This window comes from Macaca nemestrina, chromosome 8 (assembly GCF_043159975.1).
Source record: "Macaca nemestrina isolate mMacNem1 chromosome 8, mMacNem.hap1, whole genome shotgun sequence".
NCBI lineage: Eukaryota > Metazoa > Chordata > Mammalia > Primates > Cercopithecidae > Macaca > Macaca nemestrina.
In genome coordinates, this window is record NC_092132.1 from 55,537,401 (window position 1) to 55,681,579 (window position 144,179).

General features: G+C 37.4%; 1 protein-coding gene and 1 long non-coding RNA gene across 7 annotated transcripts; one reads left to right on the plus strand and one right to left on the minus strand.

Moving 5' to 3' along the window:
- Positions 1 to 9,805: 9,805 nt before the first annotated feature.
- On the minus strand, positions 9,806 to 46,979 carry LOC105497286 (receptor interacting serine/threonine kinase 2). The gene is made up of 11 exons (XM_011768294.3): positions 46,563 to 46,979; positions 41,341 to 41,494; positions 39,006 to 39,161; positions 31,009 to 31,166; positions 29,137 to 29,186; positions 28,099 to 28,260; positions 20,736 to 20,821; positions 16,763 to 16,852; positions 14,229 to 14,322; positions 11,382 to 11,543; positions 9,806 to 10,804 (listed from the first exon to the last, which is right to left on the minus strand). The coding sequence occupies exons 1-11, from the start codon at positions 46,733 to 46,735 to the stop codon at positions 10,467 to 10,469; spliced, it is 1,623 nt and encodes a 540-aa protein (XP_011766596.1). The 5' UTR covers positions 46,736 to 46,979; the 3' UTR covers positions 9,806 to 10,466.
- Positions 10,464 to 40,441, plus strand: LOC105497285 (uncharacterized). Of its 6 annotated transcripts, XR_011606388.1 has the most exons (6): positions 10,464 to 10,529; positions 10,793 to 10,836; positions 11,189 to 11,259; positions 11,397 to 11,629; positions 39,033 to 39,086; positions 40,291 to 40,441. It is a non-coding gene; the product is annotated as an uncharacterized lncRNA (long non-coding RNA). The 6 variants fall into 6 exon arrangements; XR_011606386.1 differs by lacking the exon at positions 10,464 to 10,529 and having other exon boundaries at positions 10,703 to 10,836; XR_011606389.1 differs by lacking the exons at positions 10,464 to 10,529; positions 39,033 to 39,086; positions 40,291 to 40,441 and adding exons at positions 14,452 to 14,527; positions 17,684 to 19,319 and having other exon boundaries at positions 10,703 to 10,836.
- Positions 46,980 to 144,179: the final 97,200 nt, after the last annotated feature.

Sequence of the window (144,179 nt, forward strand, 5' to 3'; positions counted from 1 at the left end):
GCATCTTTCTATGTTAGGCTTAATGTAGAGTCACAATGATCTGATTTGTTGAGGTGGTATTTTTTTTCAGGAAAGGCATGTCAAGCTGAAACAATCGAATGGATCAGAATCCAGTAATAAAGAGTTTATTAAAGTGAAAAGCTGGGAGCGGCTATTTAAAAGACACAGACTCCAGAGAAATGGTGTCAATGCTCTGAAGTTAAAAGTTCTTGCATATATAGGCAGAAAATAGAGTAGGATTATATATAACATTTTCTATACAAGGCTGCTTTATGAGTTATAAACATTTAATTAGTTATAGTTCATTTTGTTTTCCATACAGCATGTTTTCATTTCCTTTCCAATTTAAAAGAGTATATTTAATATTCCATCTGAAGACAATGTGATAACCATAAAGCCTTTTTGTGAGAAAGATAAAAGGAAGTTAATCTATAATAAAGATCAACAGGGAAGCGGGAAGGGGTCTTCCCTAGTGCCCTTTAGTAATATATAACATTTTAGAAAACAATGGAGGTGAGGAAGGCTAATCTATAATCAGAGCAAGAAAGGTTAGAGCTGCCTGTCACGTGACTCAGGCCCCATAACCTCACATTTCTTTAAGGTTCAAAGTAATTTAGAGTTCCAACAGCTTAGATTTCCAATTACCTATTTTCAGAGGTATATTTAGCATTTCACACTGAGATTCTAATAGTTATCGGGTCTTTTGCACCATCTGGTCTGAGTTAGGTATTGAACAATAAAGGAGGCAGTTACTCTATAACAAAGATGAGTAATTGTAAGTGGATAAAGGTCTGGTCTCTGGTCTCTTCTAGTCATTTACAGAACAAGAACAATGAGGAAGAGAGTTAATCTATAATCTAATTGCAAGCATGCTTCATGACTCAGTCTCCAGAGCTTAATTTCCCCCTTGGCATGATAAATTTAGAGGGTCCTGAGATTTTATTTTTCTTTTATATTATCAATATTAGTTCATTAATTTTAACAACTACACTATACTCATGGAAGATGTTAATAGTAGGGGAAACTGGGTGCAGGGTATATAGGAACTTTCTACACCAGCTTTTCAATCTTTCAAGAAATCATGAACTACTATAAAAAATAAAGTATATTTTTAAAAATGAAGTATCTTAGTGTCCTAAGACTACCATTAACATATTACCATAAACTTGATGCCTAAAACAATAGAAATTTATTCTCTCACAGTTCTGGAGGTCAGGAGTCCAAAATCAAGGTGTTGGCAGGGCCACACGCCCTCTGAAGGCTAGGGGTGTAAAAGTCCTTTGCCCTTGACTTTTCCAGCTTTGGATGATTCCAGGCATTCTTTGGCATGTGGCTGTGCCACTCCTATCCCTTCCTCTGCCTTCCATGGCCTTTTCTTTTGTCTGTGTCTTCTCTCCTTTCTTTCTTTTTTTTCTTTTCTTTCTTTTTTTCGAGACAGTGTCTCACTCTGTTGCCCAGACTGGAGTGCAGTGGCATGATCTCAACTCACTGCAGCCTCTGCCTTCTGGGTTCAAGCAATTCTCCTGCCTCAGCCTCCAAGTAGCTGAGACTACAGATGCCCACCACCATACCCAGCTAATTTTTGTATTTTTAGTAGAGATGGGGTTTCTCCATGTTGGCCAGTCTGGTCTCAAACTCCTGGCCTCAAGTGACCTGCCTGCATCGGTCTCCCAAAGTGCTGGGATTACAGGCGTGAGCCACCATGCCCAGCCCTCTTCTTATAAGGACACATGTCACTGGATTTATGGCACACCCAATTAATCCAGGATGGCCTCATCTTGAGATCTTTAATTTAATGACATTTGTGAAAACCCACTTTCCAAATAAGTCACACTCACAGATTCTGGGGATTAGGACTTCAACAGATCATTTTGGGGGCAATCAGTCAATACACAACCTAAAGCAACAATAGTAATAAAAAAGACCATACCAGTCAATATATCAGGCATGATTTTGCCTATAACACTCAGGAACAAGACAGATTTATTTATGTTTCTAAGTTAAATTGAATGTGGCCCAGGCTCTAACCTGAAATGGTTGGTGGGAAGTCTGAATCTCAGCCTTTTTTCGGGGTCTTGGCAAGTGGAAAGGGGAAAATGCTCAAGCTCTGAGGGCCACACCTTTAACCTGCAGTATTCATTGTGTTTCCACTTGCTTTTTCCTCTACACGCTAGTGTTGTGGGCCACTGGTCCTTCCTGACAATGACAAGCCTAATCTGCCACTATTCAGTTTCCCTGCCCTTTGCCCCCTATCCTAGCACCTCTGGAGTACCGTGTCTGATTAGTCCTGTCTTTGGTATATCTAAAGAACAAAGAGAAGGTTAGAGCATTTATAAAAAGGAGAAATATTACATACCACTACTCAAGAAAGTTCATTGACTCAGGTAAGGTTTTGGGGAGCTGGCAAGCGTTTTAGTGAGTGATGGTAGTGGGTAAAACTAGTCTTAGAGGTGCAGCAGATTGTTTCAGTAGCCTTTAGATAAAACTGGTTTCAGGTTACAGCAGGCAGTCTCAGCAGCCAAGCTTGCAGAGAATTACATTCTTGGAGCAATGGTATGTGCCCTGACTGCTACTCTTGACTCTGTTTTAGTTGGGTGTGACAAGAATGACCCAGTTTGTAAGGTCAACTTTCACAGTGGCTACAGTCTCAAGCAAACTTTTCAGACTACCATCAGGTAAGCCACTTCACAGTCAGAGCTGCATGAGGGCATTCATGGGCCCTAGGTGTTACTGGAAAGGTGTCCTTATCCAGACCCCAAGAGAGGTTCTTGAACTTTGTGCAAAAAAAAAAAAAAAAAAAAAAAAAAAAATTCAGGGTGAGTCCATAAAGTGAAAGCAAGTTTATTAAGAAGATAAAGGAGTAAAAAATGGCTACTGTATAGACAGAGCAGTGGCATGGGCTGCTCAACTGAGTATACTTATAGTTATTTCTTTATTATATGCTAAATAAGAAGTGGATTATTCATGAGTTTTCCAGGAAAGGGGTGGGCAATTCCCAGAACTGAGGATTCCTCTCCCTTTTAGACCATATGAGGTAACTTCCCTAGGTTGCTGTGGCATTTGTAAATTGTCATGGCCCTGGTGGGAGTATCTCTCAGCATGCTAATGCATTATAATTATATTATAATTAGCATATAATGAGCAGTGAAGATGACCAGAGGTCGCTTTTGTCACCATCTTGGTTGTGGCTGGCTTCTTTACCGCATCCTGTTTTATCAGTAGGGTTTTTATGAGCTGTATCTTGTGCCAACCTCCTGTCTCACCCTGACTAAGAATGCCTAACCTCCTGGGAATGTAGCCCAGTAGTGTTCAGCCTTATTTCACTCAGCCCCTATTCAAAATGGAGTTGCTCTGGTTCACACACCTCTGACATAGGCACTTATGCTTTTGTGAGCTCTGTCCTCTATAAAAGATATTAAAAATTTTTTTTACAATTGCATTATTATAAAGATATATGTAATCTAAACTGTTCATTGTTACATATCCATTTTTTTCTTCTAATTTAAAAATAATTAAAGTTAAAACATTTTCTTGGGCCCAGGTTCCCAGTACTAGTTTCCATATTCCTTAGAATGAATTCAGTTAGATTAATGAGCTTAAAATTCTAAAACTATTAACTCTCCCCTGGGATCAAAATTAATTCAGAATTTTGAGTCCTTTTAACTTTGTCGGGAGGCCTATGCGAAATATATCTCATGTGTTTGTGATCAGGCTGTGCCCAAAACACTAAAGAGTTAATTTTTCAAAACATTTTTTTCTTGCCCCTTTAGACTTTGTACCATTCCACTAACGGGCACTGGTGGAAACAAAGGTGATGGGCACCCTGCCAGCCCTAAGCATCTCTTAGTATGATGAGGAGTTCATCAGTCACAGTGGGAAGGAAGAAGTGACAAGGCAAAAGCTCAGCAACATGTGTTTAGTGAGGGGAGGAGACTTCAAACTAGCAATGAAAAGTACTTTCAGTTATTTTGTTGGTAGCTTCCTTGTTTGCTCAGGGTTGCTAAATACATCCAAAAAGGAATCAACCAAAGATTTGGAAGGTAGAGACTTGGACTGGTTATCTACCCTAACAAACTCCCAGGTTAGGAGTCCTGGTGAGAAAAAGGACAGTTTTCAAGAATAGACGGGTTCTGTGTTATTGTTATGAGAATAATAGTTTAAATGTTTCTAGATCATTAGTTCCTATTTTTTAATAATTTCTTCTAGTTTTGAAGACAACTTTCTCAAGTCTCTCTAACGTTATTATATAAATATTTTAAAATTATCTTCTGTCTAGTCTTTCATTTTCTTAGTATTTTTTTTTTCAGATGTTGAATTTGGAGGTTCTTTATGTGGTTGGCATCCTAAATCATGGGATTTTGGTAGGCAGAGAGTGTCTTGCACCAGATTTTATAAGCAGAGCCTGAACAATGCCCATTTAATATTTTAAGAGAAGAGGCATTCCCCATTTTAATAATTGAATGTACTTGTAGCAAAAAAGTGGATTTACATTGAAACACACATTGTCAATGAAAACACAAGCCAATTCTTTGTGTTCAAAACTGCCCAGAAATAGAGACCATGTAGGCTAAATTTGTAGATTCCATATTTTTTATGTTAAAAAAGGAACCACTTTAAAATATTCCAATTATATTCATTAGTGATTAATGATTGTACTTAAATAGTTATGAGCTTTGTCAAGTTGAAGGGAAGAAGGCTTGTGGTATTTTGCAAACTTCATGCTTGGATGGCTCAGCACAATCGACATTTTTAATTAGTAACCTGGATGAAACTATAAAAAGCAAGTTTGTCAAATTTGTGGATGACAAGCTGGAAGATTCCAGATTTAGGGATAAAAAAATGTATTGAATGACTGGAACTAGGGATGAATTAGAAAAAAAGAGGCCAGGCACTGTGGCTCACGTCTGTAATCCCAGCACTTTGCACTTTGGGAGGCCGAGGAGGGAGGATCATGAGGTCAAGAGATCGAGACCATCCTGGCCAACATGGTGAAACCCCATCTCTACTAAAAATACAAAAATTAGCTGGACGTGGTGGCACCTGTCTGTAATCCCAGCTACTTGGGAGGCTGAGGCAGGAGAATCACTTGAACCCAGGAGGCTGAGGTTGCAGTGAGCTGAGTTCGTGCCACTGCACTCCAGCCTGGTGACAGAGCGAGACTCCATCTCAAAAAAAAAAAAAAAAAAAAAAAAAAAAAAAAAGAGATAAAGGCAAATTGTTATATATGAGCCTAAAAATTCAATTTACCTCTTTGAAAAGTGGAGAAATAAGGCAAAACAACACAGGTGTACAGATGAAGAATTTGTTAGCTGGTAGTTAAATATTAATTTGACAATAACATGTGACTACTATAAAATGGTCCGTTAGCATTTTATTTAAGTATAACGGAGCAGATATCCTAACTGTGCTGGCAAGACCTGAGTAGGAGCACCGTGTTTAGTTGTGGCTACCATACTTTGAGAGGAATATAGACCATGCCTCTTAAATAACCACTGAAGAAAGTAGGAATTCTTCTGAAGCAGAAAAAAAAAAAATCACCAGAAATAAAAGAACTCCTTGGAAATATATAAGATACTGTCATAGAAGAGGGATTAGATTTACCCTATAAAATATTCTAAGGTTTGGAATCAGGACGAGTTGATACATACTACAGGGAAATCCATTTTTATTTTTATTATTTATTTATTTATTTATTTTGAGATGGAATCGCGCTCTGTTGCCCAGGCTGGAGTGCAGTGGCGCGATCTCGGCTCACTGCAACCTCTGCCTCCTGGGTTCAAGAGATTCTTCTGCCTCAGCCTCCTGAGTAGCTGGGACTACAGGCGCATGCCACCAGGCCCGGCTAATTTTTGTATTTTTGGTAGAGACGGGGTTTCGCCATGTTGGCCAGGATAGTCTCGACCTCCTGACCTCGTGATCCAGCTGCCTCGGCCTCCCAAAGTGCTAGGATTACAGGCGTGAGCCACTGTGCCTGGCTGGAAATCAATTTTTAAATCAGTGTATGAAAGTATGGATAGTACTGGCCAGGCGCGGTGGCTCACACCTGTAATCCCAGCACTTTGGGAAGCTGAGGCAGGTGGATCACGAGGTCAGGAGTTCAAGACCGGCCTGGCCGAGATGGTGAAACCCCGTCTCTACCAAAAATACAAAAATTAGCTGGGAGTGGTGGCAGGCACCTGTAATCCCAGCTACTCGGGAGACTGAGGCAGAAGAATCGCTTGAATCCTGGAGGGGCAGAGGTTGCAGTGAGCTGAGATAGTAACACTGCACTTCAGCCTGGGTGACAGAGTGAGACTCTATCTCAAAAAAAAAAAAAGAAGTATGGATAGTACTAATAAGCTTCCCCCTTTATGTATGGAAGTGTTTACTCATGAGATAAACGTCTATTAACATCTTTCGGGTAGAGGATTTTGAAGCATCAGATGCACACTTGTTCCTTTCAACCCATTCGTTAATTACATGACATCAAATTTTAAACAAAGAAATAGGTAACAAAATAGAGGTAATGTAGAATAAACTCCTTGAAAAGAATGAAAAAGGATAGATAGGGTAAGTAAAGAAATTTTGTTTTTAAAGGAAATCTGGGTGTTTGAAAAGAAATGATCCAGTGGAGAGAGAAAAAGCAACAGGTAATTTGAGAACTAGGCTGTGTGGGAGATGGGAGGCACAATTTTGAAGAAACACATTACTTTTGTTGTTGTTGTTGATGAGATGGAATTTCGCTCGTCTCCTAGGCTAGAGTGCAATGGTGCAATCACAGCTCACTACAACCTCTGCCTCTGAGGTTCAAGTGATTGTCCTTCCTCAGCCTCCCAAGTAGCTGGGATTACAGGCCTCTGCCAGCTAATTTTTGTATTTTTAGTAGAGACGGGGTTTCGCCATGTTGGCCAGGCTGGTCTCGAATTCCTGCCCTCAGGTGATCCACCCGCCTCGGCCTCCCAAAGTGCTTAGATTACAGGCGTGAGCCACCGCGCCTGGCCGAAACATGTTTGTGAGAATGGCTAAATATGAACGTTTACTGATTTTCCTTCTCTCCCAGTTGGCCATATTTTTTTCTTCATAAATTAAGTATTTGAAGGGGCTGAGGGTAGGCAGATTAATGGTAGAGAGAAATAAAAAACAGCCCCCACGGCTTGACACAACTGCTGCAACATCCAAATCTTTCATAGTTATGCAAATTTCTTTAGTATGACTTTCAGCATAATTTAGTCTCGCTTCTTGTATTGATCCTCTTATATCAGCTCAGCTCTACTGCTGTCATAATTCAAGCATTTGCCCCTTCTGAAGTTCTTCCCTAAAGAACCGAGTTGTAGATTCTAATATAGTGATCTGATTTTCATGGTTTGTTTTTGTTTTTGTTTTTGTTTTTTTGAGACGGAGTCTCGCTCTGTCGCCCAGGCTGGAGTGCAGTGGCGTGATCTCCGCTCACTGCAAGCTCCGCCTCCCGGGTTCACGCCATTCTCCTGCCTCAGCCTCCCGAGTAGCTGGGACTACAGGCACCCGCCACCATGCCCGGCTAATTTTTTGTATTTTTTAGTAGAGACGGGGTTTCACCGTGTTTGTCAGCGTGGTCTCGATCTCCCGACCTTGTGATCCATCCGCCTCCGCCTCCCAAAGTGCTGGGATTGCAGGCGTGAGCCACTGCGCTTGGCCATGATTTTCATGTTTAAGTGAAGCTATCTTTCCAGAATTCAAAGCATGTTAAAATTGTTTTGGGAATTCAAATTGGATGCAAAACAAAAGTAAAATTTTGTAATCAAACATCATCTCAGCGTGTACATTCTGAAGGCATGTGGCTATCAGACTTCATGAAAACACATCTGTGAACCTAGAGAGAAATTATTTTATGTACAAATCTATAGTATTTCTTAAAATAAAGGGTCTTCAACTTTACCATGAGTAAAAATCGCTTGGAGAGTTTGTTAAAACAGATTCCTAGACCTCACCCCCAGAGATTGATTCAGTCGGTCTGAGATAGGAGTCATGAAGTTTCATTTCTAACATGCTACGGGTGATGCTAAATGTAGCCAGTCTGTGGACTGTACTTCTGGGTAGCACTGTCTTAAAATCCACTGCAAGGAATGACACCTCTAGCATTATCTAATACTAGCTAGTTAAAAAATAAATTACTAGGTCCCTTCCTGGAGCGACTGAATTTTAATCTGTCATTTTCTTACTACTTCTATGATTGTTGGCACATTCACGTCCTATCTGCATTATAATTTACTTAATAGTACTTAAATTGTCTTTATTTAAATATTATGAAATAAAACTTTAGTAAAAACAGAAAACTATTACTTGTCATATGTAGAAGTATAAATTTCAAATAGAATGTAATAAAAAACCCATAAAATTCTTGCTAATATTGTTTCTGAAGTTCTGAGCCTAAAGCCTATTCTCATTTTGTTAACAAGAGGGATAAAAAGATGTTAGCACAAAAATTGAGATATTCTCCTTTATTTAATTATAAGGCTCAAAAAAGAATGGAAAAGAATGTCCTTTACTAAGTGACTCAGATGCCATTTTGTGGTAAGCCTACATATGACCTAAAATAATCCCACTTACTACTAGCTGTGCTTGCACTACATTTTGGGAAATAAGATTTAAAGGAAACATCTCCCCTTCTCTGTTTTTTCATTCCATTACACTATTCATTAAAGAGTTATTCAGAAAGTGCCTACTCTATGCCAGACCCTGTTGTACACTAACTAGTCATACTCAGCATAATCTGTCTCATCTTCCCCTAAGTAGCAGTTACTAAATAGGGGTTATAATAAAAACCAACTGCTGAGATTGTAACAATCCCGTGAAGAGATGATGAGAGCTCATTGCAGATTCATCTTAATCCCTGACATCTTCTTATTAACATGTTATTATTTATGCAGAAAAAGTTTGCATAGCTGTGATGATGGATGACTACACGTGTGTCTTCCATACAGTAAAGTGTGGGAGAAAGTGGCTATAAGCACATAGCCATAAAGCACACAGACTATGAGTTTTTAGATCTTTGCAGAGAATAAAAAACAGGGCAAAGTTCATTTTATCAATCCAGATATACCTCATGAAATCAGTATAAAAGTCAATTTGAGGCCATCGATATTCAAAATAATTTCTTTTTAGAGTATGTATAGAGAAAAGGGAAAGCTTGTAAAAGAATTTTTATCTCTATTTTTTACTTCACAAATAAAATTTGTATCTTAATGCTTTTTAAAATTTAATAGATAACTCATGTGTTCAGTTTTCATTTAATTTCCAAATATGGAAATTAATAGATTTCCATATTTCTGAAAGGCACAGTAAGAGCTACAAGTTAATGTCAAGCGCTAAAATGTAGATTAAAATACTTATATTTCTAATAAAATATTTAATTGCCTCAATGCCATCTAATTTCTTTTATTCAAACTTTTTTCAGGTTTGGGTCTGTTGCTTCTTGAAAGTTCATCTTTTCAAATTTACTCTGTATCTCACTTTCTGCTGACTTTGCTATGCGGTTTCAGATAACGGCTATTATTCCTTGTAAGTTCTCATATAGTAATATAACCCATTAACCAAAAAAGTGCTCACACTGTACTTTTATTGTTTGGGCTAAATTTGATACGGACAAGTTAAGAAAATAAAAACAGTGTGGGTATTAGGCAGCAAGTAAAAAGAGTAAGTTAGAGCCATATCTGATCTGGAAGGCTGTACTATTAAATGCAAAAAGCAGGTTGCAGTATGATGTATTATTATAATAATAATATGCAGAAAAGATCCTTTCCCAAATGAGCATATGTTCTAAATATAAGCAGGAAGAAAGGGACAGAAGGATAAACATCAGGCTGTTAACTTTATTTAGCTTGGTTGTTGGTGACAGTAGGGAAGGCTGAGGTTAAAAATGGAGACAGACAGCCGGTATTAATATATTTATTTTTTCTTTATATTGTATTGTTTTACCTTTGAAATATCTTTTTTAAAGGGAATTTATAAATAAAACTTTAAAATGTAATCCTATTAATGGAGTTTTAAATTAATAAGCCTTTGTAGAGCAATTAAGCCTGGGATTTTAGGGCAGAGATTCTGTACTGTTTCTGGTGGGTAAAACGGTATATACTTCATAAAATCAAATTGCATCTTAGACGAGTAACAAATAATCCACGAAGAACATGAATGTGAAAATGGCTTCTATCAGAAATACATCATACCTTAAGGCACTGTTATGAAAAAGAATAATAATTATTACCCTTTAAAAGTGGTTTCTGTTAACAAGAGACATAAAAAATTGAACTATGTAGCAAAATTCAAACTTTTTACTTGTATTAATTAATAAAAAATACTGCAGTGTCATGGAGGGAGACTAATATTTACCCAAAGAAGAACTTTCAATAAAGCTTTTAATACTCACGGATTTTATATTAAAAAAAAAGTCAAAGCAACAGAGATATAAATATCCTTTTATAAAACGACTTTTCTTCTTGAAAAACAGTCACTTACACGCTTTTATTTTGAAGTAAATTTAAAGATGGTGATCTAGAAACCACAAGTATTTCCGGGTAAGGCTGAAGACCCATTTGTTTATTATCTTTCAACTTTTGAACTATAACTTTGGCAAATTCTTCTCCTTGGATGTCAGTAGTGTCTAGTAATTGTCTGACTTTTGAGGTCCTTGTAGGCTTGGTACTAATAAGTTCATAGTCCTCTTTCATGATCAAGTCCCTGGACAGAAGGGCATCTAGCGACTGGTTAAGGCAGGCTTCTGTCATTTGGTTCACAATGTCTTCCCTTTTGCTCTGGATCCACTGCTGGGCGATACCAGGCTGCAGACGTTCTGAAAAAGAGCAAGGAATGAATATTTAAAAGGTGAGGACAGATACATAGCAATAAGTAAAATTCCATGAAAAATCAATAAAGCATAAAACCTAATTTTCCTATGATTGTGCCAATATGGAACACCAGTATTTGGGGTAATGCTATCATTTTTCAGGAAACACTCAGAGATTTGGGCTATCTCCCCCTCACTCCCCAGAAAAGGCACTGCCTTTTTATATGGTATAAATCTTGGGGCAAAAACCACTTTATGTCGTCATTCCCATCTTCTAGGATTTGTTCAGTTTTGTTTAATGTCCATTTTGTTTCAAATATAAAAGATACCTGCAAATTTGTTAATTAGTAATATGTTAATACCTCCTCTTAGTACTGCCTCCCTATTTAGATGTTCACAGAACACCATGTGGGCCATGTCATCATTCCCATCTCCTGGGATTTGTTTTCCTACTTAAGAAGGTATGTATTTATCATATTGAGGAAATAAAGACAAATAAATCTCACTGTATGGTAAACCCACTGAACATAAATATGTAAGCTAAATGGCATCACTTACAAGGTGTTTCACAGTAAATATTTACCTGAGTTTCCTGCAGTTGAGAGTGGATTTATTGTTGCTGAAGAGCATGGAGTGGTCTTGTGATCACAGAATGCAGCCCTTTGAGACGCAGAAATGGTGCTGTCCCAACTGTGATTTCCAGGACAGCGATGCAGCATCATAAAAGAACAGTGTTGAGTTTTTCCTACAAAATACAACATCTTCATTAGAGGTGGAATACGCCTTACAAGTTCCTATTGGCTAACATGTCAACATCTGAGCAGACAGAAGGTAGGCTCCAATGTCTTTAGTTTCCACTAATATTAAGGCTAGTTCAGAAACCTAATTCTGCAAGTAGATATTTCTTAAAACAAAAAAGGGTTTATATGGAATGCTTTCACTACAATTTCTGTCAGCAATTGTCTGTCCTATGTAAATTATAAATCATAGAATTTTACTTCTTCACAAAGTCCCATATTTTTCCTGTGTCGTCTTACTCCTTCTGAAGTTTAAGTATGTTCTCTAAATCTATATATGATGTCTGTCTTTCTACTTTCTCTTCTGGGAATCCCACTCAGCCTCAGGGACTTAATCATCCCCTCTATTCCCCAATCCACACAATTACATTTTCTGTCTTCATTGAACTTTTGCCTTATATATTCTTTCTTTTCCTTCCTCCCTTCCTTCCCTCCCTCCCTCCCTCCCTCCTTCCTTCCTTCCCTCCCTCCCTCCCTCCCTCCTTCCTTCCTTCCTTCCTTCCCTCCTTCCTTCCATCCCTCCCTCCCTCCCTCCCTCCCCCCCCCCATTTTTTATTTTTTGGAGTTTGTCACCCAGGCTGGAGTGCAATGGTTGCGATCTCAGCTCACTGCAACCTCCACCTCCCAGGTTCAAGAGATTCTCCTGCCTCAGCCTCTCAAGTAGCTGGGATTACAGTTCCATGCTACCACAACTGGCTAATTTCTGTATTTTTAGTAGAGATGGGATTTCACCATGTTGGCCAGGCTGGTCTCGAACTCCTGACCTCAGGTGATCCGCCTGTCTCAGCCTACCAAAGTTCTAGGATTACAGTTGTGAGCCAACACACCCAGCTGTGAACCTTAATCTTATATTTTCAAAAGCCCTCTGGACATCAACCCTTTGTGTGCTCCTAGTACCTCAAATTAAAAACAAAAAACAAAAAACATTGAAAGTGTAATGTTTCTTAACTCTAAAACTTGTTTTAACTTCTTCTTCTTCTTTTTTTTTAATTGAGACAGAGTCTTGCTCTGTCACTCAGGCTGGAGTGCAGTGGCGCAATCTCAGCTCAGTGCAACCCCTGCCTCCTGGGTTCAAGCATTTCTTGTGCCTCAGCCTCCCGAGGAGCTGGGATTACAGGTGTGCACCATCATACCCACTAATTTTTTTGTATTTTTAGTAGAGATGGGGTTTTGCCATGTTGGCCAGGCTGGTCTTGAACTCCTGGCCTCAAGTGATTTGCCCACCTTGGCCTTGCAAAATTCTGGGATTACATGTGTGAGCCACCGCACGCAACCTGTTTTAACTTCTATTTCTTTTAATGGCACCAACATTCTCCCAGTCCCTAGGCTTAACAATTTATTTGGCTTTACCGCTTTTTTCTCTCATCGCTCCTATAAGTGAAAAGTTACAAAGTCCTATCATCTAGTTGTCTATAACATCTCATATACCACTCCTCCTTTCTTTCACTCTATCGGTTCTTAATAATCTCTCATGGGTACTACAGTAATAGTCTCCTAACTGATCTCGCCATCTCAAGTTTCCTTTTCCTTTCAAAATATCCTACACATTCCAGCCAGAATGAATCTTCCCAAAGTAAAAAATTTTATGTCACTGCCTTGCTCAAAAAATTGCAATAGTTGCTTCCTACTCAAGTAAAAAAGTCCAAATAGTTTAGCTGAAGGTTAGAATTCCTGATGATATGACTCCAATCTACTTAGCTTTTATCTTCTTTCATTCATCTTCTTTACTAGCTAAACCAAATTACTCACTGTTCTCTGTATGTTCTTGCTTCTGTACCTGTATGTTGTTCCTTTTCCCTGGAATTCCTATCCTTTGTTATTACAGATCCAGCCTTCAGCCAGAAATAATTTCATGATGACAACATGGTACAGTAGAGTGACACGATAATATTTATCAAAAGTCTGAGATGTGCCAGCTACTAGCTATGTGATCCAGAGTCCTTAAATCTGTAAAATGAGGACATTTCTCTCACAAAGTTGTTGTGCAAGTCCTTTGTACAGTGTTACTCTTCCCATACTACCATAGCTCTAGATCTATGTCTCTCTTATATCACTTTCCATCTCATATAATAGTTATTTAGAAACACTTCTTTTTCTTATAAGAGATTTTTTTTGTGGACATTTTCTGGCAGTGTCTAACATAATGCCTTTTTTTAAAAGTTTATTTTTTGACATAGAGTCTTACTCTGTCACCCAGGATGGAGTGCGGTGGTGCAATCTCGGCTCACTGCAACCTCCCTCCCGGGTTCAAGCAATCTTTCCGTGTCAGCCTCCGAAGTAGCTGAGACTATGGGTACCCACCACTATGATTGGCTAATTTTTGTATTTTTAGTAGAGATGGGATTTTGGTCTCGAACTCCTGACCTCAGGTGATCTGCCCACCTTGGCCACCCAACATGCTGGGATTATAGGTGTGAACCACTGCGCCTGGCCAAACATAATGCCTTAAAACTTAAATGTATTTGTTGAATATCACACTACTATTTTTTCATATCTTTAGACTCTGTCACTTTAAAACATGAGTTATAAATGCAAATTAAAGTTCCATAGAAATCATGACTGCTTGCCAGAAATATGATCTTGAAAGAAAATGGAAGACTTGCAAGTAAATAATGATTGGAAAATTTACATACTAGATAAAAAATCATTGTCTTGAGGAACTGGCAGGGACCTTGAAGTTTCATGAGAACCACTATTTTCATGGAGCTGAGAGGATCCACATGATTCCTAAAGTAAATAGAAAATAAAGGGTTTAGGTTAATAAAAATTATAGAGCTTTAATTTCTAAATAGTTCTTGTTTGTGGCTTATCACAAATGAAGATAAAAACTACTAATTTTTTTTTTTTTTGAGGCAGGGTCTCACTCTGTTGCCCAGTCTGGAGTGCAGTGGCACAACCTAGGCTTACTGCAGCCCTGCCCTCCTGAACTCAGGTGAACCTCCCATCTTAGCCTCCTGAATAGCTGGGATTATAGGTACACACCACCACACCACGCTAAATTTTGTATTCTTTGTAGAAATGGGGTTTTGCTACGTTGCCCAGGTTGGTCTCAAACTCCTGCAATCAAGTGATCCACCAGCCTTGGCCACATAAAGTGCTGGGATTACAGGTGTGAGCCATTGTGCCCAGCCTACAAAAGTACTAAAAATTATACTTTACAAAATTAAAGAAACACATACATCTATAAAATAACCAACAAAGATAAACTTATTTTCTTAATTAACACAAATGGGGGAAATAGGGGAATAATGTGACATCAGAATAATTATTTTTTTCAGTATTTTCTACATGATCTCAGAGGCTGTGGCCAGTAACTAGAATAGTGAATGAGAAATTTGGTATCTGCAAGTCTGGTCTCCTACAGATTTAGAAATGCCTGTTCTCAGCACCTCAGGTTCCTTCCACATGGAGGCACAGGAAGCCATGGAAAAAGTAATGGAGAACTCTACTCCTAGCTCTGTCATGGAATTACTAGCTAACTTTCAGTAAGGCATTTAAACTCTCTGGCTCTCAGGTTTTTGGCTGTATTATCCGCACTGTCTATTTAAAAATATGCACGAATGGGCTCAAGGATGAAATGAAATACTGTACATCAAGTGATTAAAAAAGTGATGTACTATTTTTAAGGTTAGTTTTGAAGATACTACAGGTTGAGTATCCCTTATCTGAAATGCTTGGAACCAGATGTGTTTGGAATTTTGGACTTTTTTTCAGATTTTGGAATATTTGTATATATATAATGAGATATCTTGGGGATGGGACTCAAGTCTAAATATAAAATTCATTTATGTTTCATATATACATTATACACACAGCCTGAAGGTAACTTAATTCAATATTTTAAAATAATTTTGTGCCTGAAACAAAGTTTTTTTTTTTGAGATGGAGTCACCCAGGGTGGACTGCAGTGGTGCAATCTTGGCTCGCTCAAATAATTCTCCTGCCTCAACCCCCCGAGTAGCTGGGATTACAGGCATGGGCCACCATGCCCAGTATGTTTAGTAGAGATGGGGTTTTGCCATGTTGGCCAGCTGGTCTCGAACTCCTGACCTCAAGTGATCCACCCACCTTGGCCTCCCAAAGTTTTGGGATTACAGACTTGAGCCACTGTGCCCACCTGTGAAACAGTGTTTTGACTGCAACCCATCATATGAGGTCAGATGTTACTATGGTTTGATATGGTTTATTTGTCCCCACTAAATCTCATGTTGAAATTTGATCCCCAATGTGGTGGTGTTCGGAGGTGAGGCTCAATGGGAGGTGTTTGGGTCATGGGGGAAGATCCTTCATGAATAGCTTGGTGCCATTCTATAAGTGGTGAATGGATTCCTGAGAGAGCAAGCTGTTAAAGACCCTGACTTCCTCATTTTCACTCTCCTGCATCCTGTCTCACCATGTGATTTCTCTGCATAGCTTGCTTCCCTTCTACTTTCCAACATGAGTGCAAATAGCCTAAGGCCCTCATCAGATTCAGCTGCCCAATCCCGAACTTTCTGGCTACCAGAATTGTGAGCCAAATAAACCTCTTTTCTTTATAAATTACCTAGTCTCAGGTATTTCGTTATAGCAACACTAAACAGACTAACACAAGTGTGGAATTTTCCACTTGCGGCATCATGTTGGTCTTCAAAGTTTTGGATTGTAGAGCACTTTGGATTTTTGGATTAGGGATGCTCAATCTATGTTACTTTTCTGATTCTGTAAAATGAACATACATATACATTCTTAAAAGAAATTACTAATTCAGACTAATAAAAGTCTGACTGAATGCTACTAAATAAATCTTTCTTCTTGGGCAGCAATGTTAGCCTCTCATTAATTATGATAAGAGGTAAGAACAAAGTAGCATAAATATAGTGTTAAAACTGTAATCAATGATTTACCTACATACTACCCTGGGACGTCATTTATTGTATAAACCAATGACAGCGACAGAACTCAATGCCAAACAAAAAAGCAATAATTGTGATTTGATGGGATGAAAAATGAACTGAGAATCAGTAGAGCTGGGTTTCAAGTTGGAGATTGCCATGAGCTACCAAACAAATCCTAAAAGCTACCTGGGCTTTAGTTTTCCTTCTATAAAAGCACGGCTTAGACCAAATGATTTTTTCAAATTCTTCTCACATTTTGAGTTTAATGTAACTTTTTTTTTTTTTTTTTTTACCTCTTGTGGACCATGATTTACAGGTATGTTTAGAGATAATTCCATTTTCTTCTTGTCACATAGGTGAGTGGTACTTGAAACACTCTGTAACTGGAATGAATACATAAATGCATATACACTTTAACTGGAGGTGATTAGGAAATTATAGAAGTAAAATACAATGTAATTAACACATTTTATACGTTTGTGCAAAATACATGGCAAGAAAATATAAAGAGTTGGGAATATAACATATAACTGAAGGAAGAGACAGTGTAGAACAAGGGAAATAACTTTAGAAACACAGACTTTGAATCTTACCTAATATTAATTGGTTACCTTCTCTCAGTGTCTCAGAGCTTCATCCTTAAAATCTAATAATACCTACATGCAGGATGGTTCTAGAGATTGAGCTTATAAATACGAAATAACTGGTATAAACTAGGTACTTAATAAATTTTTGGGAGTGTGATTATATGTCTATCTATAATAAAGTATTTACCACATTTTAGGCACTGTGCCTGTAAGTATTATTATTTTCATTTTATAGTTAAGAGATTGAGGCTTAGACTAAGTAAAGGAGGTAGAGTGTCAATAATGGAATGGCAGGGCCATGGAGCCAATCAGATGTGATTTAGATTCCCACATCTGTTTGATGTGGGACATTAGATTTAATCTCAGTTTACTTATCTGTACACTGGAGATAAAAATACCTATTTTGAAGGATTACTGTAAGGAAAATGAAAAGTAATATATGCAAAAAGGCCCTAACATTACTTGTAAGCATTCAATAAATGGTAGCTGCTGAGTAGATGATTTACTTAAATACTATTCTTTTGTGTTAAAATTAAGTGATTTATTCCTGTCTATATAAGCTAGACTTGGATTAGTTTCCATCACTATTCAGTGATTTAAAAACCTATCAATCATTTTCTTCCCCAGACCATCATAATGCCAACTATTCTTCAGAATTTGGAAACTGGTGAATTCACACCCAGCCATCCATTATGCACATTTATGACTGCATGCTCCATTTACATGGCTAAGGAACTTCAGGAGGAAATTACTCCTATTCATCTGTGTATATAATGTACCTAGCACAGGGCTTTATACACAGCAGTTCAAAAAACATCTATAAATATACTGTTATATGACCCTTTAAAATGAGTTTTTGGTTTTGTCTCTGTTATGTAAGGTTTTTCTGTGCTTATAAAATTTGCCAAAACATTTCTGATAATGCAATATCCTTGAATTAGTAACACTTTTTCATAAATGATCAGTTATGATAATTCAAATTACTTGTGAACTAGTGAATCAGTCCCTAAGAAGAAATGAGTTGAAAAAAACCTATTTTTGTTCAGTGTTTATTATTCAAGATATAGAAGCCAATTACCTAGGAAAACATAAATTATGGGAGCTGCTTCCAAGAGCTGAAAAAATGTAGGAAACTCAAAACAAATTTCCCTACTAATCTTGGCTTTCAGAAATTTGTTTTCTTAAGAGACAGGGTCTTGGTATGTTGCCCAGGTTGGACTGGAACTCCTGGGCTCAAGCGATCCTCCTGCTTCAGCTTTCAGAGTAACTGGGACTATAGGCATGTACCATCACACCTAGCTCAGAAATTTCTTTATGAAGAATCTTATTTAATTTGTGTTCCACTGTTGGCCCTGACATTAGCTTACTGTGTGAGGTGTACATAAGTGACTAACTTCCCTATACGGTAGTCCCCATCTTATCTTGGTTTCACTTTTCACAGTTTCTATTACCCTGCTCAACTGTGGTTTCGAAATATTAAATGTAAAATTCTAGAAATAAACAACTCATAAGTTTTAAATCACATTCAGTTCTAAGTAGTATGATGAAACATCATACCCTACAGCTCCATTCCACCCAGGATGTGAATCATCCCTTTGTCCAGCATATCCATGCTGTATAAGCTACCACCCTGTCAGTATCAGAACAACTGTCAGGATCACAGTGCTTGTACTCAAGGAACTCTTTTTTTTTTGAGACAGGGTCTCACTCTGTCACCCTGGCTGGAGTGCCAGCTCACTATAGCCTCTGCCTCCTGGGTTCAAGTGATCCTCCTTTCTCAGCCCTGAGTAGCTAGGACTACAGGCATGTGCCACCACACCCAGCTTTTTTTTTTTTTTTTGTATTTTTTGTAGAGATGGGGTTTTGCCACACTGCCTAGGCTGGTCAAGTAACTCATTACTAATTAATCAACTCTTAGTACTAATGGCCCAAAGTGCAAGAATAGTGATGCTGGAATATTGTTAGAATTGTTCTATTTTATTGTCAGTTATTGTTAATGTATTACTGTGCCTATCTTATAAATTAAACCTTATCATAGGTATATATGTATAGGAAAAGTATATATGTCTATGTCATAGGTATGTATGTACAGTATACATAGGGTTCAGTGTTACCCATGGTTTCAGGCATTTACTGGGGTCTTGGAATGTATCTCCTATGGATAAGGGAAGACTATTATACCTTAGTTATCTCATCTATAAAAATCAGATGATATTCTTGCCCTATAAGTATCACAGAATCGATACAAGATTTTTTTTTTTTTTTAAAGAACAATCCTAAGTGGAAAAAATATGGCAACTTAAAAAGTAGCTGAGTGTGGTAGCCCATGCCTGTAGTTTCAAGCTACTGGAGACGCTGAGGTAGGAGGATTGCTTGAGCCCAGCACTTCGAGGTTGCAGTGAGCTATGATCCTGTCACAGCACTCCAGCCTGGGTTACAGAGGGACACCCCATCTTTACAAACTAAAAAAAATTTTTGACTCTATTAAGGAATAGAGAAATTGGTATCCTCTGGAAAACACTACCTACTCAGAAGTGGTGGAGCCAGTGACAAGTTATTAAAAGAACGAAAACACAGTTCCTCTTTAGTTCCTTCCTTTATGCATTTCCCTTTGAAACCAAGGGTTATGTCACTAGATCCAGCAAGCCACAAGGGGCAAGCAATATCACTTGGTTATAAAAATTGTAGATTTTGCTTGTTCATACCCCACGAGTTTGGCTAACGGCTGGTTTTTATATTGTATATTAACTACAATTTAATGAAACCCACATCTCCTAACAAACCACAGTTCGTTAGGGCAAAGTAAGCATAGTTTAGCACTTGCCTTAATGAACCGTGGTTGCTTTGCTTTTTAAACAATTTTGAGTAATATTGAAAAAAAAAAAAAACAACCCTGCAGTAATAGTCCCTTCAATTGTTCCGACCCACAAGAATCAGAGTGAGTAAATAACACAGCTCTCCCAGGTAATTCATATCAACTGTTACTGCTACGTTGGTCTATAAAACATGAAGTGTTTGAGAGGAAAAATGAAAAAACAAACACACTTTGGTCTCAAATATAATAAAAATTCTACAGTTAAACTTGGCAAGGAATGTCAGAAAAAAATGTGCATTAAATTAAAAGAGAAGTGCGAGAACCCAGACATCTATAATTCTCTAGGCATTACAACTTTAGGAAAATAAATGTACATTAAAAAACAAACAAATGCCTCTAATGGCTCAGTGCATTCATTGTAAACAACTGGCTGTGATTATTCATTTTTAAATTTACGTCTGATATATAAGGGTTCTGGAAATGTCTTTTTTTTTTTTTTTCTTTTTTTACATTTTAAATAAAGGTAGGGTCCTGCTATGTGGCCCAGCTGGTCTCAAACTCCTGGGCTCAAGTGATTCACTCGCCTTGGCCTTCCAAAGTGCTGGGATTACAGGTGTGAGTCACCACGCCTGGTCCTGGAAATGTCTTTAAAATCTGAAGGTGGCCATTTGAATGAAATAGAAAAGCTTTTGGTGACAAAGGAAAAGTAGTATTGATAGTCTCTGGTAAATTTTCTCACTCCAAAACTGTAGCTTATATCTGTGAAAAGTATATATATTAAAAACTACACTTAACTAAAAAACTCCATGAATAATATATAGTTGTTTAAATTTCTAATTTCCAGCATTCCATTTGGCAATTTACCTTTGTTTTCTTTAGCTGAATAACAGCTTCAAGAAAAGTTATCTCTTCAAATGTTCTCAAAACTGGTTCAAGTTCTATTAAACATTCTACATAAGAGAAAAAAAATATAGGTTGAATTCAGATTGCTTCTAATTATTAAAGTGAAATGCTAACATTTAACGTACAAGGCCTCAAGTCAGTTCTTCCCAAAGTGATGACATTCAGCTGTTTTATGAGCTTTTATTACTGACATAAAGATAGACATAAGCAACAATGGAATAGGGTTGAGAACCTAAAAAAACTGTTTTTGGACAAATGTGCTAAGCCAATTCAATGGGGAAAGGATAGGATAGCCTTTTCAACAAATGATGCGAAAACAGTTGGATATACACCTGGAAACAGATAAATTTAGATACTTATATCACACTACGCATAAAAACTAACTTGAAATGGACCCCACACCTAAATGTAAACATAGGAGAAAATCCTCATGATCTTGGGTTAGGCAGAGTTCTTAGATATGACATCAAAAATGAAATCCGTTAAAAAAACCTAAAAATTGGGCCGGGTGTGGTGGCTCATGCCTGTAAACCCAGTACTTTGGGAGACCGAGGCGGGCAGATCACGAGGTCAGGAGATTGAGACCATCCTGGCTAACACAGTGAAACCCCATCTCTACTAAAAATACAAAAAAATAAAAAAATAAAAAAATAAATTAGCAGGGCATGGTGGCGGGCACCTATAGTCCCAGCTACTCAGAAGGCTGGGGCAGAAGAATGGCGTGAACCCGGGAGGCGGAGCTTGCAGTGAGCCAAGATTGCACCACTGCATTCCAGCCTGGGCAACAGAGCAAGACTCCATCTCAAAAACAAAACAAACAAACAAACAAAAAACCTGAAAACTGGACTTCAAAAAATTTGAACACTTTTGCACTTCAAGACAGTATTAAGAAAAAATAAAAAGATAAGCTGCAATCTTGTACACTATATTTCCATATCATGTATCTGCTAAAGGGTTTGTATCTACAATAAATACAGACCCATGACAATAATAGGAAAAATAGCAAAATTAAAAAACAAGTAAAAGATTTGAATTTCACTAAAGGAGATATACAAATGTCTTCAAGAAGCACATGAAAAGATGCTTAACATCATAAGAAAAGGCACTTTAAAACTGCAATGAGACATCACTCCATACTCACTAAAATATAATTAAAAAGAAAGTAAGAAGTGTTGACAGTGATGTGGAGAAAATGTGGAGAAATTCCCACATTGCTGGTGGGAATAAAGTAGCTACTCTGGAAAACGGTTTGGCAGTTTCTTAAAAATTAAAGATAAATTTATCATGTAGCCCAGCAATTCTACTCACAGATAATTAACCAAGAGAAATGAAAACATATGTTCACAGACTTTTATGTGAACAGTCATAGCAACATTATTCACATAGGCAACAAGTAGAAACAATCAAAATGTTCATCAACTGGCTAATGGATCAACAAAATGTGATACATCCATACGATGAAGTATTATTCAACAATAAATTACCGAACTATGATTCATGCTGAAACCTGGATGAACTTGAAAAACATTATGCTAAGTGTGAAAAGAGCCAGATGCAAAAGGACCACACATTGTTATCATTCCATTTATATGAAATATCCAGAAAAAGCAAATCTACAAAGACAGAGAATAGATTACTGGTTACGTAGGGTTAGTGATGAGAACAGGCAGTGACTGTAAATAGTTATGAGGGATTTTGTGGGGGTTGATGGAAATACTTTAAAATTGGATTATAGTAATGGCTGCAAACTAAAATTATTAATACTAAAAAGTCAATGAATGTATACTTAGAATAGATAAATTTTAAGGTAAGTAAACTATACTTTGATAGGCTTTTGAAAAACAGAATATTTATGATTCCTCTCTGCTACTGTGTTACTTCGCCATTTAATATGTACATTAATTGAACAGTTAAATCCATTTTCAGAATGTATATTCTCTAGTCACTTTTTCAACAACGGTTTACTGATCTTCCTCCTTTCCTTAATTCAGTTAACCTATATTTTTTTTAAAAAAGGAAAAATATAGCTTGCTTTTAGTTTTTCAAGCTTCCTTTATTTTTTTACCAAAATTTCTTTCATTGTGAACTTTTCATTTCTTTTCAGTAGGTTTATCCAAAAGTAGGCATCTTGTGCTTACTCTGGTATCTAGAAATCCCTTTGTAATTTCTTGTTCTTCCATTTGGTCGTATTGACAGAATTTCTTTATTGAATACACTTAAACTTTCCCTATTATTGATTTTTTATTCTTCCTTTCCCTTTCAGGTTCCCAGAACTTGCTTTTCACCATTCCAATATACACCAGAGCCTTAAAATAAAACTGACGGGCTGTATAGGGCAGTAGTGTGTTTATAAATCAATGACGGTACCTTCCCACTGAAAATAGGAAGCTGTCATCCTAGGAAAAAAAAGTTGTGCTTCCATTTAAAAACAAAGTCCAAAACCTAACAATAACAACAAAACCAGTAGCATCCCAAAGGCTATAAATGAAAAATGTCTAAGGCAGACAACAGTACTTTGTAAGAAATGTGATAAATTAAATACACACACACACACACACACACACACACACTCACACCGTACTGTCAGATATAAGGCTGGATATGTTTATAGGCAATATTAGTTAGACAGTCTAAAAATAAACTGAGTTCTCATTACTAAAAAAAGCAATGCATTGTATTTTTCATTCAATACTTATATCCATTGTTCATCAGTATTGTATTTACAAATCAAAATTTGCTAAGGTAATGGGTTCATATTTTATCTTTCTTTCTTTCCAGAGCTATGAGGAAGGGTACATATCTCTGTTGTCCTCTCTTTGCCATTTCCAAATAGTAATTTCTTCTTTCTGTGAAAATTCTAGATCCTCTAAAGTTCATGCCATTGGGCAACACTTCTCTGCAAACTTCTGCTTTTCTCCTATGCTCATTGAAGATTTTGGCTTTTGGCTTACTGACTTATCCACGCTGTACTGATCAGTGCTCCACTGAATACTTGAGAGGAACCCTCTGCAAATCTCTGGGGCTCTTCCTCTGTGTACCTTTTCCCTTCCGGTGCGATGTCCTATGAAGTCTATCTGCCTTGGTCTACCCACACTGTCATCCCTGTCTCCTAGACCCTGAGTGTCAGCTGGGTTCCACCTCAGTTTCCTCTCCCCATGCTGCATCTAGAAACTCTCAAGGCAGGAAGCTGGGCAATCGGAAGGCTGACTTCATTTGTTTCCCGTCCATCAGAGATTGCTGTTCTTTGTTTCCTGGTATTTAGTGTCTTAAAAACCACTCTTTCACATATTTTGTCTAGGTTTTTTGGTTGTTTCAGGCAGGAGGGCAAATTGGCCCCTGTTACTCCATCTTGACCAGAAGTGGGGTCACTAGTTTCTCTAGATTAACGGCCCAAACTAAACACTAAATACTACTTCTCAGCAATCCTATTTTGCTTCCCAAATACATCTACTGTTCTCATAGATAAGTGGTTCTTAAAGTGTGGCCTAGGGACCCCTGGGGGTGGGGGGGTGGTTCTGAGGGTTCATGAAGTCAAAACTATATTCAAAGTAACTAGTACTAAGACATTATTTTCCCTGTTTACTGTCATCCCCAAACGAGTATATAGTACATTTATCCAGAGGCCCATAAGTAAGGTGTGATAAGAACACTGCTTCAACAGACAATGGAATGTGTTGTATATTCCTACATTTTAAAATTCCTTGGTTTTAATTTCTAATACAGTAAATGCTAATAGATATGACCCACATATACAAAAGCTCTTTGAGGTCCTCAATGATTTTGAAGAGTATTGAGATCTAAAAGTTTGAGAATTGCTGTCTTACATGATTATCTTGTACTGCTGGAGGAGACGCTTAAGTCCTTTTCTTCATGTTTCCAACAGGAAGATGACATTTCCAGTTCAATCCTCAGGAAGGAGAAGTATAGGAGGAATTCTTCCATCTTCTTTCTGCCCCTCAGACTTACCTCATTTGTTAATCTTGGAGAAAAACTCAGCATGCTTATCTGGTTCCTTTGCAGTTTTCTCCTTCTTTTAAAAGTCAGCTTGCCTAAAGAATGCATACATTTTCTGCTTCCCTATGTAGAAGCAGGGTGAGGCCTGTGGTGGGCTGGTAAAGCTATCAACTGTAGGGGTAAAATGCTACTAAGCCCATTTGGCTGCAGATCTAAAGGTACATTCTCCAATTAGCTTTATCAGTAATGAAACTGATATTTTGACCACCATCTGTCTTTCTTCCTCATCTTTTTCTTAATATATTCTGAACTTAGAAAGGGAAAGCAGGGGTAAGACCATTGTATTTTATCTTCCCCTTTTCAACCTCTTACATCCCATCCTCCATCTTTCCTTTGAGCTAGCTGATCATCTGCTCTCACACTACACTGAGAAAATAGAAGCCATGAGAGGGAATTCCTTCAGGGTCCTACAACCAGATCTACAAACTTATTGTACTTGTATCCATCTCTCCAACCTCATTTCTCTTACAGTAGAAAAAAGTGTCCATATACTCATACAAATGATAAACAGTATCATTTGCATTCTGAATACCATTTCCTCTACCTCTCCAGCATTCTGTTTCTGATACTCTCTCTCAGCTCTTGCACTGACAATCTCTGACTCTCTACTGGATCATTTAACCATCAAACACATATTCTATTACTGTTTCTTACCTTTCTCCAGGATTTTTTGTTTTTTTTTTTTTTAAAGAAACAGCATTTTGCTTTGTCACCTAGGCTGGAGTGCAAGTGTAGTGGCACGATCATAGCTCACTGCAGCCTCAACATTTTGGGCTCAAGCAATCCTCCTGCCTCAGTCTCCCAAGTAGCTGGGATTACAGGCAATGCACCATGTCTGGCTAATTTTTTAATTTTTTTTAGTTGAGACAAGGTCTTGCTGTGCTGCCTAGGCTGGTCTCGAACTCCAGAACTCAAGTAATCCCTCTGCCTTGGTCTCCCAAAGTGCTGGGATTACAGGCATGGGCCACTGTGCCTGGCCATAGGAAAAAATTTTGACCCCATATCATCCTTTAGCTATCACCTCATTTTTTTCTGCTTCTGTTCAGAGCCAAGCATCTTGCTGGAATTGTCCATATTTGGCTTCACTTCTTTCTTTTTTTTTAAAATGTACATCAGTCTTCTGTTTTCATATCTCTATTAAAACTCCATTTGTTTGGATTACTGGTGATGACAATGTTGGAAAATCCTGCTTGTCTCATTTGGCCTCCTGGCAGATTAGACATGTCTGACTATACCCCTCCTTGACTTCCAAGACACAAAGACTATACTCTCTACTGTCCTCTCTTCCTCAGTCTCTTTTTCTTCTTCCTCTTCTCCATTTCTAAGTGCTGGAATGCCTCAGAGCTCTACTATGGGTCCCTCTTTGCTATCTACATTACCTTCTTAGATGAACCAGTCCAGACTACCAATATGTTAGTGATGTTCAATTTTATATTAGGATCCTGGACTCTTCCTGGAACAACAGATTCATGTATTGTTGTAGTAGTAGCAACAGTAATTATGACTGTTTCTACTTGCTGGCTGTTATAAACAATGCTCCTATCACTAATCACATACAAGTCTCTGTGTGAACACATGTTTTCATTTATCTTGGGTTACCTGTTAGTGGATTGCTTGGTTGTATGGTAAATTTATCTTTCATTTTTAAGAAACTGCCAAACTGTTTTCCAAAGAGGCAGTATCACTTTATATTCCCACTAACAATGTATAAGGATTTTGGTTTTGCCACATCACTGTCAACACTTGTTATTTTCTGTCTTTAATTATAGCTATTTTTGTGGGTATAAAGTGGTAACTCATTGCAGTTTTAATTTGCATTTCCAAATGACTAATAATATTAAGCATCATTTTATGTGCTTTTTAGCTATTTGTATATCTCCCTTGGTGAAATTCAGATCTTTTACTCATTTTAAAATAGGGCTATCTGTCCTATTATTGACTTGTCAGGGTTTTTTATATATTCCAGAATCAAGCCCTTTAGCAGATACATGTTATGCAAATATGTTCTCCCAATCTGTGGTTCTGCTTTTTTTTTCCTTTTTGGAAATGAGGTCTTGCTATGTTGCCCAGGTTGGAGTGCAGTAGCTTTTCACAGGCACGATCACAGTGCACTATTATGATACATCCTCAAACTCCTGGGCTCAAGTGATCCTCCTGCCTCAGCCTCCTAAGTAACTGGGACTAAAGTCGTGGACACTAAACGCCTGGCTGTCTCTTTTCTCAATAGGACCTTTTGAAGTGTAAAAGTTTCCAATGTTTTCAAAGTCTGATTATAAATTTTTTAATGAATCCTATTTATTTTTGATGTCATATTTAAAGATTCTGCCTAACCCTAGGTCATGAAGATTTTCTCCTACATTTACATTTGGATGTCTGATCCATTCTACTCTGAAATACTATCTTAATTCTGTAACTCTTCTATCTTCAGAATTTCCACCTCAATTAGAAAATTCCTGAAAGTTTCTTTCCTAGCCTCTTTGCTTCTACTTTTGCCTTTCTCCAATCAACTTTCCACAGAGCAGTAAGAATTTCACCTATACTTCTTATCAGATCATGTCACTTCCCTGCAAAACATACTTTAATGGCTTTCCATTCCACTTGGAATAAAAATCTAACCTTTTAATGATGGCCAATAGCCTCTCTCTTACCTCTCCAATATCATCTAATTCCTTTCCTTGCCTACTATATTCTAGCTACACAGGCCTTCTCACTGTTTCTTGAGAATATAAAACTTTTTCTCTTCTAGGCTCAGAGCCTTTATGCTTGCTGTTTTGTTTGGCTGAATACTTTTTCTTCAGCATTTGAATGACTGGCTCTTTTTCAAGCTTCAAATCTCAGCTCAAATGCTCGCTCCTAGAAAAAGGCCTTTGTTTCCCTCCCTTAATTAGTCTATTACCTTGCTTATTTCCTAATAAGACTGTCACAATCTGTGTCTTGCTTATTTATTTGTTTTCACTCTGCCTTCTCAACTAGAATGTGAACTAGCTACAGAAAGTTTGTCTTCTTTACTACTCTGTTCCCAGGGCTTACTCCAGTATATACACAGCGCATGGTAGGGGTTCAAGACATATTTGTTAAATATATGAAGGAAATTGTTACTCCTATCACACAATTTCTCTTTTTTGTTAGGAATTCTCAGTTCTGCTCTAGAAGGAGTTACTCATATATAAATGCTATGATAAGTCGGAAAATAATTTAAACAACTTCTAGCTAGTCATCTAATTTGCACAATTTTTCAAGGAATATTTTATTCACAGTATATTAACTAATTCTGTAATTCAAAGAGTCCATGTTAAAACTATATACTCACTTAAGAAAGATGGTCTTTCATCTGGATTTTGTGCCCATCCACTTTCTATTAGAGAGATCATATGTGCTCGGTGAGGTATATCATATGGCAAACTTTCTTCATTAATAACAGGTCGATGTCCTTGTGACACACTATACATTATCTGCAAAGGATTGGTGACATCTGTCAAAACAAATAGATTGCATTCATTAGAAATATATTACGATTCAGCATATTACTTACATCTAAAACTAACTAAAAGAAAATAAGTGAATATTAAAATTTTAGGAATAATGTCTTATCCCCCTTTCTGTAAAAGGAATATATATATCCCAAACCATTGCCAGACTTGTCTGTTCCTATGGAAGGAGTTTATATCCTCACCTCATTAATTCTGGGCTTGGCCATATGATTGGATTTGGTAAACAGAATATTTGTAAAGCAGAGCTGAGCAAAACCTAGCCGAACTAAGAAGGGCTACAGCAACTAATATTTAATGTGAATGAGAAATAAATGTTTATTTCATAAGCTATGGAGATTCCAAGGTTGTTTTTTGTTACACAACAAGCTGACCTACACAAACCTCAGAATAAAGAAATAAACAATATTTTCAGGGAATAAAAAGGACAGATTAATCTTCAATATTTGCTAGTCTTTATAGAGGGAATAGTAATTAAATTATCATATAAATAATTTTACAGCTAGACTAGAACTTGGAAATAGTAATTTAAAATTCTTACTATGCAAGTGACAAAAATGAGGACTGAAGAGATTTTGTGACTTGATCACAGAGTTAATTACTGTCAGAACAAGAATTAAAATCTGGGTTTTTCTGATCCTTAATCCAGTACATTTTCCAGTATATAGCAGACTCACAACTGGATCCTTAACCCAGTATATTTTGCAGTATGTGATGCATTCACAATTGATAAATTGTCGTTTTAGTGTGTTTTCCACAAAATGAATAAGCAGATTTAAAATAACATGATTTTTAGATAGTTCTGAGAGTGACCTACTAACATGATGTTATTGAGCATAAAAAAGTCAAAACATACTTACCTTCAAAAGGCTGTTTTCTGGATAACACTTCCCATGTGATAACTGCATAGCTGTTTAACATAAGAACATACATGTTATATATTTTAAATGAACTCTATCTAATAAACTAAAATAGCACTACTTTTAAAAGCTGACTGTGAAGATACCATTTTTGAAAGTGATAAGGCAGCAAAGAATTACTGTATACAATGAAGATGACAAATGCTCATCTAGTTTTGAAAGAAAATCAATTTTAAGTTAAAAAATTAGGAAATTACTGTAATAAAAGCTTAACGTTACATGCAAGATTAACTTTTTGTGGATGATTTAATACTAGGATTAATTCTTGAACACTCAGATAAGCTATGCCCTTTAATTAAATGATATTACTTTTCACAAAGAACAAAGAGCAAGAAAAAAATTGTCTCATGGAGCTCTATTCTACTGCCTTTTTTCTGCTCTCAGCACTATCTTCTTTGGTAGTAGAAATATCCTGCCTACAGTTTAACTTCAGATGTCAATTACAGGGTTAAGCTGCATAGAGTTTATAATTAGAATAAATGGTTAAATAGGATATAAGAATTTTGCCACACCCCAACATTAACCATGCATTCAAAATGGACACATAGAATTTATTACTACCAACACCTTTTGTTACAGGGAGAGCGAGGAGTACAGAGGGAATTCCTACCCAAATAAAGGAATAATATTTCCTCATATTTCCCCGACAGAGAATATTGAAATTGAACATAAAGAGAAAATTCACAAAATGAATGACTGATAGATTTAAATTGGCCCATTTTTATAGAATCAAACCAGTTTTCAAGAATTGTTGAGTAGAACATGATCTTTACCTTAGGAAGCTATAAATACATTTCCCCTCCCCTCAGTACATCATTCAAAATAAATTAAAAATATCAGAAAACAAAATATAAAAGGGCAATTTTTTATATTCATACAATGTGAATGTAAAAGACACTATATGAATTGTTTTAGTGCAGCCACTAAAATGGATTGGCTGGCTTTGGATTTAATGAGAAATAACAAAAATTAAAATGCTTTTGAAGAAAAGGAATATGCAATTTAATTTAATATATAGTTTTCTGGTAGAGATATGGCATTTGTTCCTAAAATGATTCATTAACAGGTTATTTATTAAAGATGGTAAAAAGCCATTTAAAGGACTATAAAATGTGTTCACAGCAAATTTAGAGAGTGTGCTTTTGCATTCATTAGTATATTAAAAGAGATAAGAGTAACTTACACATGAGGTGAATGTCCCCATCTCTTAAACCTATGTAAATAATCATCTTCCTTTTATTCTGGTTAAATAACCAGTGTCAAGAACAATGTGTTATGCTTACTACTGCATTATGAGACTATAAGTAATATGCATCGGAAATATGAAAATACGATCAAATCAATTGATTTGTTGTATAAAAAATTCACACATATACAAATATTAGGGATTCTTTAAATAGAAACATCCCCAGTATGATTAAGAGTTGGTCTATTTGTCTAAAAAGACGTATAGATATCAAAAGCTGAAAGGTTGAACAGGTTGAGAAACTTAAAGCTAAAATGCTAGGAACTACTGTTTCCCTCTGCATTTCCAAGTCACATATGATAAAAATCCTTAACTATTATATTATAAATTGATAGGATAAGAAAAGATGCTTTAAAATTTCTTAAAGGATGTAAAAGTTTCTTAAAGCAAATCATTAAATTTCTTTACTTTGAAAAATATTAATCACCATGGCCTCAAGTTTATTTTCACCACAATTATGAGAGAAGAATAAAAATCACAGTTTAAAATGTAGCTTCAAAATTCTGGTTGACTAATTTTGTGTCTGAGACAAAGTTAACTCTGAGAAAAAGCAATCCTTATTATACCTATATATATCATGCTTGATACTGGCCCTTGATTTTTGTCCAGGTTCATAGTTTTCAGGTGGCATATAGATAATTGTCCCTCCTTCTGGTGCAGATTTGCTACTTCGTGATTGTGAGAGGGACATCATGCGCCATTTTGATAAACCAAAATCTGCAATCTGTAAGGGAAAAGAGCAAATAATTGAATTAAGAAATTTCCTCTTTAAAAAGTCCAAAAGTCAACTATCTTTGTGTATATTCACTGTATTTAGATATCAAACCAGAGAAAATGTAATATATTTTAATATTTTATTTCTATCTATTCCACCAACTTTTTACAAAATTAAATTCCATAGTGCTGAGCCAAATAACTCTAGAAGCAATACATACTGACTTAAAGTTTAATATAACATTACAAATTTCAAAAGAGAAACTAATTTTTGAAAATTAAAGACATTTTTTGTCTGTTATTCTCAATGAGTGTGTACCTTGCACACCTTGTCATGACATATAGCTTGGTACCATGTGCTTTCTACATCTCACAGAGCTGCCAATTCTACTCACATCTCATGCAATTGTCACTGGTCATTGTTTACAATTCTGGTTTATACAGTTGTATTCATAATGCCCTAAAGGTAGCATTCTTAAATTACGAAATAAGCAAAATCTCAAAATTGTAAAGGTAATTATTATACAATTTTATGCTGATCACTAAATGAAGTATTTCATAGAAACAGTATAATTGCATATAAAGCATATTTATGTCCAATACAATAGGTGTCTAAAGAATTATCAGTGACAATATTCTGTGCCTTTGATATGTCCTGTACAGTTTTGCTTCAATTGTAAATCTTGTGCACATATTATACAGTATCTTATAACTATTTAAAAGCTTCCTTATTTTTTACTTTATTTTTTAAAAATGTAAGACAAAATGTAAGAACAGAAATAATATTTAATTGACAAGGGAGTATGGGAAATCCTTAAAGACATTTAAATTCCTTAGAACATTTTACTGCATACTTTAGAATTCAGCAGAGTGAAATGGGCTCCATGCAGCACATCATTTGTTTCCATTGTTTACTTCCTATATTTTTTACTGATTTTAACAAAATACATAATTTTATTAGCATTTAGATGAATTTGAGACAAAAAAAAATTATGGCCTCCATCCCTAAAAAGGAGGGGTAGAATAAATGAATCTTCCATTCATTTGCTACAATAAAAGAGTAAATTTAAGAAAAAAAATAAAAATAATCAAGATTTAAAAAATTGAATTCACAGAAAAGGACCAAGTATACGCTATTGATGGATGAAAAAGAAAGTAGAGGTCATTATTACTTTGCTTTTGTTTTCTCTATCAAGAATAGTTTCTGGTCTGAGATGAAGAAAATGAAGTCTAAGGAAGTTGAAAAGTTATACAACTATATATTTCAAATTATTCAGATAATTTGCAAATACCTCCTCAGTGCTATTAGTGTTCTTTGTGGGACAAAATGGAGAGGTATTATAGGATATCAGAAAAGTGAATGCCAGTCTGATTTTTTAAAAAGGGGAAAAAATGTTGACTTTGCAAATCAACATTTGCAACCTATAGAAATATATGGAGTATTCTAAAGTATGCAACCTAGGAACCTAAGAATAAGTCTGACATATTTGTAGGAGCCTATCCTTAAACTCTGGTGTTTCAATCCTCCAACACTGCATGAAGTCTCTCTTTTTTAAGGGCCTTAATCTCATTTATAAAGGAGAAGCCCTAATAGCTTAATCACCTCTTAAAGGTCCCATCTGTTAATAGTATCACATTGCCAACATCTGAAGTTTAGAGGGGACACATTCAAATCACAGCATTCTGCCTGTGGCCCCCCTAAAATTCATGTCCTTCTTATATACAAAATACATTCGTTCCAGCCCAATAGCCCCCAAAAGTCTCAATTGTTCTAGTATCAACTTCAAAGCCTAAGTCCAAAGTCTCTTCTAAACATCATATGGGTGAGATTCAAGGTGAAATTCATCCTGAGGCAAATTCCTTTCTAGCTGTAAGCCTGTGAAATCAAGTAAGTTATGTGCTTACAAAATAAAATGGTAGGGCAAGCATAGAATAGCTGTTCCCATTCCAGAAGGAAGAAACAGGAAAGAAAAAGGGAGTAACAGGTCCCAAGTCAGTCTAAAACACAACAGACCAAACAACACTGAATCTTAAGGCTTGAGGATAATCTTCTTTGACTCCATGAACTACTGTCTGGACACACTGGGGTGAGGTTGAACCCCAAGGCCTTGGGCAGCCCTGCCCCTATGGCTTTGCTAGATATAGTCCACGCTTCATTTCTTACATATTCAAGTCACATGCTTTGGTTTTCCCAGGCTGGTGCTGCACACCAGTGGCTCTACAGGTCTGAGGTTCTAGGGGTAGCCCTGTTACCATAGCTCCACTAAGCACTGCCTTATAGTGGGGACTCTGTGAAGGATCCACCCTGAAGCAGATCTCTGCCTGGGCCCTGAGCTTTTCTGAGGCACTCTTTAAAATCTAGGTGGAGAAAGCCATGCCTCCACAGCTTTTGCACTTTGCATGCCTACAGAATTAGCACCACATGGTTGTCACCAAGGCATACTGCCCTCTGGAGCAGTGACATGAGCCACATCTGGATCTATGTGAACCACAACTGGAATAACCAAGGAACACACACTCTGGCCAGCCTTGAATATCTCTGAAATGCGTCTGGGGTCATTCTCCCATTGTCTTGATGAATAGCACCTATCTTCCCTCTATCCATGCTAATTTCTTTATCAACCAGTTACTTTGCCACACTCTTGTTTTTCTCTCCTAAAAAGAATTTTTTATTCTTTACATGGTCAGTCTGAGAATTTTCCAAATCTTTACATTCTAATTCCCATTTGATTATAAATTTCACCTTTAAGTCATTTCTACTTCTTGCATTTTACTATAAGCAGTTAACAGATGCCACCCAGCATTCTGAACACTTTGTTGCTTAGAAATTTCTTCTGCCAAATATCTTAGTTCAATGTTAAGTTCTGTCTTCCACAAAGTCCCAGGACACAGACATCGTTCAGGTAAGTTCTTAGCCACTTTACCACAAGGATGACCTGTCTTCCAGTTTCTAATACCATGTTCTTCCTTTCCATCTGAGACTGTTTGTCAGAATAGTCTTTACTGTCCATATGTCCAGCAAGATTCTCTTCATGACCACTCAAGTAATCTCTAAAAGAATGAAGGTTTCTCTACAGCCCTTCTCTTCACTTCAAAGCCCTCAATAGAACTGCCCTTAATGCTCCCTTCATGGCAATCTAGGCTTTCTCTGGCATCCATTTCAAAAATGATTTCAGCCTATATGTCATTATGCAGTTCCAAAGCTACCTCCACATTTTTAGATGGTTGTTATAGAAACTCCTTACTTTTATTGTACCAATTTCTGTCTTAGTCCTTTTGTGCTGCTATAACAGAATACCACAGACTGGGTGATTTATAAAGAAGATAAATTTGTTCTCACAGTTCTGGAGGCTGGGAGATTCAAGATCCAGCCACTGACATTTGGTCTGGTGGGCACCTGCTTGTGGCCTCCTCAAATGGCAGAAGGCAGAAAGGCAAGCTACCTGAAAGCTGCATGAAGCTTTTTTTTTTTTTAATCTCATTCAGGAGGGATGGAAAAGCCCTCCCTCATGGCCTAATTACCCCTTAAAGGCCTTACCTCTTCACTATCACATTGGCAACGTATGAATTTTGGAGGGGGGCACATTCAAACCATAGCACCTGGCTTAAAAATTTCAAAAAGTTTACAAAAAGGGGTATTTTATAAGTATATAGAAAATGAAAGGGCCAGCAAAAATTCTCAAAAAACAAATTATATCAGAACAGTAGTCAATTTCTGATCTTGGGTAATACAGCCCAAGGCTTGGCACAATGCCCAGCACATAGTAGTTGCTTCATAAACATTCATTAAGTAAAGGAATAACCAATTTGGTTTCTTTTTTTTTTTTGAGATGGAGTCTCGCTCTGTCGCCTAGGCTGGAGTGCAGTGGCGTGATATCTGCTTACTGCAAGCTCCGCCTCCCGGGTTCATGCTATTCTCCTGCCTCAGCCTCCTGAGTAGCTGGGACTACAGGCACCCGCCACCACACCCGACTAATTCTTTTTGTATGTTTTAGTAGAGATGGGGTTTCACCGTGTTAGCCAGGATAGTCTTGATCTCCTGACCTCGTGATCCGCCCACCTCGGCCTCCCAAAGTACTGGGACTACAGGCATGAGCCACCGCTCCTGGCCTGGTTTCCTTTCTTGACAGTAGTAATACTGTCAAAGAGTAAATGTATAAATGGTTTGTATATTATAAAATATTTTAATGCACTTAAACATATTAGACTTCCAAGTTGGTAGGCCTATCTGGTAAATACAGAAGATCAGGAATTCGCACATTTGTTCATTCAGCAAATAATTATTGAATATTTCTTTATGGCATGTGCTGGCTATGTGGCAGGTAATGAAGTAGACTAAATTTCTGTCTTCATGGAGCATACATTCTAACTGGGGGAGATGGTCAATAAATATATTTATAAAAAATATTATGTCAGATGGTGCAAAATATAATGGAGAAAGCATAAATCAAAGGAAAAGAATAGAGAGGAACTAGGCGGGTGGTGAGAGAAAGCCACTCTGAAAATGAGGATGGAGAAGATGACTGAGTAAGTCATGATAAGAGCTAAGAAAAGCAGTTAAGCAAAGACTTTCATAAAATTTTTAAGGACAGAACCAAGAAATATGGGCTGTATAATAGCACTTTCAGGAGTATTCCAGGCAAACTGAATGAGTCTTCTCCAAAAGCATGGATTAACAAAAGGACAGATATTGACCCAGATGAAAGTTCTTATGGCCATGTGATACAGCTCTGATTCGAGCTCTGTACTGGTTCATATTTAATCATGATTTAAAGATACAAAAAAATAGCTAATTAAATTTGAGCATCACACAAAACTTGGAGAGAAACGTAAAATCTTTGGATTACAGAAATAACATTTGTAAAGGTCTTAAGAGACTGAAGCAATTGCTCCAATTTAACAAGATAAAATTAGATCATATCTAGGAAGTATTCTGTAAAGTACATGATAAGAAGAGGTGGCTTAAGCAACAGTATGTGGGAAAAAGAACCTCTATGGGTTTTTTGTTGACACTAAGCCCAATTTGAACCATGTGTATGACTACCCCTGGAAAGCTGATGAATTATTAAGGAACTATTAAGTATTTAGGGCCAAGGAAATGACACTTTCACTAAATTCTACATTCATCAAACCATATCAAAAATAGTATTGTGTTCAGTGCTGACGATCAACATTTGAGAGAGATTTAAACAAACAGATGCATCTACACAGCACCAAGGATTAAAATCCATGTAATAAGAAAACAAACTGAAGGAACTAAGGTTATTTATCAGGGAGATGGAAAAAATGCACTTGTATGTGAGGGGTTGGGAGACAGTTCATAGCTATCTTCAAATATTGAAAGGGCTGTCCTGTTGAAGTAACTAAATTGGATTTATTCTGTTTATCACAAAAAGTTGAAGTAGGATCAATGGGTGGAAGCACTTTAGGAAGGAATTTTGGTTGATCATTTAAGAAAATGTCACAATTATTCAATTAGGATGTTAAGACTTCCTGTTACAGGATAACTGTTTTGGGAGACAGGGATTGTTGCAGTGAGGGCTCAGAGAACTAGGTGTCCATTAAGGTACTTCTACTTGATGGTTCTATAATTGATGCAATAGATGAGTCTCTTTTTTTCTTAGCAATACTGAGGCAGCAGCTTGCTTCTCTCTCTCTTCCCCTACCACTTTCTTCTAGGGAGAGGAGTGTCTTCAATAAAACTTTTTCCCACTCATTTTTTCTCACATTTCTTGTTTTAATTTCCCTGTTGTTTCAACTTCTCTATTACTGATGTCTTTACAATAATTTTATATTTACAATAATTTTTATATTTACAATAATTTTCTGATTACATGTTATTAAAAGAAGTATAGCAAAATGATATATAAAAATATGGTGAGTTACATTTAGTATTAATACTCAAAAACTACTTTTTATTTATATTCAGACAGATATAGAATAGCTGTGAAATCACAATAGCCAGTGTATTCAGCACTTAAGTCCTGCATCTTACACAAAAATGAATTCAAGGTGGATCACAGATTACATATGTAACATAAAACTATAAAACGTATAGAAGATAACAAAAAAGAAAATCTTCAGTAAGTAGAACTTGGTGAAAAGTGCTTGGAGATGACAGCAAAAGCATGATCCATAAAAGAAAAAAAAATGAACTTCATCAAAATTAAAATTTTTGCTTTGTGAAAGTCCCTGTTAAAACGATGAAAAGATAAACTATAACTGGGAGAAAATATTTGCAAACTACATATCTGATGAACTACCACTGTAACATTATACAGAACTCTCAAAACTCAACAGTAAGAAAACCAAGGACTCCCTTTAGAAAATGAGTTTAAGACATCAAGAGACATTTCACTGAAAGCCACGTATGGGTGGCAAATTAGCATATAAAAAGGTGTTCAATATCATTAGCAGTTAGGAAAATGCAAATTAATACAAGATGAGATATCACTATGCATCTATTAGAACAGCTAAATAGAAAACAATGATAATAACAAATGCTGGTAGGGATGCGGAATAGCTGGATCTCTCACACATTGCTGGTGGAATGTAAAATGGTACAGCCACTCTGGAAAATAGTTGGATACTTTCTTTAAAAACTAAACACACCGACTGGGCTCAGTGGCTCAAGGCTGCAATCCCAGCACTTTGGGAGGCCAAGACGGGTGGATCACGAGGTCAGGAGATTGAGACGATCTGGGCTAACACTGTGAAACCCTGTCTCTACTAAAAAAATACAAAAAACTAGCCAGGCGTGGTGGTGGGCGCCTGTAGTCCCAGCTACTCGAGAGGCTGAGGCAGGAGAATGGCATAAACCTGGGAGGCGGAGCTGGCAGTGAACTGAGATCCGGCCACTGCACTCCAGCCTGGGCGACAGAGCGAGACTCTGTATCAAAAAAAACAAAAAAACAAAAAAAACTAAACACACCCTTACCATATGACCCAGCATTTGTATTCTTGGGGCATTTATCACAGAGTAATGAAGACTTATGTTCACTCATAAACCTGTATAGCTTTGTTCACAGCAGCTCTGTAAATAATTACCCCAAACTGGAAAGAACCAAAATATTCCTGAATGGTTAACTGTGGTACATTTATACTGTGGAATACTATTTATCAATAAAAAACAACTATTGTTACAAGCACAACTTAGATGGATCTCAAGAGCATTATGTGATGTGAACAGATCCAATCTCAAAATATCACATACTATATGATTCCACTTATATAGCATTTTCAAAATGACAAAATTAAAGAGATAGAAAGCAGATTAGTGGTTGTTAGAGGTACAGATTGTGGTAGAGAGGAAGTGGGTGAGGTAGCATGAGTGGTATCTTTGTGGTGATGTTATGAGAAGTGCTGTACCTTGATTGTTGTGGTTACACAAATCTATACACGTGATAAAGTAATGGTACTATGTACATGCATTGTACTAATGTCAAATTCCTGGTCTTAAAATTATACTATAATTATGTGTGACATAACAATGTGGGAAACCAGGTGACGGATACATGAAACCTCTTTATTACCTTTGCATCTTCCTATAAACATATAATAATTTTAAAATAAAAAATAAAACAAAAAAGGTGATCTTGACAATTCAATGAAGAAACATAATGGCTTTGTATTTTATATCGTAATTCTATCTCTGTCTAGGAATAGCTTCCTAACTGCAGTAGTAAGAAGGAGAATAGAAGATAGAAATTAAGGGCTACGGAAATTACTATTCATTGGTCCCTAACTCTAAGGAGAGATATGAAACAGTCTAGGTCGAAGAAATAACTAAAAAGTATTTTTAAAACTATAAGGACAAGGAAACAGATAAACTTTTTAAAAAAGTAATTACCTTAACATGAAATTCATTGTCCAATAGGATATTCTGAGTCTTCAAGTCATGATGAAGTAAAGGAGGAGTCATATTGTGCAGGTAATTTACACCAAGGGCAATTTCATGCAGAATGCGAAATCTCAATGGCCAAGCAACATCAGGATATTCAGTTTTCTTCATATATATGTGAAAAGAAACAAAATAAAATTAGTCCAAATTTCACTACGTTTCACACTTAGAAGTTAAATATTCCATGAGGAAATACAGTATAAACTAAGGTTAAAACATATGCACATTTTTATAAAATAGCGTCAATTTGATAGGGTTTAACATTTACGTGTCTTACTTTCCTCACTTTCTAGAGAAAGTTATGATAACTTTATAGCACGAATACTTCCTTTTAGTTTATATTGGTCATGCAACTACATGGTTTTGGGTCTTTCTTCAACTGACACAGATCTCAGTTATTTTGTGTCTATACATAGCCAAAGTCATATACTTACACCCACATCCACCTCTCCATTCTATGTCTTAATCAAGTAATTTGAACGCACACAAATACACACAAAATTACACACAATTTATTAATTTATAAAATTAGCCTTTTGATTTGTTTTTGTGGAAGGGGACAATCATTTTTGTTTCTAAAACTATACAGTATAGACACATTTAAAACATAACGTTTTATTTTTCATAGTACTCAACATCCATCTGAGCTTTCTTAAAATAAATGTTTTCTGAACACAAAAGTTAATGTAGCTTCCCAGGAGAATGAACATACTTCGGAAGACCAGGCAATTTGGGAAGATCAGCAATGAATCACCAGGCACCATGCCACATTTTTCTAAATGCTATGAAAAAGACTGCTTCTACTGAAAGTACAAAACTGATCTTGAGAAGTTTTTCTGCAAATGCGTCAGCTTATAGTTCAGTGATCAATCTGGCAGGGGGAGTGGTTCAAAATATTTTAGATTGTTTATGATACATCTTGAGTTTTTTCAATGAATTTTGTAAGGTTGGGGGAGGGCACGTCAAGATAAATCCCACTCTAAATAATGCAATACAGGAAACCAAATGAAACACAAAAGACTAATGTGGAACATTACTTTCTCTGGTACACACAGAGCCCTGTCCCCTAGAGAAACTGAATCTTTTAATCTATAAAAAAGGTAACTTTTTCTGAAAATTACGCAGTTTAAAGCAGTTACCAGGCCTCTCTGCAGCATAATGTAATATGGAGGCTTGTGATCATGGAGACAAGGGAGAGAAGTGCTCACTCTATATTTTATGATTTTTTTTCCAGGAGTTAGCAGTCCCCTGGAGGAGGCTGTAGAATGTCCAGTGAGCTGCAAATTTGAGTGCCAGAGTATCTGCTGGGGTGTGGGAAGAAAATGTTAGATTTCTACTTATATTCATTTCTCAACAAAAATAAATGAGAAATTATGATTTATTAATATTTGTATCTTGGTTGGTGTGGTAGTTATACAAATCTTACAGACTGACGCCAGTTACTTATTCCATCCTTGTTTCAAATGATCACAAGTCACGAATAGAATGTGATGTATTCTGAAACAGAGAGGAAGTTACTCTATGACTGACTGACAGTGGCACCCACTTTCCCTTGGCCACTTACAGGGCATTGTGTTACACTATCATTTAGGAGTATCCATTGATTGGATTTTATAGATTATTACAGTTTTAATTAGGCCAACCCTCACAAAATGGACCAAGTGGTTTAAAAAGATTTATTGAAACTACAGACTCATGATAATATTAATAATGAATACATATATTTTGAGAATGAGGACCCCTGAATTTGTTTACTCATGGGATTCACAAAGAGAAAGTGATTGGTACCTTGAGAAAAAAGGTGAATGGCTCATACCACTGTCTATTATTAGAAAAGCTAATGTATCTGTATTCAGAGATAATTTATTAATATCTGGCCTGCTAATTCAGAACTTCATGAACTGGTATTAGTAACATTAAATTTGAATTTGAAATTGCTATTAATATAAAATAAAATATCACTTAACAGTGGATTTTACAGTGTGCAGAGTTTATCTTTTCCATTTCTACCCATGTAATATGCATATAAATACTAGAATTTGGTATAAATGTTAGGAATGGTAACTCAGGCAAAATAATCTAGAGTACAGGGCCTGAATCCACAGTGTTTTAATCAACACAAAAATGTCACAAAAGGTAAAATTTTATCCCTGTGATAGTTTTTCATTATTCGTTGATTCATCTATATACCCCGAAATAATCTGATCAAACATAAAATCAAAGTAAAATATAGTTTGAATAGTAAAAATGGCAATTATGGCCACTAAAAATGTGTAATACTTACCCTATGTAGGAGTTCATTTAATGATCCATTTGGCATGTATTCAGTAACTATTCCCAAAAATTCAGGCTCATTGCAAATTCCCAAAATTGGAAGAATGTAACTAAATCTAGCTTTGTGTAAAATTTCAGCTTCTCTTAAGACATCCTTTCTTTCACTAAGAGAAGAAAATGCATAATTACTTCAAGTAATACAAAATATACAATTATCATGCCTGTAAGATTAAGCCTGGATTTTTTTCATTAATTAACTATGTGACCTCATGTAAATTATGCAACTTCTCTGCACCTTAGTTTCATCATATTTAAAACACAAATAATACCTACCCTATATATTCCACAAGTCTGTTTAGAGACCAAAATAACTTCTATAAGCCACTGACAGGTAAAAGTGCTAAACACAGGTTATTATTATTGTACTTTTCCTAGGAAAGGGAAAGAACATAGTATTAAATTAATAAAGTCTATCTAGGTTAGAATAATCGGTGCTTGAACTAATTACATAATTAAGTTTACACATACATTGTATTCAAATGAACATGTTTTATCAGAATATTATATTAAATTTTATGGTTGCATAACATAAACATTTTCCAAATATCCCGAATATTAAAACATTTAAATGTTATAGATTTAATAGCTGCATAAAAGTCAATAATATTTATAAATTATATACCAGAACTCAGGAAAAGAACACTGAGAACAGGTAAATGCTTAATAATATTAATAGATTGCTGGGGTAACTGGCTCCCAGGTTCCTTTGCTTATGCATATGTAAAACAAATATATATTTAACTATTTTTTTTCTATTTTTCTTTGTCACCCAGGCTACAGTGCAGTGGTGTGATCACTGCTCACTACAGCCTCAAACTCCTGGATTCAAGCCATCCTCCCACCTTAGCCTCCCCAGCAGCCAGCAAGCCCCACAGGCATGCAACCATGCCTATTTTTTTATTTTTTTATTTTTGTAGAGACAAGGTCTCACTATTTTGCTCAGGCTGGCCTCAAACTCCTGGGCTCAAGTGACTCTCCAGTTTCAGCCTCCCAAAGTGCTGGGATTACAGGTGTGAGCCACCTTGCCTGGCCACATTTAACTTTTATTATGGATAAAGAATGATGCTCAGCATTATGGAAAATATATAAATTAAAAAGATATAGTCTTTGCCTTTGAGTTGCCCAGAAATCTTTTAAGTAAAATAAAAATACAAGGCAGAAGGTAATAAATGCCACCAAAAGAGAAAAGAAAAGGAAGCTATTGGGAAATCAGAGAAAAGAGAGTACATTTGAGGTTAGGAGAGTCATTTACAGTCTTCAGAAAAGTAGGATTTTGATCCCAGATGTACCATAAGAATGAACAGAATTTAAACACTGGAGGGTATCTAAGACAAATGAGGCCTCCACTTGAGGAGGGGATGTGCTTTCTTTTTAACCTGTATAATGCCTAGCACTTGGAACAGTGCCCTGGACATAGTAATGTATCAGATGTTCAAATAGGTAGGTATCAAATGAATTCAAGGAAGTTAAAGGGAAGGCTAAATTTGGGAAATTGTGAATTGTTTAATGCAGATCAGGATATGTAATATAAAAGGAGTGAAGGTGAATAAGACAGGTTAGGGCCATTTCTCAGTCTTAAAGCCTGGTTAGGGTGGTGAAACTTAATTTAGCAGCCACTAAATTGTGACTGATGGTTGGTTTGATGCTTTTTTTTTTTACATACAGAATACATGCTGGAAACTTTTTTTTTTTTTTTTTAACAGACCAGATCTTGCTGTGTTGCCCAGACTGGCCCTCCCTACTCTGCCTCTTGAGTAGCTGGGACTACAGGGGTGTGCCAACGTACCTGGTGTGACTGAAAGTTTTTGAGTCAGGGAATGACAGTAGAATAAAATTTTAAGATGATTAATTTGGCAACAAGATGTAGGATTAGTAGAAAGTGGTAGAGTTTGAAAGTCAGGTGTTAGGAGATTTTAATACCAGTTAAGACGTGAACTTAAAACTACAAAGGTAGCAGTGGAAATGCAAAGAAAAACACTAAGTGAATAGAATGCTCGGGTTGTGGTGACTGACTGTAGGGGGTTAAACAAAAAATGAAAAGGAATGGGAGATGTCATTATTTTTTTTACCCTGGGTGACTGGATGTTGGTTGCAGCAATGACAGAAATAGAAATGTTTCCAGGAGAAGCCTATTAGGTAAGTAATGATGGTAAGTTAGTTCTTACACCTCTCAAACTCTTAATGAATGGCTGTTGAAATATGAATAGCAACAGACATTCTAGACCAGACTAAGATGGATTGCTTTTAAAAACAAACAAAAAAACAAAGCAAAAGAATCTTGGTCATTTATGTTTTGAATAGGTCATATATTTATATGTCTTAAAATTCAAGAGTAACAAGAAGGCATAAAGTGAAAAGCTTCTCTCATTCTCTGTCCTTCAATCACTTAATACTCCAACTGCTAGGAAACCAATTACATCAGTTTGTGAGACCCATTTCAATTAAACGTTTATTCCCTAGATGGAAATAGTTCTGTATTTGCCCCAAGAGATTTGGGCCAACAACAGAGGATGACCCTGAAGATTCCTGGATACTAAGAACAATAGAGAGTGCATGCTGCAGAAGTCTCAGTGATACTTCATACACTCTTTCCTCCTCCCATTAAAAGACATTCTTCTTTCCACTGTGACCCTATTGCACGTCAGTCACTTTACATGCACTAGCATCCTAAGATCACCCTCTAAACATAGTTTCATTATCTCCACTTCATAAATGAGGGTACTGAGGCTCAGGAAAATTAATACTTTTCTAATGGTCACACTAATAAGTGGCAGGGTTGGCGTCAGATTTGAATTGCAATTATGGCTGCATTCTTTCTACCCTATTGCTTGATCAAAGAATATAGTTGGACAGTTCTTGAAGACAGATTTTTGGCAAGATTGAGTGAGTAGGAAATTTTTTTTAAAAGCCAAGAGATTGTAAAAATTGATTTTTATATTTTGAAAATAAAGGCGTAAAATACAGCTTCTATAGTCACATCACCAAAATTAACTCAAAAATTTAATCAAAAAAGTTACGTCATCTACAGGGTATTTGAACAACCAATTGGACTCATTACTCATAAGGGGTGGGAAGGTTGTTGGGGAAGGTCCACTCATCGGACAGAAGTCAGATTATGGAGACTGATTCACCAATCATTAAAATAAGGGCATGTAACATTGCATAAATTTTTCTTTCAGGTCATCCCAAAGAACAATGCAAACATTCTTCTCCATAGCCCGAGACACACATGTATTTATTATTCCTATTTTATAAGTGAGGAAAGAGACACCAGTGAGTCAACTGCATAGCCTTGTCTAATGCTCAGACTACATAAATACTGCACTGATAAGATCTTAAGTAACAAATTGGAAAAAAGAATGTGATGCAGTAATGCCAGAGTGTTTCACTGGTCTTATGGCTTCCTCGAAGACAGAATTAATTTCCTACCCAATTCAGTGAAGAATTTTAGACTATGAAAATTGTTCATGAGCATGGGAAAGAAACTCCCTCTTCACTTCTTGGTCCCCAAACTGTACAAAGCTTAGATAAACTAAAATCCTGAGAAGCAGCACCCAAAGTGGGAGGATCAATTGGCTTTTCAATACCTATTGGGTCCATCACTGCTATATTTCCATACAGTGTTTGCATAACTGGTTCTAACATATATCCATCCTCTCTAACCAACCACCACCCTTAAAAGTTGACTACAGACACATATACACACTTGCCCAGCACTTGCGCCACAGAACATAAGGCCCAGAGTAAACAGACACCACACCTTGTATATCACTGAATCTGGATTATGATAGAAAAGAAGTGGAAACAAGCTCTAGAGGTGTCCCAGATCTCCTGTGCCATTTAGGCCATCCAAGCCTGACAGTGAGACAATGAAGAAAAGTCACAGGTAGGTGAAAATCCAGTAACTTTGGCAGGGCAGAAGCTGAGGAATTTATCTGATACTGGATACAGCTTCTGGCCAATCAGGCATCTGTGATGACGTATTTTCACATTAGATATAGGAGGAGGAGAAGAGAATGTTGTAATCATGGATGTTAACTCACTAAGAACTGAATGCTGGGCCTAGTTAAATCCCTGTAGGAAGTAAAATACACAAGACTAGTGACCAGACCCATTGACTAATACACAGTTACAGGTCTATGGCACGTGGTTGTAATGTTCTTCTGAAAACAGAAACTAATGTTAACCTTCCCTTAAAACCTGTACAAACCAGTAAGTGAAAGCCATTTACAATTTCTGGCCATTTAACAGTCTTTTGGTTCAATTTACTGTGGCAAAAATAGCACACATTTCCTCTACTTAACGATCTTCCCGTGAGAGAAACTGAAAGTGGGAGAAACTGAATTGTATTGAGTTTGATATAAAACGTTCCTGATAACACAAAATAAACCACAACCAAAACAAAAGCAATAAAAAGCAAAACGTCCTAGATTCTAAAGCAGCTCTGTCCAATAAACATAGAATGTGAAATCTACCACATACAATTTAAAATTTTCTCATGGCCACATAAAGTAAAAAGAAACACATTAAAATGAATTTTAATCTTATATTTAACCCAAGATATCAAAAATATTATCATTTCAGCATATAATCAATAAACAAATATTAATAAAATATTACAAGTTTTTAAAAATAAATACTAAGCATTCGAACTCTGGTATTTTACACTTAGGTCACATTTCAATTCGGACGGGCACATTTCAAGTGCTCAGTACTCACCTGTGGCTAAGGGCTGCCTACTGGACACTGCAGCCCTACAGCCCGATTTCAAAAATAAGGAAAAAACAAAGCAAGCAAAACCCACACCCACTACATATAAACACACACCAATTTCAATAAACCCGGCGTTTAGAGTTTGGCAGTGATTGCTGATTTTTGGAGTACGGAGAGAGAACGCTTAGGAGTAAGAGGGAAGGAGAGAAAGGGAAATGGAGAGATGCGTGGAGGAATGCAACTGCTGCATCTCCAGAGAAGTGCGTGCTCCCTACCGTGCCAGAGCTTGAAGGGTCGGTGCTCCCTACCTCCCAAGCTTGAAGGACTGCCTAGAGGTGACGAGGTGGGGCCGGCCCCAAGCGGTCACTGCCATTTGGGCTCTAGAGCCCGCTTGTCAGGGGGCTTGAGGGGATGCAGGATAGTTGGGGGCTCTTCCCGGGAACCCCATTGGCTGCCTACCTGTCGAGCAGAGGGGTGTGGATGTGCAGGTGCTTCACGGCCACCTGGACGCGCCAGTCTGCGTGGCGGGCGGACGACACAGTGCCCGAGGCGCCGCGGCTCAGGTAGCGCAGGTCGGCGAGCTTGTGGTAGGGAATGGTGGGCAGGGCGCTGCAGATGGCCTCCCCGTTCATGGTCCCGGGCGCTCAGGCCGGTTCCAGTTGTGCCCCCTGCTGCGGCGGCTCCCAAGGCTCCCCCGCCGCGCTCGGGAGCCCAGATCCGCCCCTGCACTAGCGAGGCCGGCAAGACCCTTTTTGCCCCGCGACACTAGGTCACGAGGGCGCCCATTCCCCGGGCGGCCCACGCCAGCCGCTGCTTCTCCGAACCAGAGCTGACTTCTTTTCTAGAGACTAGTGCCAACGCCGTAGCGCCGCGAAGGAGCTTCCTCTCTCGCCGCCCCGGCCGGCCCTCCCCGGCGCGCGCCGCCACCAGCTCAGGCCGCCTGAGCTCCTCCCTCCCCAAACTTCGCAGGCTACGTCAGCTGCGGACAGCAAGGCGGGGAGAGGGGCAGCCCGCTCGCGGCCCTTCCGCCTGGCTCTCGCCTCGGCCTGCGACCGGGATCCTCCGCCCGGGTCGCGCAGCCGAGGCCGAGGGCTGGGGCGGGCGGCCGGGAAGTGGGAAAGGGAGCCAGAGGCGCTCCTTTTGTCTTCTCTTCCCATCCCCCAGGTTTGGGAAAGTTTTGCGTTTGGGAAGCCCCTCTCTTCAGCCTGCTGGCGGGTGTCGGATTGGTTAGCCGCCAACCCCCTCCCCCCACCCCCCCCACCCCACCCCACCCCCACCCCACCCCTCCCCTCACTCCTCCTCCACCCCCCACCCTCACCCTCACCCTCACCCCGACCGCCAAAATTCTCTGGGCCACAGGTCTTCCGGAAGTTGCCAATCCCGGTAGCTGCAGCGTCCGGCTGGGGTCTTTCTTAGGGGGCTCGGGGTTCTGCTTTCTGACTCCCTCCCGACTCTCCGCCTGCGCAGGAAGCGATTTGGGGGTATTGTGAATTCCGAGGGCCCCACACTTAAGAGGTTGTACTCTCACCTGTCTACCTGGACTCCAATTTCCATATTTTCAGTCACTTCAGGACTGAGAGATGGATGATAAACCCTGTCATAGTGGAGCAAGTTGAGGTGTTTAACCGCTGTTATGTGGGATCTGCCTTTCTCCCTCTTCTTTCTTACTTCCGTAAGTATATATATGCAGAGAGTGAAAAATAACCTTGAGAGTGTCCATCCCTCTGACTCCAGGTAAGACTGCAAATAATTCTTTCTTATAAATCTGGGAGGAATGCAGTCAGTGTTTCATGCCAACCAAAAAAGACTGCAAACGATTTCCATCTTGCTGCTTTGAACACCTTTCTACTTAGGTGACTATTTTGTAAGATATGAGTGCAAATGTTATATACAATACCAAGTCCATACTAGATGTTTAATTAATTCTAGGGCTTCAGTAATAAGGAATGACTCGAGCAGATTTCTGCCTACAGACAGCTAATGCGTCTCGTATTTTTGCATTACCTGAAATGAAAGTAGCAATGTTAGGTTTTACAATAGTGGAAGGTTGTAAACGATAGTGTGTTAAAAATTTTTGATCATTTATAATAAAATGTTCAGCACTAAATATATGGTCTGATGCTCTGTGCTTTCTTGCTTAATACACTTTTTTTTGTTTTTTTTCTTTTCGAGAGGGAGTCTTGCTCTGCCACCTAGGCTAGAGTGTAGTGGCGCGATCTCAGCTCATTGCAACCTCCGCCTCCCTGGTTCAAGCAATTCCCCTGCCTCAGCCTGCCAAGTAGCTCGGATTACAGGCGCCCGGCCCCCAGCTAATTTTTGTATTTTTAGTAGAGACGGGGTTTCACCATGTTGGCCAAGGTGGTCTCAAACTCCTGACCTCGTGATCCGCCCACCTTGTCCTCCCAAAGTGCTGGGAGTAGAGGCCTGAGCCACCGGCCAATAAGCTTTTTTCTTAAAAAGTACTCAGAAAACTTTCCTATCCATTCATTCTGTTATGCGCGTCAGTGTGAAGAGACCACCAAACAGGCTTTGTGTGAGCAATAAAGCTTTTTAATCACCTGGGTGCAGGCCGACTTAGTCCGAAAAAGGAGTCAGCAAAGGGAGATAGGAGTGGGGCAGTCTTTATAGGATTTGGGTAGGTAGTGGAAAGTTACAGTTAAAGGGGGCTTTTCTCTTGCAGGCAAGGGCGGGGGTCACAAGGTGCTCAGTGGGGAGCTCCTGAGATTCCTTGTCTAGGAGAAGGAGTGTCACAAGGTCAATTGATCAGTTAGGGTGGGGAAGGAACAAATCACAATGGTGGAATGTCATCAGTTATGGCGGGAATTGGCTATTTTCACTTTTGTGGTTCTTCAGTTGCTTCAGGCCATCTGGATGTATACGTGCAGGTCACAGGGGATATGATGGCTTAGCTTGGGCTCAGAGGCCTGACATATTTATCCAGTCAATTAATTAAAAACATGAGTCCTAGAAAAAGAGAACAAAGCATAAACAGAGAAGAAATGATCAAAATAATAGTTTAAAAAATTTTGCCAGGGCAGGTGTCTTCATATTTAAAGGGCCCACCAAGTAAAAATACCTACATTAAAGCACATCATTAAAAAGGTGAGAACATTAAGAATAAAGGGAAGATTCTAAACGTTTTCAAAGGGCAGAAACAAAAATTAAAGGAATGGGAATTAGAATGGCATTGGATTTCTTAACAATGTTACTAAGTCATTGTTATCCTAAAATATAATGAAGTGAAATTTTTTCAGTATTCTAAAGGACAGTAACTTCCAACTTAGAATTCTATAGTCAAACTATCTGTCAAATATAAGGGCAGAATAAAAACATTTTCACATATACAAAGATGAAATACTTTCATTCCATTTCCTTTTTTTTTTTTTTTTTTTTAAAGAAATCTCCTAGAGAATGTGTTCAGCAAAACATGGGAGTAGGCCTAGAAAAAGAAAGACATGGGATCCAGAAAACAGGACCAGGAAATTAAAAAGGGAAACTCCAGAATGAGAGAAATAATGACAGAATTGGAGAGCAACCCATTTTCACTGAACAGGGAGATGGCAGACTTTAAGAGAAAACAGTAGTTACAGTAATTGAAATGATAGATTATCTAATTTGAGTATTTGAGAAATTATATAGATAGATGTTGGATAGATCTAATGAAATCTGGGATAAAATTGGAGAACGAATTGTAAAAAAATACAAGTAAAAAGAAGGAGACAATTGTTAATTCCATGAAAATTACTTCAGAAGGGAAAAAACATTTCTCTAAACTGTTTTGTGGTGGCGAAAAATGTAGAACTTTTCAGAGCTTTTGAAATGCTAATATACATCTCTAAGAAGGAGAGAACATGAAGCATAGAACTTTATGGAATTTATTTGTATTGTTAATTACATTAGTTTTAAATTTACTTTTTAAAACCATATTCACGTGGTTTAAAATTTAAAACAATAAGGACTTACAATGCAATGGAAAAATTGAGAAGAGGACTTAGATACCTTGAAAAAGAGGTGAAAGGTGCTCAACATCATTCATTATCAGGGAATCACAAATTTTATTCACAGTGCAACACTACTGTCCAAATAGTAGAAAGAATAAAATTAAAAAGACAGAATATACCAAGTGCAAGTGAGGATTTGGAGCAACAGGAACTCTTATACACTGCTCATGGGAGTGTTGATTGGTACAATCAATTTTGTAAATTGTATGTCAGTATCTATTAAAACTGCAGATATGCAGACCCCATGACCCAGTAATTCCTTGCTTCGGTATGTGGACATGTGTATGCATCTACTAGAATGTTCATAGCAGTGGTGTTTGTAATAGTCTTAATCTGGAAATTACCCAGATATCCATAAATAGTAGAATACATAAATAAATTTTGGCACATTTATGCAATGTAATACTAAATTGGAATGAAATTAAACAGTGTACAAATATAATGTTGGATGAAAAAAGCCAGATATGGAAGAGTACATATTGCATGAATTCATTTGTATAAAGTACAAAAATAAATAAAACTAACTTATGCTTATAGAAATCTTCTCTCTAGTAGGGGAGAGGCATTGATTAGAAGGGAATGATGAGGTATCTGGGATGATGGCAATGTTCTATTTTTTGATTCAGGACCTAGGATCTAGATGCCAGTTGCATGGGTGTGTTCAGTTTATAAAAATTCTTGGAGATTACACTCACATTCACTCTTATACTTCAATAAAAAGTTAATTGGTTTAAATATAAAATAAACATGGACATATATAAATATAAGTATATATTGTATATGCATATATATAGATTTACATATTATATATTATTTATTATATTTTTATATTTATATATTTTTATATTTATATATTATATGCAAATATATAAATATGTACTTATATAATACATAAATATTAATATGATATATTATATAATTAATATATAATAGAAAATATTAATATTATAAATATATTATATAATTTAATATATTGCATAATGTATAACATATATGTTTTTATATATAAATATATATAATGTAATATATTTATATTATAATAAATATATTATAAATTATTTAAATAATAATAATAAGTTAATATTACATATTTAATTATTAATTAAATTATAAATCATCATTTATAATATATAATAATTTATATATTTTAATAAGCATATATTATTATAAATTATTATTTATAAAAATATAAATTATTATAAATAATTGATAAATAAATTATTAATTTTATTAAATTTATAAAATAAATAAAAATAATAAATATAAATTAAATATAATATAAATATATAATATATATTTTTATAATATATTATAATATATATTTATATATTTTAAAAATATATGTAAATTATATAATTTATATATAAATATATAATATATATTTATATATTTATTTATATATAATATAATATATTATATATTTCTTTCCATTTCCGTTTTTTTAAAGAAAGCTCCTAGAGAATGTGTTTATTTATATATAATATAATATATTATATATTTGTATATTATATTTATATATTATGTGTGCATGTTTACATTTAATTATATATAAAATATATAAAATATCTGTCACTTTTATGTAATTGTTATAACACTATATACCCATCCACTTTGCTTACTTTTCACTTAATATATCTTGGATATCTTTCCATATGAATGCATAAAAAGCTCCCTCATCTTTTTTTATTTTCTAAAGGCTGATGGATATACCATAATTTATCCCCCATTAATGGGCATTTACTTTGTTTTCAGACATATGCTATTACAGATAATGCTGCAATAGTTAATTTTTGCTTGTGTTATTTCATACATATATATCTACATATTCCAGAAGCCAAATTGCTGGATCAAAGAGTATGTTGGTTTATAACTTTGGTTCATGTCATTGAATTGTTCTTCACTGAAGTTATACTAGTTTTCTTTTCCTGTAGATGATGAAAACAGCTATTTCTCCACACACTTACTTTCCTTCCTTTTTAAGATGGATAGTACATTGTTGGTCTGCTGATTCCTGAAGTGGTCAGTGCTTCTAAATTCATGTAAATGCTAAGATTCTTTTTATCAGAAGCCTTCTAAATATTTTTTAATCACAACCCTAAACCTTTAGCTTTCATGATAGGATTTACCAGTATACAGTTTTAAAAACATACATTATCAGACATATATGGGAAATAATTAAATTATATATATCTTCATATACATATAGTTCAATTCCCACAATTAATTGGCTAAAGATAGAAAGTTTAAGGGATACTGATGCTGAAATACATCAACTAAACAAGAAAGAAAATATTAGAATATGAATGCAAAGTTGGCTTAAAAAACAAGAATCACATCTATATACTGATTTCATCTGGTCAAAATTCTATAAAATTACATCAAGATTTGTTTTTCTATGAGATAAGGTTTATTTATACCTGTATGTATTATGTTAGGAAATTGCACCTTGAAATTGCATATCTCTTCAATTAGACACAAGACAAAAAAGGGAAAAATAAACTACTTAAAAAGCTACAAATTTAAGAATTTCAAACATTTCATATTGTAAACTTTTCTAATTTTTGGTTTAAATGCACCTAATAAGTTTTAAAACCACAAATCCCAGGGAAGTCTCTATAATTACATAATAATAAATGTACTACATGGGAAAACTAATGTTTGGGGTACATTTGGTACCTTCCCCTCAAAACTTTTAATACTTGATATATCTGATGATAGTCTATTATTATGAGGAGATAGAAAAATATACTTTTTGCATCTAATTAGAAAAATAATGTTTCTCATTTGGCCATCCTAAAATTGAACATGTCATATTTAAATTGGCTGATAAAATGATGTTTTTTTCTTTGGACTTATTAGGAAATATTACATGGAAATCAACCTTTTAATATGATATTTACTAATAACACTTTTTTCAAATATTTTTCTGCCGAGACCAGCTCGTTTGGGGAGACCCTAACCCAGTGGTGCTAAGGTGATTAAAGACACACACACAGAAATATAAAGGTGTGAAGTGGGAAATCAGGGGTCTCACAGCCTTCAGAGCTGAGAGCCCCGAACAGAGATTTATCCACATATTTATTAACAGCAAACCAGTCATTAGCATTGTTTCTATAGATATTAAATTAACTAAAAGTATCCCTTATGGGAAATGAAGGGATGAGCCGAATTAAAGGAATAGGTTGGGCTAGTTAACTGAAGCAGGAACACGTCCTTAAGACACAGATCGCTCATGCTATTGTTTGTGGCTTAAGAATGCCTTTAAGCGGTTTTCCGCCCTGGGCGGGCCAGATATTCCTTGCCCTCATTCCTGTAAACCCACAACCTTCCAGCTTGGGCTTTAGGGCCATTATGAGCATGTTACAGTGCTGCAGAGATTTTGTTTATGGCCAGATTTTGGGGGGCTTGCTCCTAACATTTTTCAATTTAAAGTTACATTTAAATCTTTTACCATTTGGACAAATGGTGAAATTATTTTAAAGAAATTCTAAGAAGGTGAAGTTAATATATATTCCTGTGAAAGTGCTGAAAAATAAAAACAAAACAAAGCAGTTGGAGATACTGAGCTAGTACAATCTCCCACCTAATTCAAGAATATCTAATGAAGAGTTGACCAGTTCTTTTGAACATTCCCTGGCAAAAGGGAAATCATTACATTTTGAGCAAGCCATTTCCATTGGTTACAGATTTCTTTTGATAAAATTGTCTAACATTCTAAATTTTAGGAGGTGATTCTGACCTTAATATTACCGGCTTTTATTGTATTAAGTCTAATTCTCCTACCTAGAGAATTGAAACAAAGGGTCTACCCCTTTTAAGGTGGTATGAGGGATTTAAAAGATAAATACTTTGAAGATAGATATGTCATCTTTAGTCTTCTTTTACTTCACCTTGGTTTTTAGTCTCTGTGGTTGTCCTATATTCATCAATATCCCCACCTCCAAATACATTAGAAAATTTTGTGTGAAATCTGACCGATGAGAGGGATTGTGGCTGTACCTGTCTTTGATCTGAATCTATTCACAGAAAGGAAGATGGCATTCTTTTTTTTTTTTTTGTAGGCAGCCCTGCTAAACTATTAATTTAGGTTGGGCCTCAATTAATTTTTCTTTCTTTTCTTTTCTTTCTTTTTTCGTTCTGTCTTTCTTTTCTTTTTTCTCCTTTTCTTCCTCCTCTTCCTCCTTTTTTTTCCTTCTTTTCCTCCTGCCCCTCCCTCTCTCCCCCTTCCTCCTCTTCTTTCTTCATCTTTTTTTCTTAATGAAATGCCTTTAAAACAGGTTTTCCCTCTTGTACTTGCACAATTGATTCTTTTAGACCCAGTATTATTGGTTGAATTATGTTTCCCAAAAAGATGTTGAAGTCGTAACCTTCAATACTGATGAATGTGACCAACCATATTTTGAAATAGAATCTTTACAGCTGATCAAATTAGGATAAGGTCATTAGGATGGGACCTAATCCTGACTGTCCTTATAATGAGGGGAAATTTGTACATCATGACAAGCATGCATACAGGGAAGATACTGTGAAGACACAGGGAGAACACTATCTGCAAGCTATCGAACAGACTAGACTACCAGAAGCTAAGTGAGAAGAACGGAATGGATTCTGCCTCATAGTTACCAGAAGGAACCAACTCTGCTGGCTCTTCAATTTCGGACTTCTAACTTCCAGACAATAGATTTCTGTTGTTTAAACCATTCTGTGTAGTTTTGTTATGGCAGCCCCAGGAATCTAATATACTCAGCTATAATTTAAAAATACTTTTTAGGATAATTATAAATTTATAGGATGTTGCAAAGGTAATACAGAGAGGTCTCATGTATCCTTCATTCAGTTCCTGCCAGTGGTTATGTCTTACAGAATTATAATACAATATAAAAACCAGTAATATAGCATTCATCTAATATATGTATATTGTTCTGTGTCATTTTATCACATGTGTAGATTCCTATATCACCACCTCAGTCAAGGTACAGAACTATCCCACCACAACAAAGATTTCATTTATACTATCTCTTTACTTTCACACTCACCTCCTAACTCCCCCAACATCCTTAATCCCTATTAATCACTAATCTATTTTCCATCTCTATTACATTAAATATTTTGAGATTCGCTTTGTTCACTCAGCATAATGACTTTGAGATTCATCCAAGTTGTTGCTTAGAATTGGTGTTTGGGGCCAGGCGCGGTGGCTCACGCCTGTAATCCCAGCACTTTGGGAGGCCGAGGTGAGTGGATCATGAGGTCAGGAGATCGAGACCATCCTGGCCAACATGGTGAAACCTCATCTCTACTAAAAATACAAAAATCAGCTGGGTGTGGTGGTGCATGCCTCTAGTCCTAGCTACTCGGGAGGCTGAGGCAGGAGAATCACTTGAACCCAGGAGGCAGGGATTGTAATGAGCCGAGATTGTGCCACCAAACTCCAGCCTGGTGACAGAACGAGACTCCATCTCAAAAAAAAAAAAAAAAAAAAAATTAGTGTTTGGTTCTTTAGTATCCATTGTGTACTGTATCATAGTGTTTTAACCATTCACCTGTTGAGGGATATTTTAGTTATTTCCAAGTTTTGCCTATTATAGATAAAGCTGCTATGAATAATTGTGTGCAGATTTTTGTGTGGACATAAGTTTTTGTTTCTGTGAGATAAATGGCCAGGAGTATAATTCCTACATTGCACAGTAAAAGTATTTTTAATTTGTTTAGGAAACAGCCACACTCTTTTTCAGAGTGACTGCTTCGTTTAACATCCCATAGCAATGTATGAAAGATTCCATTTCTCTGAATCTATCTCTATTTTTTATATTAGCTTTCTAATAAATGTGTATAATATCTGATTTATATACACACATTTTTGAAACTAATAAGGTTTTTTTCATATATTTGTAATTCTTCTAGCCTTTTGTGATTTTTTTTCAAAGTGTATTTTGCTATGTTGGCTGTCCTCTCCTGAAAACACAACATTTGGATTTATATATTCACAACTTCAGTTCTTTGCTTTGTCATTTGTGCAGTGTGTGACTTTGAGCAGTCTGCTTAATCTTTTTGATGATCTTTTTTTTCCTCTGTGAAATTACTGCTCTAACTAATATATATGGGATGTAAGATAATTTATGTGAAAGTGTCTGGTATATGGCATACTCTTAGTAGATGCTATTTTCTTTTGCTTCTGTGATTTCCACTCAATAGAAGTATGGACCAGGGCAAAACAAGTTCAGAATCTAAAGGTAATTAGAGACCTCCCTTCGTTAATTAACCAGGTAAATTCATATCTAGAAAATATTTTTTTTCATTTAGATTATGAATCTTCAGAAAATTTTCAATTGCTATAATTTTTCACATTATAGCCTGGGCAAATTGCTCATTTTACTTGCTCACTGAAACAGTTTATACTTTTCAGTCATTAACATTGGAAATATGGAGCACAATCTGACATAAAACATGCAACTGGTACATGAATTCTGACTCAAATCTTACCACATTGTCATGATCTGAGTTATGTAGCTAAAAGAATTGAAGTCCTTTAAATAAAGGATTCATTGCAGTGATTTAGAGTAAGATAATCAGTAAGTAAAATTTTTGGTAGTATTCCATATGTGGGATCTTGCTTGCTAAAAAGTGCATATTGATATGGGATGAGAGTAGGGATTAGGTGCTATTTGATGGCATTAGGCCGGGAGACTCAAGATTAGCAACATTATTTCTCCATGCCCAGCTACCCTGTTCTGTGAGGTGCTTTGAAAAAGCCCTACACATAAAGAATAGTAGCAACAGAAGGAAAATAAGCATTACATTTTAAAAGCTCTGATTAGCTGGCTGGAGCACTAGGCAAAAGACCCAAGGAATCTTACCCCTTGCTGCCCTTCATCTATCCTCAAACTGGAATGTTTTGGATTTAAGATATAGTTGACTGGACTACCTCTCTGTAATCATTCTTTCATAAAATTACATCCAAGTGAAATATATAGGCTATTATGTATAAGAAGATGGGGAAAATAATTTTCCTTAAAATCACCTACTTTGATCCTGTGCTTACAAGAAGAAAGGAAGCTGAAAGTACTGCATACCTATTATTCTGTTACCACATTTTCTTTTTGCTTTTTTGGAAGCAAGAAAAATGTTCTCCTTTCTGCTTTTCATGCACAAATGATTTTTTATAGTTTTATTAACTTTTAATTGACAATAACTGCAGTACAATCTGATGTTTCAATACATGGATACATTGTGGAATGACCAAATGAGGCCAACTGACATATTTATCACCTTGAATACCTATTGCTTCTTTGTAGTGAGAACATTTAAAATTCATTCTTTTTTTCCTCCAAGATGGCAGACTAGAGGCTTTTCCAGCACACCTCTCTCACTTGAAAGAAGCAAAATAGTGTGTAGAGAGTCAAACCTTGAACTTTCATCCAAAAAAGAGCAGGGGAATTCAATAGAAGTGTAAAATAAAACTTTAGATTCTGGGAAAGAGAAGGTGGGTCAGTAGCCTGCATTGTTGAGTCCAGCTAAAATCCACAAATGAATCTCCAGTATAGGAGAGGGTGAGTGACCGTGTCTGTGATCCACCTTCCTATCGGGGGAAATTGTGTAATCCAGGCCAAGGGAGAGCACCTTGACCCTCCCAAGCCCTGAGTCTAACTTGGGGAGCAGCAGGGAGCCAGTGAAAAGGAATGGCTCCTAAAGTGTCACATGTACTTTCCCAGACCTGGGCACTGATAGGAGGATGGCATTATTGACCCTGGCTTATAACAAACTGCATGGGATCTTGTGAGCTAGCATGACAACAGCTGTTGGCATTAGAGAGACTCAGGTTGGGATTGGAGAACTGCAGCTTGAGTTGGGGAGGGGCTCTCACAGCCATAACTGGAGTTGGGGAAGGGATCTCACAGCCAGAACTGAGAAATGAATGTAGCATGGGCTCCAGCCACTGGTGCTAGAACTGGGATTTCCCTCTTAACAGGACCAAAACAGGAGGAATGTTGTCCAGGAGTTGTGGTTTTGACTTGGGCAGAGAGTTTTATGGCCTGGGGCAGTTTTGTGGACTGGAATCAAACTGTAGAGACTGGTAGGTGCCCCAACTGGATGCCACAATAGGGATGGGGGAATGAGCCTTTCCACATCTTGGGATTGAGTGGGAGGCAGGTTTTATTCCCTCTAACTTGGCTGTGGCACTGGGACCACCCCTCCATCCCTGTGCTGGGACCTTGGGGCAGCAGCATTGCACCACTCCTCACTTGGGCATTTCTCCAGGGACCTGGGGACTGCCCTCTGATCCCCACTGGGGCTGGCAGCCACCATTGAAGGAATTGAGTGCAAGCTTTACTGGTCCAGCTGGGCCCAGCTGTGCATCCCCCTCCCTCAGACAGCATGTATCCAGACCACTGAGCATTTCATGGCCCAACCAATCATCTGGGACACCTAAGCACTTCTCTGGGATAATGGAAATTGGGCATAAACTGTACTGCTACCACTGCAGATGGGTCTTACCTGCAAGTGTCACCTACTTACTGGCCTAGAGGGTGGAGTGCACAGTCCATTACAGCATTTGCTGACATAACTATAGAGCACTTGGGAACAAAATAAGCTTCTTACAATCATTGCCCCTACCACCCTGGCTACTCAGGAGGTTGCTGCTACTAAAACTGGCATTTGAGAAAGCCACTGCACTAAGACTATGTCCAAGGAAGCAATACCATCTTTACCACCGAACACACCCAGAAGAAAAGCCAAAAGAACCTACCCAACATATACTACAGTCACATTCTCAAGAAAAAGAAAAGGCCTGGGCCAATAAAAGTAAATTTAAAAATAAGAAGTACCAACTATATCTCCAGATGCACAGAAATCAGCATAATAGTACAGGAAGCATTAAAAGGCAAGGAATTATGACACCCCCAGATGAATACAGTAATTTTCTGTTAATGAATCCAAACCAAAAAGAAATCCTTAGAGTGACAGATAGAGCATGTAGAATATTGATTTTAAAGAAACTCAATGAGATCCAAGAGAGTTCTGAAAACTAATACAAATAAATCAGAAAATCAATTCAGGATATGAACAAGAAATTTACTGAGATGATAAACATCTTAAAAAATAGCAGAACTTCTGGAAATGAAAAATTCATTGAAGAAAATACAGAATACATTTGAAGGCATCAAAAGTAGACTAGACTAAGCAGGAGAACGAATCTCAGAACTTGAACACAAGTCTTTTGCATTAAGCTAGTCAGAGAAAAAGAAAAAGAACAAAAAAGAATGCACAAGGCCTTTGAGACATAGATACCACATAAATCAATCAAACTTGTATTCCTGAGGAAGAAGAAAAAGTAAAAAGTTGAGAAAAACCTATATAAGGGAATAATTGACAAAACTTCCCTAGTCTAGCAAGAGATTTAGACATTCAGATATCAAAGTCCCAGTGATCATCAAGAAAATCAATTGCAAAACAGACTTCACCATGCCATACAATCATCAGACTGTGAAAAGGCACCGTGAAAGAAATAATTCTAAAATCAGAGGGAGAAAGCGTCTAGTTACCTATAAAGGAACCCCCATCAGACTAATAGACTTATCAGCAGAAACCTTATGACCCGAAAGAGAATGAGATGCTGTTTTCCACGTGCTAAAATAAAATGTCAGCTAAGAATGTTATATCCTGTCAGAATAAGCTTTCTAAATGGAGAAGAAATAAAGCCTTTTATAGGCAAGCAAACACTAAGGGAATTTGTCACCACTAGACCAGCCAAACAAGAATTGCACAAAGGAGTCCTAAACGTGGAAATGAAAGTATAAAACTCACAGACTTTATAAAACAATCACACAAGGGAGCAGGAGAAAGGAATTAAATAGCAACTTGAAAGAATTCCACCAAACCAGAAAGACAAACAGAAAAAGATAGAAACAAAGAATTTATAAAAGAACTAGATAACAGTTAACAATGTGACAGAAACAAAACCTCACATATCAATATTAACCTTGAGTGTAAATGGAATAAATGCTCCATTTAAAAGATTTAGATTGGCAGAATGGATTAAAAACATGATTTAATTATATGCTGCTTACAAGAAACTCACCTTACCCATAAAGACAAGTATAGACTGAAAGTAAAGGGATGGAAAAAGATATTCCATACCAACAGAAATGAAACATGAGCAGAGATAACTGTATTTCAATCAGATAAAATAGACATCAGATCAAAAACAGTAAAAAAAAAAAAAAAAAAAAGTAACAGAAGGCTAGTATATAGTGATAAAGTGATCAATTCAGGAAGAGAATGTAACAATCATGTAGATAGATATAAATCATATATATACATATATAAATATGTATCTCAATCCTTGAGCACCCAAACTCATAAAACGTATACTTTAGGTCTAAGGAAAGATATGGACAGCAATGCAATAATAGTGGGAGATTTTAACACCTCACTCACAGCACTAGACAGATCATCTGGACAGAAAATCGACAAAGAAACATTAGACTTAAACTATACTCTAGAACAAATGGACTCACCAAACGTACAGAATATGCTACTGAACAACTGCAGAATACACAAACTTCTCATCAGCACATCGAACATTCTCCAAGATAGACCATATGTTAGGCCACAATACAAGTCTCAATAAATTTTTAAAAATTGGAATCATATCAAGTATCTTCTCAGATCATAGCAGAATAAAATTATAAATCAATACCAGGTGGAACTTTGTAAACTATACAAATATATGGAAATTAAGCAACATGCTCCTGATGAATCTTTGGGTCAGTGATGAAGATGGAAATTAAATTTTTTTTGAAGTGAATGAAAATGGAAGCACAACACATGAAAACTCAGGGATACAGCAAAGGTAGTGCTAAGAGTAAAGTTTACAGTGTTAAATGCCTGTATAATAAAAAAAAGAAAGATCACAAATTAATAGCCTAACATCACACCTCAAGGTGCTGATTATATATAAAACAACAAACCAAGCCCAAAGTTAGCAGAAGAAAAATAAATAAGAAAGATTATAGCAGAACTAAATGAAACAGAGACATAAACAAAAAATAGGAAGGGTCAGTGAAACAAAAGGGATTTTCTTTTTTGTTTTGTTTTGTTTTTGTTTTGGAGACCAGGTCTCATTCAGTCTCCCAGGCTTGTGTGCAGTGGTGCAGTTATGGCTTACTATGGCCTTGAACTCCTAGGCTCAAGCAATCTTCCCACCTCAGCCTCCTGAGTACCTGGGACTATAGGCACATACCACCATGCTCAACAATTTGTAAAAAATTTAAAAAAAAATGTTTTTCAGAGATTGGACCTTACTATATTACCCAGACTGGTCTTGAACTCTTCTGCTCTTGACCTCCCAAAGTGATGGGTTTACAGGTGTGCGTGACTGCACCCAGCCAAAATACTGCTTTTGAAAAGATAAACAAAATTGATAAACCACTACCTAGACTAACCAAGGAAAAAGAGAGAAGAACCAAATAAACAAAAGGAGAAATGAAGAAAGCGACATTATAAACAATACCACAGAAGTACAAAAGGCCATCAGAGACAATTTTGAACAACTATATGTTCACAAACTAGAAAACTTAGAGAAAATAGATATATTCCTGGAAACATACAAGCTCCTATTTGAACCAGGAAGAAATATAAATCCTGAATAGATCAATAACGTGTTGTGAGACTGGACAAGTAATTACAAGTCTCCCAACAAAAAAGAGTACAGTGCCAGATGAATTCAGAGCCATATTCTACCAAACATACAAAGAAGAACTGGTACCAGTCCTCCGGAAACTGTTTACAATAATTGAGGAGGTGATAATTCTTCCTAACTCATTCTGTGAAGCCAGTATCATGCTGATACCAAAAGCATATAAGGACACAACAAAAAGAGAAGACTACAGATAAATATCCCTGATTAACATACATGCAAAAATCCTAAGCAATATACTAGAAAGCCAAATCAAACAGCACATCAAAAAGATAGTACAGCATCAAGTGGGTTTTATACCACATATGCAAGGATGCTTTACCATATGTGAACCAATTAATGGGCTTCATCACATAAACATAATTAAGGAAAAAAACATAGAATCACCTCAATAGATGCAGAAAAGGCATTTGATAAAATTCATCCACACTTCATGATAAAAAGCCTTAACCAATTAGGCATAGAAGGAACATACCTCAAAATAATAAAAGCCATGTGTGCCAAACCAATAGCCAATATCATACTGAATGAGGAAAATGTCAAAACATTCCCTTTAAGAACTAGAAATAAGATAGATTCCCACTTTCACCACTCATATTCAGCATAATGCTGTAAGTCTTAGCCAGTGCAATTAAGTAAGGCAAAGAAATAAAAGGCATCTAAATTGAAAAGAGAAAGTCAATATATCTCTGTTGATGATATGACCTCATATCTAGAAAACCCTCAAGATTTGATTTTAAAAAAACCCTTAGATTTGATAAATGAATTTAGGAAAATTTCAGGTTACAAAGGAAATGTACAAAAATCAGTATCATTTTTATACCTTTATAATGATCAAGGTGAGAACCAAATAAAAAAGGCAATTTCATTTACAATAACTATGAAAAATGTAAAATAACTAGGAATATATTTGACCAAAGAAGTGAAAGATGTCTACAAGGAAAACTTGACAACAGCCTGATGAAAGAAATTTTTGATGACACAAACAAATGTAAAAACATCCCATGCTTATAGATCAGAAAGTTACTATAATTAAAATGACCATATTGCCTGATACGGTTTGGCTGTGTTCCCACCCAAATCTCATCCTGAATTGTACTTCCCATAATTCCCATCAGTCATGGGAGGGACCCAGTGGGAGTTATTTAATGATGGGGGCAGTTAGCCTCATGCTGTTTTCCTGATAGTGAGTTCTCACAAGATCTGATGGTTTTATAAGGGGCTTTCCCACTTTGCTCTGCACTTTTTGCTGCTGTGCTGCTGCCATGTGAAGAAGCATGTGTTTGTTTCCCCCTTTGCCATGATTGTAAGTTTCCTGAGGCCTCCCGAGCCCTGTGGAACTGTGAGTCAATTATACCTCTTTCCTTTTTCAATTAACCAGCCTCAGATATGTCCTTATGGCAGCGTGAGAATGGACTAATACAGTCAATTGGTACTGGCAGAGTGAGGTGCTGCTGTAAAAATATAGATGTGACATTGGAACTTGGTAACAGACAGACTTTGGAACAGTTTGGAGGGCTCAGAAGATGAGAAAGTTTGGTACTTCCTAGAGACCTGTTGAATAGCTTTGACCAAAAGGCTGATAGTGATATGGACAATAAAGTCTAAGCCGAGGTGGTCTCAGATGGAGATGAGGAATTTGTTGGGAACTGGAGTAAAGGTCACCCTTGCTATGCAAAGAGACTGGTGGCATTTTGCCCCTGCCCTGGAGATCTGTGGAACTTTGAACTTGAGAGAGATGATTTAGGCTATCTGGTGGAAGAAATTTCTAAGCAGCAAAGTGTTCAAGAAGCAGCAGAGCATAAAAGTTTAAAAAATTTGCAGCCTGATGATGTAGTAGAAAAGACAAACTGATTTTTTGAGGAGAAATTCAAGCCGGTAGCAGAAGTTGGCATAATAATGAGGAGCCAAATGCTAATCACCAAGAAATGGGGAAGATGTCTCTAGGGCATGTCTGAGACTTTCTGGCAGCCCCTCTCATCACAGACTCAGAGGCCTAGGAGGGAAAATGGTTTCCTGGGCCGGGTCCAGCACTGCACTTCTGTGTGCAGTCTCGGGACTTGGCGCCGGGGTCCCAGCTGTTCCAGACATGGCTAAAAAGGGCCAAGGTACAGCTTGGGCCATGGCTTCAGAGGGTGGAATCCCCAAGCCTTGGCAACTTCCACATGGTGTTGAGCTTGTGGGTGCACAGGAGTCAAGAATTGAGGTTTGGGAACCTCCACCTAGATTTCAGAAGATGTATAGAAATGCCCGGATGTCCAGGTAGAAGTTTGGAATTATTTGTTTTCTTGTTACTGAGTATTTGAGTTCCTTGTATGTTTTGGATATTGGCCCCTTATCTAACATGATTTGCAAATATCTGTCAATCTGTGGGTTGTCTCTTCACTCTGTTAGTTGTTGTCTCTGCTGTGCAGAAGCTTTTTAATTTGATGTAATCTCATTTGTCTATTTTTGCTTTCATTACCTGTGCTTTTGGGGTCGTATGCAAGAAATCTCTGCCCATTCCAACATCATGGAACTTTTCCCCTGTTTTTACTAGTAGTTTTACAGTTTCAAGTCTTAAATTTAAGAATTTAATAAATTTTGAGTTGATTTTTCTGTAACCGGTGAAAAAGAGTCTATTTTTATTTTTCTTTATATTGATATACAGTTATTATACCATTTAAAGAAGACTATCCTTTCTACATTGTACATCTTTTTTGGAAGTTAATTGACCATAGATATTTGGGTTTACTTTTGGACTCTCTATCTTATTCCATTGTTTGATATGTCTGTTTTGAGTATCATGCTGTTTTAATTATTATAGTTTATAATATATTTTAAAATTCAGTAAGGTAATGCCTCCAGCTTTGCTCCTTTTCCTCAAGATTACTTTGGCTATTCAGGGTCTTTTGTGGTTCCACATGAATTTTATGGTTGTTTTTTTCTATCTCTGTGAAAAATAGTATTGGAATTTTGATAGGGGTTGCACTGAGTCTGTAAATTGCTTTGTGTAGTATGGATATTTTGACAATATTAATTTTTCCAATCCATGAACACAGGACATTGTTCCATTTATTTGTATCCTTTTCAATTTCTTTTATCAATGTTTTATAGTTTTCAGTGTACAGATTTTTTGAAACTTTTTTTTCCCATAAGTTATTGGGATACAGGTGGTATTTGGTTACATGAGTACGTTCTTTAATGGTGATTTGTGAGATTTTGGTGTATCCATCAGCAGAACAGTATAGACTGCACCAAACTTGCAGTCTTTTATCCCTCACCCCCTCCCACTATTGCCCCCAAGTCCCCAAAGTCCATTGTATCATTCTAATGCCTTTGCATCCTCATAGCTTAGCTCCCACATATCAGTGAGAACATACAACGTTTGGTTTTTCATTTCTGAGTTACTTCACTTAGAATAATAGCTTCCAGTCTCATCCAGGTCACTGCAAATGCTGTTAACTCATTCCTTTTTTTTATGGCTGAGTAGTATTCCATTATACACACACACACACACACACACACACACACACCCCACAATTTCTTTATCCACTTGTCGATTGATGGGCATTTGGGTTGGTTCCACAATTTTGCAATTGTAAATTGTGCTGCTATAAACATGCATATGCAAGTATCTTTTTGTAATAATGACTTATTTTCCTCTGGGTAGATACCCAGTAGTGGGATTGCTGGATCAAATGGTAGTTCTACTTTTAGTTCTTTAAGGAGTCTCCACACTGTTTTCCATAGTGGCTATATTAGTTTACATTCCCACCAGGAGCATAGAAGTGTTCCCGGATCACCACATCCATGCCAACATCTACTGTTTTTTGATTTTTTGATTATGGCCATTCTTGCAGGAGTAAGGTTGTGGTTTTGATTTGCATTTCCCTGATCATTAGTGATGTTGAGCATTGTTTCATATGTTTGTTTGCCATTTGTGTATCTTCTTTTGAGAATTGTCTGTGTTCTTTGCCCACTTTCTGATGGGATTTTTTGTTTTTTTTTCTTACTGATTTGTTTGAGTTCATTGTAGATTCAGGATATAGTCCTTTGTCAGATGTATAGATTGTGAAGATTTTCTCCCACTCTGTGGGTTGCCTGTTTACTCTGCTGACTGTTCCTTTTGCTATGCAAAAGCTCTTTAGTTTAGTTAGGTCCCAGCTATTTATCTTTGTTTTTATTGCATTTTTGGGGGGTTCTTGGTCATGAAATCCTTGCCTAAGACAATGTCTAGAAGCGTTTTTCCAATGTTATCTTCTAGAATTTTTATAATTTCAGATTTTAGGTTTAGATCCTTAATGTGTCTTGAGTTGATTTTTGTATAAAGTGAGAGATGAGGATCTAGTTTCATTCTCCTACATGTGGTTAGCCAATTATCCCAGCACCATTGTTGAAAAGGGTATCCTTTCCCCTTTTTTTTTTTGGAGGTGGAGTCTTGGTGTTGTCACCTGGGCTGGAGTGCAATGACGTGATCTCGGCTCACTGCAAGCTCTGCTTCCTGTGTTCCAGCAATTCCCCTGCCTCAGCCTCCTGAGTAGCTGAGATTACAGGTGCCTGCCACCATGCCTGGCTAATTTTTGCATTTTTAGTAGAGATGGGGTTTCACCATGTGGGCCAGCTGGTCTCGAACTCCTGACCTCAGGTGATCCACCCATCTCAGCCTCCCAAAGTGCTAGGATTACAGGCGTGAACCACCATGCCTGGCCCCTTTCCCCACTTTATGTTTTTGTTTGCTTTGTTGAATATCAGTTGGCTGTAAGTATTTGGGTTTATTTCTGTGCTCTCTATTCTGTTCCATTGGTCTATGTGCCTATTTTTATACCAGTACCATGCTGTTTCGATGACTACGGCCTTATAGTATAGGTTGAAATCAGGTAATGTGATGCCTCCAGATTTGTTCTTTTTGCTTAGCCTCGCTTTGACTATGCAGGCTCTTTTTTAGTTCCATATGAATTTTAGAATTGTTTCTTTTATTCTGTGAAGAATGATGGTGATATTTTGATGGGGATTTTATTGAAGGCAGTATGGTCATTTTCACAATACTGATTCTACCCATCCGTGAACATGGGATGTGTTTCCATTTGTTTGTGTTGTCTATGATTTCTTTCAGCAGTGTTTTGTAGTTTTCCTTGTAGAGGTCATTCAACTCCTTTGTTAGGTATTTTCCTAAGTATTTTAGTTTTTTTTCAGCTATTGTAAAAGTGGTTGAATTCTTGACTTGGTTCTCTGCTTGGTCGTTGTTGGTGTATAAAAGAGCTACTGATTTGTGTACATTAATCTTGTATCTGGAAACTTTGCTGAATTATCAGTTCTAGGAGCTTTCTGGAGGAGTCCTTAGGGTTTTCAAGGTAAACGATCATACTGTCAGCAAGTGGTGACAGTTTGACTTTGTCTTCACCAATTTGGATGGCCTTCATTTCTTTTTCTTGCCTGATTGTTTTGGGTAGGACTTCCAGTACTGTGTTGAAGAGGAGTAGTGAGTGTGGGCATCCTTGCCTTTTTCCAGTTCTCAGAGGGAATGCTTTCAACTTTTCCCCATTCAGTATTATGTTGCCTGTCAGTTTGTCATAGATGGCTTTTATTACATTAAGGTATGTCCCTTTTATGCCGATTTTACTGGGAGTTTTAATCATAAAGCAATACTGGATTTTGTTGAATGCTTTTTCTACATCTATTGAGATGATCATGTGCTTTTTGTTTTTAATTCTGTTTTTGTGGTGTATCACATTTATTGACTTGCATACATCCCTGTATCCCTTCTATGAAACCCACTTGATCATGGTGGATTATCTTTTTGATATGTTGTTGGATTCAGTTAGAGAGTAGTTTGTTAAGGATTTTAGCATCTATATTCATCAAGGTTATCAGTCTGTAGTTTTCATTTTTGGTTATCTGCTTCCCTGGTTTTGGTATTAAGGTGATGCTGGCTTCATAGAATGAATGAGGGAGGGTTCTTTCTTTCTCTATCTTGTGGAATAGTGTCAAAAGGATTGGTACCAATTCTTTGAATGTCTGGTAGAAATCTGATGTGAATCCATCTGGTCCTGGACTTTTTTTTTGTTGGTAAGTTTTAAATTACCATTTCAATCTCGCTGCTTGTTATTGATCTGTTCAGGGTATCAAAGTCTTCCTGATTTAAGCTGGGAAGGTTGTATTTTTTCCAGGAATCTATCCATCTCTTCTAGGCTTTCTAGTTTATGTGCATAAAGGTGTTCACAGTAGTCTTGAATGATCTTCTTTGTATTTCAGTGGTTTCAGTTGTAATATCTCCTGTTTCATTTCTTAGTGAAGTTATTTGGATTTTCTCTCTTCTTTTCTTGGTTACTCTTGCTAATGGTCTATCCATTTTATTTATCTTTTCTAAGAACCAGCTTTTTGTTTCATTTATCTTTTGTATTTTTGTTTGTTTGTTTCAATTTCCTTTAGTTCTACTCTAATCTTGGTTATTTCCTTTCTTCTGTGGGGTTCGGGGTTGGTTTGTTCTTGTTTCTCTAGTTCCTTGTGGCATGACCTTAGAATGTCAGTTTGTGTTCTTTCTGTCTTTTTGATGTAGGTGTTTAGGGCTATGAAATTTCCTGCTAGCACTGCCTTTGCTGTATCCCAGAAGTTTTGGTAGGTTGTGCCATTATTGTCATTCAGTTTGAAGAATTTTTTAATTTCCATCTTGATTTCATTTTTAACCCAATGCTCATTCAGGAGCAAGTTATTTAATTTCCATGAATTTGCATGGGTTTTGAAGATTCCTTTTGGAGTTGATTTCCAATTTTATTCCACTGTGGTCTGGGAAAGTGCTTGATATAATTTCAATTTTCTTGAATTTATCAAGGCTCTTTTTATGGCCTATCACATGGTTTCTCTTGGAGAAATTTCCATGCACTGTTGAATAGAATGTGTATTCCATGGTTGTTGGATGAAATGTTCTGTATATATCTGTTAACATTCATTTGTTCCAATGTATAGTTTAAATCCATTGTTTCTTTGTTGACTTTCTGTCTTGATGACCTGTCTAGTGCTGTCAATGGAGTATTGAAGTTCCCCACTATTATTGTGTTGCTGTCTATCTTATTTCTTAGGTCTATTAGTAATTGTTTCATAAATTTGTGATCTCCAGTGTTAGGTGCATATATGTTTAGGATTGTGATATTTTCCTGTTGGACAAAGCCTTTTACCATTATATAATGTCTTTCTTTGTCTCTTTTAACTGCTGTTGTTTTAAAGTTTGTTTTGTCTGATACAACAGTAGTTACCCCTGCTCACTTTTGGTATCCATTTTCATGAAATACCTTTTTCCACTGCTTTACTTTAAGTTTATGTGAGTCCTTATGTGTTAGGTGAGTGTCCTGAAGGGAGCAGATATTTGGTTGGTGAGTCCATCCATTCTGTGGTTCTGTATCTTTTAAGTGGAATATTTAGGCCATTTACATTCAATGTTAGTATTGAAGTATGAGGTACCATTGCATTCATTGTGCTCTTTGTTGCTTGGGTAATTTGGTATTTTTGTTTATTGTTTTTGCTTTTTAACTCGTATTTTGTTTTATAGGTCCTGTGTGATTTATGCTTTAAAAAGTTTCTGTATCAATGTGTTTCTGGGATTTGTTTCAAGATTTAGAGCTTCTTTTAGTAGTTCTTGTTGTGGGTGGCCTGGTAGTGGTGAGTACTCTCAGCTTTTGTTTGTCTGAAAACGACTGTATCTTTTGTTCATATATGATGCTTAGTTATGCTGGATAAAAACTTCTTGGCTGATAATTTTTTTGTCTGAGGAGGCGGAAGAAACCCTTCTAGCTTGTAGAGTTTCTGCTGAGTTATACGCTGTTAATCTGATAAGTTTTCCTTTATCGGTTACCTAGTGCTCCGTCTCATAGCTCTTGAGATTTTTTTCCTTTGTCTTAACTTTTGATAACCTGATGACAATGTGCCTCGGTGATGATCTTTTTGCAATGAATTTCCCAGGTGTTCTTTGTGCTTCTTGTATTTGGATGTCTAAGTCTCTAGCAAGGCTGGGGAAGTTTCCCTTGATTATTCTCCCAAATATGTTTTCCAAGCTTTTAGAATTATTTTCTTCCTCAGGAACACCAATTAGTCTTAGGTTTGGTTGTTTTACATAATTCCAGACTCGTTGGAGGCTTTGCTCATATTTTCTTTTTTTTTTTTTTCTTTGTCTTTGTTGGATTGGGTTAATTTGAAGACCTTGTCTTTGAGCTCTGAATTTCTGTCTTCTACTTGTTCGATTCTATTGCTGAGACTTTCCAGAGCATTTTGCATTTCTAAAAGTGTTTCCAAAGTTTTCTGAATTTTTGATTGTTTTTTCTTTAAGCTGTCTATTTTGTTGAATATTTCTCCCTTCACCTCTTGTATCATTTTTTGACTTCCCTGCATTGAGCTTCACCTTTCTTTGGTGCCTCCCTGATTAGCTTAGTAACGAACATCCTAAATTCTTTTTCAGGTAAATCAGAGATTTCTTCTTGGTTTAAATCCATTGCTGGTGAACTAGTGTGATTTTTTGGGGGTGATAAAGAGCTTTGTTTTGTCATATTACCAGGGTTGGTTTTCTGATTCCTTCTTATTTAAGTAGGCTCTGTCAGAGGGAAGGTCTAGGGCTGCATGCTGTTATTCAGCTTCTTTTGTTCCACAGGGTGTTCCTTTGATGTAGTACTCTCCCCCTTTTCCTATGAATGTGGCTTCCTGTGAGCTGAACTGCTGTGATTGTTGTCTCTCTTCCGGGTCTAGCCACCCAGCGAGTCTACTCAGCTCTGGGCTGGTACTGGGGGTTGTCTCCACAGAGTCCTGTGATGTGAACCGACTATGGGTCTCTCAGCTCGTGGAGGTGGTGGTAAGAGGTTGCAATGAACTCCGTGAAGGTTCTCAGCTTTGGTGGTTTAATGCTCTATTTTTGTGCTGGTTGGCCTCCTGCTGGGAGGTGGCACTTTCCAGAGAGCATCGGCTATGGTAGTATGGAGAGGAACTGGCAGTGGGCAAGGCCCTAGAACTCCCAAGAGTATATGCCCTTTGTCTTTAGCTACCAGGGTGGGTAGGGAAGGACCATAAGGTTGGGGCAGGGCTAGGTGCGTCCGAGCTCAGACTCTTCATGGGCAGGTCTTGCTATGGCTGCTGTGGGGGGTGGGGGTGGGATTCCCAGGTCACTAAAGTTGTGTACCTAAGAAGATTATGGCTGCCTCTGCGGAGTCATGCATGTTGTCAGGGAAGTAGGGGAAAGCTGGCAGTCACAGGCCTCACCCAGCTCCCATGCAAACTGAAGGGCCAGTGTCACTCCCACCATGGCCCCCAAAGCAGCCTTGAGTCTTTTTCCAGGCTGTGGGCAAGATGGACTTGAAAACTTGCCCGGGGCTACCTGCCTCCAGTTGAGAAAGAAAGAGCTTGGTTCTTACCTGCCTGTGGAGTCTGCGCACTGGATTTGCACCCTCCCCTGAGGTCTGGCCAGGAGGCTCTTGCCCCATTCAAATTGTTACAAAGTTCAAAAAGAGATTTCCTTCTCCCTGTGTAGTTTTACCCCCTGCTCCTCTGGCTGCCCTCCTGATGGATGCTTGTGGTGCCAGGCAGGAATGGGCTGCTTGGGGACCCCGTGAGCTCCTAGAGCCTTTCTGCTGCTTCCTCTACCCCTGTATTTTGCCCACCTCTCTAAATTGACTCAACTCCAGATAAGGTTGGAAACTTCTCCTGCAAACAGACCTGCAGTTTCTCCAGTGCAGGTGTGTGTTTGGGAGCGGAGAGTCTCCCTTTCCCATTTCTGCAGTTGCAGCACTCATAGTATTTGGTGTGTCTCCCAGGTTCTGCAGAAGCAGTCTGCTTCCTTCAAAGGGTCTGTGGGTCCTTTCGGGATTGGTAGTTTGTTCTTGCAGTCGATCTGGAGCTTAAATTCACAATGCAAGCCTGCATGCTGCTCTGTCCGGAGCTGCAATCTAGTCCTGCTTCCTGTCCACCATGATGATCCTTCAGTGTACAGACTTTTGACCCCCTGGTAAAATTTACTCCTCTGTACTTTTTGGATATGATTGTAAGTGGGATTGCTTTCTTAGTTTCTTTTTCAAACAGCACATTGTTAATGTACAGACATACTTCTGATTTTTGTAAATTGATTTTGTATCTTGCAACTTTACTGAATTTTTTATCACTTCTAATGGTTCTTTGGTGGAGTCTTTACAGTTGTTTTTATATGAGATCGTGTTGTCAGCAAGCAGAGACAATTTCACTTTTTCCTTTCCTAATTGAATGCCTTTTATTTATTTTCCTTGCCTAGTTGCTCTGGCTAGGACTTCCAATATTATGTTGCACAGAGGTGGTGAGAGTGTGCATCCTTGTATTATTCCTTATCCTAGAGGATAAGTCATCATGTTTTCACCATTGAATATGTTGAAAAGTCATCATGTTTTCACTGTTGAATGTTGAAAAGTCATCATGTTTTCACTGTTGAATGTTGAAAAGTCATCATGTTTTCACTGTTGAATGTATTAGGTGTGGGCTTCTTATATACGGACTTTGTTGTGTTGAGGAACATCCTCAATTTGTTGAGAGTTTTTATCGTGAAAGGAGGTTGAATTTTGTCAAATGCTTTCTGTGCACCTGTTGACATGATCATATGTTTTTTGTCCTTCATTCTACCAATATTGTGAATCACATTTATTGGTTTGTGAATGTTGATCATCTTCACATCCCAGAGATAAGTCCCATTTGATCGTGGTGAATGGTCCTTTAATGTACAGTTGAATATAGTTTGATAGTATTTTGTTGGTAGTATTTGTTGCTCTTTGTTCATCAGTGATACTGACCTGTACTTTTCTGATAGTGACTTTGTCTGGCTTTGGTATCAGGGTAATTCTGGTATTTTCTGCTATGAAATTCACTCTTAGAACTGCTTTTGCTACCCCCATAAATTTTGCCATGTTGTGTTTCCATTTTTGACTTAGTGTTTTGATTTTTAAATTTCCCTTTTAACTTCTTTGACTAAATAGTTGTTCAGGAGCATAATGTTTACTTTCCATACAGTTGGCAATTTTCCTGATTTCTCCTGTTATTTACTTCTAGTTTTATGCCATTTTGGTTGGAAAAGATACTTGATATGATTTTGATACTTTTACATTTGTTAAGTTTTCTTTGTGGCTTAACACGTGATATATCTGGGAGAATATTCTGCATCCACTTGAGAAGAATGTGTATTCCATTGCTGTTGGGTAGCATGTCATGTACATGTCTATTATGCCCATTTGGTCGAAAGTGTAGTTCAAATCCAGTGTTTCCTTATTGATTTTATATCTGGGTGATCTGTCTTTTGTTGTAAGTAGGGTACTGAAATATCCTGTTATTGTGTTGCAGTGTGTGTCCTTTCAGATCTCTTAATGCTTGCTTTATTTCTTCATCTTTTTTTTTTGGCAGGATTTTGCCCTGTTGCCCAGGCTGGAGTGCAGTGGCACAATCACAGCTCACTGCAGCCTCAACTTCCCAGGCCCAAGCAAACAGCTGGGACCACAGGTGTGCACTACCATACCTGGCTGTTTTAAGTTTTTGTAGAGCTGGGCTCTCCCTATGTTGCCCATGCTGGTCGTGAACTCCTGGGCTCAAGTAATCCTCCTGCCTTGGCCTCCCAAAGTGCTGGGATTATAGTCATGAGTCACCATGCCCAGCCTGCCTTATATATTTAGATGCTCTGCTATTGGGTGCGTGCACACACACACATGCACATACATATTTATGTATATATTTACATGTATATTTATACTTACAAATATATGTATATATTTACATACATATATTTATATATTTACATATATTTATACTTGCTCCTTTTAATGAATTAAACCCTTTACCACAATATAATGACCTTCTTTGTCTCTTTTTACAGTTTTGACTTAAAGTCTATTTTTTTTCTGAAATAGGTATACCTACCTCTGTCTTTTGTTTTCTATTAGAAAGAAATATATTTTTCCCTCTCTTCATTTTCAGTCTAGGAGTATCCTTTAAGATGATGTGAATTGTAGACAGCATACAGTTGGGTCTCATTTTTTAGTACATACATTTGCTCTGTGCATTGTGACTGAAAAATTTTGTACATTTACTTTCAAAGTAATTATTGGTAGTTGAAGACTTACTAGTGCCATTTTGTTAATTGTTTTCTGGTTGTTTTGTATATCCTTTGTTTCTGCTTTTCTCTGTTGCTTTCTTCCTTTGAGGCCTGATGGCTTTCTGCTGTAGTATGCTTTGGATCTTTCCTTTTTATCTTTTGTATATCAAATATAGGCTTTTGCTTTGTGATTATCCTGAAGCTTACATAAATCATCTTATACTTATAATGTGGTGTTTATCTTGGAAACAACTAAATTTTGATTACATACAAAATGTTAAACTTTTACTCCCCTTCCTCTCACATTTTATGTTTTTGAGGTATCACTTTCATCTTTTTATAATTTGTATCCCTCAACAAATTATTGCAGCTTTAGTTGTTTTTAATAGCTTTGTCTTTTAACCTTTATACTAGAGATATAATGGATTTACCCACTGCCATAACAGTAGCAGTGTTTTGGTTTTGACCGTGTAGTTGTTTTTTATCACTGGGTTTTATACTTTCATATGTTTTTGTATTACTAACTAGTGTCCTCTTCAGCTTGAAGAACTCCCTTGGCAGTTCTTTAAGGCAAGTGTAGTGGTGACAAACTCATCTTTTTTTGTCTGAGAAAGTATTTATCACCTCTTCATTTTGAAAAATAGGATTGCTTGGGGATTGGCGGTGTTTTTTCTTTCTGGATTTTGCATATATCATCCTATACTCTTCTGGCTTGCAAGGTTTCTGCTGAAAAATTCATTGAAAGTTGTATGGTGGTTCCCTTATAAATGATGTTCACTTTTCTCTTGCTGCTTTTAACACTCCATTTGCTTTTAGCTTTCGACAATTTGATTTTGATATAGCTTGGTGTGGGTCTCTTTTGATTCATCTTATTTGGTGTATTTTGTGCTTCCTGGATCTGGCTTTCTATTTTCTTTTCCAGTCTTGGGAATTTTTCTGCTACTATTTCTTTGAATATGTTTTCTGTTTCTTTCCTTCTCCAGTCTGCTTCTTGTACACTGATAATATGTAACCTATCTTTTTTTTTTTTTTTTTTTTTTTTTGAGACAGAGTCCTGCTCTGTAGCCCAGGCTGGAATGCAATGGTGTGATCTCGGCTCACCGCACCTCCGTCTCCGGGGTTCAAGCAATTCTCCTGTCTCAGCCTCCTGAGTAGCTGGGATTACAGGCGCCCACCACAATGCCTGGATAATTTTTGTATTTTAGTAGAGATGGGGTTTCATCATGTTGTAGCCAGGCTGGTCTCTACTCCTGACTTCTGGTGATCTGCCTACCTTGACCTCCCAAAGTGCTGGGATTACAGGCGTAAGCCACCGCGCCCGGCCTTATGTAACCTATCTTTACTTTTTCATTATTTTTTCTTTTTGTTCCTGAGATTGAATGATTTCTGGTGATCTGTCTTCAAGCTCATTGATCTTTCCTTCTGCTTGATTAGTCTGCTACTCAACCCCTCTGTTGAATTTGTTAGTTAGGGTTCAGTTATAGTATTCTTCAGTCTATAACTTTTGCTCAGTACTTTTTATTACTTTCTATCTTTTTTGTATCAATGCTCTCATTTTGTTTTTGTATTGCTCTCCTGACTTCATTGAGGATCTGTAATACCATTAATTTGAATTCCCTGTGAGATAAACTATAAATCTCCAATTAATTCAGATTGGTTTCTGTAGATTTACCGTGTTCCTTTATTTGGGAAGAAGATAAATCTTGATCTTAATTTCCCTTGACTCTCTGTTATGATTTCTTATTTTTTATTTTTTTGAGACAGTGTCTTACTCTGTCACCCAGACTGGAGTGCAGTAGTGCTATATCAGCTCACTGCAACCTCTGTCCCCTAGGCTCAAGTGATTCTCTTGCCTCAGCCACCTGAGTAGCTGGGATTACAGGCATGCACCACCACACTCAGCTAATTTCATATTTTTAATAGAGACGAAGTCTCACCATGTTGGCCAGGCTGGTCTTGAACTCCTGACCTCAAGTGATCCACCTGCCTTGGCCTCCCGAAGTGCTGGGATTATAGGCGTGAGCCACTGTGCCCAGCCGTCTGTTATGACTTCTAATTAAAAAGAAATACATGTATCAAATAGGCATGGTAAGACATCCAAACATTATAAAAAGGCATGTGGATGAAAAATGGGCCTTCCTAATACTCCAGATCTCTAGTCTGTCTCTCCTAATGAAACAAACAAAACAACAACAACAACAGATATTTTATGTACCATTAGGCTAGGAGATGGAAATACAAGAATAATAAAATAATGTAGTCTCTGCCCTGAAATGTTTTTAGTGTTGTAAAGAAGATAGACACCAGAATATGCAGTTACAGCATTGTTAATTTTAGAATAGGGAAGTCCAAGTTCTGATAGGGAATTCCAGGTTACTCTCCCAACAATAGGCAAGAGAAGTATGCATGGCAATTTAATGAAAGTGAGGTCCGTAGAGGTTAGGTAAATTGCCAGAAGTCACAGTTTTGTAAATTATAGAGATAGGATTTTGGAACACATCTGTTTGAATCAAAGTTCATATTATTTCTGAGAACTACTTGATTTATCGGTAGGGTACTTCAGCTTCAGTTTTACTTTCTGTAATGTCTGAGGAGAGAAACTTAGTGACAAGAGGGAATTTCCCAGCTACAAAAAGGCAGTATTGGAAAAATATTTTTTATTAATAGACATTACATAGGAAATTCCATTTTCGTTTTATATTTTACTTGGCAGGTTTCCAAGAATGTGGAAGGACATGTAACTAGTAGTTTTGTTTGCATTAAAACATTTTAGCCTTTGAATTTAGCAGGATAATTTGCTTTTTAATTTTTTTTCAGAATTCAAAATTACATTTTTCATCTGTCACTCCTGGGTTGTAAACAAAATATACTAAGGTGTATTAACTTTTTAGGCAACACACACACACATTTTTTTTTCTTAAGAAGTGACTGTGAACGGAGGTTATAAGTTCAGTAACCTTTTTAGCATCCTGTTTTGGGCACATATAGTTGTGGAAGAAGGCGGAGCTTTTCTTATTGTAGTAGCCTGTGTAATCTAGGTCATCACAGGGCAGGCTGGTGCAATTATCTGGAAGGGGGAACTATGACAGCATCAGGGATCCAACGTCAGCAGCTGAACATGACAAAACTCTGGAGTTTATTGGGAAATAAAGAGCACTCAGGAATCTTCTTTGGCTCAATTTTAATAGTTGTCAAACAGAATAGAAATGTCTGCCCTTCCAGGGCAGCCATTTTTGCACAACTCCAGTGGGGACATTATTCACAATGGGGAGGTATCATTCACATGGAATACCTGATCAATGGGGCCCCTGGAGTTGTGCAATGTGGAGGTACTGTGGTCTATTTATCTTCCAAGATTGTTCTGAGAGGCTCAAGTTACACAATGAATATATAAGGACTTTATAAACTTGTCAATGTATGTAAATAATGACAATAATAGTTGCTGTTTTCTGGCCAGTTCAGCTCTTTGAGCAAAGCTTTCTTACCTAGTTTGCACTACTGGCCAAGACTTGGCTTAGCACTCAGAATGAAGCTGTGGAGTTCTCTTGTTGAATATATACATTTTCACAGAACACAAACTTCACACATGATCTCTTTGTGACCATAACGGAGCAAGACAGAAATTAGACTACTTCCTGATCATTTCAGAACAGAGAAAAATAAGAACACTGTCTAATCCATGAAAATGAGTGAACATTCCCCTTTCCTTGCTAATAATGAATATCTGCTGATTCTTTCCAATTATAGCATTAGCTTACTTTATTCCTGTCAGGCCTCAGAGCCCAAGCCGAGCCATTGCATCCCCTGTGACTTGCACGTACACGCCCAGATGGCCTGAAGTAACTGAAGAATCACAAAAGAAGTGAAAATGTCCTGCCCTACCTTAACTGATGACATTCCACCATAAAAGAAGTGAAAATGATAGGTCCTTGCCTTAAGTGATGATATTACCTTGTGAAAGTCCTTTTCCTGGCTCATCCTGGCTCAAAGAGCTCCCCCACTGAGCACCTTGCGACCCCCCCCCTCCTGCCAGTTAGAGAACAACCCCCCTTTGACTGTACTTTTCCTTTACCTACCCAAATCCTATAAAATGGTCTCTTTTCGGACTCAGCCAGCCTGTACCCAGGTGATTAAAAAGCTTTATTGCTCACACAAAGCCTGTTTGGTGGTCTCTTCACACGGACGCGCATGACACTTCCTTTCAATGTTTAGATAAGAAAAATTAAGATACCTAATCAGGGAATTCCCCCTGTTTCTGTACAACATCCAGTCCACGGAAGATCCCCATTTTCTTGAAAGCTCCCCCAAATCACCTACCACAAGCTCAAATCCTGTAAGTTTTTTCTAACACCTTACCGAGATGCTCCAGGGTCCCCCATGGTATTTGTTTCTCCCCCTTGCAATGAATTAATAGACCCAGTTTTATAGAACTGCAGATGTGTTGCTGGTGGTCTTTGACTAGAGGACATTGACAAATTCATGTAGTAGTTATTACTCTGCCAGGAGCCCTCTCTCTATCTCAGTCAGATAGGTGGCTCCTCTGACTTCTCTAATGATTTTGTCTATGGCATTGCTGCTATTTCAGAGCCCGAAGCTGGACATGGAAACCAAATAACATAAATTTCCAGTTTTATTTATTTTAATATGTTTTAGAGACGGTGTCTCACTCTGTCACTTGGGTTGGAGTGTAGTGGCTCAGACATGGCCCACTGCAGCCTTGACCACTCAAGGCTCAGGTAATCCTCCCAGCTCAGCACCCCAATTAGCTGGGACTACAGGCATGCACCACCACACCTGGCTAATTTTTGTATTTTTTATAAAGACAAGTTTTCACCATATCACCCAGGCAGCTCAGGCAATCTGCCCAGCTCAGCCTCCTAAATTGCTCGGTTTTACAGGTGTGAGCCACCTTGCCAGGCTTGCAGTTTTCTTTAGATTTGCTTTGTGATAAGGTGGTAAACTTGTTAGAATAAAGGGATCATGTAAATTTCTATTTAGTGAGTAATCAAGTAGTACACACATCTGAATTAAATGTCTAAGATAGCTCAGTTATTAAGCAGCTTACATGGAAGACAGCAGAGTATACGTATGGATATTCACACAAATATTTAACAGAAACATTGTAAAGAGATTCAATAATATTCATGCTAAAATGAGAAGACTAGGGAGGTAGTGAATGAAGAGTCAAATCAGTAGTATTTTGTAGGGTATAAATTATCGAGGAAAATTTACGGAAAGAGAAGATCTGAAGGTGCAAGTTAAACGAGAAGACTATTTTTGCTATCACAGACAAGAAAAAGTTTTTCCAGAGTCTAGATAGTACATTTTTAATGTGTGGTCATGGTTAATCATGTGTGTATCCTATTATACTCTGGGGCAATAAAATGTTTTAACAGGTGAGTATCATAATATGAATTTGTAATTTTGTATTCGTAATTTGTAGGCAGATGTGCAAAGGCTGTAAAAATCTGCATAATGTGTGCCTGGCCTAAATCACACATATAAAAACGTGTTAACAGGATTGTGCTTGGTTTTAAGTTCAGTTTCTATTTTAGTACTCACATTACCCATCCTTGCTGAAACTCACTTTTCTCATTTGTAAGAGTTATAGGAGGTGTGATACGATAATGCATGTGGAAGTGCTTCAGGAACTGTGGTACATTAATTAATTTTACTTTTGGATCCTGCCTCTGCTCTATGGTTTTCTCTGTTCCAGCTTAGTGTTGTTTTGAGAGTGAACACTGTGCTAGGCACATGCAGAAAAAGTAGCAATTATTCTACCTTTAGATGTTTTCCTATTAACATAGTTTCCAAAATTACTCATCTGTGAGGTGTTCAATAAATATTTCTCTACTGACTAACATATGACAGGCAGATCAGTTAATTAGATGTAATACTTTCATTCATACAGTGTAGCATGTGATCTTATACATAGAAATTGTTAAAATATGCCAAAGAGTTACCAAAATGGCTTTCAGGATCTAGCTGTGACAGTCAGTTTTGGTTTATTATCTCTTCTGTTATTTGCTGTGACTTGTACCTGTTTATATAATCTTGTGTGTAACATCAAATCTCTTAGCAAGAATTTAACACTCTGACTTTTAATGCAGTTAAATCTCAACCCGATTAAGGATTGTTTTCTGATACAACTCTTTCTCTAAACCTCAAAACATTTAGAGAATTCTAAGGCTCTTCATTTGCCTCAGTTACCACTCATAGCACTAATGCAACAAGTTGGCTGCTTTGGCATTATGGGATGCTTGTTTTTACTGTTGAGGTTTTGAGTATTACAAATATAGTGAAACAATAGTGAAGCACAGATTGCCCAGAAAGGGCAAAGTTTCAACATCTTCCCACAAAAACAATGATTGAGTCTTTTCATTAGTTAGCTTGTAAAAAATCAGCATAAAACTAGATAATAATAGGATACCTGTTGATTTGTGAGATAAAAATATTCTTTTGAATTGCATGCTAATTTGAAAAGATAAATATTGATGCCAATGCACAGGTGATGAAGCGGGAGCCTGGGGTGTGGGGCTGACACCAGCTGGTAGGCATTGGCTAAGCCAGGACCCTGGGCTGAGTTGGATTGTGTAGGCCTTGTGACTCTATTATTAAACACAGATCCTGAGGGTGAATGACAGCATCTGTGAGATTTTTGAGTCAGTTCTGAAGTAGGTTCTCATCCAAGTTAGGCAGACATATAAAAGTAATTATAAAATGCCTATGCACTAGCCCCACCTGGAGTTGTTGCTTAGAATGCGGTAGATAGTAGCAGAAGGAGCAGTCTTTTAAGCCAGTGAGAAAAAAACTGAAATAGCTTTACAGTGAGGGAAGGGACAGAATGGGGAAGTCATTTATCCTGAGCTCTTTTTTTTTTTTTTTTTTTTTGAGACGGAGTCTCGCTCTGTCGCCCAGGCTGGAGTGCAGTGGCCGGATCTCAGCTCACTGCAAGCTCCGCCTCCCGGGTTTACGCCATTCTCCTGCCTCAGCCTCCCAAGTAGCTGGGACTACAGGCGCCCGCCACCTCGCCCGGCTAGTTTTTTGTATTTTTTTTTTTTTTTTTGAGACGGAGTCTCACTCTGTCGCCCAGGCTGGAGTGCAGTGGCCGGATCTCAGCTCACTGCAAGCTTCGCCTCCCGGGTTCACGCCATTCTCCTGCCTCAGCCTCCCGAGTAGCTGGGACTACAGGCGCCCGCCACCTCGCCCGGCTAGTTTTTTGTACTTTTTAGTAGAGACGGGGTTTCACCGTGTTAGCCAGGATGGTCTCGATCTCCCGACCTCGTGATCCGCCCGTCTCGGCCTCCCAAAGTGCTGGGATTACAGGCTTGAGCCACCGCGCCGGGCTATCCTGAGCTCTTAAGCATGCCAGGAGCAGATGCCTGATTTTACTCTATGGCACTTTGCGGCCCAGAAACTTTCCAGATTCTGTATTTTCCTATCTGGTTAAATTTAACTGTATTTACCTGTGTTTCAAAGCGTGAATACTTTATTTATTCTCTACTTCATTTTCTTCTCCAGTTCTTTCTAACAAGCTTCCCTAGATTTACTTGTTCTCATTTCCTAGACACTATTTGTCTTCTTCCTTCTTCTCTAGTTCATTGGAAATTTCTGCTTCTTTGAGACTGGGTTAGATTCCACTTCTTCTGACTACACCACCACCATCAATCTCATTCTCTGAACTCCTGGATCATTACTTCAACCTGAAACAATTCAACAGGTATCTATAAAGGTGGTTATTTGAGTTCCTGTTTTTAGGATTCCAAAATGATGCCAAGAGATGTAAAATAAAATGTTAATTGCATTTTTTTTTTTTTTTAAATTGAGGGGGTTAGAACTATGTAAGTCCCAAAAGAGACAAAGTGTTTAGCTCAAAGTTGTCAGATGTTGGACTCAGAAGTTTGGCTTAGGTTAATAAAATGTTTTGCTGTTTAATTTATGAAATTTTTCAAGATCAGGTCCCTGGAGGGAAAATAGCAAAAGGAATTCCTAATAGAGAAAAGTTGCAGACCGCTAATTGTATATAGATTTGGTACTTTGTTATGTGTAATAAAGTGGTTTAGAGTATGATCTCTGAAGTCAGGCAGACCTGGGTTTGCCACTTTCTATCTGTATAACTCAGTACTTTGCGTTATCTTTTGGAGTCTTGGTTTCTCACCTAGAAAGTGAGTCAAGGCAAATAATTTACTCAGCACAATGCCTGCCATATAGTAAATTTTCAGTAAATGTTATGTGTTATCATTATTGTTGCTGCATCTTATTTGCTCTTTTTTGTGGTTTATGTCCTGTATTAGGCAGAATAGTTGCCTACTGCCCCAACCCCACCAAATGTTCCAGCACCTCTGATATTACCTCACATGGCAAGAGGGCTTTGAAGATGTGATTGAGTCAAGGATCTTAATTGGGGAGATTATCCTGAATTATTCAGGTAGACCCAGTGTAATCACAAAGGTTTTTCAAAGATGGAAGAGAGGCAGAAGAGCCAGAAAAGGGTATGTGGCAATGGAGTCAGTGTCAGAGTTGGAGTGACGTGATGTGAGAAGGATTGAACCTGCTGCTTCTGGCTTTGAGGATGAAAGAAGGGGCCATGGGCCAAGGAATACAGGTGGCTTCTTTCAAGAAGCTGGAAAAGGTAAGGAAATGGGTTTTCACTCAGAACTGCTAGAAAGCCACCCAGTCCTACAGACACCTTGATATTAGCCCAGTGAGACTCTGTCCAGATTTCTGACCTCTAGAACTATAAGATAATAAATTGGTGTTGTTTTAAACCACTAAGTTTGTGGTAATTTGATAAAGCATCAACACAATAAAAAATAAACACTTCACCCCAGCAGGACTCCTTTTGAAGACCAGTTCTGTATACATCATCGTATCCAGTGTAAGTATTGGATGTAAATATGGATCAGTAATTTGGAATTGACTGAGGTTTCCAGTGGTGAGGCACAGTAAGTTGTAATTTGCCATTTTTTTTTTTTTAGTGGAGAAGAGATAACCATGAGTCAGCTCTCTTTCTGCATACATATTTCCATTGCAGCACAAGTTAAAGATACTGGGGAAATTCCCCATCTCACTACCAAGGACACACCTAACTGACAATAAATTCATCTGTAGCCCAGTCAGGGTTTTCCCCTCATTGTCCCTTCCTTCCACAATTGCAGCTAGTTTTCAAAAAGATACATAAGAATAGCTACCGTGAATTTAGCACATGGTATGTGCCAGGAGTTGGGCTAAATGCTCTGCGTATGTTATCTTACTTAATCCTCCAAAATTTTCCGTGGTGGTAAAAATAAATGTTTCCTGTTTTCAAACTTCAGGTCATGATTCTCAGTGGGTTTTAAAATCAATTTTGTAGGGAGTGATCAGTAGTTATTAAACAGTAAAATAGAATATGAAATATTGCTTTTCAGGAAGTAAGAATAGGCATAATTTCATCAAATTTTGGTTTCAATTATATATATATATCATATAATATCTATAAAATAAACACATGTGTGTGCACTGGGTTGTGTTACAGAACATATTTCTTACAATGAGTCCTAGTAAAAATTACTGTTTTTTTTTTTTGAGGCGGAGTTTTGCTCTTGTTGCCCAGGCTGGAGTGCATTGCGCGATCTTGGCTCACTGCAACCTCTGCCTCCCAGGTTCAAGTGATTCTCCTGCCTCAGCCTCCTGAGTAGCTGGAATTACAGGTATGTGCCACCATGCTTGGATTTTTTTTTTTTTTTTTTTTTTTTTTTAGTAGAGAAAGGGGTTTCTCCATGTTGGTTAGGCTGGTCTTGAACTCCTGACCTCAGGTGATCCACCCACCTCAGCCTCCCAAACTGCTAGGATTACAGGTGTGAGCTACCACGCCTGGCCCTTAAAAGATTACTTCTTGGAGTGGGTTGTATTTAAAAAAACCACGAATGAAGTGGTTAAGAATATAGGCTTTAGCAACAGGGCTACTTGAATTTAATCTCAATTCTTTACTTTATCAGCTCTGTGATCTTGAGCATATTACTTACTGTTTTTACCTCAGTTACCTTATTTATAGGATCCTATCTCATAGAGACTTTTGAGGATTAAATGAGTTCATTCAAGTTAAGCACTTTAAACAGTGCCTTAGTAATTAATGCTTAGCTAATGTTACTTTCCCATGTTTCATGTGGGTTAGTAAGTAGTAAAACCTACCAGATTTCCGTTCTGTCTGACAAAGTCTAGTCGCTTAACTACTATATGTCACTGCCTGAGTTTGAAATCTAAAGCAATTTTACAGTAATTTATGTGGCCCCTCGAAACAAACAAATCAACAAAATTAAAAAGTCTCCCTTTATAATAAATGGTACCAGTACATGAAAATACTGGGGATGCTCTTTTTCTCAGGGAGTTGGCTGATTTGGCATAACCTTATCTCTGAGGGAAAACAGGTTTCGTGAATTGTTTCATTCTGAATTTCAAGAGAGGAATATGTGAAAGGTACTGAGTGCTTTTTGACATATAGAGAACAAAGCGATGACTCACTTAAACCTTGACAGTAGGGGCACCAATAAATTATTATATCTAAAGGGAATCAGGTCAAAGAAGAAATCTTGCAAGGATCTGGAGGGAGATCTGTTTTCTAAAAGCTTATTAGGTGGGTTTTGCCAGTGTTTGTTTTTATCTTGTTTTTTTACCTTCCTCTGTCCCAGCAGGCATTTTAGTGATCTTTTGAAACATGTTTTGATTCTACTTGGTGATTGAAATACACAGCGAGGCTGTGCTGCTTTTATAAGCTCTGAAAGTTTAAGAATTTAGGAAGCTAATGATCCTGGGACATTGAACGACTGATTTTAGTATTCAGCTAATAACCCATTTAAAATGAATTCCATACTTCTTTCAACTTGCTTGACTGTAGAGTAATTTTGTCACTAGTTACTATATTACTGGAAGATGTATTCCTAGGCTTTAAGATTTGTGAAGGGTGTGAGTCTAACTTCTCAAACCGAATTTGACAGGGACGTAGCAGTGTTTTAAAAAGTCAGTGAAAGGAAAGAGGTGTGTTCAGCATTTCTGTCCCATCTTAACACATTCTTTTTCTCATTTTAACAGTGGTAATATTTTATGTTATTTTGGTTTGATTTCTGTTTGTGTCATATGGCTCTGCTGTCCTACGACTCTAAGTAGAAGAGAAAATAGTACCAATAATTTCTTCATGGTGATGCACCTCTCTGTCTTAAGTCTTGAACAATGTTTGAGGTCGATGGTGGCCTAAATGAATAAGCATGTCGTGTGTGGTTACTTAGTGAGTGTAGTTTTGTAAGGTGCAACAAGGAACTGGTAATTAACTGCTGGGCATGAGATTACCCCAAGATTCTACAAACGCACCTAAGCGGTATTATGTTTGTGAAAAGATTAGAGGAGCTGAACTGTGTATCTTCTTGGTCTCCAGTGGGCAGATACATGGGGATTGCAGCAAAAATTGGGGAAGTGGCCTCCAAGGATGCATGTGGATGTCCTCTGATCCTCTGAAGCATGTTGGATGGCCATTGTCTTCATTAGAACAAAGAAAAAGCAGAAGTGTATTTGCCTTTTAGAGAGAGCTCAGTGTTTCTTTTTGACAAACACTGTGCCCTCTCACACCTGCCTTTTGGGGCAGGGATATTTTATTGGACCACAGATATTCTGAGGGGAAAGGAGTTTAAAGTCAGAGCTTGACAAATGCCAGCTCCAGTGCTAATAAGCATTTGTCAAATGCTCTGATTCTAGGCTTTGAAAAGTCTTGAGTTATTAATGAAGTACCCGCTATTCACTGTACACTGTGTAAAGTCCCTGAAATGGAAAGAATAATACTTGCTAGTATCCTTTTAAAGTTCACGTTTATATTGTCTGTTTCCAGGAAAAGTGCCCTCAGCTGGGCCGATGAGAACATTCTTGGCACTCTTTTCTGCAGTGGGCACTGATTGAGGGTCTTCCTGGTGTGGCATTATCAGATCCCTGTTGCGCAAACCCAACAATTAGCTGGTTCTTATCTACAAGTAGCAGGGGCCTTAAAGCTCTCTGAGAAGATCTCACACTGTGTCTCCTACATTTCATCTTCTATAATCTCTCATTCTTAGAGACAGAAAGGTGGTTAAAAGACATCATTTCTTTCTCTGGATTTGGAAAGAGTTATATATTGGAATTATGCTGTTAGTTTACACTTGAATTGTTTAAATTAGAGGAAAGGTTATTTCATACAGAAAAAATAAAAATACTCTTTAACTAACTTTCAGAATATCCCAACTTTTAACATAAGCTGTTTTGTAAAGGCTGGTTATAGTGACTTCCTTCATAATAGACTTAAAATAAGATGCTTTGAAATCTTGTTCTTTTCTTTACAATACCATATATCAGCTTTGTTTTGAGAGGCAAACTCAATTTTCCCCTCAAATTAGGAAATTACTGTAAGGAACTGGAATGACACACCAGAAGAGATTACATTATAGCGGGGAGGACTAGCATGGGGGTTTCTTTACAAACACTAGACTGGACTATGGATTATAATTTACTTAGTGTTAATAGTTGCAGTTATACATCAAGGACAAAATAGATGTTCTTTAGTTTTTTGTCACCAAGCAGAGGAGAAACAGGGAAACAACAAAGGCCAAATAATTCCCAGCCATTGCTGCTTTGTTTGCATGGAGCCTTTTGAAATGTGAACTAAAAATATTTCTCAGAAGATTTTTAGGTGATTCATATACACAGTAAGGTTTCAGAAGTGCCATATTCGAGGGCATATGGAAACCCATGGCTTTTCTGCTAGAGGATTGTCAAAAGTCCAGAATTTCATAACTAAATACCACGAATTTAGTATAGTAGAGCACAGAACCAAAGGCTCTCTTGTGTCTGCAAAGAATTGACTTCACATAGCATAAACTATAATCCAAGACAGTGACTTAGACATAAGAGAGAATAGAACTTGGTAACTGTTTGGGACTGTTTTACAGAGTGATCATGTATATTTCTGTATTATTCTAAAAAATTATTATATTTATACAAAAATTGTTACAACCATGTACAAGTGTGCATAAACAAACAGTGTATTTATGTAGTCTTTATTTGAATGTCAGGCCAGTTAGAGAAGCTAGACGTGTATAACCAGTTTCATCTTAACAATCAAGTTCAGAAAATAATATGTAGACTTCCACCTAGTTCCTTTTCTGAATAATATTACAGACTTAAGGAAGCTAATAAGAGTCCAAGATTCTCTGAGTGCCTTTGTGAATTACTTCACCTGATTCATGTATGTACTTTCGTATAATGGCTTTTAATATTGAGGAATATTTGTATATTAAAATATTAGAGTAATTCTGAGCTCATTAAATTGTAGATTGTCATTTTTTATGAGGATTTACTTTCCTGGTACAACATGTTTTCATCACTAGTTATAATGTATTTTTTTACTTTTGGCTTAGATTTTGAGCCCTCTATTCATGAAATATCAAATGTGGTTCTTTAGGTATGCTGCTTTCTAATTAGGAAGCAGAATGTGATTGCCTACTATTTTCTAGCCACATACCTACAAGTGAATAAAGGATGGAATTCAGACCATGGTTTATGAAATTCAGGCGTTTTTGAGTACTTCCAAGTATTTCTCAAGTAACTTGGTTATGGTTTTGAATGACTACGAAAATGCTTTGCTTTGTTTGAAAGGGAAATTGTTCAAAAATGAGATCCAATGGAAAACACAGAGGGTGCTACAAATGCAGAGACGTTGTATAAACCTATAAGAATTTTATGTGGAACGAGAATTTTGATGCCTCTTAAAAGGAAACCAATGAGATTCCTTATTCATTAGTATTTTGAAAGTTGGCAGTGGAGTGAGGATCTGTGGGGGAAGGGACAGCTGGATCTTGCACTCAGGACTTCTGTCCTCTGCTCCTCAAAGAACTCATTAGTCACTGTTCTCACTCCCACCCTGGCACCGAGGAAAATGTTGATGTTTCCATCTTTCCCACCCCGGCCTATTTAGGGCATACAACCCTTCCTGAATTTCCTGCAGTACAGTTGAGATCACACCGTGGCCTCTAACAAGCATTTACCAGAGATTCAGGGATGACAACAGAGAACTGCAATATAGTAAGTAACAGATAACCACTCCATAGTTGTTGCATGCACTTCAGAGTGTATATAGTCCATTCTCACCTTACAGGAGAACCAGGAAAAGAGAACGATTTGGGAAGGTCTCTCATTTAATTTTTCCCACACTGCTGCCTCTTCTGTCTTTGACTTGTTTCTTCCTCTCACTTAGGAGGAAGTGGTTCTCAGATAATTGGCTAATCACTTCTTTATGGTCGTGAACTCAGAGACTTATCTGTTATGAGGGGAGAAGCATAAAAAAGATTACATCATGTGAACTCTTGAAATAAAATGCCTCAAGACATAAGAGAGGCCCTTACCACTGTCATTCTCAAAAGGAAAGCTTAGTAGGCTACAGAGATTTAAAAAGCAAGCAAACAGGCAACCAAGCCAACAACAAAGACCTGAAGAAAATTCCAGAATAATCTTCAACCTGTGCTTTCACATGCTAAAATTTCGTAATGAAAAAGATTTCTTAAACTATGTATCTTATGGTGTCAATGGTCAGTGTGGTGGTAGTAGTTGTGATTTGGGCTGCTTTTTTCCTTGTTCATTTTTTCCAAATTTTATTTGGGAAATTTGTGCTGTTCCATTGTGAACTAAAGTTATATATACTGGATGATACAACTTTAACTCCTATGAGTATGTTTGGCTATGTTTTTGGAATTAGGTATTATACATGCCACCTTGTGGCCATTATTAAGAAAACACCTAACATGAAGATGGGAAACAGGATCTTTAGTGACAGCACCTTGGGCTTGGAGCAGTGCTTTCCGAAGCCTCTTTCTCCAACAACATCCTTAGAACTCTTAGAACCTGGATATCACATTTTAGTGGAAGGAGATAGACAGTAAATAAAATAAAGTATAATAAGTGCTCTGGAGAAAAGTAATGCAAAGAAGAGGGCCAGAAAGTATCAAAGAGTTTGAAAGTACAAATAAGGTACTCTTGGAAGACCTCACTAAGGTCACATTTGAGCAGAGATCTGAACAAGATGAGAGACAACTTGGGGTGGGGAGCAGAATAATGTTTCAGATATGGACATTGCAACTGCGAAGGCCTGAGACAGGAATTTGCCTGGCCTGTTCCAGCTTAGCAAAGAAAGAGGCCTGTGTTGCTGATACTCAGAGAGGAGGGAGACAATAGTAGAAAATGCAATCAGAAAAGTGACCAGATGCAGGAGTGACTAAGGCTTTGTAGACTGCTGTATGGACTTTGAATGAAATGAGCGGTCATTGATGGGTTTTTTGCACAGAAGGGTCCTAGTGTGTTTTAAAAGGAACATTCTGGATTCTATGTTAAAAACAGACTGAAAAGTGCAAGGGAAAGAACAGGAAGAGCGATTAGGAGGCTGTGGTAGATTATTATTCAGCAAATATTCACCCTACTGTCCTTTCTATAAAATTTCCCCAGCCCATCATCACTGGATTTGTCTATTTGACTTGCTTTAGTCAATGGAAAGTGAGTGAAAAGTGATTATGTGCCAGTGGGGAGGCAAAACCTTAAAAGACCCAGCAAATTTCTTCCAACCCTTTTGTGCATCTGCCAGAAGAATACTGCAAGTAGCCAGTGCCCCTTAAGCCTGGGCCTCAGAACGAGAGATATGGAGCAAACCTGAACCTGACCAGCAGCCTAGAGCGAAGCCAGGGTGACCCTGCAAAGCCCAGCCAAGCATAGCAAAGCCACAGACTTGTAGACCAATGAGCATGAAATAAATTGCATTGAAAGCCACTGAGATTGGAGGAATAATTTTTATGCAGTATTACTGCAGTGAATCTGATTAATATAGGAGCTACTGCAATAATCCAGGGAAAGAGTGGATGATGAGCTGAAGTAAACTAGGATGGTTGTGATCGGATTAGATTCTGTATATACTTTTGAAGACAAGATTTGAAAGAATTTGCCGATGGCTTAGCTATTAAGTATGAAAGAGAAGTTTTGAAATTTTGGTCCAAACAGTGGGAAGGATTGAGTTGCCATTTACTGACACAGGAAACATGAAAGAAGGGGCAGGTTTACTTGATTCAGGGCATGCAGAGGAGAGCAGAGTTAAACTTTGTATATGTTAAGTTTCATATGCCTCTTATATTTGCAAGTAGAGGTGTCCAGCAAGTAGTTTGACATTTAAAAAAGATTTCCGGAGATCATTTCTGCTCTGACTATAATGGGATGACAGAGACTACATTTACTGTATACCTCAAACAAATAGAAAATTGGACAAAACAATGTTTTCATAATAAACAAATTGAACCTTATTGCCCTAGCTTGGCATGCCACCTAGAGGCAGTTTTCAAACTTTAATAGATAGAGGGTGTATTCATCCATTTTCTCACTACTATAAAGAATTACCCGAAACTGGGTAGTATAAAAAGGAAAGAGGTTTAATTGACTCACAGTTCCGCATGGCTGGGGAGGCCTCAGGAAACTTACAATCATGGTGGAAGGTGAAGGGGAAGCAAGGCATGTCTTTAAGAGGTGGCAGGAGACAGAGAAAGAGAGATACAGAGAGAGAGAGAGAGAGAGAGAGAGAGAGAGAGAGAGAGAGAGAGAGAAAGAGAAAGAGCGCAGGGGAAACTGCCACTTTTAAACCATCAGATCTCTGAGAACTCCCTCACTATCACAAGAACAGCATAGGGAAAACTGCCCATATGATCCAGTCACCTCCCACCAAGTCCCTTTCTTGACACATGGGGGATTACAATTTGAGGTAAGATTTAGGTGGGGACACAGAGCCAAACTATATCAGAGAGAAACCTCGAACAGATCCTGGCAGTCTAGCTTAGTGGAGGGAATAGAAATTAGAGTTCACGGAGACTAAAGTGGATAGAAATTTGGGGTGGCGGGGCGGGGTGGGGGGAGGCTTGGTGAAGAGAGAGAGAGAGAGAGAGAGAGATAAGAGAGAACATACCCAGAAATCACAAAGGGGTCCCTTGAGCCTTGGTATGTGCATGTGAGAGAGGAAGATACCCCTGGCAGGGGGAAGAACTACTGGGAGGCAGTAAGTCAAGTAATTCCTGAAGCTCACTTAAGGCTGGGAAGAGTTTGTGTTCCCATCAGTTAGAGTGGAAAGACCTTATTACACTATATTATATAGGGGCATTGAATAGAATCCTCAGAAGAATACCTCAGTAGTGAAGTTAGTAGTGAGGCTAAATTAACCCTAGACTAAAATATGCTCCGGATTTCCTAACAAGCCTCAAAAGAGCTAGACTGCTACTAAGTAATATAACTGTGTGCTAGAACAAAGCCTAAGGCTACTAGAAGGGTTACAACAAAATCTACCACCCTATTAAGTGAGGTTTCAATGTTGCAAAGCAACAAAACATTTACTAGACATTGAAAAGAATAAGAAACCTAACCCATAATCAGAAGAAAAATGTCAATAAATAGAAACAGAACCAGAAATGACAGAGGTGATGTAATGACTAAAATTGTCCATTATAAATATGCTTCACGTCATCAGTAAGGTAGAGGGAAACATGAGCATGATGAAGAGAGATATAGATAATAGAAGACGACCGAAATCAAAGTTACAGAGATGAAAAATACTTCATTTCATCTCTGAAATGAAGAATAGATTGAACGGGATCAACAGCTGATTAGATACTGCAGAAGAAAAGATGAGTGAAATTGAAGGAGCAATAGAATCTATCAAAAATGAAGCTCAGGGAGAAAAATGACTAATAGAAAAATGAACAGAGCATCAGTGACCTGAGGAACAAAGTCAGGAGAGCTAATATACTTATAATTGGAACCACTGAAGCAAGGTGGAGGAGGGTAAAAAGAGAAGACATAATGGCCAAATGTTTGTCCAACTGTGATGAAAAGTATAAACTCATGGATCTTAGAAACTAAAAGAATCCTAAGAAGGAAAAGCATACAGAAAATCACACCAACACACATTGTAACTGAATTTTAGAAAACCAGTTTTGATAAAGAGAAAAATCCTAATAGTGGCCAGAGGAAAGAAAAAGACACTATCTCAACAGAAACTTCTTGTCAGAAACTACACAAACTGAATGACAATCCTCCAAGTGTTGAAAGAAAAAAAAAAAACCTGTCAATCTAGAATTCTATATCCAGATTTTTGATTTTTTAAAAATCAAGGTAAATAAACACTTCTCCAGACAAACAAAAGAGGTAAAATTCGTTGTCAGCAAACTAACTATAAGAAATATTAAAGGAAGTTATTCAGGCAGAAGGAAAATGATGCCAGATGGAAACTTGTATCTTCATATAGGAATAAAAAATGCCAGAAATGATAAATATATGGATACATGAAAAATACTTAATTTTCTTAGTTTTAAAGTCTCTTTAACAGATAATTGACTGCTTAAAGCAAAATAGAAATAATGTACTGTTGGCTCTATAACATATATAGAAGTAAAGTATATGATAAGGACACTGTAACTTATCACAGTTGTGTTAAGCAGCTTCTAAGATGCTCCCCAACAGTCTCTGCATTCTCTTGTTCAACTCTAATATAGTCTCATCCTCCATGGAATAGGGCCAAACTCTGTAAAGAACATGGAGAACTGACAATGTATGGCTTCTAAGCCTAGGTCAGAAAGATATTGGAGCTTCCAACTTGCTCTTTCTTGCATTGCTCCTCTGAGAAAACCCAGCTACCACGTCCTGAGGATGCTCACCATCTACAGAGAGTTTACTCGGAGAGAAACTGAAGTCTCCAGCCAAGACCCAGCATCAACTTCCCATTTACGTGAGTGAGCCATCTTGGAAGCAAAGTCTCCAGCACCAGTAAAGTGTTTAGATGACTGCAACCCCTTTCAACATCTTGACTGCAACCTCATGAGAGACCCTTAGCCAGAACCACCCAGCTAAACCCATCCAGATTGCACAGAAACTGTGGGAGATCATAACTGTTTATTGCTGTTTTAAGCTTCTAAGTTTGGGGGTATTTTGTTATTCAGCAATAGGTAACTAACACAACAGTCTACCCACCAGATGACAAATCATTTCCGACATAGTAAAAGAAACCTTCAACAATATACTTCTATTTCGCCTCCTGTCCACATATACTACTTTCTTTCTGTGTTTTATTGTGATTCCTTCCTAGTGCAGTTTGGCAAGGAAAAGGAACAGAATACATAGAGATTGGAAAGGAAAGTGTTTTTATTTGCAGATGACATGATAATCCACATTAAAAAAAAAACAAAAACTGAAGAATTATGCTACTGGAACTAATAAGTAAGTTTAACAAGGCTGCAGGATACAAGGTCAATATTCAGAACTTCATTATATTTCTATATAGTCACAATTGACAATTGGGGTTTTATATTAATTTAATAATACCATTTTTATGGCACTTAACTTGATGGTGGTAAAATGTGAACATTTTAGGGATAAATGTCATAAAATATGTATACAATCTGTATACTCAAAAGCACAAAATGTACTGAAAGAAATTAGATAAAACCTCAATAAATGGAGATATAAACCATGTTCACAGATTGGGAGACTAATTGTTAAAATATCAAATGTCCCCAAACTGATTCCATGTTTATCAAAATCCCAGTAGCTCTTTGGTAAAAATTGACAAATCAACTCAAGAATTTATATATCAGTCCAAATGTTCATAAACTTTGCAACAATGTTAGAAAAGAACAAAATTGGAGAACGTATAGTATCTGATCTCTAGTGTTTTGTAAAACTATAGTTATTAAATAGCATGACATTGGCATAGAGAGACATATTGAAAAATAGAAACAAATAATAGTCCCATAATAGATAGATACACATGTAGTCAATTTATTTTTGACAAAGTTTTCAAGATAATTCATTGGAGGAAAGGATAGTCTTTGCAATAGATGCAAAAGGTACTGGAACAATTTGATAGCCATCTGGGCCTTAACCCTTGCCATACATCCTATAAAAATTAGCTTTAAATGGACTGTACACTATAAAATTATAGAAGAAAGCATAGGCAAATATCTTTGTAACCTTGATTAGGCAGATGCTTCTTAGATAGGGCACAAAACGTATGAACCATAGGAAAAATAAATGGTAAAAAAAAGAATTAATTGAAATTAAAAACGTTTGTTTTTAAAACACACTGTTAAGAAGAGGAAAAGGCAAACTACAGATAGAAAATGTTGGCAAAGTATACATCTGATGAAGGGCTTGTTTCTATAATATAAAAAGAATTCTTGCAACTCAATAAGAAGAAGTTAAACATCTGATAACAAAAATAGGTGAAAGATTTTTAGGCACTCTGCCAAATGAATTATGTGAATGGTAAACAGCATATGAAAAGATGGTCAACATTATTAGTTATTAAGGGAATGCAAATGAATGAATACATAAATCGTACATTTATATGTAAAATTTTACTCAGCAATAAAAAGTAAAGAACTATTGAGAGATGCAACAATGTTGATGAGTGTCAAAATCATGTCCTAAGTGAAAGAAGGTATTCTCACAATACCGCAAAATGTATGATTCCTTTTATCTGAGGTTCTACAAAAGACAGAACTCTAATGATAAGAAGAAGATTATTGGTTACCAGGGGCAAAGGGTGGAAAGAAGGGATTGATGGCAGAGGCTTGGAATGATGGAAATGTTTTATATCTTGATTTTGTAGTGGTTACACGACTATATTCATTTGCCAAAACTCATCAAATTGTATACTGCAAATTGCTGAATTTTGTTGAATGTAAATTATACCTCAGTGGAACTAATTACAACAATTCAGGGGAGAGGTCTGGGATAGAGACATAAATTTGGGACTCATGAGCATATAAAATTTAAAACTATGAAACTAGATGATGTCACTGAGAAAAATTGTGTGTGTGTGTGTGTGTGTGTGTATGTATAGTCAAAAGATTAAGTCCCAACATATCCCAATGTTTAGAAAACAGGGAAATGAAAAGGAAATAGCAAATGTGACTCAGAATGAGTAGCCAGTGAAGAAAACCAATTATGTGTGGTGTCCTGGAGGCGAACTGATGAAAGTGTTTCAAGAAGGAGTGAATGTGTCAAATGCTGTCGATGCATTAAAAAATGAGGAATTTTTTCCCCCAAGATGTCAGATTGCAGGCAGTGTTTGCATGCTTCTCCCACCTGGAGACAAAATAGTGTGTACTCAGTCACACTGTGAGCTTTTTTTTTCCAAGAAGCAATGCAGGAACTTAACAGGAAAACTGAAATCTACAGATTATTTGAAAGAAGTGGCAGGCTGCAGCCTACACCATGAGTCAGGCAAGAAACTGTAAGTCCCCAGAGTGTGTGAGGGGGAGAGACTGCCTCTAGGGTACACAGCCCCACTAGGCAAGCTGGAAATCCAGGCCACAGGGGAAGGCCTTAATCCTATCCAGTACTATAACTGATTTAGGAGGATGAGGAATATAAAAGTAGGAGTGGCAGCAGGAAGAGCCTTGTGTGCATTCCCAGTCTCCAGTGTGGACCAAGGGAAGCCATTACCTATTCTGACTCACATGGGACCTTGCAGAAGTCTGCCAACTGACTCAGGCAGTGGTCTCAGGTTGGAAGAAGCTCCCAACTGAACTTTGTGATATAACCTTGAGTAGGGAAGAACTCCTTTTGCCAGAACTGGGGGGTAAGTGGGAAGTATGCTGCAATCATGAGCATAGGAGCTGGGCACCCCAGTTGTGCAGGTGCACTTTACATGCATGGCTTGAAAGCTGTGGTTGTTATCCCTGCAGAAGGTATATGGCCTGGGGGAGTTTTGAGTTCTGTGCTCAGATGGCCTGGAACTTAGGGTCGCTGCTGCTAGTGGTAAGCTGCGGGTGTGAGATCTGCCTTGCCAAGTGTGTGGGAGCTGGGTGGGACCACTGCCTGCTACTCCACATTTCCTGCAGTACACTTCTGTTCAACAGAGGCAGCTGTGCTCCTCTTTGGAACATTACCCCAGTGGCCAGAGAACTGTCTCCTGACTCCTACAGGGGTTGCTGCTTGCTCTGCACATGGAGAGTCAGAGCAAAGACCTGCCTAACTCAGCCCCCAGCTGGCTTTGCCCCTCTACCTGCCTGATAGCTTAACACAAAGGGCAGAAACTTTTCAGAGCTTTATGCCCATCACCTGAGAAACCAGAGTACCTCTCCTGGGTAACATAAAGCAAGCACAAATCCCACTGCTACTACCATAGCTGGTGCTCTTTTGCAAGTGCCACATTTTGGCTGGAGGCCAACTGACGCAGTCCATTACAGCATCTCCAAGTTGAATAACACCACACCCAGGAAGGAGAAAACTTGTGTGTGACTTCAGCTGTCACTATTGCCTGCATAACCCTGGCTAACCAAGAGGTCCTAAGTCTGTACATGTGACCAGTTCATTACTACTACAACCAGCATTTGAGAAAGCCAACACACTAAGGCTATCTATAACCAAGGAATTTCAAAGGATCTACATCACTCCCTTGCCACCCCCATCAGAGCTGGTGCTACTACAGACTCCTGGGAAACCTAAAGACAGGTCACATCTCTGGATCCCTTGAAGACATTCCCCAGAACCAGCCTGGAGTGTATCAGCCCCACTGGGCAACTTGACTCAGAGGGGCAACAGGATTCACAGTAGTCTGGCCTTCAGAGGCTCCTACTCCTAGGGGAAGGGAGAGTGCAGCACATCAAGGAAACACCCTGTAGGACAAAGGAACCTGGATGGCAGGTTTGAGTCCCAAATCTTTCTGCTGGTGGGAAGTTTCTTTCAGCGGATGCACAGTTGCAATGCTGGGTTCCACGGGGAAAGTCTGCAGTTTTGCCCCAACAATCAGGAGGCCCTGGTGCCCATGAAGGATCTCGGAGAAGAGGGGTTCTTCTTCTCCTCGTCCACCACTGCAGACACAGCTGGTGTTTTGTCCACAGGAGCTTAGCATGAGTGCACCTATACACAGCCTTTCTGTAATACTTCAGGGTGACTGCATCTCCACAGGAGGAGCACCTTCCAGGTGCAGGCTTGCATGAGAGGTAGGGTCACATTTCCTCTCTACTTGGAACATCGGCATTTCTGCAGATGAAAAGAGGCACCTGTCTGATCTGAACAGCTGGAACACTGGGTCAGGAGTGTGTCTGGAAAGTGGATAACTTTCCTGCTGGCCTGGCAGGGGAGCTGAGATGGCTATGGCCTTTCCCTCTGATAAGACCTCAGTGTGTTTCACTGAGGGTGCCCCCAGCCACTTCTGTCAAGGCTGGGACTTCTGCCCACCAATGAGTGTTGCATTTACCCACCTGCTTTAGCCACAGCTGGTTTTGATCTGTGGACACCTTTCCTATTGGCCCCGATCCTGAACTATTCGATCCAGTGAATAAAATACTGGGGAATAAATAAATAAATAAGTACACACCAAGGGGGAATCAAATACACTTCAAGATACCTCTGTCATTCCAACCCTATAGGAGACAGTGAACTTGCTCACTCACTGAGCACGTTGCTACTGCAACCAGCATCCGAGAAAGCCATCATACAAAGACTCTCTATAACCAAGGAACTCATGCACAGTCTCCATCCCTGAAAGCACCAAGAGTCAAATTAAGCTATAAAGTACAAACATTAAAAGTCACATCCTTAAAGGGGGAAAAGAAATTTAACAAAATACAAATAAAAAATAAGTTCAAGAATAATGAGAAGAAACTGTCTACCCAAACTAAACCCAAAGCTAGCAGAAGAAAAGAAATAATGAAGATCAGAGCAGAACTTAATAAAATTGAAACAAAACACAATACAAAAGAGCAATGAAACAAAATTAGTTACTTGAAATATAAACAAAATTGATAGACCATTAGCTAGATTAACCAAGAAAAGAGAAGATTCAAATAAGCTCAGTTAGAAATAAAACTGGAGAAATTACAACCAACATCACAGAAATACAAAAGATCCTTTGAGACTACTATCAACACCTCTATGCACACATAAAAAACCTAGAGAAAATGGATAAATTCCTAGAAACATAAAACTCTCCTAGATTAAATCAGGAAGAAATAGAAACCCTCACTAGACCAATAACAAGCAGCAAGATTGAATCAGTAATATGAAAAATTGCCAACAACAACAAAAAATGCCCAGGGCCAGAAAGATTCACAGCGGAATTCTACCAGACATTCAAAGAAGAATCAGTACCAATCTTAATGAAACTATTCCACATGACTGAGAAAAAGAGAATCCTCCCTAAATCATTCTATGAAGCCAGCATCAACCCTGATGCCAAAACCAGGAAAGGACATAACAACAAAAAATAAAAAACTACAGACCACTATCCCTCATGAACTTAGATGAAAAATCCTCAACAAAATATGGCCTAACCAACTCCAACAGCACAACAAAAACATAATACACCATGATCATTTGGGCTTCATCCCAAGGATGGATGGTTTAAAATACACATGTAAATGCATGATATATCTTATAAACAGAATTAAAAAGAAAAACCATATGATCAACTCAATAGATGCCAAAAAGTACCTGATAAAATCCAGCATTACTTTATGATGAAAGATTACAACAAATGAGGCGTAGAAGGGAATCATCTCAAACTAAAACAAGCCATAATATGAGAAACCCACAGCGAACGTCATACTGAATGAGGAAAAGTTGGAAGCATTCCCCCTCCTGAGAAATGGAACAAGACAAGGATGCCCACTTTCACCACTTCTATTCAACCATTCAACCTAGTATTGAAAGTCCTAGTCAGAACAATCAGGCAAGAGAAAGAAGTAAAGAGCATCTACATTAGAAAAGAGGAAGTCAAACTATCACTGTTCACCTATGATATGATTGTATACCTAGAAAACCTAAAAAACTTCTACCAAAGACTCCTAGAATTGATAAACAAATTCAGTAAAGCCTCAGGTTACAAAATCAGTGTACACAAATCAGTAGCACTGTTAAACATGAACAATGACCAAGCTGAGAATCAAATCAAGAACTCAATCCCTTTTACAACAGCTGCAAAAATGAACAAACAAACAAACAAAAACCCAATAATGTACTTAACCAAAAAGGTGAAAGATCTTTACAAGGAGAAGTACAAAACAATGTGGAAAGTAATCATAGTTGACACAAAGAAATGTAAATACATTCCACACTTATGAATTGGAAGACTCAATATCATGAAAATGACCATACTGCTCATAGCAATCTACTGATTCAATACAATTCACATCAAAATACGAACATCATTTTTCACAGAATTAGAAAAAGTCCAAAAATTCATATGGAATCAAAAAAGAGTCTGAATAGCCAAAGCAATTCTAAACAGAAGGAACAAATCTGGAGGCATCGTATTACTGGACTTCAAGTTATACTGCAAAGTTACAGTTACCAAAACAGTATGGTACTTGTATGAAAATAAGCACATAGACCAATGGACAAGAATAGAGAACCCAGAAATAAGGCTAAAAACTTACAACTAACTGATCTTCAACAAAGCATACAAAAACATAAACTGGGAAAAGGACACCTTATTTAATAAATGGGGAATGGGAATAAATGGTGCTGGGAAAACTGGCTAGCTACATGGAGAAGAATAAAACTCAATCCCTATCTCTCACTTTATACAAAAGCCAACTCAACTTAAATTTAATATGTGAAACCATAAAAATTCTAGAAGATAATATCAGAAAAACTCTTCTGAAAATTGGTTTAGGCAAAGAATTTATGACTAAAACTCCAAAGTGAATGCAACAAAAACAAAACTAAATAAGTGAAACTTGATTAAATTAAAAAGCTTCTGCACAGCAAAAGCAATAATAATCAGAGTAAACAGAAAACTCATAGAGTGGGAGAAAATATTTGCAAACCATGTGACAAAGAACTAGTATCCAGAATCTAAAAGGAACTCAAACTAACCAGCAAGAAAAAAACAAATTATCCCACCAAATGATCAAATGACATGAGTAGGCATTTCTCAAAAGATATGCAAATGGCCAAAAAACATGACAAAATGCTCAACATTACTAATCATCAGGGAAATGAAAATTAAAACCACAATATCACATTACTTCTGCAGAATGACCATTATTAAAAAGTCAAAAAATAATAGATCTTGGCATGGATGTGGTGAAAGGGGAATGCTTACGCACTGCTAGTGGGAATGGAAATTAGTACAACTTCGATGGAAAACAATATGGAGATTTCTTAAAGAACTAAAAGTAGATCTACCATTCAATCTAGGAATCCTACCACTGGGTATCTACCCAAAGAAAAATAAGTCATTATGTGAAAAAGACACATGCACCTGTATGTTTATTGCAGCCCAATTTACAATTGCAAAGATATGGAACCAACTTAAGTGTCCATTGACCAATGAGTGGAAAGAGAAAATATTACACACACACACAAACACACACACACATACACACCCCCTATGGAATACTACTCAACCGTAGAAAGGAATTACATAATGTGTTTGCAGTAACTTGCATGGAATTGGAGGCCATTATTCTAAACAAAATAACTAAGGAATGGAAAACCAAATACCATGTGTTCTCACTTGTTAAATGAAAGCTAAGATATGAGTATGCAAAGGCATACAGAATGATATAAGTGACTTTGGAGACTCATAAGGGGGAGGTTGGAAGGAGTATGTGTGATAAAAAAGCTACATATTGGGTACAGTGTACACTACTTATGTGACAGATGCACTAGAATCTCAGAATTCATGACTATATAATTTATTCATGTAATAAAAATCCACTTGTACCCAAAAAGGTATTTAAATAAAAATACATTAAAAATAAAAATAAGAGGACTAAGTATTTCTTGTAGAATTTAACAATCAAATATGAAAGGGATTCATATTTTCTCTTGATGAGAGCAGTTTGGCTGGGGCTGCCTGGAGTTGATTCAAAAGAGAATGAGTACAGGTAAATTAGATACATTGAATATAGAAAACTCTGAATTAGGAGTTTTGTTTAAAGGGAAGGAGTGTAATGGAGTTTAAGCTGGAAGGGTAGTAAAACAATGAGAGAATTTATCATTATCATTGTTATTTAAAATGGTAGCAATGTTAGCATGTTTTTGTGCATATGGGAAAGATTTCAGCAGGAGGAGAAATATTTGTGATGTGGGAAAAAAGAGGGAATTGGGAATATTTGCAGGTGTGATGTCCTTGAGCAGGAGTAGACAAGATGAAGCATTAAGCTTGCATAGGAGTGTGACAATTAATCTGTATTAACACTAAAAAAGAGTGTAAGGAGGTACATATATGATGAGATGGGTAGATGTGATGGTGATGGGAGCTTATGGGGATTCTCTTCCACTTTTATTTTCTCAGAGATATAGGAAGCATGATTGTCAGCTGAAAATTAGGATGAGCAAAGAGGTGATGGAGGTTTGAGGTGAGATTAGAAGATATGAAACAATTATACAGGGTGGGAGTGCGAATGACTAGGGAAATATGGTTTGATTGTTCGTAGTATTAAGAGCCCACTTGTGCAGATTGGCCAGGCATTAAAAGTCAGCATGGTAGTATGTTTTTCCCCAGATTCATTCAACTGCAAGGATACAGACACAGAATAGATGGAGTGATGGCTTCCCCAGTGTTACGGTTTTGCCAGGAGAGAGTGAGAAGCTGAGAGAGAGGCAAGGGAGTTGAGAATATGTGCAAGAAAATAATTATGAAGTTGAGCTGTAGATTTAAGCTGTGAAAGGAAGTGAGTATATAAAGAAAATGATGGACAGTGGAAAGGTGGTAGGATAAATGGATGGTAGGATCCAATAAGGTTTAAGAATGGTTAAAATCGGAGCTAAGATGGCTCACTAGACACAGCCAGGAAGAGCATCTCTTACTGAGACCAGACCATCAAGAAGACTGGCACATTCTGAGCAGATCTTTGGAAGGTAGGAATTGAGAGTGGATGGAGGGAGTATGCAAACCTTGGGGCAAAGGAAGAGGAAGCTGGGAATTTTGCATAGGGCTGACAAGAACCAGGACTTGTTTCTACCCTCCACCCCCGCCAGTGGCTGTCGGGGAGGGAGTTAAATAGGCAAGGAGTGGCCCACTCTTACTGGACCTCTGGAATCCTAGCTACAGGAGACCCCATGACCCCCATGGACATTTGAAATGGCAGGGAGAGCTACTTGGAGAGGTGGCAGAGACAGGACTTCAGCCTGTGCCGAACCCAGAGGGTTTGGCATGGGAATGGTTGCAGTGGAGCATGGCCAAGGAACCCCATCCCCCAAAGTTCACCATGCTCCTCTAGGTGACTTTGGCCTTTGTTGACTGCAGGACATGGACATAAAAGAACTGTCTTGCACGTGGACGGGGCCAGTCAGATCAGAGCACACCTGTCTGCTGACCTACCTCTTAAGGTCCCTCCCTGGCTATATCCACTTGCAGCGTAGCCTTGGATACCCAACTGGGGTTCCTCCTAGTGGCTGCCATCATAACTCCTTTCACCAAAAGGCCATGCCTAAACATTGAAGAGCTTCAGCAGATGTGCCCTCATGGAAGAGCTTCTGCTGGCATCCCCATTCAATTGTTGTTGTCAGTAAATTGGGAACATCTCAGCTCTGCCAGTGCAGCAGGTGTTTAACTTCAAGGGGCCAGAGAACAAAGGTATGGGCCTGGTCTCAGCCTCCTGGGGTTATAGCATACAGCCCAAATCCCGAAAGTATCCAGAAAGGAAGCCAGTTGACAGAACTCAGCTTATTCCACAGTCAAACCCTCAAGGGCATCAAAGAATATAAAAGCAAAAAGCTGTATCCAAAGCATAGCAACTTCCAGCATTAAAGGAACATAAGCTCATACAGATGAGAACCAGCACAAGAACTCGGGCAACTCAAAAAGCCAGAGTGTTTTCTTACCTCCAAATGATCGCACTGGCTCCCCAGCAATGTTCTTAACCAGGCTGAAATGGCTTAAATGACAGACTTAGAATTTAGAATCTTGAAGGCAACAAAGATAATCAGGATTCAGGAAAAAACTGAAGCCCAATTCAAGGAATCTAAGGAATCCAGTAAAAGTATACAAGAGACGAAAGATGAAATAGTCATTTTTAGAAAGAACCAAACTGATCTGATAGGTAGCTGATAGAGCTGAAAAACTCATTGAAAGAATTTCATAATACAATTAGAAATAATAACAGCAAAATAGGCCAAACTGAGGAAAGAATCTGAGCTTGAAGATTAGTTCTTTGAATCAACTCAGGCAGACAAAAGTAAAAAAAGAATAAAAGAGAATGAACAAAACCTCTGAAAAACACGGAATTATGTAAAGAGTCCCAACTTATGACTCAATGGCATACCTGAGAGAGAGAGAGAGAGAGAGAGAGAGAGAGAGCTAGCAACTTGAAAAATATATTTGAGGATACTGCCCACAAAAATTTCCCCAACTTCACTAGAGAGGTCCACATTCAAATTCAGAAAATTGATGATGCTCTCCCACCTTCAGTACATGCTATCTCCCTGCTTTTCTGCCTCAGATCTTTCTCTGAAGCCTTAAGGTCTCCTTCAGTCCAGGGAAGGCAATTTTGAAACATGTAGGGGTTTATATTTCTGATGATAAATCCATACCAACTGGGAAAAGGAATTGGATAAATGCCTCAGTTGCTCTTCTTTGGAAGGGTGGTTCAGTTCAGCATGATTCTCCAGAAGGTACTCAGAAGGATTGAACTGCTACAGTGTATTCTGGTAACTAATACCATAGCATACACCTCAATCTCATTCTTCTTGCTCCCTCATTGTTGCTTCTTGGAATTGTCTCTCTCTCTCTCTCTCTTTTTTTTTTTTTTTTTTCTGAGACAAGAGTCTCGCTCTGTCGCCCAGGCTGGAGTGCAGTGGCAGGATCTCAGCTCACTGCAAGCTCCGCCTCCCGAGTTTACGCCCTTCTCCTGCCTCAGCCTCCCGAGTAGCTGGGACTACAGGCGCCCACCACCTCGCCCGGCTAGTTTTTTGTATTTTTTAGTAGAGACGGGTTTCTCCGTGTTAGCCAGGATGGCCTCCATCTCCTGACCTCGTGATCCGCCCGTCTCGGCCTCCTAAAGTGGGAATTGTCTCTTAAACTGACTGCATTCAAGTACTTATCTTGGAATTCACCTTGGGAAATCAAATTCAAGTATTGAGAATTCAGATTATTCAAAGGATGATCCAAGTGGATATTTAAAAGACAATGGTAATATTGGGGCAAATGAAGTAATCTAGGAGTTATAATCCGCAAGTATCAGGGAGTGCATTACTTATCACTTAGCTTAGTACCTGAAAGTAATGATTGGTAAATATTTTTTGAATAAACAATGCATAGAGCACATGCATTGTTCATGATCCTTCACCATCCCGTTCTTGTGAATTTCAGTTCCCTACTATAGGAACTCCTTGAAGAATCATTCTAATGTCCAGTGTGTGACATCTGTACCACACTGATCTGACAAATAAAAGTGGTGAGATGCATCTAATGGCTGACTGAGACCAGAAAATACCACTAAGTAGGAAAATCAACCATGCTGCTTTGAATTTTCTATGGAAGGACAGAGCTGGATATTTACCAAAAACTGTCAAATTGGAACCATCTTGTATAGCTTGGGGAACTGTAGCAATATACTCCAAGGCCACTCAAGTCTTCCTTACCATCCTCTTTTAATTGTGCCAGGAAACCGCTTTGTGAGTGCAATTACTTTCACAGGATGACTAAAATGTAGGGGCTTTTCTATTGCTGCCCTTATTTTGTATGAAAGGGCTCTAAATTTAATGAAATGTAACTAAATTCATTAAGAAATACATTTACAGCTTTAATATTTATGCTCCCTCATATATACCTAAATGGTTCCTGAAAGCTAAACATGATGTAGGTAGTTGATTAACTTAAAACATTATCTGTAAATGAAACATAGCACATTTATAGAGAAAGAGTTGATTAATATCGAACAGGAAAATGAGAGGAACTGATGGAAATATTCACCAAGGAGTTACACCTGAGATGCTGAGTTTCTAAATGTAATGCCTTTTCTTATCTCTATAATGAAAATTGTCATTAGGAAGATGGCAGAAGTAGGTTGTTACTGCTGGTAATGAAATAAGACATGAAACACTTGAGAGTCTGTTCATAAAATTGTGTTTATCAGGAGAAGGGAAAATTGCTTCATTTATGTTTTAGAGAAAGATGCTACTGTATGTGTTAAAAACAACAGATTCTGTTATTATTATTCTAATAATTTAAAGCATACATTAAGCATAGGCTGTTTGTTTTAAATGGCTAAATATCACGAAAGGATACTTTACAGCTCAAAATTAAATTTTATAGTTTTATAACGAACAAAATGGCATAGATCCATAAATACATAATTTGGTATATGCATCTATTTATCCGTTAATTGAGAGAGAGAGAGAGAGAAGGAGAGAATGGTTTTGAAATATTCCGAGTACCTCTATTTGACTCACTGGAGAAAAGTTGGAAAAATTGATAAATAATAAAAAGGAAATTTAAGTCACCCATAATCCCACTTCAGAGTTCACAGCTGTGACCACAATATTATATTTTGGGGGGACAATCTGACAATTTGTATCAAAAGGTATACCTAGTTGTTGATTCAGAAAGTACTTACCTAAAAAACAAAAATAGTAACTGGATGGGTATTAACCCAGCTGGTTCCATAAATACTATAAACTGGGTGGCTTATATACAAAAGACCATAAACTGGGTGGCTATACACAAGAGAAATTTATTTCTCACAATTTTGAAGGTCTGGAAGGTCCAAGGTCAGCGTGCCAACAGAGTCTGTCGTCTGGTGAAGGCCTGCTTTCTGGTTCATAGTCAGCCATCCTCTTGCTGTGGTCTCACATGGTTGTACAGGCGAGGGATCTCTCTGGGGTCTCTTTTATAAGGGCCCTATCCTATTCTTGAGGGCTCTGTCGTTGTTACCTAATTACCTTCCCAAAGACCTCACCTCCTCATACCATTGCCTTGGGGTTAGGATTTCAACATGTAGATTTGGAAGGGACACAAACGTTCAGACCGTAGAAGGTGCCTAAGGTACTTACTGCAGTGTTGTGAATAATAAATAGTTTTAAACCTGAAATATCATATATAAAGCTATTTGTTAAATTCATTGTGGTCTAGCTATATAAGCAAACACTAAATAGTAAATAAGAATGATATTGTGGAAGAACATTTAATGACATTGAAAGACCTTCACTATATATGATTAAGTGAAAGTAGTAGTATCTAAAATAATAAACACATTGTAACTATACACACAGTCACACACACACTCACACATACATACACACAAACAGGCATACCTTGTAAATATTGTGAGTTTGACTCCAGACCACTGTGATGAAGCCAATATTGCAATAAAACAAGTTACACAAATATTTTAGTTTTCCAGTGCATATAAAAATTATGCTTATACTATACTATTATCTATTAAATGTGCAATAGCATTATGTCTAAAAATAAAATGTTCAAATCTGAATTAAAATATTTTATTGCTAAAAGATGCTGATGATTATTGGAGGCTTGAATGAGTTATAGTCTTTTTGTTGATGAAGAGTCTTGCCTCAGTGTTGATAGCTGCTGATTGACCAGGTTGGTGGCTGCTGAAAGGTGGGGTGGCTTTGGCATTTCTTAAAATAACAATAAAGTATGCTGCATTGATTGACTCTTCCTTTCACTAAAGATTTCTGTGTAGCACACAATGCTGTTTGGTAGCATTTTACTCACAGTAGAACTTCTTTTAAAATTGGAGTCAATCCTCTTAAACCCTGCTACTGCTTTATCAATGAGTTTATGTGCTATTCTAAATCCTTTCTCGTCATTTTCACAATGCTCATGGCATCTTCACCAGAAGTATATTCTATTCAAGAAATCATTTTCTTTGCTCATCTATAAAAAGCAACTCATCCATTCAAGTTTTATCATGAGATTGCATCAATTCAGCCACATCTTCAGATCCCACTTCTAATTCAGTTCTCTAGTGGTATTTGTACCACTACTTCATTTACTTCCTCCACTGAAGTTTTGAACCCCTCAAAGTCATCCAAAAGGGTTGGAATCAACTCCTTCCAAACTCCTTTTAATGTTGATATTAATATTTTGACCTCCTCCTATGAATCACAGATGTTCTTAATGGCATCTAGAATGGTGAATCCCTTCCAGAAGATTACTTTCAATTTACTATGTCCAGATCCATCAGAATGATCATTATTTATGACATCTATAGTCTTACAACATGTATTTTTTTTAAATAATAAGGTTTGAAAGTAAAAGTTTCTCCTTGATCCATGGATTGCAGAATGGATATTGTGTTAGCAGGCATGAAAACAACATTAATGTATTGTACAGCTTCATCAGAGCACTTGTAACCAGGTGCATTGTCAGAGAGCAGTAATATTTTAAAACCTTTCATTTTTTTCTGAGCAGTAGGTCTCAACAGTGGGCTTAAAATATTCAGTAAACCATGCTGTCAATAAATGTGCTGTCATCTAGGCTTTGTTTTGACATTTCTAATGCACAGACAGAGTAGATTTAGCATAATACTTAAGGGTCCTTAGAATTTTTGTAATGGTCAATGAGCATTGATTCCAACTTAAAGTCACCAGATGCATTAGTTCCTAACAAGGGAGTCAGCCTATCCTTTTAAGGTTTGAAGTCAGACATTGACTTCTCTCCAGCTATGAAAGTCCTAGACGACATCTTCTTCCAAAATAAGGCTATTTCATCTACATTGAAAATGTGTTGTTTAGTGTAGCTACCTTCATCAATGATCTCAGCTAGATCTTCTAAATAATTTGCTGCAGCTTCTACATCAGCAGTTGCTACTTCTCCTTATACTTTTATGAGATGGCTTCTTTTCTTAAGCCTCATGAACTAACCTCTGCTAGCTTCCAACTTTTCTTCTGCAGCGTCCTCACCTCTTTCTGCTTTGATAGAGAAAGAAAGTGAGGGTGTTGCTCTGGATCAGGCTTTGACTTGAGGGAATGTGGCTAATTTAATCTTCTATTCAGACTTCTCAAACTTTCTCTATTATCAGCAATAAGGTTGTTTTGCTTTTTTATCATTCATATGTTCACTGGAGTAGTACAGCTTTCAGCCTGTCTTGGTTTTTGACATGCCTTCTTCACAAAACTTAGTCATTTCTGACTTTTGATTTAAAGCGAGAGAAACGCAATTCTTCCTTTCAGTTGAACACGTTTAGGCCATTGTAGGGTTATTAATTGGCCTAATTTCAATATTGCTGTGTTTAGAAGGGAGGCCCAAGGATAGGGGGAGAGATTTGGGAATGACTGGTTGGTCCATGGGGCAGTAAGAACACACAACATTTATTAAGTTTGCTGTCTTATGTGGGCATGGTTCATGGTGCCCCCAAACAATTACGATAGTATATCAAAGGTTACTGAAGACAGATCACCATGACAGATATGATAATAATGAAAATGTTTGAAATACTGAATTACTAAAATGTGACACAAAGTGAGCATATGCTGTTGGAAAATGGCGCCAAGAGATTTGCTTGATGCAGAGTTGCTACAAACCTTGAATTTTAGAAAAGCACAATATCTGCAAAGTGCAATAAAGTACAGTCAAATGAAACACATTATGCCTTTATATGTGTATACTCATATATACAATTTTGTGCATGTATCTGTGTGGAGAAAATATTATAGGTATACCCATATTTTCATGGTGATTATGTTTGGGGGGAGAGTTTACATTTTGCTATCTGTATTTTTAAAACTTTTCTACAATAAGCAAGGTTATTTTTAAAAAGTCAACAATTATGGGTAAATAAAAGCACACACATAACTTAAACCTTTAAATGGAGCTATTATGTTATGGAACCTTGAGAGAAAACCACATTCATCAAAGATTTGTTACCTTCACTTTACAAAAAGTATTAAATATAAAAAGTATAATATCTGAATATCCCCATATTATTTCTACCCAGAAATCATAAAAATAAACCTGGAGCTAGGCTAAGACCTCAGAAAAGGAGGAATAGAGATAAATAAGCAAAATTTAATTAATGGTGGTTAAAGTCAGAACCAATCTCTTATCCTTTTCATAGAGAATTGATAGAAAGTGACTTGCTTTCTAAATGGATCCCCAGAGGTGTGGATGGCTCTGGCTCTCTGTCCATCCCATTATTCTTCCCTAGAAAGTCTGTGATAGAAGCCGAGAAAATAGGAATGTGGCTGGTGAAGCTGCAAACATATTAATGTTCTGCAGATGTTATTCTAGCAAGATTTGTTTTTCTTTAATAAGTTATAAGCTCCTCTTTTAAAAGTAGAAGGATTGAATCTAATAGTCAAAACTTACCATAAAATAATTATATAATCCCCTTTCTCGCCTTTTAATTAAAATACACGTAAATGAATATTTTATGGGAGAAAAGGAGATCAGGGAAGTAATGGAGGGAGTTATTATAGGTGGTGAAAGCAACAGGGGCTTTGACTCACCAGAAGGGCATGTTGATCCCTGAGGTGAGGGAGACAGAGTACCAGAAAATGAGAGGGTACAGAATGTGTTGGCAAGCTAGACAGTAGCAAGCCAGGCAGTGACAATTTTGGGCTTCGAGGACGGTGCCATTTCTGCCACAACTGCCTGACTCTGTTGTGTCACTCGAGCGGCCATCGACAATGCTTAAACAAGCAGCATGGCTGTGTTCCAGTAAAACTTTAGGTGGCAGGCTGGATTTCACCTGCTGGTGTCATTCGCTGAGTCCCGGTCTAGGCTTAAAAAAGTAATGGAGAAAATGTTAATAATTCAGAATAAACCAAAAAGTGCATTGTATCTATAATCTTTGCAGTAAGAATAGCACACAAAATTGAGAAAATATTCTCTTAGTGTCGGAAAATATTCTTTTATTTAGCAAAAGGGTTGCTCACGTCATTGACAAATGAGTGAAGTGCCACAGTCCATCTATACTGGTGCCGTTTCTCTCCCACATGCTTTCTGCTTCCACAACGCTGAGACCTCTGATTACCATGCAGAGATTGGTGAGATGAGTTGTTTTCTAAAATTGAATTTTCAAAATATTCTCCAGGGTAACTCTTTTTCTTACTGTACAGACCATGTCTCAGGTTCTGTTGTTGAAGAGGTAAAATTTCATTTCTGGTGGGCCAGCTCACTATCTCTAGGTTTGTTTTATTTTTTATTTGACAAATAAAAATTATATATATTTCCTGTATACAAAATGTTTTGAAATATACTCTAGGTGTTTCTTAAATATATAAGAAGTGGTGAGAGTATTCTGGGGACAGAATTTCTCATAGGGAGAGTCATCTTTTATTTCAATAAATCACTTTAAGGAGCTACTTGGGTGTGAAAAGATGGAGCTCAGGGGTTGGTCTGGAAGGGAGAATAGATAAAAGACTGACAGAATTGGGCCGGGCGCGGTGGCTCACGCCTGTAATCCCAGCACTTTAGGAGTCCGAGGTGGGCGGATCATGAGGTCAGGAGATCGAGATCATCTTGGCTAACACGGTGAAACCTCGTCTCTACTAAAAATACAAAAAATTAGCCAGGCATGGTGGCGGGCGCGTGTAGTCCCAGGTAATCCTGAGGCTGAGGCAGGAGAATGGCGTGAACCCGGGAGGCGGAGCTTGCAGTGAGCCAAGATCGTGCCACTGTACTCCAGCCTGGGCAACAGAGCGAGACTCCGTCTCAAAAAAAAAAAAAAAAAAAAAAAATGACAGAATTGCTTTGAATGAGAAAATGAGACGATGTGACTACTATCCAGCAACTGCTCTTCTAGACACTGGATATAAAGTGGGGAGCTTAGAAGGGGCTCTTGCTTTTAAGCAGCTTCTATTTAGTTTAACTGGAATGAGAATGAAGAACAGCTGCAGGTACAGAGAACAAGAGAGAACTCAGCAGAGGAAGGATATGATAGCAAGAGATGAATAAGATAAATTTAAATTCTACAAGGGTCATGTGGAGGTAGAGGTAGGGGAAAGGGATATGAAGGATAGCACATTTCCTCACTTGTATGGCATAGGTGCTTGGGCTAATTTTTAAACAAAAAAGGGTGATTTCAGAACATTAGAGAACATAGAGCCAGCTGACCTTGGGTTACATATATTAACCCCAGACAGCCACTATTTTTTTTTTGTAGTCTTTCTCTTTATTCCCCTTTCTCCCCCACCAAATGGCATAGTATAAAAAGATCTGTAAGATCTTGATTTAATTAATGTTGGTAAGATGCCACTAGTGATGATTATGTTACATGTGCATATGACTGAAATGAGACACTCCTGCCTGGGATCACGCTTATCTGATTTAGTGCCACTTTTACACGAATGATTTAGAAATGAGATAGGACAGTGGTACAGCCTTCTACAACATCATCCTCCGCCTCCCATTTTGCAGTTGGGCCAACATATAAGCTTGCTTCCTGGAGGCTCGAACTTTAGTTCTTCACATTGTAAGCAACACTGTGCAGTGAAATTTCTTCCTGAAGGAAATGTTTACACCTGCCTACTTAAAATCTGCACAATGTGTGAAACAATGGAGCAGCGTGTCAGCTGTGTTTTGGGATTATCTATAGCTAACTCCCAGAAAACTGTGTTAATTCTTTATTGCCTAAAGTGCCCCACTAAATGTTTTTATTTCTTCAATTAAAGAAAAATAGAATGCTACTGTGTGGAATCTAAAGTTCAGAACAACATATACATATAGTAGAAACTGTAGGCTGAAAAATAACACCAAAAAATAATTGGTCAAACATTTTCCTTGGCTTCAATGTATAAACAGTAGCATAAAAGCAAATTATTAGGAAGTCTAATTTCAACTTAAATGTTGACCTTAGTAACTGCCTACCAGATATGGCTTTGTTTCCAGGTTGAATTTATGTTTTGAATTTCTCTAGCTTCATGTAAGTACTAATCATAAACAAATAAAATGCAATTTGAATTATTTGAATAGCACATCTCTTTTCTTAACTCTTTGCACACAGTTAGGAGGGTTCATACCACAAGTGACTTCTGGAAATAATAGGGGCAGAAATAGTAATTATTTTTATGATGTGCATTTTTTTCTCCAAGAATGCACTTCAGTAAAATAGTCACTAGATGTCACCGTTGCAACACACAGATGGAAGCAAATACATTTGTGTCAGAGAGGGGAACTGAGTGGATGTTGAGTATGACAGCTTCAGCAACACATCTGTTTAAAAAGTAAATTCAAATAAAAGTGACTTCTTAATGCAATCCAATTAAAGTTCTTCTATAGCTCAAGTAATTTAAAATCGGGTAGGTGTGTTTTGGGAGTTCTTATTTAGGTAATTATTAGTATATTTTTATTCATCTATCTTCCTAAGAATTTAGGTTACAAAACCTAAATACTGTCTTTTGGTTTCTATTATATCTATTGAAAAACTTTTTTTTTTTTTAAACATGGGGTCTCACTATGTTGCTGAGGCTAGAGTTGGACTCCTGGACGTAAGCAATTCTTCTGCTTCAGCTTCCTTAGTAGCTGGACTATAGGCCCATGCCACTGCACCTGGCTCATATCTATTTTTAGGACTTAAAAAAAGGTATATTTTGCCATGCTTTCCTGTCTCTGTGCCTTTATGGCATCGCTAAAACTGCTAAAGATCACACAGGAATTGCCCACCCCACCATTCCCCCGTGTTTGTGTATTTTGTAAGTCTTGGATTTTTCAGAATTTACTCTCAGAGTAAATTGTTCTAACCTAAAGAATGGTAGGGTCCCTTGGGAGCAGGAACAATCATTTATCTTTTTTCAGCCATCTGTAGTCTAGAGGGTGGGCAGCAGTAAACCATTAAGGGGAGATTTCTGTGAAGGTTTATGTGGCCAAGGAAGAAATGTGGCACTTTCATTCTTATTTGCAACCTCCCTGCACACTCTCAGTTGTTCTTTAAGCAGCACTGATTCCCTGTCATGATAGGAGTACCTTGCACTCTCCTGAGGGCCTGATGTAGTCATTGACTCCTTGTTTCTCTAACTTGCACATTCACAAGCAATGTTTCAGGCTGTATTCTATAGTCGTTAGCACCTTGGCACTGTAATAGGACAGGCCTGGGCTCTCTCCAGATTATGCCACTTGGTGTGAACTTAGTATCTCTGTTCATTGCTTTTCCCTTTTATAAAAAGGTATTATCATTTCCATCTGGCAGGGTTTTTTTTTTTTTTTGGTGAAGATTAAATGAGGTAAGATATACAAAGTGCTCAGTACAGTATTTTTAACTTAAAAACAATATAAAAAGAATATTGCTAATATTACGTAAACCTGCAAAGACTGATGTTTGTTTCAACAGTTTTGAGACAGAATTTAAGAGTGATCATGAGATAGTTTCTTTCCCTTTAGCAAGTGAATCTGGAGTAATTGTAAAGAATTTTTGTGGTAAATATTTAAAATCATCCCCTGCAATTATTAAGAAGCCTGCCTTTTAATATTCATTCTAGATTTGGTGTTCAAAAGGTTTACAGTCCATGACCTGTGGGCTTTTATGATCTACTATAGATGAAGCATTTTGACAAATATAAAGAAAATGCATTCAGTTGTCAAGTCTAGAAACAAATGTACACAAAGTATAGGATTACCTAGCAGCATCTGGAATATACTGGGCCTCAGTAAATGCTAATGGATGTAATTAAATTAATATATTTTGAAGTAAAGAAATAGTGTATATTATTATAAATTATTGACCAGATACTCATTGTCAATCCATATCTCTTCAGGGTAAACTCCCTGTATTATTTCCGTGAAATCTGTTTTTCTGTTGCTGGGTTGGGGAGTCGTGAAGTACAGAATTGGATAGCATAGGTAACCTCTTCTGCATCATATTGGATGGCCATGCTATTCTGAGTACATGATTTTTAGGAGCTGGTATTAACATAGCTTGTCAACAAAATGCTGATGTTGATCAGATTTAATATTGAATATAAAACTAAAATATCATCCCATTCTTGTTAAAATAATGGATATTTACAAATATAGAATCATAAATGAATTGTTGTTAATGCATCTGTTCTTCAGTCATTGAGATGAAATATGAAAAGTTTTCTTTTTCTCAAGCCACTGCTTTTAAATGTATTCTGTCCAATTTCTCTTCTTATCCTTAAATAATATCTCAGGCAAATCTCATAACAACTAGTTCATTTATAGTTATTAGAACTCATTCCAGTACAGTTTAAAATTTCCAAAATTCCACATTGGTGGTTCTCAAACTTTAGTGTGTATCAAAATCACCTGAGATTGGGGTGCTTTTTAAAAATACAAATTATTGGGTGCTAGCCGCAGAGTTTTTTATTCAGATCTGTGGAAAGACCTGAGAATATGTTTCTAATAAATTCCTAGGTGATGCTGTTGCTGCTTTCTGGAATCAACATTTAAGAAGCACTGCTGCAACCAAAAAAGAGCTCGTATAGCCAAGACAATCCTAAGCAAAAATAACAAAGCTAGAGGCATCATGCTACCCAACTTCAAATGATACTACAAGGCTACAGTAACCAAAACAGCATGATACTGATACAAAAACAAGCACATAGACAAATGGAACAAAATAGAGGACTCAGAAATAAGACTGCACAACTACAACCATCTGATCTTTCACAAATCTGACAAAAATAAACAACGGGGAAGGAGTCCTTATTCAATAAATGGTGCTGGGAGAACTGGCAACTGGCTAGCTACATGGAGAAAATTGAAAGTGGACTCCTTCCTTACACTTTATACAAAAACTAACTCAAGATAGATTAGACTTAAATGTAAAACCCAAAACTATAAAAACCCTAGAAGACAATCTAGGCTATGCTATTCAGAATATAGGCACAGGCAAAGGTTTCTTGATGAAATCACCAAAAACAAGTGCAACAAAAGGAAAAATTGACAAATGGAATCTAATTAAAGAGCTTCTGTACAGCAAAATAAACTATTATCAGCGTTAACAGGCAACCTACAGAATGGGAGAAGATTTTTGCAATCTATCCACCTGACAAAGGTCTATTATCCATAATCTACAAGGAACTTAAAAAAATTTATAAGAAAAAACAACCCCGTTAAAAAGTGGGCAAAGGACATGAACAGACAGTACTCAAAAGAAGACGTGCATGCAGCCAACAAACATATAAAAAAAAGCTCAACATCACTGATCATTAGAGCAATGCAAATCAAAACCACAATCAGATACCATCTCACTCCAGTCAGAATGATGATTATCAAAAAGTCAAGAAGCCAATGCTGACGAGGTTGCAGAGAAATAGGAAAGCTTTTACATTGTTGATGGGAATATAAATTAGTTCAACCATTGTGGAAGACGGTGTGGCAATTCCTCAAAGATCTAGAACCAGAAATACCATTTGACCCAGCAATCTCATTACTGGGTGTATAACCAAAAGAATATAAATCATTCTATTTTAAAGATACATGCACATGTGTATTCATTACAGCACTATTCACAAGAGCAAAGATATAGAATTAACCCAAATGCCCATTAATGATAGAGTGGATAAAGAAAATGTGTACATATACATCACGGAATACTATGCAGCCATTAAAAGGAACAAGATCATGTCCTTTGTGGGGCATGGATGGAGCTGGAAGTCATTGTGCTCAGCAAACTAATGCAGGAACAGAAAACCAAACACCGCATATTCTCACTTATAAGTGGGAGCTGAACAATGAGAACACAGGGAGGGCAATAACACACACTGGGGCCTCTCAGGGGTGTGGTGGGGGTAAGGACAGCATTAGGAAAAAAAGCTAATGCATGCTGGGCTTAATATCTAGGTGACGGGTTGATAGGTACAGCAAACCACCATGGCACATGTTTGCCTTTGTAACCTGCACATTCTGCACATGTACCTGGAACTTAAAATAAAAATAAAAATTAAAAAATAAACAAAATAAACAACAAAAAAAAGAAGCACTGCTGCGTACATTCTATCCTGTCTTTTCTAGGCTCTAGTGCTCTAGCACTCAGTTGTGTTAGAGTGGAGAGGAAGGAGAGGGAAAGGGAAATGTCTCTTTACTTCGCTGGCTATTGTCATGGTCCTCTCTTGGATGGCTGCTTCTCTCTGGCATCATAACTATCAGCTGTTGATGTCTTCTGACCCTACAGTATCCACATGCTGACTCTCTTGGGATGTCACACATGTGTATTCTTTAAAGGGCTCTGAGGAGTGTGTGTCTTCCCACTACACAATTTCCTAATGGGTTAGATTCTGCTCTGGTTGAGTCCCTTCCATGTTTACCTTTGTTCTCACCATTGGTAGTCCACCCCATTCCCTTGCTGGTGTGTCCTCCTCTAAGCCAGTCTCCACATGGCTGCCAGGGTAGTTTTTTAAGACCCTAAATTGTATCATATTCTGCTTAGCCTCTCTCACTCTTATTTCCCCTCCTTAGTCCTTGCTTAACACCTTTCAGACGAGATTGGGCACATTCAGGGTGGTGTGGCCATACACACACCTTTCAATAACTTCATAAAATATTACCTCCTTAACATGGCCCCGAGGGTCCTGGATGATTTAACCTTTGTCACTGTTAACATTTATTGTACTGCCTTCTGGACTTTTTCATACTATTCGTTTATATTCAATATTAACAATAGTATGTTATTGTTATATGTATACATTTGCTTACACAAAAATTTTGTGTATATTTTTATACACAAACATAAATGCTTATATGCACATATACACACAAACATACACACATTTACACAATTTTGCTTTTATAAACACAGGCTTGTTCTATACATATTTTTCTGAATCTTTCTTTTTCTTCTAACAGTTTTATTTAGGAGAGCTTTCCCTGTTGGAACACATAATAGTGATTTTCAAACTTTTATGGATAAGAACAAATGGAGGCTCTAATGAAAAATTTATGTCCAATGAATTCAGTAGGTCTGGGATGAGGCCCAGGGTATCTGCTTGTTTAACAAAATGCTAGTCAGCCTTAAAAAAGGAGCATCTGCAATGTGCCACATCATGGATGGACCTGGAGGGCATTATGCTAAGTTAAATAAACCAGACACAGAAAGACAAATATACCGTGATCTCACTTATATGCAGAATGTAAAAATAAAAGATCATATATATAGGGGAGAATAAAACAGTAGTTACCAGGGTTGGGGTGGAGTAGGGGGAGAAAATGGGGAAATGTAGGTCAAAGGATATAAAGTAGTAAATATGCAGGATAAACAATGCACAACATGAGGACTATAGTTAATTAAACTGTACTGTATTCAGGATTTTTGCTAAATGAGTAGATTACAGATGCTCTTTTGATGAGGGGATGAGTAACTATGTGAGACAATGGATGTTAACGTTTATTCCACTGTAGTAACCATTTTACTATTGTAAACAAAAAGGCATCTGAGACAGGTCTCAATCAATTTGGAAAATTTATTTTGCCAAGGTTAAGGATGTGCCTGTGACACAGTCTCAAGAGGTCCTGACGACATATGTCCAAGGTGGTTGGGGGACAGCTTGGTTTTATACATTTTAGGGAGTCATGAGACATCAATTAATATATGTAATATGTATGCTGTTTCAGTCTGGAAAGGCAGGACAATTTGAAGCAGGGAGGGGGCTTCCAAGTCATAGGTAGATAAGAGACAAATGGTTGCATTCTTTTAAGTAGTTTCTGATTATCTCTTCGCTGAATGCACAATTTATGGGAATAGTCACTTTTGCCTTAGTCTTGCTTAGTGACACAATAGGGCAAAGGAAGCAATCAGATTTGCGTTTGTCTCACGTGATCAGAGGGATGACTTTGAGTTTGTCCTTAACCTTGGCAAAATAAACATTCTAAATTGGTTGGGACCTGCCTCAGATGCCTTTTGGTTTACACTTTATATATAGTTTGTAACATTATGTTATATACCTTAAATATACACAATAAAATTTATTTATTTTAAAAAACCCAATGATTTTGGTGTAGATGATCACTGGATCATAGAGAAATACTAATAGAAATTTTTCTCGTTCTTTCTATGACTATGCTTCAGTAGCATAAATGTTACATGATTTATCCATTTTTTTATTCAACTTTTATTTTAAGTTCAGGGGTATATGTGTAGGATGTGAATATTTGTTACATAAGTAAATCTATGCCATGCACATATGCGCCCATCATCCCATCACCTACATATTAAGCACAATATCCATTAGCTATTCTTCCTGATGCTCTCCTCCTCCAATTCCCCAACAGGCCCCAGTGTGTGTTGTACACCACTGTGTGTCCATGTGTTCTCATCATTCAACTCCCACATAGAAGTGAGAACATGCAGTGTTTGTTTTTTTGTTCCTGCATTAGTTTACTGAGGATAATGACGTCTAGCTCCGTCCGTGTCCCTGCAAATGACAAGATCTCATTCCTTTTTATGACTGCATAGTATTCCATGGTGTATATATACCACATTTTCTTTTTTTTAAAATATATACCACATTTTCTTTGTCTAGTCTATCATTGATGGGCATTTAGGTTGATTCTATGCCTTTGCTATTATGAATAATGCTGCAATGAACATATGTGTGCATGTATCTTTATAATAGAATGATTTATTATATACCCAGTAATGGGATTGCTGAATTAAATAGTATTTCTGGTTCTAGATCTTTGAGGAATTTCCACACCGTCTTCCATAATGATTGAACTAATTTACATTCCCACCAACAGTGTAAAAGCGTTCCCATTTCTCTGCAACCTCACCAGCATCTGTTGTTTCTTGGCTTTTTGATAATCACCATTCTGACTGGCATGAGATGGCATCTGATTGAAGTTTTGATTTACATTTCTGTAGTGATCCATGATGTTGTGCTTTTTTTCATATGTTTGTGGGCTGCATGCGTGTCTTCTTTTGAGAAGTGTCTGTTCATGTCCTTTGCTGATTTTTAATGGGGTTGTTTTTTTCTTGTACATCTGTTTAAGTTCCTTGTGGACTCTGGATATTAGACCTTTGTCAGATGATTGATTGTGAAATTTTTCTCCTATTCTGTGGGTAGTCTGTTTACTTTGATAATAGTTTCTTTTGCTGTGCAGAAGCTCTTTAGTTTAATTAGATCCCATTTGTCAATTTTTGCTTTTGTTGCAATTGCTTTTGGTGATTTCATCATGAAACCTTTGCCCGTGTCTATGTTCTGAATGGTATTGCTGAGATTTTCTTCTAGGGTTTTTATAGTTTTGGGTTTTACATTTAAGTCTTTAATCTATCTTGAGTTAATTTTTGTATAAGGTGTAAGGAAGGAGTTCAGTTTCAATTTTCTGCATATGGATAGCCAGCACTCCCACCATCATTTATTAATAGGGAATCCTTTCCTCATTCCTTGCTTTTGTCAAGTTTGTTGAAGATCAGATGGTTGTAGGTGTAGGGTCTTATTTCTGAGTTCTCTTCCATTCCATTGATCTATGTGTCTGTCCTGGTGCCATTACCATGAGGCTTTGGTTGCTATAGTCTTGTAATTTAGTTTGAAGTTGGTTAGTGTGATCCCTCCAGCTTTGTTCTTTCTACTTAGGATTGTCTTGGTTACTTGGGCTCATTTTTGCTTTCATATGAATTTTAATATGGTTTTTTCTTATTTGGTAAGAATGTCAATGATAGTTTAATGGGAATAGCATTGAATCTTTAAATTACTTTGGCTGTATGGCCATTTTCACAATATTGATTCTTCCTATCCATGAGCATGGAATATTTCTCCATTTGTTTGTGTCCTCTGATTTTCTTTGAGCAGTGGTTTGTAGTTCTCCTTGAAGAGGTCCTTCCCTTCCCTTCTAGATGTATGTCTAGGCATTTTATTCTTTTTGTAGCCACTGTGAATGGAAGTTTATTCATGATTGGGCTTTCTGCTTGCCTGTTGTTGGTGTACAGGAATGCTAGTGATTTTTGCACATTGAGTTTATATTCTGAGGCTTTGCTGAAGTTGCTTATCAACTTAAGGAGCTTTTGGGCTAATACAATGGGGTTTTCTAGGTATAGGATTACGTCATTTACAAACAAAGTTAATTTGACTTCTTCTCTTCTTATTTGAATAGGCTTAATTTTTTTCTCTTGCCTGATTGCCCGGCCAGAACTTGCAATACAGTGTTGAATAGGAGTGGTGAGAATGGGCATCCTTGTCTTGTGCCAGTTTTCAAGGGGAATGCTTCCAGCTTTTGCCCATTCAGTATGATATTGACTGTGGGTTTGTCATATATGGCTTTTATTATTTCGAGGTATGTTCCCTCAGTACCTAGTTTATTGAGAGTTTTTAACATGAAGGGGTGTTGAATTTTATTGAAGGCCTTTTCTGCATCATTGAGATAATCATATGTTTCCTGTCTTTCGTTCTGTTTATATCATAAATCACATTTATTGATTTCCATATGTTGAACCAATCTTGAATCCTGGAGATGAAACCACCTTGATCATGGTGGAAGAGCTTTTTGATTTGCTGCTGGATTCAGTTTTCCAGTATTTTATTGAGGATTTTTGCATCAATGTTCATCAGGGATATTGGCCCAACCTTTTCTTCTTTTTGTTATATCTCTGCCAGGTTTTGGCATCAGGGTGGTGGTGGTGTGATAGAACAAGTTAGAAAGGAGTGCCTCTTTTTCCATTTTTTGGATTAGTTTCAGTAGAAATGGTGCCAGCTCTTCTTTGTACCTCTGGTAGAATTCAGCTGTGAATCTGTCTGTTCTGGGGTTTTGTTTTTTTAGCTGGTAGGCTATTTAATACTGCCTGAATTTCAGAACTCATTATTGGTTTATTCAGGGATTCAGTTTTTTCCTGGTTCAATCTTGGGAGGGTGTATATGTCCAGGAATTTATGCATTTCTTCTACATTTTCTAGTTTATGTGCATAGGGGTGTTTATAGTATTCTTGGATGGTTGGTTGTATTTCTGTAGGGTCGGTGGTGATACCTCCCTTATTATTTCTGAGTGTGTTTATTTAATTTTTCTCTCTTTTCTTCATTATTAGTCTAGCTAATAGTTTATCTATATTATTAATTTTTTCAAAAAATCATTTCCTGGATTTTTTGAGTTTTTGAAGGTTTTTTGTTTTTGTCTGTATCTTCTTCAGTTCCTCTCTGATCTTGGTTTTTTCTTGTCTTCTACTAGCTTTGGGATTTGCTTGTTCTTGGTTCTCTAGTTCTTTTAGTTGAGATGTTAGGTTGTTAACTTGAGATCTTTCTAGCTTTTTGATGTGGGTAGTTAATGCTATACATTTCCCTCTTATCACTGTTTTAGTTGCATCCCAGAGATTCTGGTACATTGTCTCTTTGTTCTCATTAGTTTTGATGAACTTCTTGATTTCTGCCTTAATTTCATCATTTACCCAAAAGTCATTCATGAGCAGGTTGTTTAATTTCCATATGGTTGTGTGGTTTTGAGTTAATTTCTCAGTCTTGAGTTCTAATTTGATTGTGCTGTGGTCTGAGAGACTGTTTGTTATGACTTCAGTTCTTTTGCATTTGCTGAGGAATGTTTTACTTCTGATTATGTGATCAATTTCAGAGTAAGTGCCATGTAGGAATGAGAAGAATGTATATTCTGTTGAATTTGGGTTGAAAGTCCTGTATATATCTATCAGATCCATTTTATCCAGGCCTGGGTTCAGGTCCTCAATATCTTTGTTAAGTTTTTGTCTTAATGATTTCTCTAATATTGTCAGTGGGGTGTTAAAGTCTCCCACTGTTATTGTTTGGGAGTCTAAGTCTCTTTGTAGGTGTCTTTCTTTATGAATTCATAAAGCAAGTTCTTTAAAGAAAGAACTTATGAATCTGGGTGCTCATGTATTGGATGCATGTATATTTAGGATAGTTAGCTCTTCTTGTTAGGTCTTCTTATCACCCTTTACCTTTATGTAATGCCTTTCTTTGTCTTTTTTGACCTTTGTTGGTTTAAAGCCTGCTTTACCAGAAACTAGGATTGCAACCCCTACCAGAGGTACAAAGAAGAGCTGGCACCATTTCTACTGAAACTAATGCACTTTTTTCTGTTTTCCATTTGTTTGGTAAATTTTCCTCCATCCCTTTATTTTGAACCTATGTGTGTCTTTGCATATGAGATGGGTCTCTTGAAGACAATACACTGATGCATCTTGGCTCTTTATCCAGCTTATTCTGTGTCTTTTAATTATGGAATTTAGCCCATTTACATTTAAGGTTAATATTTTCATGTGTGAATTTGATCCTGTCATCATGATGCTAGCTGGTTATTTTGCAGACTTGTTTCTGTGATTGCTTCATAGTGTCACTGGTCTGTGTACTTCTGTGAGCTTTTGTAGTGGCTGGCAATGGTTTCTCCTTTCCATATCTAATACTTCCTTCAGGTTCTCTTGCAAGGCAGGCCTAGTGGTGACGAATTCCTTCAGCATTTGCTTGTCTGAAAAGAGTCTTATTTCTTTTTCGATTATAAAGCTTAGTATGGCTAGATATGAAATTGTGGGTTGAAAATTATTTTCTTTAAGAACATTGAGTATTGGCTCCCAATCTCTTTTGGCTTGTAGGGTTTCTTCTGAGAGGTTCACTGTTAGTCTGATGAGTTTCCCTTTGTAAATGACCTGGCCCTTCTCTCTGGCTTCCCTTAATGTTTTTTATTTCATTTTGACCTTGAAGAATCTGATGATTGTGTGTCTTGGGACTGATTTTCTCATGGAGTATTTTACTGAGGTTCTCTGGATTTTCAGAAATTGAATGTTGGCCTGTCTTGCTAGGTTGGGGAAATTCTTCTGGGTGATATCCTGAAGTATGTTTTCCAACTTGGTTCCATTCTTCCTGTCTCTTTCAGGTACCCCAATCAGTCATAGGTTTGGTCTCTTTACATAATCCCAAATTTCTTGGAGGGTTTGTTTGTTCCTTTTCATTCTCTTTTTCCTCTATTCTTGTCTGCCTCTCTTATTTCAGAAAGATAGTCTTGAATCTCTGAGATTCTTTCCTCCCCTTGGTCTATTCTGCTGTTAATATTTGTGGCTGCATTGTGAAGTTCTCGTGTTGTGTTTTTCAGCCCCATCATGTGGGTTACGTTCCTCTCTAAACTGGCTATTCTGGCTGTTAGTTCCTGTATTGTTTTATTATGATTCTTAGCTTCTTTTTAGGTTATAACATGCTCCTTTAGCTCAGTGAAGTTTGGTATTACCCACCTTCTGCAGCTGACTTCTGCCAATTTAGCCATCTCATCCTCAGCTCAGTTTTGTGCCCTTGCTGGAGAGGTGTTGTGGTCATTTGGAGGAGAAAAGGCAATCTAGCTTTTTGAGTTTTCAACGTTTTTGCATTGATGCTTTCCCATCTTTGTGGGCTTATCTACCTTCAGTCTTTGGGGTTGCTGACCTTTGATAAGGTTTATCTGTTTGTTGTTGTTGTTGTTGCTGTTGTTATTGTTTCCATTTGTTTGTTTTTCTTTTAATAGGCCACTCTACCCTAGGGCTACTGTGGTTTGCTGGGGATCTGCTCCAGACCCTAGTTTTGCTGGTTTCTGTTGTACCTGAAAGTATCACCAGTGAATTCTGCAAAAGAACAAAGATGGCAGCCAGCTTCTTCCTCTGGAAGCTCTATCCCAGGGGGGTACTGGCTTATTGCTGGCCTGCATTAGGACGTAGCTGGAACCCCTACTGGGAGGTCTCACCCAGTAAGGAATAATGGAATCAGGGACCCACCCAAATAAGTAGACTGGCTGCTTTTTGGTAGAGCAGGTGTGCTGCATTGAGGGAATCCTTCCCCATTTGGACTGCCTGTATTCTCCAAAGCCGGCAAACTGGAGCAGCTGAATCAGCTGAACTGCAGAGATAGTGACCACCCCACTGCCTGGGAATTCAAACCCATCTCAGATGGACTCCAGCCCACTGTTGTTGACTGGCTGGGATTCCAAGCCAGTGAGTTTTAACTTGTGAGGTGCCATGGAAGTGGGGTCCATGGAACAACACTGTTTGGCTCCTTGGATTCAGCCACATTTCTAGGGATATGTATGGACAGATTTCCCATCTTGCCAGGGATCCCTGGGCCAGAATATGTAAAACTCTTGGATCTCTGTATGTGCCTGAGCAGCTGCTCTGCCAAGCCTCCACACAGCTCTGCATATCAGACCCAAGGCCACAGTGGCATGGGCTCATGAGGGGATCTCCTGATCTGTGTGTTGCAAAGATCCGTGGGAGAAGTGGGGCTTCCCATGCAGAGTCGCACAATCACTCATCAATTTCCTTGAGGGACTGGGGTGGGTGCTCCTTTGGCTCTATGTTGCTCCCAGTTGGGCCTGCTCTACCCACTCCCAAGCTTTTCTTTGTTCTCCATGAGTCACATTATTTGCCTGGTTAGTCCCAGTGTAAGAATGTGGATATTTCAGTTGGAGGTATTGAATTCACTTGCCCCTTTCATTCCTCTCTGTGAGCAGTGCAGACTGCAGCTGCTTCTAATTGACCATTTTGGATAGATCCATTCAGCAGATTTTTTTGGTTTATCCGTTTCTTTTTTGATGAACAATTGGGTTGTTTTTATTTTTACAAATGAGGACTACACTGAACATTAACTTTTCTTGTGGTATCAAGTAAACGGTGTATGTTTATACATAAAACATTCTTATGTAAGAGTGTATACATTTGCTTTTCTTGAAGTTAACACTAAGGATTGGTTAGATCAATTGTTTAATGTTCTACTTAGCACAAATTAGTGACGTGATTGTCATGATGTTAATTTTGAGTCATATTATGAATGCATAAGCTGGCATTTTGAAGCTTGATTACTTATAGGATATATGTCAAATCACATCTGTCTTTATAGCCTTGCCCAATATCTTTGAGCACTCTTTTTTTTTTTTTTTGCCATAGTTATTCTAATAATTAATGAGAAAATGTTCCCTAAAACTAGGCCTAAGGAGAAAGGAAACATTTAAGAAAATATTTGTTACAATCCAATTTGGGTTCAATGCAATCTGCTTTCTGAAAATGACTGCTGATAAATATCAAACCCAGATGTAGAGGTTAAATTAGATTTCTAGATCAGTGGTAGTAGGCTTTATGAATGTGTAGAAATCATAATTTTTTGAGTTGGTTATTTGCTTTTCTTCTTTAATCCAAAAATTGTAAGTTTTGCAGCAGTAGGCAAAATAGTATTTCTTTTTCATTTCCCTTATCAAAAGGAAATCCGTATATTCTGGAGTCTAATTCAAAGGGACTATTATGCCATAGAAATGTGGCTCTTACCTGAGTTCTCTGGTATGCCTACAACCTCCTTAACTAGGGGCCATCTTCTATCCCATCCCACCTCTTATCACTGGGCCTGGAAGTGGGATGGTGATTTTCTCGATCACCATTTCTTCTTCTGGGCCACTATCCCATTCCCTCTTACTCCTCCTTAAACTCTTCCAGCTTTGAAATTCACATACCTGACTGTAATGCCCATTATCGCTCTCTATTGAAGATTTTTCAGCAGATTTTTCTACAGACTTCTCATTCCTTAAAAATGTTCACTTCTTGCCCATTCTCATTCTCCCTAAACTACCATGGTCATAATTCTTGGTTGTTTCAATGTCCTCAGAGATAAACCTTCAAATACCCTGGTATACTCCCATGACTGCCTTATCCATTCACCCTTGGACATATCCCAGGCTTTGTCAGTAACATTTAAAAAAAAATCACCAGAGTCTTAATATAGATCTTCCATCCTTATTGCCAACTCTCATCTTTCCAGTTTACTCCCGTTAGTAAAATGAGTCTAACATTCTTAGCCTTATCCAGGTCAGAATACAGGCATGGCTTAACTAGGTCCTCTGCAAGGCTATAGTAAAGGTACCAGTTGGGGATGTGGTCTCACCTGAGGCTTGAATGGGGAATGATCCACTTCCTTGCTCATGTGGTTGTTGGAAGAACTCTGTTCCTTACAGGATGTTGGACTACGTGCCTCAGTTTCTTGCTGGTTGTCATCCAGAGGCTGCTCTCAGCTCCTTGCCACATGGGCATCTCCACAGACAGCTCATAATGGAAAGTTGCCTCTTTGCAAGAGAGAATCTCCTTGCAAGACAGACATTATTATCTTATGAAATATAATCATGTACATCCCATTTGCCTACTTTATTGGCCAGGAGGAGGTCACAGGTTCTGTCCACATTTAAGATAGGGGTACTACACAAGAGAATGAATGCCAGGAGGTGGGACCATAATGCCCACCTGATATGGTTTAGATCTGTGTCCCTGCCCAAATCTCATGTTGAATTGTAATCCCCACTGTTGGAGGTGGGGCCTGGAGATTGAATCATGAGGGTGGTTTCCAGTGGTTTAGCACCATCACCCTAGTCTTGTCCTGTGATACAGTTCCCATGGGATCTGGTTTTTTAAAAGTGTGTAGCACCTCCCCACTTTCTCCTCCTCTGGCCATGTGAAGTGCTGGCTCGCCCCTTGCCTTCCACCATGATTTTGTTTCCAGAGGCTTCACCAGAAGCCAAGCAGATGCCAGCATCATGCTTCTTGTACAGCCTGTGGAACTACAAGCCAATTAAACCTCTTTTCTCCATAAATTACACAGTCTCAGGTATTTCTTTATAGCAGTAAAGATAATACACCATCATATGATATGTCCATCTCAGATTGATTGTTCATCTGACTTTGACATTCTTACTCCTGTTAACATGGAGTGACACTGGACAGTATATTATCATCAAACTAAAATGACCGCATTCTCAAGTTATAGACTGTTTGGTTACAGGCATCCTGGATCAATAGCAAATTATTTTTAAACATTATTATTAAATAAAATTTGATTAATTATTATTACTATACAAAATTAACTTTAAAAATGAAGTATTGTTCTATTTAAGGTTAAGTCATTGATTTTATTAAAAATTTATTCTGGAATATACATGCAAAGATATGTGAACAAACAGGTTAATAATACTAATAAAGTAAATATTAACATATCCAACACCAGGTTGAGAAATTACTTGGGTAGTGGCTTAGAAATCCCTGAGTGTTCCTCTTTTATAATTTATAATCAAAGTGCTGTTTGATAATTTTCCTTTCTGTCCTCTCTCCATACTTATTACTCTCCTGAATTTTCTGTTAATCATTCCTTTGTGGTTCTTTACTGTTTTAACAGGTATATTTCTATCCCTAAACTAAATAGTGTTTATTTTGCCTCCTTTTGAATTTTATACATAGTGTGATTCTTCTCTTTCACTTAAAATTATGATCTTAATTTATCTTTATTGATCTTATTCTTACATATTGATGTGTGGCTGTTGATATTTCACCATATACTATTGTATTATATACCATTTGAATATATTGCAATTTCCATATCTATTGTACCATTTTTTCTATTTTTTTTATCATGAGCAATGATGATGTGAGATTTCTTGTTGATGTCTTCAGTCATAGATGCTCAAGAGTTTCTCTTTGCCACTTAAGAGTGGAAATACTGAATTATAGGTGATGTGCACCTTCAACTTTCCCAAGAATGCCTAACTGCTATACAGATGGTTGCATCAGTTGACATTTACACCTGCAGTAGAAAAGTCTGTTTCTTTTTATAGGAGAAATTTACCAAGAGTCAGCTTGAAAATACTTTACCTCATCAGAGGCACGATGATTGTAATCAGTCACTTCAGAATTAAATGCTTAAGTGTAAAAAACTGACAGCTTGAGTAAATCTTTCTGGCACATGGGTAAACTTAAAATAAATGTATCTTAATATTATAAACTTTGAGAGAGTTTAATTAAAGTTTAGAGGAGATTACAGCACAAATATTTAGGAACTAAAAACCCCCTTTCATGTCCAATACCGATTAATTCCTCTCCTCTTCCATTTCTAATTTATCAGCTTACTTCTGTTGCACTGATAGAGCTGCTACAATTTTCTACTTGGTGGTTATTTTAAACCCAAGAGGCTAAATTTACCAAGCTGTAAGCTTACCAAAGTGAAGCCAGATTTACTCTTTGTATTAATCAATGGGATTTCTAAGCCCATGGTGAGTACTGAATTGGGAGATAAAGGCAAGTTGGAATCTCTGGGTAAAGAATCACCTAGAATTAAAAATATAAATGTACATATATCAGGAAGGTCATGGTCTATTTCCTTATCTTCTTCACAAGAACACATTGTGCTTTAAAATTAAGTGTCAAAATTAGGGTAGATGTCATGCATAATTAGAAAAATTTGAGAACAATTTTCTAAAAGTTCTGCTCTTCACGCCTTTGAGACTAATGGTCATATTAACATGAATTGCATTGAAAATCACTTGGAATGTAACATTTTAATTTTCTTTATTAGAACATTTATTTATTCTGGAATATATTATTACTCTGTGAAATATTAGGTGTCTTTAGGTGTCTGTGAAGTTGTTTTTATTGCATTTTATTATCTATTTAGCTCTTCCCTCTAATCACTCACATGCATTGGCTGAATTAAAAAAAAAGTTTTCTCTTACCACCTCTTATCTGACTGTAGGAAATCTTTTCCTGGGTTGCTGAGAGAGAGGCAGGAAGAGAAGAGCAGATAGGGGAGAAGGAGAGAGGGAAAAAAGGAGGGAAGGAAGAGGGAAGAGAGAGAGAAACAGATGAGGGAGGGGCAGCAGAGTGGTCAGTGATAATAATGAATTGACATTCTTACCAGATAAATTTCTAATTTCAAGCTAAAAAGAATAAGATCTCTCCAGCCTGTGTATGTCTCCTCTTCCCTGGAGGAGAGGCAGGAGTCATATTATTCATTAATCTATGTCTTAGCCCAAGTTTCCTACAAAAAAAGAAAGGAATCTGAGGCAAAGTTTACATGCTAATGTTTTATTAGGGACTTCAATCCTAGGGCAGCAAGAATAAAGTAAATTTGGCAGTGGAGGAAGAAGAGCAAATACCAGCCAGTGTGCTACTCAACTGGTTACATCCTTATAGGTGACACAGCCGATTGCTTGGTCACACAGGACATTTCTGGAGTGGTAACCTGAAATCATTGTCTTAGAAAAATCTATTTGGATTAGAGGAGGGCAGGCAAAATAATTTATCTGACATCTTCTTGTAATCGCCTGTTCCTCCTTTGTTAATATTTTTCCTCCAGGGCATTAACCAGACCAACCTCCTCTGAGCAGCTGTTGGAGAAGTCAGATTGCATGCCTCATAGGGAATTACTTCATTGGAACCTGGAAGTGGTGGGAAAAGCCAGAGTTTCTGGGTGTCGGGTTAGTTTGTGCTTGGACATGGCATTGGGACTCACTTCAGGAAGGGCTTGGAAACAACCGGCAATTTTAGGAGAGAGGCTCACTGTGCAGCCTAAGGCCAGCTGCAATAGTAGATTGTCAGTAGGCTGACCTGGCCCAGCTGTTACATCTATGGACCACACAGGTGGGGGATCCTGGAGTGGCTCCTCAAGTAGTCAGTTAACTCACTGTCCCAATTATCTCAAGAAAATTTGGATCAGGATGTAGAATGTTTCCCCTCTTCTACAGAATCCTAACCTGCAAATGTGTTTATGCAAGTTTTTTGAGGTTCTTGTTCAGGCAAGAGAGTTGAGATAATGGAGCAGAAGAAAGATAATTAGCAGATGGGCCATTGAGAGCATAAATTTAATTTTTAGTTAAAATGCTTGTTTCTCATATTGAAGTTATTGTTGGATAGGAGGAAGCACTTCAGGGCCCAGGGTGTGGGAACTGACCTAAGACTGGATAAGTTTCAGAAACTGACTTGACTATAAATGTATAAACTAATAGGTTAGAGGCCAGTGTGGCTCAAACTGCCAGTGCAACCAGGGAGCTCACTGGGTGGGAGGCCTTGTGTGGTGTGGTTTGGCAGGGTAAGGTTTTGGAGCCTGGTGCTGATGTGAGGTCTGGCAGGACCATTCGTTATTCCTTCATGACAATGGGAGCAGGATACCACCCTCAGGACTGTAGGGAAGTGGGAGAGAGCTCCAGGTAAGATTCTGATCTTTAGTTGAATATTAGAGTATGCCAGTAGAGATATAATAGAATGAAGCTTCCCATGAACTGAGCCAAAAATTAGACTGAAGTTTGAAGGAAATAAGAAAAGCAGAATTGCCCTTTAGGGACCCTGTGGACACCATGGCTCATTCATGCCTACTTTGTAGTAGGTGTGCCTAGAAAATAAGGTTTCCTTACCATGTGAAGTTAGAAAAGATCCGGGGGAAATGAATTGAAAATATGCATATTATCTTCTGTTGCTTGAAATATTTTTCAGATGCATTCAGAAAGTTGACATTTGTTTTGGGAAAGGTGGTCTCTGAAGACCTTAAAAGAATCATGTTGCATATCTCAAAAATATCTGGAATTCCTTTTTGGAGTCTGTGTTACTAAGATTTGTTTTTAAAAACTCATCCTGTTTGTTTTCAATTTTACTTATAGTATCAAAGATTATTTTCTCACCTACTTTGAAAATATTTGATATGAATAACTTCCTTATAACTTCAATCAGCTATTTTCATTTCACTCTATATTATCATGACTTTCAAAGATAGAAATTTCTCTTACATGTCAATTCCATAGTATCAGAGGTGGCCAAATACTTTTTAAACCTCTTTTAATCAATTATAATGCACATTATTTACAAACTATTTTTGTTTCTGATTTAATTTAATGTAATTTATTGATTTAATTTTATTATTATCTTGAAGACATTAACATTTTCTGTTAAAAGACAGAAAATCTTTTTGGAAAAGCATCATTGTCATTCTTGATGCTTTTAAGTAATGATTTCCCTCTGATTAAATTGGAATGGAATTGCCTTGTTCGAAGATTGATCAGAACACAGAATTTGTGACAATGGTCTTAGAGATTTTGTGCTAATTCCTGTTTTCCACCTTCTACAATCTTTCTTCCAGCAAACATTCCTTTCAAAAGTTTTCTGTCTCTAGTGTCTGCTTTTACGCACTTTGCAGTGACACATCTTCCTCTGGCAGCTGGTTTGCTTTGCTCTGGTGCTCCCTTCATCTTCCATCTATTCTTTATCTTCTCAGATCACAGCCAGTCATAGGCAGAGCAGCTTAGAAACCAACAGAGTGGCAAAACAGAGCAGCTGTTAGGGGAACAGAGCATGACATGTGGGAGGTGAAGGGGGGAAACTCAAGTGAACAAGCTGATGCAAGTCTGCAGGTTAGAAAATTTGACCCAGAAATATTTAGATGTGTAACTAATTCTTGAGATTGGGAAATCTATCTAGCTTGATAGGATGAACCCTCCTTCTGATATTATTCTTTTCCCCATTCACCTTCGTATACATTAGTGACGAAAAACAAAATAGGCTTTGGCTAAAATAAAACAAAAAACCAGGAATATTACTTTGCAAAGCAAGTCTTTGAAACTGTATGCAATCAGACTATTTTTTAAGTATCCACTTTATCAATTCAGAAGGGGCTGGAAAAAGGTTATGATATAGTCGGGTGCTTTTAAATCCTTGTCTCTAAGTCATTAAATACTTTGCCTCTGTGTGTCATTTGATTGAGTCCTGTGAGATTCACGTTCCTTCAGATGTTTTAAAGCTTCAGCAATCTCATTCTGTGTCTTTCTCCTGTGCACACTTGGAACAGTTGCATTTATTTGTTGGAATTTCAGCCAGAATCCCTTGGCATAATTCAAATTACCTTACTGCAGCCTTCTTGCTATGTGTAGTCATGTTTGCTTTAGTCAAGGATGCCCCTTAGTGGGTTTTTCCTGTCTGTAGCTTTGTATTCATTTTTATGCATTGGTGGCATTTCTGGTGATTCTTTGAAGTATTTTAGTGTTATTGATTATTAGAGTGGAAGGAGCCCGAGTCCATCCTGCTCAGTTTACAGATGATGTATCTGAGTCTCAGAGAGGAAAAATGTCATGTCCAGTGCTTGCAGCTTGCTTGGGCAGAGTAGGATTAAGAAAGGCCAACACATATTTCACTACACCAGGGGCATTTATCATTTTGAAAGACACTTTTAGTCTTCCATCTGCAATTTATTGTTTTATGGTATATTATGCAAAGAAATGGACACATTTATTATTGCAATGGATAAAATAAGCCTTTATTAAAACATTGAACACATCCTTAAAATTAAGTTGTGCCATTAACTTTATCTTAAAAAATGACACAAATTGCAAGCTAAAGAATGAAAAGAGCCATTGTTTAGACCTTCTGCTTTTTACTTCTGAATCAGGAATAAGAAAGACAGAATGAATATTTGCTTTTGCTCTTTTGTTTATTCATTCATCACTATTTATACGTATTGACTATCTGCTATGTAACAAACAGTGTGCTGGATTCTGCACAGATATAAGGATAATTGAGTCTCCTCTGGAAGAGCTCAGTGTCAAAAGGGCTGAAACAGACTTGCATCTATTCACAATTACAGCATAGTGTAACCAATACTATCATAGAAGCAGGTCCAGAATTCTATGAAAACATGGAAAAAGAAAGATTAACTTCAAAAAAAGCTTCTTTGGGAGATGACATTTAAATTGTGTCATGAAGTTGTGTAGACTTTGATCAGGTGGTAAAAAGGTATGGGTATAAGTGAGAATCCCAGGCAGAGGGATTTTGAGACACACAGTTTTATAAAGAAATAAAATACTTCAGTGAGTGTGTGAGCAGAAATATGTTAGCAGAAAATGTGAGCTGAAGAATGGAGGGATATAGGATTAGAAAAACGATTAGCATATGAACATATAGGGCCCTGAGCATGACTCTAAAGAGCTTAGCTCTTATTTTAGCTACATGGAAGCAAGGGGTCTGTCTAACTCACCATTATATCCACAGTGCCAGCACAGCATGACACTCAAATAGGAAGGTATCACTGTGATGAAAAGCGACTATAAAGTTGTTTGATTAGCATTAAGGAAAATAGCTAAGAAGCTTTCAGAGTAGCCCATGCAAGAGATCAAGCGTCAGAAATGAAAGATTAATGATTGATCTTAGTCTGTTTGGGTTGCTGTAACAAAATACCATTGTCTATGTAGCTTATAAACAAGATAAATTTATTTCTCGTAGCTCAAGAGTCTAGAAAATCCAAGATCAAGGCACTGGAAGATTTGATGTCTAGTGAAGGTCTGTTCCTCATAGATGGCAGCTTCTAGCTGTGTTCTCACATGGTGGAAGAGGCAAACAAACTCCCCTAGGCCTCTTTTATAAAGGCACTAATCCCATTCATAGGGGTCTTACATCGTGAATTAATTGCCTCTCAAAGGCCCCACCTCCTAATACCAGCACCTTGGGGATTAGGATTTCAACATATGAATTTTGGGAGACACAAACATTCAGACCACAGTGGCTGAGATGAAGAAAATTAGAAAAATATAAAAGTAAAAACTGACAGGATTAGGTGTCTGGTTAAGGGTGATGCTGGAGTGGAAGGCATCAAGGAATATTCCAAGGTCTCTAACATGAAAGCACAGATGATGATTTTGTCAACTAGAGCTGGAGAAAGAGAAAACATGAGGGGGAAGGAAATGAGTAGTTTTAGAATATGAATCCAAATGACAATGATCAGTAGCAGTTGGAAATGTGCATCTGGAGTTTGGATGAAAGACAGTGATATAGATTTGGAAGTCATCTACAGTCAGAGTCATACATGTGACTACTGAAGCCAGGGGAGTGGTAGATTAGGTTACTTACAGAATGAATGAAAACAGAAGAGACTCTGGGAGGAAATTCTGGGAAGTCACTGTGACGGTTATGTAGAGTATGATAAATATCAGGATTAAAAAGTGTCTTAAACTACCCTTAACTTAACAGTCATTATTTGTTCATTCAACAATTATTTAGGCACCTTCTAAATTCCAGACACTGCATTAGGCACTAGAGATACAATGATGAGAAAAAAACAAAACAAACCAAAACAAAAAAACCAGCCTCTGTTCTCAAAAAAAAGATTATAGTTTAAAGGAAAGACAGGTAAGATAAGTGGACAGAACTTAGCGTGGCAGGGGCTGCTGAGTGGTATAATAGAGGTAGGATGGGGAAGAATTATAAAAGGGTATCTAAAAGGGAGTTTAGGAATGGAATTGTTAGCGGGACAGGAGGCAGGCGGGGAGTGGAATTGGAACTTGGAAAAGGTGGTTTCCTAGAGAATAATGAGAGAGCTGAGATGAGTCATGAAAGATGATCAGATGATATCCATGTGATATGCATTGCCTATGTCCTTGCCCAAATCTCATCTTGAATTGTAGTTTCCATAATCTGCACATGTCGTGGGAGGGACCTGGTGGGAGGTAATTTAATCACGGGGTGGTTACCTCCATGCTGTTCTCACGATAGTGAGTGAGTTCTCGTGAGATCTGATGTTTTCATAATGGGGGCTTTCTTCTCTTTGCTTGGAACTTCTCTCTCTTGCTGCCCTGTGAAGAGGTGCCTTCTGCCATGATTGTAAGTTTCCCAAGGCCTCCCCAGTCATGTGGAACTGTGAGTCAGTTAAACCTCTTTTCTTTACAAATTACCCAGTCTCAGGTATTTTCTCATAGCAGTGTGAGAATGGAATAAAAAAAAAAAAAAAGGTACCAGGAGTGGGGTGCTGCTATAAGGATACCTAAAAATGTGAAAGCACCTTTGGAACTGGGTAACAGGCAGAGGTTGGAACAGTTTGGTGGGCTCAGAAAAAGATAGGAAAATGTGGGAAAGTTGGGAACTTCCTAGAGATTTGGAGAGTTCAGAGGACAGGAAGATATGGGAAAGTTTGGAACTTCCTAGAGACTTGTTGAATGGCTTTGACCAAAATGCTGATAGTGATATGGACAATGAAGTCCAGGCTGAGATGGTCTCAGATGGAGATAAGAAATTTATTGGGAACTGGAGCAAAGATGACTCTTGCTATGCTTTAGTAGAGAGATTGGGGACATTTAGCCCCTGCCCTAGAGAAACTGTGGAACTTTTAACTTGAGAGAGATGATTTAGGGTATCTGGTGGAAGAAATATCTAAGTGACAAGGCTTTCAAGAAGAAACAGAACAAAAGAGCTTGGAAAATTTGTAGCCTAATGATGTGATAGAAAAGAAAAGCCCCTTTTCTGGGGAGAAATTCAAGCTGGCTGCAAAAATTTTCATAAGTAACAAGGAGCTGAATGTTAATACCAAGACAATAGAGAGAGTGTCTTCAGGGCATATCAGAGACCTTCATGGCAGCCTCTCCCATCACAGGCCTGGAGGCCTAGGAGGAAAAAATGGTTTCTCTGGCTGGGCCCAGGGTCCCCCTGCTCTGTGCAGCCTCAGGACATGGTGCCCTGTGTCCCAGCTGCTTCAGCTCCAGCCATGGTTAAAAGGGGCCAAGGTACAGCTTGGGCCATTGCTTCAAAGGGTGCAAGCCCCAAACCTTGGTGGTTTCCACAGGGTGTTGAGCCTATAGGTACTCAGCAGTCAACAGTTGAGGTTTGGGAACCTCCCCATAGATTTCAGAGAATGTATGGAAATGCCTGGGTGTCCAGGCAGACGTTTGCTGCAGGGGTGGAGCCCTCATGGAGAACCTCTGATGGGAAATGTGGGGTCAGAACCCTCACACAGAGTCCCCACTAAGGTACTGCCTAGTGGAACTGTGAGAAGAGGGCCACTGTTCTCTGGACTCCAGAATGGTAGATCCACTGACAGCTTGCACAGTGCACCTGGAAAAGCCACAGACACTCAGTGCCAGCTTGTGAAAGCAGCCAGAAGAGGGACTGTATCCTGCAAAGCCACAGGGTTGAAGCTTCCTAAGGCAGTGGGAGCCCACTTCTTGCATCAGCATGACCTGTATGTGAGACATGGAGTCAAAGAAAATCATTTTGGAACTCTAAGTCTTAATGATTGCCCTATTGGATTTTGTACTTGCATGGGGCCTGCAAGCCCTTTGCTTTGGCCAATTTCTCCCATTTGGAATGGGTGCATTTACTAAATGCCTTTACCCCCATTGTATCTAGGAAGAAACTAACTTTCTTTCTGTTTTATAGGCTCATAGGCAGAAGAGACTTACCTTGTCTCAGATTAGACTTTGGACTTGGACTTTTGGGTTAATGCTCGTCAAAGTCTTAGCTCATTCCACTGTTGGAAAGGCACAATTGTGTTTTGAAATGTGAGGAAAGGAGATGTTGGAGGGGCCAGAGATTGAATGATAGGATTTGGCTGCGTCCCCACCCAAATCTCATCTTGAATTGTAGTTCCCATAATCCCCACATGTTGTGGAAGGGACCTGATGGGAAATAATTGAATAATGGGGCCAACCTCCATGCTGTTCTCATGATAGTGAGTGAGTTCTTATAAGATCTGATGGTTTTATAAGGGGCTTTCCCACCTTTTCTCAGCAATTCTCTCTCCTGCCGCCCTGTGAAGAGGTGCCTTCTGTCATGATTGTAACTTTCCTGAGGCCTCCTCAACCTGGTGGATCTGTAAGTTGGTTAAATATTTTCTCTTTATAAATTACCCAATCTCGGGTATTTTTTCCTAGCAGTGTGAAAATGGACTAATACAACAGGTGAAAAGGGTATATGTGTGTGTGTGTGTTGGGGAGGTTGTAGGGGGTGAAGAGTCTGATTCTGGGATACTTCTTCCTCTTCTCTTTTTAAGACCTAAATTGTCTGGTATCAAGGATAAGAAGGGAAGAAGGACAAATGCCCCTTTTTTCCTAATTGCTTATGATCTTCGTCCCTCCCTATGTTTGATTTCCTGTAGGGAAGGCTTTGCTTCTTTAACTAACACCTGTTGGCCATGGAGGGCTTCTGTGTGACAGGCTTCTGCATGCTGATTTTCTAATAGGGCATGTGGTTGGAGGTATCTGAAGATTCCTATTGGACTTCTTCTCTATACAGAACCCCTCTTCCTGGGGGTCACCTCATCTGACTGCTGAGGGCATTCATGGCACTGTGTAAGGCAAGCAAAATGGTCATCAGACATGAATTGTGCCTGAATAATTAAGATTAATGCATTATTCATGTGACTCATAATTTACCATTAGTATGCAAAGCTGTTAGTTCTATTCCATAATACAAAAAACTATTTGGCATGATGCACAGGTTAAATTTACTATTCACTACATCTGTTAAAAAAGTGGAAAATCTTGAGTTGGTTAAAATTGCTCACAAAACATTTTCAGATGTTCACAGTCCAGTGAATGTTGCTGCAGTACTCTCTTTATTGAAGTGTACTCTCTTAAATAAAAACCCTCTGTAAAACTTTTGAAAAAACAAACAAGGAACCAAGTGATGATTCCATTTTAGTACTTGCAGCATCATGTTTATATTAATAAATTCAAACAGAAGAGAAAGTTGCACTTCCAGACAAAGTGCCACCAACTCATGTCATTAAATGTGGTTGAAACATTTTCTGATAGAAAAATATTTGGTGAAAATAAAAAATTTGTATTTTTATAAGACATCCAACTACCAGAGGTAAAATTCATTGCAAAATTGATAAAACTTATTTGGTTAGGTGGTAGTTGTAAAAGTTTGACTTTTCTTATTATTAAGAAGCACTAGGTGATCAGATGAGCTGTGGGGTCAGACTGCCTTGGTTTGAGTCCCAGATCTGCATTCTACTAATGGGGTGATCTTAGCCAAGTTCCTTACTCATTCTTGAACTCAATTTTCTAATCTTTAAAATGAGGAGAGCAAGTGTACAGACCTCATAGAGTTGATGTAGGGGATTAAATGAGATAATCCATGTATGGTGTTTAACAGAGAATCTGGCTTATTACAAGCAATCAAAGTCACTAGTACTTATACAGCCTAAAGTAGTTGTCATCACAAAGTTTCATCATCACGAGCCAGATTTGGATATTATGTAGTTTTATGATAGAGAGTTAATTTTTTTAAGAAATTATTTTTTAAATCTATATGTTGAAAATCTGGTTATATTGGTTCAAATATAAGTGACCAAATGAGCTAGTACTATATCAACACTTTATTTTATTTTTTTAAAGCATGGAAATTGTGGTACTAGAGCTCTCAGATTTTTTGAGGGATAGACATTGAAAACAAGGGAAATACTTAGTTGAAGAGTAAGATGAGGATATGAGTCACCACTGGTTTGGGGATAAAGAATGATAAAAGAGGGGGCTGGAGAGTGGGAATGGGTTGTTTAGACCTTACAGTTTTGTCGGGTGTCACTCCGTATCACCTATCAAAGAAAAGAACTATTCAGGTTGCCTTTCTTGTAGCACCTATGCATATAAATATATGTATATACTATTGTATGAAGCTTCTTGTTTCCCATAGTACTATTACTAAAATAATCTTACACTGAGTGGTGTGTATTATCTCCAGTGAACAAAACAGAACAAAGAGAGTTTATGAGTCAATTCTTTAAAACCACATGTCTGGAAATATTCCAGCTGCTAAATGTTAACAGTGAATTTGATGGGATTTACAATGTAAAGGATAAAGTCAGAGGATTAAACAGTTAATTACAAGAGAGGTAACATTATGAAAGGGGAAGTAGAGGGAACATATGGGAGTTGATGTGACCAAGTAATTTGGAAGGAAAACAAGAATAAAAGAGAGGGACAAGTATTCTAGACAGTGGAATAAACATAGGCAATGACCTGGAAATAAAAGAGAGAACATGATGTGAAGGATTGAAAATACAGTTTCCTATTACTACTGGGAGTCATAAAAGCACATGACTTAAAGGAGAGGAAATAACTAATGCATGCTGAGCCCATGATGAACAGAATATCTAACATCCAGAGAGCAGCCTACATAATTCACTACATAGTATTTTGCTTCATCAGGCTACCAAGTCAGGAAGTCATGTGAAGTCATCCATTGGTGACAGAATGTGCTATTACCTGATGCCCCCAATATTGTTGGCATTCACATTTTAAAAATAACGACTTAATTTTTAACTTGATGAATAATAATTATATATTCACATTCATGGGTTACATCGTGATGTTTTAATACATATAATATATAGTGATCAGATTAGGAAAATCAGCATATCCATCTTCTCAAACATTTATTATTTCTCTGTGTTGTGACCATTCAGTATCGTCCTTCTAGCTTTTTGTAAGTATATTTATCGTTAACTATAGCCACCTGACATTGGTATAGAACACTAGAATTTATTGCTCCTATCTAGGTGCAATTTTGTATTCATTTAAAATTTAAAAATTCACATTGATACATAATATTTACACATTTATGGGTACAGGTGATATTTTGCTACATGTGTAAAATGTATAGTGATCAATATCACTTTGAGTATTTGTCATTTCTATGTGTTGGGAAGAAATCATCTTCTTTTTTTAGCTACTGTGAAATATATAATACATGGTTTTAAACTATAATCACTGTATACTCTGCTTTCCAAGGAGAGAATTTATACATTTTTATCTAACTATATGGTTGTACTCAATAACCTACCTCTCTTATCACTCTAATTTTTTGTTCTTTAGCAAATCCCCCACTGTAGCTCCCTCCATCCTACCCTTCTCAGCCTGTAGTATTTTCTGTTCTACTTTTTACTTCTGTGAGATCAACATTTTTTAGCGTCCATGTATGAATGAGAACATGAGCAGTCTAACTCTTCCTGGCTTACTTTACTTAACATAGTGACCTCCAATTCTATCCATCTTGCCATGAATAACAGAATTTCATTTTTTATGATGGAATATTGTTCCAGTGTGTATATATAACACATTTTCTTTATCCATTCATCTGTTATTGGACATTGAGATTGACTCCATATCTTAGCTATTGTGAATAGTACTTCAGTAAACATGGGGGTGCAGATGTCTCTTCGATATACTGATTTCCTTCCCTTTCAATAAATGCCCAGTAGTGGGACTGCTGACTCATATGATAGTTCTATTTGTAATTTTTGGAGAAACCACCATACTGTTCTCCATAGTGGCTCTACTACTTTGCATTCTCACTAGCAGTGTATAAGAGTTCCCTTTTCTTCGCAGTATCACCAGCATTCGTTATTTTTGGTCTTTTTGATAATTGCCATACTAACTGTGGTGAAATGATAGTGCGTTGTAGTCTTGATTTGCAATTCCCTGATGATTAGTGACATTGAGTAATTTTTTAATATATTTATTGGCCATTTTTGCATGTTTCTTTTGAGCGATGGGTCTTCTAATCATTTGCACATTTTTAAATTGGATTTAAAAAAAATTTTTTAGAAGTTTTTACATTTTTTGCTGCTGAGATGTTTGAGTTCCTTATATATTTTGGATATTAATCACCTGTTGAAGGAATACTTTGCAAATATTTTCTCACATTCTGTAGGTTGTCTTTTCACTTTGCTGATTGCTTCCTTTGCTGTAAGGAAGCTTTTCAGTTTGATGTAATTTCATTTGTTTATTTTTGCTTTTGTTGCATATGCTTTTGAGGTCTTATTTTAATTTTTTCTTTCAGGCTAATGTACGGAAACATTTTCTCTGCTTTCTTCTAATAGTTTTATATTTTGGGGTCTTACATTTATATCTTTGATCCAGTTAGAGTTAAGTTTTGTATATGGTGGGAGACAGGGGTCTAGTTTCTTTCCCCTGCATATGAATATCCAGTTTTCCCAGCACGATTTTTTGAAGAGTAGCCTTTCTGCAAAGAGTTTTGTTGGTGTCTTTATTAAAAATCAGTTGTCTTTGGACACACGGATTAATTTCTGGGTTATCTATTCTGTTCCATTGGTCTATGTATCTATTTTTAGTCCAGCACCATGCTATTTTGCTCACTATAGCTTTCAGTATATTTTGAAGTCTGCTAGTGTGATTCATCTAGGTTTGTTCATTTTGCTTAGGATTGCTTTGACTACTTGGAGTCTTTTTTGGTTCTATACAAATTTTAGGACTGCTGTTTCTATTTCTGTGAAGAACATCATTGGTATTTTGATCCAGATTACACAGAATTTTTAGATTACTTTTGGTAGTATGGCATTTTAACAATATTAATTATTCTAATCCATGATCATGGGATGTTTTTACATTTGTTTGTATCCTCTTCAATTTCTTTCATCAATGTTTTGTAATTTTTATTGCAAAGACCTTTACCTTCTTTGTCAAATTTATTTTTAGATTTTATCACAGCTATTATAACTGTGATTGCCTTCTAGATTTCTTTTTCAGGTAGTTTATTATTCATGTAAAGAAATGTTACTGATTTTTTATATTGATTTGTAATCCTCCAACTTTACTGAATTATTTTATCAGTTCTAAGAGGTTTTCGGTGGAGTCTTTAGTTTTTCTATATGTAAGAGCATGTCATCTGTAAACCAAGTAAAATTGACTTTCTTTTTTTTCCAATTGGATGCATTGGATGTACTTTATTTCTTTCTTTGGTCTACTTGCTCTGAGTAGTTATGTCCAGTACTATGTTGGATAGACATGCTAAAAGTAGGCCTCCTTGTCTTATTACAGTTTAATAACTGTAAAAAGCTCTCAGCCTTTCCCTTTTCAGGGAGGTGTTAGCTGTAGATTTGTCACATGTAGCCTTTATTATATTGAGGTAGTTTTTTCCCTCTATACCTAATTTGTTGAGAGTTTTTATCATGAAGGATGCTGAATTTTATCAAATGCTTTTTGGGCATCTATTGAGAAAATTATATGGTTTTTATTCTTCATTCTATTGATGTGATATATGATGTTTATTGTTTTGCATATGTTAAAGCATCCTTGTATTTCTGGCATAAATTCCACTTGATCATGTACTATCTTTTTGATGTGCTGTTGGATTTTGTTTGCTAGTATTTTATTGAGGATTTTGTGTTTATATTCATCAGATATATTGGCATTTTTTCTTTTAATTTTCTTTTTTGTTGTTGTTGTATTGCTTTCTGCCTTTAATATTTGGGTTATGCTTGCCTGGTATCATGAGTTAGAAAGAATTCCCCATGCTTCAATTTTATGAAACAGTTTGGGAAGAATTGGTATTAATTCTTTTTTAGAGATTTGGTAGAATTCAGTAGTGAACTATTCAGTCCTGGATTGTCTTTTATTTTTTAAATATTTTATTTTACATTAATTTATTTTTAGAGACAGAATCTCACTCTGTTGCCCAGGCTGGAGTGCAGTGGTGCAATCATAGCTCACTGTGGCCTTGACCTCCTGGGTTCAAGTAATCCTCCCATCTCAGCCTCCCAAGTAGCTGGGAGTAATGGTGTGCACCATCATGTCTGACTGATTTTTAAATTTGTAGTAGAGATGAGATCTTGCCATTTTGCCCATACTGGTCTCAAACTCGTGGTCTCAGGTGATCTCTTGTCTCCGCCTCCCAAATCACTGAGTTTACAAGTATGAGCCAACACACTTGACCTGTATATTGATCTTATACCTAGCAATGTTTCTAAACTCACTTATTGTTTTTAGTGCTTTTTTAAAAGGGTAGATTCCATCCAATTTTCTAAATAAATGATAATGTCACCTGTAAAAAAAAAAAGACAGTTTTACTTTTTCCCAATTTGGACAACTTTTATTTCATTTTCTTACATTATAACAATGGCTGGATCTTTCTGTAAAATCTTAGAAGTGATGAGAGTGAACGTTATTTTTTCAGATCTTAGGAGGAAACTATCCTATTCAGTCTTTAACCACAAAACATGATGCTAGCTTTAGGTTTTTTAAAATGTTGTTTATTAAGAAGTTCTCTTCTATGCCTAGTTTTGTGAGACTTTTTATTGGGATTGATTTTGGAATAGTCAAATGCTTTTTCCATGTTTAATTAGATGATCGATCATATGTGCTTCTTGTTGGGTTTGTTGATACGGTGATGTGATGCAAATGTTAAGTTAAACGTGAAATTTTATTTAGTCATGATGTATTATCATTTTTATATATTGTTTGATTTAATTTGGTAAAGGTTTTGCATCTAAATTCCTGAGGGATATTGGCATGTTGTCTTAGTCAGTTTATAAGGCTGCTATAACAAAGGACCATAAACTGGGGGCTTATCAACAACAGAAATTAATTTCTCACAGTTCTGGAGGCTGGAATTCTGAAGGGGACACCAATGTGGTCCAGTACTGTTGAGTGCCTTCTTCTGGGTTGTAGACTACTTACTTCCTGTGTTATCTTCCCATGGTAGAAAGAGGCCAAGAAAGTGCTCTGGATTCCTCTTATAAGGAACTCATCACATTCATGAGAGCTCCACCCTCATGAACTAATTTCCTTCCAAAGGTCCCACCTTCTAATACCATCACATTAAGGGGTAGTATTTCAGCATTTGATTTTTGGAGGAATATAAACATTCAGTCCATTGCACATGTGGTTTATTATTATTATTATTTCTTATAATGTCTTTGGTTTTGTTATCACTGTAATTTTGCATTCCTGGACTTTTCTTTGGTGAGATACTATTTATAACTGTTTCCATCTCGTTACTTGTTATGGGTCTGTTCAAGTTGTCTGTTTCTTCTTGGTTCAATCTTGTAGGTTGTGTGTCTAGAAATTTATCCATTTCCTTTAGTTTTTCAAATTTATTGGCATATATTCTCTAATGATCTTTTGTATTCCTGTAGTATCCATTGTTATGTCTCCTTTTTCATTTCTGATTTTATTTATTTGGATTCTTTTTTCTTAGTAAAGCTAATGAATTGCTGGTTTTGTTTATCGCAAACATTTAGCTTTATTGATCTTTTGTATTTTGTTTTTAGTCTCAATTTTGTTTATTTTTGCTTAGATCTTATTTCCTTATACTAATTTTGGGTTCAGTTTGTTCTTGCTTTTCCAGTTCTTTGAAGTATAATGTTAGGTTGTTTATTTGAAATCTTCCTACTTCTTTGATGTAGGCATTTATTGTCATAAACTTGATTCTTAATACTTTGTTTGCTATATCCCATAGCTTTTGTTATTTTGTGTCCATATTTTCCCTTGTTTTTAAGAATTTAAATTTTATTTTCTTAATTTCCCCCTTCACCTATTGGTCATTCAGAAGTGCATTGTGTAACTCTCATGTATTTGTATAGTTTTGAATGTCCCTCTTGTTTTGAGGTCTAATTTTATTTCATTCTGGGCAGACAAGATGCTAGATAGAATTTTGATTTTTAAAAATATTTTGATATTTCTTTTGTGTTTTAACACATGATAATTTTTGGAGAAGATTCTATGTGCTGATGAAAAGTATGTGTATTCTGCAGCTATCGGGTAAATGTTCTGTAAATGTCTGTTATGTCCATTTGGTCTGTACTACAATTTAAATCTGATATTTCTTTGTTGATTTTCTATCTAGATAATCAATGCTGAGAGTGGGGTGTTGAAGTCCCCAACTGTGATCGTGTCAGGATTTCTCCCTTTAGATTTAATAATATTAGCTTCATATATCTGGTTGTGCTGGTGTTTGGTGCATATATATTTATCGTTGTTACATTTTCTTGCTGAATTGATCTCTTTATTATTATATAATGTCCTTCTTAGTCTTTTTAAAATAATTTTTGACTCGAAGTCTGGTGTCTATAAATATAGCGACTCCTGCTCTTCTCTGGTTTTCATTTGCATGAAATACCTTTTTCTACCTTTCACTTTCAGATTATCTTTACAAGTGTGG

Excerpts from the sequence above, each read along its gene's own strand:
- LOC105497286 (XM_011768294.3), bottom strand. The coding sequence starts at position 46,735 with ATGAACGGGGAGGCCATCTGCAGCGCCCTGCCCACCATTCCCTACCAC. Across the intron at positions 39,162-41,340 it reads TAAATGAACTCCTACATAGG|AAAACTGAATATCCTGATGT; the intron begins GTAAGTATTACA and ends ATATATATGAAG. Across the intron at positions 20,822-28,098 it reads TGAAAGACCATCTTTCTTAA|AATGTTTAATAGAACTTGAA; the intron begins GTGAGTATATAG and ends TCTCTTATGTAG.